Below are 122079 nucleotides of genomic sequence, written 5' to 3' on the forward strand. Positions count from 1 at the left end.
TTCTCTTCCTCCTTGTTCTCCCTGCTCCTGCTCCTGCTTTCAGCTGTGCAGTCTCATGCTGAGTCTGCAGCTCCTAAAACTTTTTACTGAAGCAACTTTGTCACTGTCTTGGAAGAAAACAAGATTGATTTTTCTGATATAATTTGCTGCTGGATTTCTGGATTGTATAAATTCCCAGGGGCTCCTAACAAGCATCACAACTGGTAGTAGGTACACAAGACAGTGTGTCTAGGAGTGATGTAGGGACTGTGGGACTCCCATGTTTCAACAGAGGCAGAGAAATGTTGGATGGGCCCAATTGTCCTGTGCTGGTTCTCCACCAAGGTGGAGTCACTCGTCACTTGAACTACAATAACTCACCATTTGTGACCTCTCAGCCTGCCTCTAGAATGAAAGGTGGATGTGCTCACATAGAAATCCTCTCTTGAATATTCAGCTGGGATGAGTGTTCCCACTGTCTCTCAAGCCGCATTTCACCAGAATGAGGGCAACTACTCTCTAGCAGCAGTGTATGCCCTTGCTGTGGACTGCATTCCTTCAGGGGATTCTCAGGATAAAAAGAGGTGTGGATTTTGTCCTTCCAGAAGTTTCTTTATAGTGGTTGGTCCATGGTTAGCCTTGAGGTGATGCTAATCAGAGGAAAGTTTGAAGAAGAGAGCTGCCCACATTGGAAGTGGAAAGCTGGATTAGTATGTGCAAATGACAAAGGACTGAAGAGTTATGAAATACAATGCCAGTGGATCAGATCCCGTTAGTTTTGCCAGGCTGCTAGCACTTCATCTCCATGGCCTAGCAGTCATATCTGTGTGCCTCCCAGTTCCCTAGGTACAGGCAAGCAAGGAAACTGAGGTATCTCCTAGGAAACAACACCTTTGCTAGGCTTTTCAGTTGCTGGTACACAAAAAGAAAAAAGCAGGAACGACTTTAATAGGAAAATAGAGAGGTGCAACAGTCTGAGCAGTGTGAACATTACATTGTTGGATGGGCATTCTTGCCTTTAATAGGTTATCTTTTTCCATTAGAGGACTGTTTAAATTTTTAAGTGGTGCACAAGCTCATAAGGGCTTTTACTGCGTGGGTTCCCATTTTCATGTGGGTTTTGAATGTGTGGGAAAAGCTGATGCACTAAGATCTATTTCCAGTCTTCCCCTTGGGAACTATTGATGGTCATTTCTTCTTTCTTACATGACTTTTAAGATCCTCAACGCCCACCCCCATCCCTCCCCCACGCCCCAAAAAAACCCAACAAAACAAAAAAAAAAAAAACAAACAAGAAATAATTGCTTGGTTAGTTCCCAGTGGCAAATCTTATAGAGGAATACCAGGGCTAAAAATGAGAAGCAGAACATAAATTCCAAACAGCTTGGATTCAACTAAACCCACAATTTTCAAAATTTATTTTGACATAAGTTTCAAATAAAGTTAAAGATCTTGTAGGGTAAAGGAAAAAAATCAGATATAAATGATGATTTTTTTGATCATGATTTGGATTAAGAATACTTAAAGAGTTGTGCTGATGTACAGTATTTCTAGCAATATGACTGGCTTCCAGATGAGGGGGGGAACTATAACAATGAATTATGGGTCTGATGGAAGGTCATTCTTCTTCTGTGACATAGACTTCAAATCAGTCACTGTGTCTCCCTTGCTCTTTCTTCTAATTGGAATGCTGCATAATAAAAAAAGGTATTTTCCTTTGTGTTTTGCTGATAAAGTAATTTCTAATTTGCTTTAAAATTATAGGTATGAAGAGAAGCCTAGTTGTATAGAGCAAATACTCTTTACTTTGAAGATCTCATTTGAAGGGCCAATGGAGAAATGCCCTGAAATTAAAGATATTTCAGAGAAAAAAGGAAGGAATCACACAGACACAAGAAAGAAAGGTAAGCATCTTGTCTATTGGAAAAATTGCCTTCAAGTAAGAGAAATTATTTCCCCAGGGATAATTTGGTCCTAGGAGTCAAATTGTCACTAAACAAAGGCAAATCAAGAGCAGCAAATTGATTTTGCTTCCAGTGTCTTTCTTCTAATTATGCCCTAATTAAAAAGAGAAGAAGGATATGATAAATCCAGCTATTTTTTAGCTCACTGTTGTACTCATCCCTGAAGAACCTCTTCCTTATACGTACTTTATTGGTGGGGAGTGGAATGAAAGCCTCTAGGTTAAATTTTCAGAGATGAATGCTTACATTCAGTTTAGTTGGAAAAGCAATGGTTACAAATAGTGAATATCTACTACCTGTCTTTGGGGAAAATTGTATGCCCAACATCCATGAGAAAAGGGTCACATAGATAAATGTGAGGTGTAAGCACTCTGGTTTTGGACTGAGTGATATAGTCAGGCACATAGAGAAACTCATGGTGGGGAGGGGAAACTAAAAGTTATATATAAAAAAAAAATTGAGGAGTTCAAGTTGTTCTATTTGACAAATGTTCGTATGTTTGGCAATCATCTGTTTCCTCTCCCATTACATGGATGTGTAGAGACCACATGTTTCTTCCTGCTTTTTAGTCTTGCACAACTTTCTTTGACCACTCCCAGCCACTCAAAATATTTTGCAAAATACTTCCCTTTTGGCTTCTCATTTGCCCACATCTGACGCCAGCATTTCTCACCCAGTTCCTTCTCTCTGTTCAGCTGTTAAATGAACCTTTGTGCCCCATGTTTTTTTTTCTTTCTCTAGAGAATGGATGACAGGTGCACAAAACACATCCAAGCAGTGCTTGCAGGTTTGGAAACAAGAAAAGAAAGGTGCCAGCACTAGGTGAAAGCTCAGGGTTTGTGCTGTGTAATTTAAGTTTAATGCTACAGCAGAATCTGGTTTTTGTGCCTGGCTCTTCAAAGATACAACTTCTGTGACATGTTTTGCAGCTCCTCTTGTGCGTGAGAGTAAAGGACATTTTGACTCACTTGAGATCCCTAGAAATGTAAAAAAAAAAGGGAAGAAAATAGTACAAGAAAAGACACTTATGGAACTGCTGAGGTGATATAACCAGGTGTCTTTTCATGTGTATCCTTTATTTTTCCTTCTATCTCATCAAATTTAAACAACCTAATCCTATGAAGAATTAAAGCTGTGATGTCTCCTTGCCATGTTTCTGTGTTCTGGGCTTTTCTCATGAGTTAGCATTTAAGCTCTAATGAGCTTGGAGGTTTAGTGAAAGCACAGGCAGCAACTATTTACACATGAAGTGGTTGAAGGTAGTGCCCTTTCCTTGGCAAAGGGATGTTATTCTTCCTTTCAGCCACAATTAAATCCCTTCAGTCAATCAGGTGGTCCCTTAAAGTACCTGGGAAATAGGATGTTTGATCTGGATTCACTGAGACCTCCTTTGCTCTTTCTATGTGGGTATAAGTTGAGCTGATGCTGGAGGAAAGATGGCACAGGCACAGTCCTGTACAGAGTGCCAATTCTGCTCTGCAGAAGGAACCTCTGCACCTCTGTGTAATGGCATGCAGAGCTCAAGGGTTACTTCTTTATGAATACTGAGAGGCTGGCACATCTGGGGCCTGCTGCTACTCTTGCTATCAAAGAGGGCAGGTTTTGAGTTCAGTGTGGCAAAAAACAGCCTGGAGAGAATAGGAGAGTTATACAGAAAATTAGTGAATGATTCAAGATGTGGAGAACATTATGCAGTGACCTACTTTGGGAGAGAGCAGAAAAAACTCATGCAGATGGAATAACAACCAGGAGTGCTGCCTCCCCACAATGAGAAAAGAGAGCAAGAACAGCATTGGGTGGAAAAACAATTGCATCTGTGTATTCTGGAGATGTAAAGCAGTTTGCTGCTAGACCTGTTGGCTTGATTTTACCCAGGCGAGGAAGCTGGCATCTTCCAGTGACATCAAGGTTGGGAAGCTTTATATTGTAGCCTTCCTCTTACTACCTGATGGACTTCAGTGTTTGCTTAGGTCTGGCATACCTGGCAAAACAAATGTGCAATTGGTGTGTGGAAGATCTGGGGCTTTTTTGGCAGCCCTGCCAGACAGTGCATGTGATCTCTGCCCCACTGGTTGCCCAGATGCTCCTTGGTCAGCTGTGCTGGGTGCCAGTGTATGGAGCAGTCTTGATTCCCCAGGATTACAGCAGGGTGGTGACCATGGCTGTCTGCCTGCTGCCAAGGCCAATGAGTCTTGCCAGTAGTTTCCATCTGAGCTGCTTCCAGGTACATCATGCCGAAAGGAGAAGTAGGGAATGTGTGTGTTTGTCTGTTGAAGGTTCATGTTTTCTACAAACACTTTGGCCTCCATCCAAATCATGCTGGAACCTGCAGCATTCTTTTGAGTCTGTGAAGATGGACCCAGCCTGTTTACAGTCAATAAAAAAAAACAACAAAGAACAAAATTCAGGGTGAGTCTCCCTTGAGCTCTAATACTTACTCCCATTAAGAATTTTATTTATGTCTCTTCTTACAGCCATGATAATATGACCCATGGTCCCTGTGTGGAGCCTTTTGCAGTTCAATATTGATTTATTAGTTTCCTACTGTGACCAGTACTTCAAACAAAACACCCAGTGCCTTAACCCATCCTTGGTTCCACACTCTGTTGGGTTTATTCCCCTTGAGATTGTCCTGAGTGTGAAAGGTATTTAGTGATGAGGAGTCTGAACAGCTCTCCATAATGGGAGACAGTTGATTACTTCCTGCTCCATATGTTACATGCTCACATAGGAGACTGCTGGAACTGAAATCCTGTCTACCCGCAAGTGCATAGAACGGACCCTGGTATCCCAGGCTCCTTAACATTTCCGGATGGGAAGAGAAGTTCTTTCCTTGCTCATGGCCCTTGTAGAAGCAACTTGCAAGAAGTGTCAGTGAGTTCTAACTGCAATGTGCTCACGTCTGCTGTGGAAAGGACTGGCTCCTCAAACTGGCTTTCAAAGGTCTTTCTCACTCTGATCTGACCTTCCTAGTTATTTGCAAACACAGTTTGACATTTGGATAATTAAGCACATAATTTATGACTGAAAAGGGAGAGCATTTTTTTTCACTGGTATCTGACCCAAAATGTGGAGAGGTCACACTAATAGGAGTTCTCATGTTTAATTTCTGACTTCAGTAAACTCACCCTGAATGAGGTTATAAAACTTACATTGATAAGTCTTGCCTCTGAGAGATATCAGCTATGGACAGTGTTTACTGGAGTGAAGTGGTACTGCTGTAGTTGGTGTGGTTCAGGATAGTCTCACAGGGGTCCCTGCTATCCTTCCTTCCACATGAAGAAAATGCTTGTATTAAATATTCATGTGGGCGGAAATATTTTCTTTGTGGTTGGCACTGTGGTTACACTGTAGCAAGATAACCCATACAGTTCCTGTGAAACCACCCGTCTATCTAAAAGGCACAATATCCGCAAGGGCGAATAATAAGGATAGTCTGAACCTGAAATGGCGTGACAGGCCTTATTTTATTGGTCACGGCATGACCACACAGCTTGGATGGAGGGGGCTGGGATCATATCAGAATATAGTGGGAATACAACAGCACAAGCAAACAATCACCTCTGTTGTCATGAGAAGTCAGGTTTCTGGAGAGAGCTTTCCACTTACAGAAAGCCACCTTTTGCTGTGCTTCTTGTTTTTACATTCTCTGTAAGTTCAACAAGTGTACACATGCAAAGACAAAATCAGACCCTGCTGTTGCATTGTGGAGACAGAGAAAGCTTTCATGAATGATGAGCTGCCTTGCACACAACTCAGCCCAGCAGCTGTGGCTGTGTGTGCACTTACTATTCTGTGCTGGCACAGCAGTCCACAATTGCTGTCTGGTGCTTGGCTGTGAGCAACAAGGGCAGGGCTTTTGTCTCTGAGCACCCTCAGTGGGTGCAAGAGGCTGGCAGCCCTTGTCCTGCTGTACCTAGATGGAGAGTGTTTAAAAAGGATATGTCTACAGTACACTTGCCCAGAAAAAGCTTTCTTGCTTATACTGGGGTTTTTTTGTGTGTGTGTTGAACTCTCTTTATGTTAGTTTAGATACAATTGTACTGCTCCCCGGTTGTACAGGTGTGTCTCTGTTGGTGAAGGAGAGGATGAGGGACAAGAGATTGATCCTAAACTGGATATTTGGATAGAACCCCCATGGAACTTTGGAAATGTCCAAGTCCCATATTGAGCTATAGAGCTCTGGGTCTTGGGTGCTCTAATGCTGGCAACAGGAGAGATCCACAAAACCAGCCGTGCTGTGTGACTGTAGCTAATGCCTAACACAGAGGCCTCTCAGACATCTCTGTAATGTGCTGCTATCTGCTTGTGAAAAGCAAATCAGAGGTAGTTCTTCCACTGGAAATGCTTCATGGAGCTTGTAATAGCAGGGCATGCTTGGGTATGACTTCGTGCTTTTTACAGCCAAGTTTTCCAAACCTCACATCTACTGAATGAAAAGTGTAGATGTGTTTGTAAAGCCAGGCTGTGGGTACCCACTCTGTGCCCACAGCTCAACACCGTGTTTCTTTCACCATTTGAAATACAGTAACTCTGTTTAACTTGAGATCCTATAAACTTCCGACAAGGACATCTAGGAAGATTTCTTGGTTTTCTTCAGATTAATAGCCCCCAGATATCCAATGTTCTCTTTTGGGATACAGTTTTAGGTCGCTGTTATTTTGCATGTTCCAGTGCTGAAACCAGTTCCTCTTTCTGTCTATTACAGTGAGGAATCAGCATTGTAACATTTGCCAGCGCGGTGTCTGCTTTTTCACTACGATCACTTCAAGTGAAGGGAAAGATGGGCTGGTTTAGGAATATTATATTAGGGATGTTCTCTGCCACTCTAGTGGCAGGAGAATTCCTGCCTTTCATAAGTGATTTTTTTTGGTAACTGGTTTGAAATCTCCTCTGTCTTGACTTGTCAGTGCAGAAGGGTTCAAATAGAAAGAAAAAGTGTTGAGAATGAACCTTCTTGGCAGTATCCATTAAAGCTAAGGCCTGGCCTTCTTGCTGCTCTATGCTTTGATCTATGGGACCTGAGCCTTTACTGACCTGCCAAACAAAGATGATCAGGTCAGATGAAGATCAGGCTACAGCTCTTCAAAGGGCCATTTTTTTTACAGGGACACTGAATGTCTAGGCTATTTTGCAGCACACTGGTGTGAAGAAAGCACCACAGTTTCTCTTTTTCTTTTTTTTTCCCGTTTTTTTCCAAATATCTTCATTTTCTCATCACCCAAAAAATGTGCCACTAGGTGAATGGTATTGAATGGGTTTTGGCCTCTAGAACTGAAAGCAGTCTCTGTAACTGATGTTTTGTTTTAAGACCACAGGAAACTATTTGTCACTATCCATTAATGAGCACTTGGCCAGCTGTTTGTTATCTTAAGAAAAATAGCTGATGAAGCAGAAAACCCCATCATCCCGAGTCTACTGTTTTATCCCTCCATCAAACTAACACCAAACTAACCTTCTGCACAAAACACCATTTTCATTAAGTGTGCTCACAGTTTTTTTCCCATTCTCATTAAAATCTGCCAGAATAAGAAAGAATGAGCTAAATCCACTGTGAGGTCATTCTGTCTGGGAAGTGGGGGAGACTGTTGCTCCTCCCAGTGGTGGCCAAGTCAAGGCTGGACCCTATTCATCCACTGGGGGAAATAATTGCACTGGAACATCAGTAGGTGCAGGATGGACTATTCCTCCCACTTTATGTGGGAAAAGGTGGTGAAGAAGACAGAGAGGCCTAGACACTGACCCATGTTCCCAAACTGAGCACACAGGCTGCAGAGCAGCGATCTCATCCCTACCCAAGAGGCACATCTGGCTGCAACAGCTATGTAAATAATTTAGCAGTGAGATTTATGGGCTTTTTTCTCACTTTGTTGTCTTAGATTGCATTTAGTCACATTTACCAGGATAATTGCCCTGAACTTGTGTTCTGATGGCATGGTAATGTGTAAGAGAGGAGCTGACATCTTCAGGTCACCAATTAAAAGGGGAAAACATCTCTTTTTCTCTCAAAACAAAGTGCAAAAGACCTTTTCTCTTTTTTTTTTAATTTTAGTTTTTGGGCAAGTTTTCAAAGACACAATGGAGTATTTCTCTACAGGTTAGATTGAATTCAAGGCTCTTTGGCTGTAAAAGCTCATTGCTTTGCTGATTCTCACAGTAATCAAACCAATATGTCAGACTTGATAGTTATACTCCATACAGAAATGGATAAGCCAATTGTTTTGTTAGGGGGAAATGGAGCTATCACTTGCAAATAACCTATTTATTTTTAAAAATTGGAAAAAAATTCACTTTGGTTTTTTTCTGCTCTGAATATGAAGTATTTCTGTTTTCCACAACCATTTTCTGACATGCAAATAGCAATTTATTTTTATGTTCAAGAAATCCTTCCTGTGCACCTTACACTCTGTGAAACAGGGTTGGGGGAAATATGCCTTTTTCCATGAAAATACTAATGACTGAATTAAAGCATGACTCAAGTGGGCACTGTTCTAAGCAATAATATCAAAGTTGTCACAATTGTGTGTGGGATTTAATGTTCCTGGATGATACTTGCGTTTAGTCTGCAGATCCATGAGTCAAGGCAACTGTTAAAATCTCTCCAAACCTTAGGTGGGGCCCAAATGATTTATTTTGAGGTGTTAATAGAGTCATTTGAAACATAACAGAAAACTGACTTTAAAACAGGACCAGCTGGGAGCATTCTGATGTGGGCTGTTGCCTTGGGCAGCAGCAGCCTGCCAAGGGCACTGCAGAATGGTCGTGTCTTCATCGCTTGCTCTGCTTCTGCCAGTGCCTGGGGAAATGAAATCAGGTTTGCTGCCAGTGCCAGGCCAGGGATCAGGGCGAGTGTGTGCAGAGTGGGGCCAGCTGCTTTCAGTGGTCGCTGCCCCTGCCTGGAGAGCTCCCTTCTGACAGCAGGAGCTGCCTGTCATGAGCTGTATCCTGGTTTAAGGGCAAGCTTTTCTCTGGTGAACCTGCACTAACTGTGGTGGCTTTTTCAAATCCTGCAAGATTTGTACCCTGTGTGAGCAAGGGTAGAGTCTCCGCTATGCCCCTGCTACCAGTCTGTGGTGCAGCCTGCCTCCCCATCCTCCTTTGTTCTCTCAGCTGGATTTTGATTGGGTGCCTGGTGTTCCCATGATGGCAAGTGATGATGGAGTTTGGAGCTCTGACAGCTCTGCAGTGAACACAGGATGGTTATATTTTCCAGAAGAGGATGTTGTTGACCATTTTTTTGGTAGATTTCAAAGTAAAAGTAAAGAAAATTTTATTACTGTACATAGAGTTTATGTCATGAGAAAAAAAATCTTCATTAAAAGTTCAGGCCCCCAGAGACAAGAGCCTGGTGTTCTGGGGTCAGTGTTGCTTGGGGCTGACAGGCTCCTTTTTGCTTTGACCCTCTTTGTCCATGCAGATAAATCTTGATAATGAACTATTTGGCTCCCCTTTACAAAATGGTTGTGTCTTCCAGGACATTCCACAATCCTGGAACTGCACAGCAAACTGGAGTTAGGGAAACCTCGGGATACAGGACCCTCTGCATAACACAAACATCAGTTCACTGGCTTTCTAAAAGATGGGTTCAACTTTCATAATTTCATTTCATGACTTCTTCCTTCACTAAGGATTCTTTCTGAAGCAGAAATACAGTCCCAGCAATGTACTCAGCAGAGAATTAAACAGTTTTCTGGGCAAAAAATGTTATATTCCAGCTGGAAAGGGATCATTTTCTGATAGCCCCCACCCAGTGCCTACACATGCTCTTCATGAAGTTGTGTTAGAAGCAATTGTGTGTACTGCAGTATTGACTGGTTTCAGGAACAGAATGGAAAGTATTTCCTTTGAGAGTTTGAAAGCCAGGAATCATTTTTCAGTTGGCTATAGGATGGATACCATTACTTCTGAAAGCAGCAGCACAGGGCTGTGTGACTGGATTGGAACAAACATCCCAAACAGTGCTTGGTTAGGTGGAGATATTTCTAATCACTTAATTCCCCTTTGTTACATATTCATAGAGGTATTTGTCTGGGGGAATATGTTGACCATTTTTAACCCAAATTTCACTAAATAATGTTGTAGCAGGGATCTAACACTGACAGAAAGTGGTGGCAGGGTACCAGAGACTGGCAAGTACACAGTAATAAGTGAATTTCTTCTAGTAGTTATAAAAGGTAAAAGTTTCTCCTTTGTTCTTCTAAAAGCCAGTATTAAAGCCAGCATGGTCTTCATCCATCTTATGTATCTGTTTTAACAGATATTTCTGTAGAGGCAGAAATTGCTAGTTCAGTGTGGCTGACCCAGAGAGCTCTCATCAGTCAGCCCCTGATGTGTGGCTGCTGAACACATGCCTGTTTGAAACCTGTCTCAACAGCTCAGGAAGACACATCAGTGTAAATTGCTCCCTGATTTTCTTTTGTGTAATAAACCACGTTTGTGGTATAACATCAGCTAAGAGAAGAATCCAGGTCACTGGAGCTCCGTGGCTGTTTGTGGTGAGATTTCAGAGGCAACTTCTTCCAGTCACTTGTATTTAAGTGCCTGAAGTAAGATCTTGCTCAGTTTTTGACTGAAACAAAACTCCCTACTTTTGTGTGTGACTGAGCAAGACAAAAAGGAAAAAAAAAAAAAAGCAAGACTCTTTGGAAAATATATCTATGTAGAATATCTGAAATTTTGCAGAAGTATTTCCAGGCTTTCCAGCTACATTGTTAGCTCCTCGTTGAGGACAAAAGCAGTATATCCCATTGTTACTGTATAAAATGTGTGTGCATTTCCTGGTATTTCAGTAGTGAGTGAGGCAGTATATATTATTATCTACAAACATTTTGGGTTTGTCTCTGGACATGCTCCAGCACTTCAATGTCTTTCTTGTGGTGAGGGCCCCAAAATAAGCCCAGGATATGAGGTGAGGCCTCACCAGTGCTGAGTACAGAGGGATGATCACTGCACTGGTCCTGCTGGCCACACCATATCCTGGTCCTTTCCTGGCCACACAGGCCAGGAAGACAGGATTGGCCTTCTTGTTGACCTTCTTCTGTTAAGCAGCACCCCCAAGTCCTTTTCTATTGGGCAGTTTTCCAGTCACTGTTCCCCAAGCCTGTAGCATGGCATGGGATTGTGACCCTTGTGCAGGAGTGGGCATTTCACCTTGTTGAACCTCATACAACTGACCTCTGCCCATCCACCCACTGAACTTGACCAATCCCAGGAGTGGACCAGATGACTGTAGCATCAAAGAGGCTTCAGTGCCTGATGGTGAATTTTAGGTCAAAGTGCAGTTTGAGAGGAAAATCAAGTCGTTTTCAAAATGTATGTTCTTGCTAAATAGATTGCATTATTGTAGAAGTAATCCTAAGGCAGTTGTTGCTGTTATCTAAGTCCTGGACCAGCCATGGCATTTCCTTATGGCAGCAGGAGCAAACCACCAAATGATGAATATTTAATGGAAAAGTTGACGTATATCTACAGTGAATCATTTGCTACAGAACTGTAAATAAAACAGTTTTTAATTCACTGCCTAGGGCTGTTTAAGTATATCATGTATGAGTTATGTCCACATGGGAAAGGAGCTTAGGTTAGGGTAACACTGGCTGAAAATTTGCGAACATACAAATACATATTTTAATTTGATAGCGGTAGGAGTTGCCTGAATCAGTTTTCAGTATAGGGGTGTGTGTGTTTATATGTCTTCTTAAGACCAAATGCTAACTGTTTAGATGTGCCTGGTTTAAATTCAGGGGTCCATACACCTGATTTGTCCCCCTATCCTTTTCCTCTGCAGTGTGTGTGTGTTTGCATTAAACCAGTCTTCATGTAGGTGGTCACACTGTATTTTCTCTCTCTGGACTTCTCACTTTGGTCCAGGTGGATTGTGGTTTTTCATCTCCTTTTATTCTCCTTCACATTACTTCATACGCATCATCTGAGCCTTGCACTGGATACAGGCCTTGCTCAGGGGACTGGAAGTGCTCTGATCATAGTTTGTAAGCTGTTCCTGGACACAAGTGGATTTCTGCTCACAGCTAGCTCTCCACTGATGTGAGGTGTCCTTGTACATGAGCCACTGAGATGCAGAAGTTACAGCTGTTACAGCCTGATGTGCCCACTGATCTTTGATTCTGTATCTGGGATATGGGGGACCAAGGTACTTATACTTTTTTTCTCTTTTTGCATTCACATTAAAAGCGCAGCTCACCCTGACCTTCAGTGGGAGGTGGGAATTCCTATGTTATCCATGTACTGAATGTCCCAAAATGGACACCTGGAAAATGAAACACGAGTATATTGAGGATGCTGGATTAGAAGGAGTTTGAGGCAACTCTGTGATGTAGAAAAGCTGTGCCCAGAGATGAGTAAAATCTTTTTTTTCAGAGTGGCACAGAATTGCCACTACTACAAGTCTACCTTTTAAAGGCAATTTGGGAAACTGCTCCATCTATCAGTAAAATTTATTGTTGGAATTAAAGCTCTTCTCCAGGTCAGGTGTTTTGGCTATGCCCTTCTTTGATGTTGACCATGGGCACTTTTGGGTATTAGCCCCTCTCTATGCTGCTCAATTTTAGGGTGAGGACCTCTGGATCTGAACAAGAGAAGTTTCTCCACAAAGCCTGAAGCATTTCCATAACTTCCCTGTGGACTTCTGTCACAGCTCCAGAGGTCCCCATATACAGGACTTGGCACATAGGTGTTTTTTTCCTTTCTGCTGCCACACTTTCCTAATGATCTAACAGGAAGGGATTTAGGGCAACAAGAGGGCCTTTTGCTTTATCCTATGAAGCTTCCAGATCTGTGTGAGTATGCAGGAAAGCAGTCCATGACACCTTTCATTTGGATAGGTACCTTATCTCTAGGTTTATTGTCAAAGGGAAGCACCACATATCTCCCAACTTCTGTGACTGTAAGCCCTATCAGATCAGAGCCTGCTTTAACATGCCCTCTTTTTGTCCAAGGTTGAATTCATTCATTCTCTGAAGGAGGCTGGAAACTCTGGGGAAACACTGTATAACTGAACATTGGATCCTGGAGCATACAATCCATGGGAAAGAACTCGGGTTTTTACAGGCATCTCCTGACTTTTTTGGGGATAGAATACGCAACACTTTATTTCTTTGAACTGAGGGTTGTGGACCATACTCTTGGCCTTTCAGAAGGAAGGAACTAGCTTCTGCAGCTTCTCTGAAATGGGAATTTTTTCAGATTTTGATCTCTGTGGTTATGTGATTTCTTAAGACTGACTTTATTGAGCACCTTCTTTGACAAGTAGCCTCATAAATTTGAAGCAATGTGCTACAAAATAGCTCTATTATCGAGATCAGTATCTAACAAGACTGGCTTTCAAAGTGCTGTTGAAAAATAGCAAGAAAATAAGTGTATGTGAGACCAAAGGACATTTAGCCTACTAGCAAGTTTCAGATGTGCTCACTCAAACTTTTGACATACTCTGAGGATCCAGCCTAATGGCAGAGACACTGAACTACAGCATTAAGGGAGTGGACGGTGTAAGCTGGCTGGAAGGGTACCCAAGAGGTTTTATTAGTTTTGCCTGTGGTATTTATGGTAAAGCAGCTTCATTTTCTCTAGGAATACATCTTATTTTGTTTCCTTCTGAGACTTCTCTGTACAAGTTGTTGGTCTAAAACTATGCAGAAGTAAGCAAACAGTAAATTTCTCAGAAGTGTTCCCATTCTGTTTTTCCAAATCTTGTAGGCATCTAAACATCTCTCATTGTTCCATGTGACAGGAAAGCAGAGCAGAAGATCAGCTTGGGGTTTTGGCAAACAGTGCCTGTTCATGGGGCCAAAGAAAGTGAGAATTACTTGGTATCACAGCAGCCAAGAAACAGACACCCACAATTTGTGAAGAAGAAGAGGAACCAGGAGAGACTCAAAAGTCCTCTAGCTTCTGACTTCAAAATAGTTTGGTGGGTGAGAAATTCTCTTAAGATCAAATCCTGCTCCTGTTTCTTCAAAAAGGAGAACCCCGGTCTCCAATGTCCTAGTTGAATACCTGGAACTATTGGAAAACAGTAAGAGACTCTCCATCCCTGAGTCCCTCTGATTTGGTGTGAAGCATACATGTGAAAGTTCCCCTTCCTCATTCTCTTTCTGCTTGAATTCACACGGGAAGCTTGATTCCAGATTGATTTTATTTTCCTTTCTCCTGGATTTCAGGTTTTTCGAGGGGCATCCATCCCAGTGCCATCAACCATCACTCCCTCAGGCCACTGATGCCAGCCTTTGCCTCCAAGTTCTTGCAGGGCTTGTTGAGCCCCGAGGGAGCGGCGGTGAGAGAGGGAGGCAGCCAGAGCTGCCTTAGGCAGTGCCGCCTTTGAGCTGTTGCTGCTTCAGTGCTCAGCCTGACAGAAACAAAATGGAAATTATTCAGGAGCATGAACCAAAGGGGAGGCATCCCAGAGGTCTTTGGGAGAGGTTTAGAGATGTCAATTTTTGTGTTTCCTTGGTGAATGAGTCACTGTGGCTGTGCTTAAATCCTTAAAATGCCTTTTAAGCATTCACAACAGCATTTTTTCCCTGTTCGTGTGGCTACTTTCAAACACTGACTTCAGGTACACACAGGCCTTTGCAAATTGATGAGAACCCAGGTTTGACCCTGAAGCTGTTTAGCCACGTTAGCAAAGTTTAAAACATGGTCTAATCTCTCTGGCAGGTTTTAAAAGCTTAAGGTCAGATTTTTTTTTATGTGGCTTTCTGTTATAAGAGTGGGTTCTTATGCAGATGGATCAAAATAGAGGGAGTCTGAGCTTGCAGTTACTTGCAATGTCAGGCTGACTTTATCCTAGGAATTTGCAGTATAAGAAACAATAAACCTAAATAACATGCCAGATCTTGACTCCATTTTTCATTGCTTCTCCTGTTCTGGAAGATCTGCTACCTTGTCAAAATAGGATGTGTGCAGAAGAAAACACCAAAAAGAAAATGAAGCAACAAATGAGGTATTCTCATCATACTGAATTTTGTGGTGGAAGATGGGTCTGTTCCCTGGGACACCATGTACTAGATCATGGCATGGTGTGAAATTTTAAACTTTCTCACTGCCAGTTTTGTTGTGTTAATATTTGGGTGCTCTGCTGAGTTGGCACTGCCGGATGCAGGTTGTTCCTTATCCATTACTGGCAGGAAACATTGCACCAGAAGGGTGGATACAGGCACGCTGGCTGCTGGGCACTTGCAATAGGAGATAATTTCCTGAGTGGCATGAGACAGCATGGTTTGTATATCACGCAAAGAGCCCATCTCTTGTGGCATTTTCCTCTGATTGCTGAGTCCACTGCAGAAGAGTAGAAACATATGACACTTAAAAATAGGATATATCCTCAACCATTGCAAACGCCATCTGTTCTCAAAGAAACAACTGGTAGGAAAAAATAACCTTGGGTTGAAACCTTGCATGAAGTTGCCATTTAAGATAAGTGGGGTTGGCTTTGTTATTTTTACTTTTTTGGAGGTGTGGAGAAGGGTTGTTTGATGGCAACTGAAAGAAGATAGATATGTGGAACTGGAGTGTGCGTGTTACAGACATGCAGAGAAGTTGTGTCTTGGAGACCTGATAAAATTGTGGGACCAAGCATCGCAGTGACGCTGGAAGGAACCCATGCACTGTTTTAAATCAGTTCGTGCAGGTGACTGCAGCAAGGTGTCTGCCCACCACCAGAAGGTGGTTTTTAGGGAAAATGTCTACATTCCTAGTCATAAACATGCAAGACCTAATTTTCCAATTAGACACAGTTCTCTGGTGAATGGTATGGCTTCCTCACCCATTCAGACCCCATCCAGACTGGTAGTGAGGAGCGAATCAGTAGCTTAGGGAATGCTGACTCCATCCCTGTATGCTGCTCCCCAAAGCACAACCACAGCCATCACCTCTGGTCACAGGAGCAAAGTTTCAGAGCTTGGGCCATTCCCAGGAGTCAGCACTGCTTCCTCTGGCCCTGTCAGGCTGTGATTAAATGACTGAAGAGAATTTTGTTTTCACATTGTGGCAATTTGCTGTTACCCATGGAATTTCATTAACTAGTCATACCACCTGCCCCAAGTCTGATGAAAATCCTGAAAGCCACTAGGGACTTGGTCACTTATGCTGTTTTGGATGCCCTTCTGAGAAGTCAGGTGGGATACCTTTAGCATCTACCCATGATTTCTTTTGGTGCCAAAACTGAAGGCAAACAGGAACAACTCACCCCCTTTACATGGGCTGATGGTTTCAGAACACCTGTGGGCTACATGCAGCTGTGGTAACACATGAAATCAGCAGGGTTCAGTAGCAATATAAAACCTGTGTCTTGATAGTCTTGTATGGATCAGAAATTTGAAAATGGGATGGCTGCATTTCAGTGCTTCTGCCCCTGCTCTGTACTAATGTGAAGAGCAGCTGACTTGTACTTAAGATACATGCCAAGAAACTGTGCATGAGGTAAAGGGAACACTGCATAGTGTTTGCTCAAACAAAATAGTCATGTTCCAAGGCAGTGTCCTAATCCTGTCAACCTCACTGTTCTTATGAGTTCCAAGTGGGACAACATGGTGAGGTAAGAAAAGGGCATTTTAATGAATAGCTTTGATAGTGATATTTCTGAATCATTTCTTTTTTTACATCTCACAGCACAGGAATAGCTACAGTGATGTAATGTTGCTATTTAGAATTGTTTCCAAAGTGTGTTTTGAGTTTGGTGTCTGCAGTATTGAAAATTTTGCTTTGGAAATGAGTGCACCTAAGGTAAAGGCTGTGTGCATGCATTTTCAGTCTCTGTCTCTCTGAATTTGGACTGCCATGCTTCTGATCCTCTTATCTCCAGTCTGAACATCAGAAGATTTGAAGGGTACTAGTCTGTGCTCTGCTTTTGTGACAAGCAGATGAGGGATGAGACAAATCTGCTAAACACATTCTCTGCTTTGCGGGGGGGCGGGGGGGAATAAGGCAATAACCTGCCTGCCATTGTTTAGGTCCTAGTAGACCTAACTCCTGAGATAAAGATCTTTTGTTACTTAACCCAGAGAATGAGTAATTCTTTTGTGATGTGCTGCCACAGCACATTTCTATGTTCTGGCCTTAACTGTCCACTAGCAAAACCTGGCTGCATTGCCCCACAATAGAGCAAAAACCCACTGTGACCTGGAGGGTAAAACTCCATGGAAGCATGAGGAGTGATGTGGCTGGCATAGTTCACAGTGGTAGGAGAGCAAGCTTCTGATTTCATAAGTGACAAAACAAAACCCCTCAGTTTTGCAAGAACTTTTTTTTTTTGGTCAAACTCTTTCATACTGGAAGAATGTGACTAATTTGCCAGTCCACATACAAGGCAATAACACCGAGCCCTGTTTGAAACAAAGTATGCTGTTCTTGCAACACAGCTCATACTCCTAGATTTGAGCCTTGCATGTGGGTCAACTATAGTTAACATTTTAATACTCTAGCAACATTTTAAACCCACTCTGCTTTTGTCTACCAGCTTTTTCATTTCTTGGCACTGATGGTCTTGATCTTCCATGGTGGAAGTTCGATATCTCTCTTAAGTTGAAATAAAATCTTCTGTACTCTGAAATGTTAGATCAGCCCTATTATTATTAAATTTTTTCCAGCTGTCAAGCTTAATGCATTTTTTAAAGCATCCTCCTACTTTAAGGCAAAGTTGTGAAAAGTGAATATGTTACAGTGCATATATACTTACTGTACATGTATTTGTTTGTGAGAGACCTGGACTGAAAACTAAATTCTGTTACCCCCTAAATCTGATGCAAGTTCACCCCTTCTCACAGCTTTAGATCTACCCGTGAAGTTTGTAGCATTGTACAGCTTTTTAATGGGCTAAATGAAAGCTCTGGTTTGGGGCAATACTGACTTTTGTCCTAAAATATATGAGTTGGCTTGTAATACATTCCCAGCATGGCCTCCTGTGTCTGCATCCTGTCATATTCTCTTCTGTGGCTTCCAACCCATGTTTGCTGTTCTGCCTAATATTTAAACAAGTTCGTTAGCTACGGCCATGTTTTAAAAATATAAACCACATTTTTCAGGCTATGGACCAACATGTTAAAAACCATCTGTGATATCAATTGCTCAACTCATGCTCTCTGAAGAGCCTGCTTTACTTAAGGCAAATGCTCTGCACTTGTGGAAAATAAAGGTGGTCGTTAAGGACCTCAATTCGCTTTTGAATATTTCAGCTAAGACTCTGTCATTACAGCTTTTATTGTATCTAACCCTCTGGGTTCTTTTGTAAATGTGGCAGGGTTAAGTGCTTCTGTCATTCATCCCAGCTATTTGTGAGCCCAGATGTGGAGTTAGGTAACTCACTTCAAACATGTGACTTTAAGAACAGGTGATGAGAGTGGTGAGTGAAAACTAAATGAAATTTCACATCCTTAGGCTTAGCCAAAATATCCCTTTGGCTGTTCAGGTTAATGTCATTACCACGTGAGTCTTCTTTTTCCTGAAGCATTTATTCCAGATGAATTTCTTTAGCCTTCTGCTCTGCTTGGCTGACTGTTTACAGTCTATCCTTGCTCTTTTGTACATAAATAAGTTGAATTGCTAGGTATAGAATTATGAATTATCTTGGGCTGTTGAAATGGTCTCTAAAGAAGGTAAAAATACTTCTGAGAAAAAAAAAATAAATTCCAGGTTGGATGTTTTAAGCCACACTGGTATGGCCATGCTGAGGGTTACCTCGAAGTGTAGCTGTGTAAAATGCAGCAAAGCTGACATGAAAGTGAAAAGGAAAATGAATGTCGCACAGAAACTCTGTGTTTACAAAGTCACCTTCTGCACTGCAGGGACACTTTAAAGAGGAACATTAAGAGTGATAAACCTTAGCTGTAGAGCTCTTCTGAATTTTAGTCCTTTTAAACATATTTGATTTTCAGTACCTTATGCCATATGAGAACAACAAAGACCTCAAAATGCTGCCAGCTTGAGGTAAAAATTCTCAAAGACTTTCTCATTTCTTGCTCATTATGTCCTGTTCCTGCCCTCAGCCACTATCAGTGGTGGAAATCTTGATTTTAGCATTGAAGCAGATGGGCTTTCTGCAAGTCACTGAGGATTTCTACTCTGTTATTTAGTTCAGAAAAAAAAAAAACAACTTCCTCCTCTGCCCTTCCTCAGTCTGGGCTGTTAGCTTTTTAGACTAATGCTTGGATGTACTCCTTAGCTAATGAACTCTACCTTCAGGTTCTTCAGTTGTGTCTTTTGTTTTGGTCCCCACCCTCTCCTCAAGAATTTGAGCACTTCAGACTTCTTCAAGGATTCCTGATTGGAGCAAAAGCAATTGCAGCCACAAACCAAACCAAAATATTTTCAACAAGTCTGCAGACCATGTAGAAACCCAGTGTATGTCTTCTGCACATGTGCAGACCCACTGCAGAGCTCAGCTCACAGTTCTGCCTGGATGTGCCCTTGCCTCCTGGAAGTGACAGACTCACAATAACTGCCCTGTACTTCTGCCTGGGGAAGCTTTACCCAAGCTTCTGAGTGCATGGCTGTGAACAGCCACCATCACCTAGTATGAATTCATTTTCCTATATTTTAACTGCCACAGTAAAAATGAGTGCTTCACCACAGGTCAGGAAAGTCTGACTTTAAAAAGATGTAGACTCAGTTCTTACTAGTAGTCACACACTTTTTTATGCCCTTGTGCCATCAGCAACAAAAAAGTTCCTTTGCCCTTTCAAGAATGCTACAATGGGCTTTGACATGCATAAGAATCAGGAACCAAGTATCTCCAAGTGCTGAATGATTTATGAACATATATTTAGTTAAAAGACAGATGACCACAGCATTTCCTGTTTTTCTAATGCATTTTTTGCAGTCAGAGAGTAAACTGTTGAAAAAAGCAGAGTGTCTGAGGGCACACCTATATACATTAGGGCTGACAGCCTTACCTTCTCTACCCACACTCTGGCATTTACACAAATTCCCCACTCCTCCAAATCCAGCCAACATGGAGCATGGACAGTGAAAAGTTTGAGTCTGTGCCAACCTGTGTACATGTACCCTTCAACTTTTCCCAGTTACCCTTGTGGTTTGGGCATCTCTTGCAAAGATGCTGTCAGCCCCTCAGGGTGACCTATTCTTCTGTCAAAGATTTTAGATGTCCAGAATATGGGTCTTCTGTTACTTGTGGCTTATTGCAATTCCGGAAATCCCAGGAAAATTCTGGAAATCATCTTCATGCGGGACAGTTTTGACCATCACAGTTTGGGTAGAACATGTTGTATCACTCTGTACAGACTGTCTTTGGTCATGCATGCCTTTGGCAGTTCACTGAGCTTTGCTCAGCCATCTGCTTCCACCAGTTTCTTCCTCAGAAGAACAGCTTATTATCTTGGTCAAACAAGACCCCAGGCTCACTCTTCTTCTAGCTTTTCCTAGAAATGCCTGTTTTCATGTCTGATTACTCTGGGGTCAGAATTCTCTGACTAGTTGTTAGTGTCTTGTCACAGGAGAGACCCACATTTTTTGGCTCATTCTGGTCCGTTACTGGTATACACAGAGTACAGAAATTAACACCTTAATGTAAAACACCTTTGGGACTATAGCATGGTCCCCACATTTAAATTTTGTATGGCTGATGTGTATTTTTGTAGATATATCCGTTGAAAATGTTCATAAAACTTCCCCGTTTCAGTTCTTACTTGCAAAATTTATTTCTGTTTTGTTGTTACAGACATCTTTTCATTAAAATCCTTTCATTAGGATTTTTCCTGCTGAGAAATTTCAGCAACAAGATGTAAACAATGGTTATCTGCTGCTGTGGAATGCAACAGGTCCATCTGTGATTGGCCCCTCTTGGATGTTTATAATTAATGGCCAATCAAGGCCAAGTTATCTCGGACAGAGTCCGAGAGAGCTGCCTTTTGTTATTATTCTTTTCTATTCCATTCTTAGCTAGCCTTCTGAGGAAACCTCTTCTTCTATTTCTTTTTGGGATAGTTATAATGTAATATATATATATATATATATATATATATATATATAATAAAATAATAAATTAAGCCTTCTGAACATGGAGTCAACATTCTCATCTCTTGCCTCATCCAAGAACCCCTGTGAACACTACCACATTTTGTTTGTTTGTTTTTGTTTGTTTGTATCACCTTAAAAATTCCCTTTTCCTATTGAATTCCCAGGTCACCACATGAGTATGTTGCCACCCATAATAAAATACAGAGACCTCATTAAACCACCTTTCTTTTTAAAGTAGTTGGGAATGTTGAATTCTGATGGTATAGTTGGTGGCTGACTTAACAAGATAGCAAAGTTTCTTCAGAGCGGAGGTCTGCTGCTGTGCCAGGCTGATTAGCTCTCCTATTTTATGACTGTGTGGTCACAGCTGAAATTAAGATGTTAAAGTAAATTATCCTTCTTCATTTCACTGGAGTGTGTGGCCAAGTTAATGAGCAGCATGGAGTTGCTGCATGACACACAGAAGGCACATCTTTTTGTCACCTTTCACGACAGTGACACTGTAGAAGCATAGAACTTTATTGTTGAAAACACTGTCAAATTCATTCCCATTATCACGCTAGCTGATCATGTAAAGATGGTCTGAATTGTGAGGTAATAGTCTGCTTACTGAGAGAAATGTCTGAACAGAAACACAAACTCTCTTTTTATCAGTTGATGAAGTTGCCCAAGGTTCCCAGAAGCCAGTGGGGATCTGAAAGAGTTACCTTACTGAACAGAAGAAAAAAATGTAGTCCTAGGACTCAACTAATGTTTAGCTATGCCTTACTTAAGCAGCTATTTTTGTTCTTACTTTTAGGGTATGCTAGTAAAGCAGATTCTGGATTAAGATAATAATTTCTTTTTCCTAGCTAGGAAATAATGTCCTTTTCAGTGAACCCCCCTTTCTTTCCAGCCTGTAGTCTACAGCCTCAGATGGTAATAATGATTTTAATATTTCTGGCTGAGAAATGTAGTCATTAATATTCTCATGTGGAACTCACAGCAGTGACTGTAAATTACATGGTACTCTGGAAACACAGCGGGAGGCGTTTCCTTCCTTGGACAGTTTATTACAGGGTCTTCATCCCGTGGCACATTACCCATATTTAATTTGCATGTTGAGTAATATCATTGTGTCAAGCAACAGCCTTCTCCTGGCTGGTGAGAATGCCTGTCTGTGACAGTGAGCTTTCCCTCATGGTCTGTGGCTTGTCTTAGGTGAGAGCAACAAGATAACAAGTCTGGGCTGAAATGTTCATATTCCTCTTAGGGATTTGCCTACTGGTTTTAATGGGACTTATGAGGATTAACTCTTCCTCAGCCTCGAAAAGATCTACATTATTGTCTTTACTGAGAACAATATAAAAGGTTTCAAGAAGTTCCTTTTGCTTTATCAGTGGCCATTAATTTGGGTATGAGATGTTATTGTTGGCAGTATGGGATTTTTTATAAATAATCATAGAATCAGATTAAACACTTAGTGGACATCAAAGAAGGAACCCTGTCTGAACTTCCTGGGTTCATTCTGAGGGGAATATTTTAGCTGGGATGACTGCTTTACTGGGGACCATTCTAGGGATTGTTTCAAATAATAGTGGCAGAGAACAATGACTGTTGCTTAATCAGAACAAAATAAGACAAATTTGCCTAATAAAGATATATTCAGCTGGAGCCAAGTCATTAAGAGGTGCTTAAATTCATATTACAGTCTAAACTTCTGGAAGTTTCCAAGTAAGTATTAAATGAAGATATAAAGGAACAAATGTAATTTTGAATTGGGTTGGGGGTTTTCTGTGTTGTATTTTTACATCTCTTAAAAACTACTTAGACTAAAGTTTTTCATAGCTTTTCTTTTTTACAGCTGTTAAAATACAATGATTTACCGTTCATCAAGGTGCTTCAGTTCAGAGGATTTTAGTGCATTGTTATTAGCATGTAGAAGTACAATTTTTTCATGTGCCCCAAGTTCAGGGTTTTCCTCTGTGGACAGTTTTTCTGCACATGCTTGCAAAAGCTGTGACACAGTTGTGTGTCCTGATGTCAGTCACCTGGTGGAGCTGCAGGTGGAGGAGGTGATGTTTTCAGGTGCTGACCCATGCTCAGCTTGTGGTTTCAGAAAACACTACACAGACTTTTGCTAGCACAGCACTCATCTCTGAGGTGTGTGAGGAGAGACTTCCATGCACATGGAGATAAAGGCACCAGAGTGCTGGGTTGGAGGGGAAAATCCCTCAGAGAAATGAAGAAGTTAGCAGAGTTGCTACAGGAGTGGGATATGGGATTTTTCCCCTCTTCTGTATTTTCAAGACCCCATCGACATGCCATCCCCATGGGGACTTGGAGGAGGCCTGAATGATAAAGTTGCTCAGCATTAGTGTGATTCACATCTGAAGATTGCCTGTGACAAACTACATCTTCCTACCAATAAACCAGCTGCTGTCTATAGCCTTTGAGGAAAAGAAAAGCCCAGAAGTTGTGTATGCAGTGGCACAGGTAAGAGAAGGGCTGCTGGCAGATCACATTCTGTGTGATAAAATGAGATCAAAGACATATAAGTGCAAAAAGTCTGACATTGAACAGACCTGTAGTGTCTGTCAAGTGGGATGTTAAGGTGTGAGATAAGTTTTGGCCACAAATATTTTCTCTCTGCTATTTTGGATCAGATGCATTGGTTTAATCCTAAATGAGAACTGGAAAATGTTGCTTAGGGGATCATATATATACTTATTGGAAATGACCCTGAGACTGTTACCTTAGATCAACAGCTTTATTTTAAAATCACACAAGTACACTCTGTGCTGCCCTGAAACAACAGTCTCATTTGGCAAAACTTCCTGAAGTAGTTAACCTTTATTTTGCCCTCAGAAAGTATTTGGTTTGCTTTTACAAAGAAAAAATTGATAGTTTTGACAGATGTATAGGCTTTTTACATCCCTACCTGTGAGCCAGTGAAGGTTTGAAAGCATTTACATCTCTTATCTTTCACTCGGTCCTGAGATAAGGGAAGATTTCCATCAAGCATCTTCCTGGCTCTCAGATCTAAGGTCAATAATGTTCCTACTCTCTTACTGCAACATAATACTATAAAGCCATTGCAGCTACGAGTGTATAAATGAGTAGGCTGAGGCCCATGCTTTGCCAAATTTCTCCCCGGCAGTGCAGGGCTGATTTTCCCTTTGGTCTGGGCGAATGCACACTGGGTGATTTTCCCAGCCTTGCTGTAGTGTGGTGTCTCAGCTGGCAGAGTGTCATGTTGTCATGGGGCAGCGAGCCAGGTCTAAGACTATCCATGTGCACCTCCCTTCCCTGCCTGTGCATTCCTTTTACAGGCAGGCAAACTGTGATCAAACTGCTGCACAGTGAGTATACGTGGGGGCTCTCTGGAGGCTGTGGACAAAAGTGGGCATGACTCTGGCTGTTTGGCTAAAAGGTCAAACTTCTCAGAGCATCATGATTTACATGTGAGGCTAATAAATGAATGAGACCTGGGGAGCAGCTCTGTGGAAAGGGACTTGGGGTCAGTCCTGGTGGACAAACAGCTCAATGTGAGTGAGCAGTGAGCTGCTGCTGCTGCTGCAGCAAAGAAAGCCAGCAGGATGCTGTGCTGCATCAACAAGGGCATCACCAGCAGAGATGGAGAAGTCATTGTCCCTCTCTAATCATTGCTTGTCAGGCTGCACCTGGAATGCTGCGTTCAGCTTTGGTCCCCACAATGCAAAAAGGTGTGGACAGGCTGGGGAGGGTCCAGAGAAGGGCCACAAAGGTGATCAAAGGCCTGGACAGGCTGATGCATGAGAGAGAAATGGATTTGTTCAGCCTTGGGAAAAGAGGCTTAGGGAGACCTCATCACCATGTTCCAGTATTTCAAGTGTGGCTACAAAGAAGATGGATATTCCCATTTGCAAGAAGTCACATGGAAAACACAAGGGGTACAAATTATTCTCAGGAAGATTCCAATTGGACAAAAAAGGGAAATTTTTCTCAATGAAAGCAAGCAGTCCTTGGAATTATCTTTCACAGGAAAGTGGCGCATTTCCCAGTACTGGCCACTTTTAAGTAAGCTGAATAGCTGGAAAGGGTGCTGGGCTGTCTTGCCTAGACCATGCTTTTCCAAAAATTGGTTGATATTCTATGATTCTATATAATAAACTGCTTTCAGCACTGTTGTCCCAACTACCCTGTGAACAAGCAGTGCCTGGTATCCTGCATTACTTATTTTTTCCACCTTGTAGTCTCCCTTCTGTCCTGTGTTCCACTGATACCAAGAACAACGGGCAGAACAGAGGTCAGTCTCCCAGCTAGCTGTGTTTTAGTGCAGCATGCAGAGAGGATTTTATCTGTTGGAATACCTTAACTGCATCTTAGGCAGGCTCCCTGAAATCCAGAAATTCATCTTACTTAATGCGTGTGGAATGTGGTGCTTAGCTTAAAGGAAGACTCCTCTTTCTCCTCAACTGGGAACCTCTTTAAAATCTCAGCACACCCACACGCTGAAGGTCGGGCTCATTTGATGTGTACCCAAGCTCTCCCTGGGTGGTACAACACATTGCTGCCTCTGCACAGCTTTCCTTTTAATCTGCTGTGCTGGGGTTTTCAGCAGTGAGACTATTGCAGTCTCTGCAATACAGTCTCTCTGTAAAGAAACAGTTTACACTATTTTTGCCAGTAAAAGGGTGAATTAAAAAAAAAGAAAAAGGCATGCTGCCTGTCTTTCTAAACAAACACAAGGTTTGGGTCTTGATGTGGATCCGTAGTTTTGATGAGGAATATGTTGATGCACTAGATGCTATATATGAAGAAAGGTGTTTTCTCTTATGGAACATATACTGTCTTCTAATTCTCTCTATTATGGTAAACCTCAACTCAAGCCCTGTTCAAATTCCCATTTTGGTTATCCAGTCTTCTTTCCCAAAATGGTACAATGCTGAGTGGAGGCAAATTATTTTAGAGCTGTCATAATGGAGGACACTATTAGTGCAGTAATAATGTGAGGATTCCTAATTAGTGGAGTCAATACTTTCAGGGGTCAATTTCAGCCTCATTCATGGGTTAGACTGAAGTTCAGCCAAAACTTAAAGGCCTGAGAAGAGCCTATTAAAATTAAGCCTAAATGACAGAGGTCATAAAAAGAGGGATTTCTGTCCTTCAGTGTATCAGGGTCTTGTTCTTTTGTTTCCAGGTGTCCTTTCGTTCACACCAGTCACAGACCCAGGTCTCATTCTCAAGGTGTCAAATAACTAGGAGTCAGAGATATAAATTTCCTCAGTCTGAAACTTTCTTGAAACCTGAGGCATGTGTTAGGTGTTCAAGGTCTTTGCTTTAACCTTACACAAGAAACTGATTGTATTTGAGGCATAGCTATAATTATACTGACTGACTATTTAAATATGTTATGTCTGGATAAAAACAATATTTTTCATTCCATTGGTACTTTTCTGTTCACTTGCAATGGTGATACTTCTCATGTTGGCAAAGGAGAAATCAACATCCCTTATGCTCTCCACGTAAAGAATGGCTTGTTGGACTAAAGTATTAATGAGGGAGACACATGATAAAGTTCCTGTTCTGCTGTTCTCTTGTGTCTTGGATGAGATCTTGGAAAATCATCAAATAACTGCTGCTCTAGCAGCCAAGAAGCCTTATGAGTGAAATCAGGATGATGTTTTTTTTCAGAATTGGCATTTTTCTCTGAAATAGTTTTTGTTGACCAGTTTGGTCAACATAATTTGTGATGAAGAACTTCTTGGTAATCTCTGATGTGAATAGCTTGTGTAAAGAGTCTGGGCCATTACTGGAATGCAAGGTACAGTTCCAAGGGATGAGAGATGCAAAGATGGATTGCCATGCTTTTGCAGGGAGTTAGAAGCAGTTGAAAGTTGAAATGAGCCTTTACTCATTTCAAAGCATACCTTCACAATCCTAGCCTTTTCTCTCTGCTGAAGCAAAACAATCTTTGTCCTTCTCAAACTCTTGTTCCACTATGGCAGTGTGTCTCCAAGTAATGCAAACCATGGAAGGTCTGGGTGCATCTTCAAGCAGTATCATGCTGCATCACCCCATGGAATGGCCATGATTCATAAAGTTTCAAATCTTTTAAAGATCTTGGTATCATTGAAGATGAAGGTTATAAATCATTTTGAGAGCAGCTGTTTTAAAAGAGAGATATTTTCTCTGAGGAGACAAATTTAAGAACACATTTATTGCAGTTTTTCAATTTTACATCAGAAATGTCTGAGCATATCCCATTCAATTTCCACTTCTTGTATCAAGTACTTATTAGTTTTCCTAAAAGTTGTAACTAGATTAGAAAGCATTGCTAGGTCAATTATTAGTTTGATAATAACAGCCTGAAAACCCAATGCTGACCACTGAGGTACTTCTTCAAACGTCTCTTTTGATCAGTGCAGGATGTAATGGCAATAAGAATCATATTTGGAGGTCTACATGAGGAAAATATGTTTATGTAATTAGTTAAATTGGAGTTCTCTTTCACATATCTTTTGTAAATCGTATTAGAGCAAATTGTATTTGTAAAGCATATTAGAGCAATAGTCACTGGTTAAATTTATTGTTATCATCTGTTAGTAAGAGACTACAGATTATTCATATAAAGGGTGCTTGTTAAGGCTACATTTGCAGGGTCTCTGGCTGACCAAGTGATACTGTATTAATGGAAATAGTTGCCTTTAAAGAAATTGCATCTCTTGGACTGTTAGTGAAGAAAATAATAGGCTTCAAAGACAAGGCAGAAAATTCAACCATCACAATGTGTGAGAATGCATTGCTTAATATTACATTGTTTCACAGCTGGAGAAAAATTAGTGTGGTGGTTTGCTGGAATACAGTAAGAAAAGATCACCTAGACTTTTGACAACCTCTTCTGATCAACAGTAATTTTTATAAAACTTCAGACAGGCAGAAAATTTGTTTGGCTCTAAAAGCTGAAAGAAAACAAGTGGGTGTTTGAAATGAGGTGGCTTAGATTTTCTGGAATCCTTTGGAATCACCCGTGTCTAAAGTGTTAATTTTTAAGCAGCATTTGTCAGGTGTCCTTGGGCAGCACCCATTACTGGCTCAATAAATATATTAGTGGTGGTGTTGTGGCCCCCCCAGAACAGAGGCACCTTTGCACTTTTCAAATCTGTTTTGAGTGGTGACTGTGCAGCACTAACCACAGCTGCAGCCAAGTCACAGCATGCTTCATACCTTAATACGACACAATCCAAAAGGTGCACTGATCCTTTTTCAGAAGCCACTGTACTTACAACAGCGGATGGAAACCTTATCTTAAAGGTTGAGCTCAGCCAGGTCATGTGTGAGAGCTTCTGGAGCTAGCACAGGGAAAAACTCTCGTACCTTCTCACATCCCCCCGCTTAACCTCTCACACTAGCTGGCCTCTAACCAGCTAGCTCTCCTGGTGGCTCTGTTTTCTTCACTTATACTCTTAGTTTTGGCACATTCCAGGCATTATCCTAAAATTCTTTCCTTAATGGAGTATGTCTCTCTTTTCCCTCATGTCAACCCATACTCTAAGCTCTAAAGTGCCACATGTCAGAGCCCTCTTTACCTCTCTGCTGCAGCTGAAGCAAGCAGTGTGTGTGCCATAGCCTTTTATATTCTTGCTTATACAGTGTTGAACTCTTGCTTGGCATAGCCCACCTTGCATCAAAGAACCATTTTCAGTAATGGCCTACATTGGGAATCTTACAAAGAATTTTTAAAAGCATTTGACAGTGAAAATATTTCATGCTCTTTCACACAACATGTTGGACTATAGGTGTTGTCCTTTCAATATATTAAGGTATTTGCACACAGAATCAGTTAAAAGATTGCCTCTCTCTTAAAAAAAAAATTAAAATTGAAAAACTCTTTTAAATCCCATTTTCCCTTGGAGTATTTTCCCCGCTCACACCTCTTTATACATACATATATATTTGAAAATGTGAAATAGAAAAATAACCTTTTTTTCAATTTGAAAGAATGATGCACACTGAAAGGATCTTAATTAAAATATGTTAAAAAGGACTATTTCACTTTATTAATTCAAGTTATGCTTGTGAGAATGGGAAAGGAAATATTTTTATAAACTTGAGATTTTTGTAAAAGCTTGTTTTTACTAGTTCTAAAGAACTGGGTTATACTAATTTGGTGATATTTCTGGGAAATTGAGCAGTTGAAAGGATAAAAATGGTTTTATGTTATCTTTGGATTTTTGCTGTTACTTTGCTTAGAAATTAGCATACAAAATACAGTTGCCTTCAGAAGGCTTCACAATCATTATAAATTACTCAAAGTTTGTTGTATTAACTTTTTATTTTGGAAAAAGATTCTCATTATCCCAAACATATCCATGTAGTACCTGATCTTATTAGAAAACAAAGCAAAACAGAAATCCAAACCCCATGTTCCTTAGGAATTGAAGCATCAGTTCCATGGGGGATTCCATTATTTCTAATACATTTAACTGAATTTCAAAAGAGAAGCCAAATATTGTTTATTTATTGGAAAAACAAAAATTGCTTTTTAAGTAAAGGGAATGAGAGTGCTTAGGTATGATAGTGCCAAATGCCCATTTCTTTTTCAGTGTTTTATTCATTCTGTATGCATTTACTTCAAAATTAGAGCAAGATATCAATAACACTAGATGTATGGTAATGGAATGTCCTAAATTAGGCTCTTTAAAATGAAAACTCTGTGCCCACTTCCCCGGTGCACTTCTCTGCAGGATGAGGGTCTATTGAAAGAGCCTCATTTGGGACTTGATCACACAGACATCAGGGACAGAAAAAGGATCTTCCACAGACTAATGACACCTGGGAAAAATCTGTGGCTTGTAGCAGAGTGGCAATCAGATAGCCACATCCCTGGAGATCAGTAAGGAATTTATGACATACACATGGACTCATAGCATGGTATTTAAAATGACATGTTCATCCTGAAGTGAATGAGAGACTTTTCAGTAGTGTGCTAAAGAAATACTCCCACTATTTCTGCCGTAGAGTACCTGTGAATCAGCACTTTCTTATTTCTATGTGTCTTTTGAAATTTTGCTGTGCAGAACATCCTGTGGTTGGAAAATCACAGGCGTGTCTGCAACCCTCCAGAGGCGGCAGAGTGATTTAAAGGCCCTCAGACTGTGATGGGAAACAGAACCCGACTTCAGGTGTAAACTGGAGAGAGCTTTGCTGCCAGCGAGATGTCCTTTGAGGTGGTTGCAGCTCAAAAGAGTTGAAATGAGAAAAGCCAGAGTTTGACTAGAAGCCAAGAAAAAGACCAGCTCAGGTCAGTTAGCCTACCACACTGCATGTGGGGGATCTGTGATCGGGCACCGTCTCTGCCTGCTCTGAAATTGTGTAATTGAAGGGAGACAGTCTTCAAAGGTATCCTTGCCTGAATGGCAGCTCCTAGGGCTTGCTAGGCACTGCTGATGGGGGACTCAGGAAACTACTACAGCAAAGCACTGCAGCTGGTGAGAGAAATACTCATGCAACAAATTGCAGTGTTCAGGGAGGGAGTCCTTGTGGAGGGATAGAAAAAGTATAGAGAGGGAGACCAAGCTGTTCAAAGGTATGAAAGCAGCAACTGAATAGAGTTGGACTCCTCATTCTGTCAGTCATGGTGTGCTGTGACAAAGACATAAAATCATGGTGCTTGGTGACTTGAAGGTGACTTCCAGTTTTGTTATTATCTTTAGCTGATATTTAGATACCCCAAGACCTGAGGAAACCTCCTGTACTTTACGCATCACTTTTTTGACATGTCTCAGACATGTGAGGAGGAGATGCAGAAAGCAGACTTGTTCAAAACTAAATGGATAATGGAGCTTGGAATAACAGCCATTCAAAAGGGTGAACTGAAATCATGGCCAATAGTTCATCATCATCTCTCCATTGTGAAGAGAATGTCAATGCCAAAGTGGTGATATTCCAGTACTCTTGCTTATAATGAAAACAAGCAGGGAAAACTGTAGCTATTAGAAGAGAAAATTAATGTGAGTAAGGAAAAGCAATTTCACTTTCTTGGAAATTATCCCCTCTGTCTTCTCATCTCCTTCATCAGAAATGCATACTCACATCTACTCACAATTTCCTTCCTCCAAATCCTAAATGCAAAAGCCCTCACTGGGTGATGAAGACATTGCAGTTTTAGCCTAACTGCACAAGATATTATCTGATGTCAAAATTCTTTTTCGGCCTCCCAGCAAGGGCACAGGATTGATAAATTTCTGGGATTTTCCTGTAACCTCTCCTGACGTCCTAGAGCTCTTGCATAATTGTGCATTTCACAAATCTCGAACTGCACCAGAAAAATTTGATGACCTGAGGTTGAGATTCAGTTGAGTTCTGTCATCATTGAAGCCTGCTCTCAATTCTGGTTTTGGCAGGCTAGCTACCTGACTTTAATGAAGTTGATCCATGAGAACTCCAGATCTGAAGACATAAGCAGAAAATTCACAAAGCTGAAGCTAGATCATTTGGAGGCAAATCTGAACATTTTAAATATGTGCCAGTGGCTTCTTCCACAGGTTTTGGAAATTAGATAGAAATTTCCACTGAAAATTTCAGCTGCTTTGTAGTGGTTACTGCTGAGGCTAACCAGGTTTGGAGTGGGTCTGCTGACTGGATTATGTTGATCCCTTGAGCAATAAATCTTGCAGTAGAAAGAAGCAGAAAGCAGAAGGTTTCTAATGGAATTTCTACCTAGAAAATTTCATTTGAGACATGCTCATCTATGGAGAAGGAGATTCCTTCCATCATATTTGATACACCAAGAACTTTGTGTGGTCAGGGAAGCACAGATTTCTTCACAGCAGAAGGAGAGAGCACCAGGCAAATTTTCCTCTAGAAGCAGTCATGCAACTTAGAGGCAAAATTCAGCCCTTAAAAACGGATGACCCAAATGAAGTTATTATTTCAATACTATTGTTACTGGTCTGGTGTTACTGAAGTAATGTCATTTTTCTGAACAAAATGACTCAGCTCCTTCCAGAAGAAAGAACTGAGCTCTGGTACTGATCTCTGCCTGTCCCTGACATACTAGGGTTGTCATGGTGTCTCAGAGGACCTAGGGAAAAGCCACAAGAACTCCTAAATAATTTGGCACTAAGGAAATTCCCTTCTTGTCATAAAGTTTCCCTTAGCCCTGTATAGAAAAAGATCTATCTGTCTGAGAAACAGCTGACTTCTAGTTTAAGAGTTAAAGGCAGGCTCATATTTATTAAACTTCTTTTAAAAATAAAGCAATTTATGTTTCCAGTGCAGAGATAGTCAGGGAAAGTGTGTTGCTTATGAGACAGATTTAGCCCAACTCCTACCTTTGGAGTATGATAATCAGATCTGGAAAAATACACATGGACTTTTCTCTTCTGGGAGCGCTGGACCACATCATGCTGAAATGGCAACAGCTGGCAATATATTTAATTTTCATCAAGTGTATTTGGATGATCTTTCTTACCTTGGCAACACTATCGATGATCCTTGTCAATCCTTCCAAATGCAGTTTCTCCTTCTGTGGTTTCATGGTTCCTTTATTGCAAATTCACCTGGGCCAAATTCTTACTCAGCTTTCTTTTGGGAGGAAAAAAGTCACAGAAATGCCTCTGAGGACTTGTATAAGTGAATGCTCAGGAAGAATGTAAGCCAAAATATTTGATCTACTTTAGGAACTATAGAAAACTGCATCTCTCAGTTGTCCCATGCCTGTGCTACCACTGGTTTATCCAAACTGCAAATGTTGAGGGTTTTTTCATTTTCACTGTTTAAACTCTGCCATCCTTCCCTGAATTCCTTCATAGGCTGAGTAGCAAGGTGAAAGTTCTCCCATTCAGTGCCCTTTTTACTTCAAAACTGCTGACATTACTGACCTTGAGTCTCACTAAATACTCTGCAGCATTTCCATCCTCTTTTGAATACTGTGTTTTTAGGTCTCTCCTGGGCATTACAGTCCTGTTGAAGGGCCAGCTGTGTGAGAAGCCACTGAAGAGTATCTGTGACCTCGTAACTCCTGAATCCTGTGTTTTTTCCTCCACAGCTCCAATTAAGGTATGCAACAGCTGGGCTTTTTTCACATGTGCAGGATGGACTTGTGAAATAGGTGGTATCCATAAGGTTAAGAAAGCGTCTGTCTCTCTTGGAGTGCTCTGCTCAGAGTTGCCAGAGCTCTAAAGGCACCCTGAGCACCATCACATGGGTATTTCTTGGGAGAGTTCTTGAAAGAGAAGCTAGCACATGGCTGCTGAGTGTAGTGACCAGCCTTGCATTTTTATGTCGTCCTTATGGGATGAGTATTGGTGCTGGAGTACTTTTGTCCTGTGGCTGTGTGTGCATGCAAACAAGCTCAGTCACTCAGGGAGCGCATGGGCTGTGCTTGGGGTGGGACCACACTCGTTATTTGGGCTGTGCCACTTGTACCACTCACAAGCTATGTGGATTTTGCTAGGGCAGAACTCAGTAGAAGTCATTGAGAACTATTTTAAACATATTTGGAAAATATATTGGGACTGTTTTCATTTGCTCATGAAGACAAATGCTTTAGTTAGAAGTTCTTAGAATTAGAAGGCAGAATTATAAAGCAACCCCAAAATCCCACAAAAATTTAAATAACCTCATGACACTAAATGCAAGCCTCAGGACTTTCCAGAGCTTCCACTAAATTCATTCTTCTTCCTAGAAAAACGGAATATTCCCCATATCCTTTATCTGAGAGCTCTTTTTTCAATGTTTGCAGGATGGGAGATGAATTCTATGAAAAAGTCATGACTCTTGGGTTGTAGGGTAGGCAACTCACTCAGAGCAACAAGAAGAGGTTGATTTATGGCCTGCTTCTAATTGGAGTTACTCATAGAATTGGGATGTGTTATCCTGTAACTTGCAGAGAAACAGATGACTAGGCACTGGGGAAGATGAAGGAGAGATTAATTTGGTAAAATTCTCTATGATTTACTGTGTGGTGACCCCAGCCATACAACTGGACATCACTTTCACACAGTAGCTAGAGTCTGCAATATGCAACAAGAAGGTTCCTGCAGATTTGCAAGGGATTGTTACTGGCCATTTTCCTCTCTGATTTCAACCATTTGCCCAAGAAAAGAAAGCAAAACTTTGGTAAGTGGAAAAAAAATGCTTTATTAGGGCTTTTATTTGTGGCAAAATATTTTAAGAAAACATGTTTGGTACAAATGATGTTCCATATCTCCCTGGGTTATTTTCTTTCTTCTTTTGTGAGATGACTTTATTATCTTCCTGGGTTTTTCATCATTATAATGGTTGTGGTTGATGTAAGGGAAGGGTCTTAAAATTAATATTTTATTCTGGCAAAGATCAGATCAATACTTTGTGCTCTCTTTTTTAAACTTAATTTAATATAGGCTGCTTCTTTTCCAGGGTTGGTAACTTCCTCCACAACTTTTCTGTCTACAGGCCTTTTACACTCTTGTAAATTTTTCTCTCACAACTTTTGATTTAATATTGATATTGTGACTTGGAAGGAGAGCTCCTTCCTAGAGGAGGGGGCAAGATTAGGTGTCCAGACTTTGTTCATTCTGCAGCTTTTTTTGGAATGTATTCAGCTCTTGTGAATTATGTGGACTCAGGCATGAGTCCTGCTTGTTGGGAAAGCTGTAACCCTCCTGCACCTCCTTATCATGTCCAAGAATACTCAGGAAGAGACACAAATAGGGAAACAGAGTAAGAAATTTTTGAACTCTGTTTCTCTTCCTGATTTTTATCTCCCTTTTCTGGCTTTGTCATATGAGGATCTTTCATATGGATTGTGTGCTCGGCTGCACCTCGGTGTAGCAGGAAGATGAGGACAGCTCTCAGATGTAGGCTGCTGCTCATGTTGTGCCTTGCTCTCCTTAAAGCTCTGAAGAACAGCTTAAATATGCCTGGGGAATGTCTGTGGCTTCAACCATATGAGAACCCTTGTTGTGCAGACAAGGTGATGAGATTTTAAATAAATTAACTAAGTATGGGTAACAATTGTAATATAATAGCTTCTGAGGACTGTAAAGGTAAGAGTAAGATGCAGGAGTTAACAGTTCTAAAAATATTGTAAAAGAGCACATGGGTTTGTGTGCTGAAAGGAACTGGAAACCTACACATCTGCTGATATTTCAAATATCCATTAAAAGATGTAAACTGTAATGGACCATGATCCCTGATTGTCACTGACTTCCCTTGAAACAGGTGTCCTGGGTTGACTACATGATGTTTTTATCCCCATCATAAGCTCATCATATTTGAGCTTATGATGGAGAGATATATTGCAAATGTATCAATTCCTTAGGGGTTTTTTTGTTTGTTTTTATTTTTAGTTTGGTTTTTTTGGGGTTTTTGGGGGTTTTTTTCCTCCATGGATTGACTCTCTCCCACTTCTGGGAACATCAGGACCTCACTAAGAGCTGCTCCTCTTTTGAGTCTTCTAATAAACACAGGGGTTGCTGACTGGAAATCCCTTTCTCTGTCTGTCCCTCCCAGTGGATCACAGGAAGCACTCCAGTAGGAAATATCTCAATCTTCTAGGTCAAGTGGGATCCCATCACTCCAGGGCACGTGTACAGGCTCTGCCCTTTGCTTTGCTGTTGCCTTCCACAGCACATTAGTGAGGTGCATGAGGTGCCTTTCTGTTATTCACTTTATGAGTGTTTTTGGTAACAAATGTCTATACTAACTCAGCCTGGCCTTGGTTCATTATTTCAGTACTTTCCCTGCCATCACGGATAGTTTGACCACACATTTCGGTGCTCTGCCATACAGACTATTTTTCATGTTTGCCCAGTGGGATGGCACTTGTTCATTTGTTTGGGGGCTGTTATTCTTTTTAAAAGTATTTTGGACAATGTTTGCCTGTGCAAATTGGCAAGGGGAATTAAGAGACCTGAAATAACTTGTAACTCTATTATAAGGATATATCCTAGAATGAACAAATGTCCATCCTGATAGATTTGTGAAACTAGAGAAGAGATTGAATTTTTTGTGTTCAAGTAGAACTCACTGTCAGCAATGATACACAGCCTCTGACTTGACTGTGTGCTGCTTATGTTGGACTCAGAAGGAAGGTCATAAAGGAAAAATGAGACCAGAGATGTGGCCAGTAAACTCTTCAAGATTCCTATTTCATGCCCAGTAAGAATAGGACTCCCAATGATAACAAGCAGAGAGAGAAGAATCAAGGCAAGGAGGAAGCTATGTGTGAGACTGCTATGGAGAAGTGGACCTGAGAAAAAGTGAATTTGTTGATTTACAAAGGAGACTATTTTTTCACTGAATGAAGGTACTGTATGATTTTCTTTAGTCATTTTGAAGATTTGGATACGGAAATTGAGGATCAGTCTAAAGTTATCTCTTTTTATCAATGTTATGTTTTGATATTTCTTTCTTATAACAGGCATTATGTATTATTTGGAAAATTATCAAGAAAAGGATTCCTGCATACAGAAAACACTTACTTTCCATACTCAAGGTTCACTTGCAAGGAGAGAGAATGAACTGGTGCTGTAATGAGTTCCCTGTTCTGAAAAAACAAATAGGAAGGGCATGGTGAACAAAGAAAGAAATGTTCATAAATCCAATGTGTCCTTGAGGAGAACAAGGCTTCTAAGGCTTAGAAGATAAAGCAGCAAGCTCTGAGACTCACAGGAGCAGAAATTAATGGCAAACAGGAAAAGAATTAAAAGGCTTCAATCATTAGTAGTTTCAAAGGAACAGTTCCCTTTGTTTTCCTTGCCTTAAATGGAGGTTGATGTGGATCCTGGAGAACTAGACTTAACCTTGATGCAGAGTCTGAAAATAAGTTTGAAAGAGACATTTGTGGCTGTTGACCCAAATGATAACATAACACTGAGCATGGTGCTGCACAGAACTGATGTCAACCCCACAGAACAGTGTTGATTATGCCCTTAAGATCTTCACAACCTCCTGGGAGTACCAGAAAACACCATCCCTACCCCTCAGCTTGAAAGTGATAATGGGACAGAGAGGACATCTGAGCTTCCAGGGGAGTGAAGCTCTCAACCAGTCAGCCAGTCTGGTTTTCAGATCTCTATTATTTGTGCTCTAAGCAGTGCTGAATTGTAGTCATATGAACCCTGAGCTTGCTGTCGGATCTACTCTGTGGGAGGTGATGCATTTCCCCCCTCTCTGGTGCACCTGAATACAGTGGGATGAACATCCTCTGGAGCTGTCTCTCTCCATTTACTGCAGAGAAAGTACAAACAACTGAGCCGATTTAGTTTATATCAAACTCCTAACTATCTATGGTGAGAGGAGAGGAATCTAACCCAAGCCTACTGCAGATAGGTCTGCATATGTCAAAGAAAGCAAAACCAGAGTGAGGGTTACAGTGAAGGTGGGTGAGAGGAAGCCAAGTGGAAATGAAGATGACAAATCCTTACTGCAGGGTCTGTAATGTAAAATGTGATTTGCAGGTGTGACTGAGTTAGTGGCACTTGCTGTGATACCATTGACTGCTGAAGCCTGGCTGTCCTGTAGGACACAGAGATCCAACTGATGCAAGGGGATAGCAGAGAATTATGTGAAAGGCCACCACCCTGCTATCATTGGATGTAGTGACCTCCAGGATGGCTTTCTGAGAGAAAGGAGCGTTGTGGGCAAAGAGGAGACAGAAGCCTGTGCTGACCAAGAGGGTGGACAGATGAGAGAGTGAGGAAGTAATGGAACAAAAAGGGTCCAGCCTGCCTGAAGAAGCCTTTTCCAGTAGGGAAATTAAGGCATGTCCAGCTGGGGGGAGCAGAGTTTATATCGTATAAGGCTCCAAAAGTGGTTTCATGAATGAGGGAGACAAGATATCAAAGATAATTTCAGAATGATTGTGGTGTTCAGATCTGGATCATTAGGCTGAGGACCAAAGAGCTGAGCAGCCTTGGTAGACAGCAGGAGGTTTCTGGGCTGTGAATTCCTGCTTTCCTTGTAAAGGTTGCAATATGAAGGGAGAACAGAAGTTCTCCCTGGGAGAAGCAAAATTTGATTTGGCTAACCAAGTACCTTGATGCCATTTCTTTCACTTTTTTCCTGTGGAGGTGGAAGATGTGCCAAACCTGTTGAAGAATTCATGCACTCCAGGGGTTTACATAACACCTGTGAAGGTTTTTTTATCAATCAAATTTTCTGAATATATCTACTTTTCCAACCATCCTACAAACTGAGACAGGTGTTTTTATTTCTCAAGCAGGGAGAACTCAGGTGACCCACTGTGGTCTCTTCTAACATTCCCTGTTCTGTGAGGTAGCCACAAGATTTTCAGAGTTCACACCATGTTGAAACAGGCCAGTGTGAGGCTAGGCTGGAAATAGACTGGAAACAGCCTCTCAGTATATCTGATTACACTGGTCCTAAGCTATTGCCTTGGACTACAACAGAGATGGCTGGAGATCCAACATCAGTTGCATTGACGTGAGGGGGAAAAGTAGATGAGGTTGATTTGGGCATATTCAGTGTTCCCTGAATGCTAATGAAAAGAGAAACATGTTGGGCACCATTACAAGTCAAGCACCCTGAGGATTTCAAAATAGTGTCCTTTTTTATAACAGTAATAAATTTGTCAGTTATGTGGGGAAACATTGTGAAAAATGAATGTCTTTTACTGCGTTCAGAACTGCTGTTCCAAATCCAGTGAGATAATGGCCAATAAAACTTAGAGCTGGGAGGTTGAGTTCTGCATTGCTAAAGCTTCATTATGTGTGGTTTTAGAAAATGTACACATGTGCCAGAGTGTCTTATTGTTCTTCTGCTGTTTTATTATTTTGTCACTATGAAGTGGCTCTAATTTCAGCTGTGAAATGCAAGTTTAGCTTATATTGATCCTGCTGTCTGTGTATAGGACCTTAGCAACTTTGCAGGATGTTGTTAAGAGCAGTTAGGTTTTATTTGCAGCTGTTCCATGCTATACTCTGTTCCCTATCAAAACAGATTGATCAGTCCAAATGTACTTGATGAATCTTTTTCTTTCTCTTTTTTTTTTTCTTTGCATTGTAGAGGGTTGTAATTGAGATCCCCCAGATTTTCTGAACACTTAGAGGGAGTCAAGAGCCAATCTATTTGTGCATTCCAAGGCAGAGAATGGGACTGCAGTTCCCAGAACTGTTTTGTTAAATGGCAGGCTCTGAGGTGGGGCCATAGCATTCTCTTGTTGTTATAGTATATGGATTCTCCATTAGGTGTTAGGCTGACATTCTCCATTAGGTTCCCTGTTGCAGCTTCTAGGATAAGGCAGGCTTTCTTAATATCTTTGACAAAACCAGTAACTCATTGTTTGAAAAATATTTATACTTGGTCAGACTGGAATACAGTTAGGAGCTCTTCTATAACCAGGTCCAGTTTTCAGCACTCAATGAAAGTACTTCATCTCATGAGAAGTTAGCATCCAAATCCAAGTACATCATGTTGCCAGTCCACTTTTTGGTTCTTTAGGTGTTATAAATCCAATTCACAACAATGCCACTTCATGTGTAGTGTCTGGGGTTTTTCCCTAACTGTGGTGTACAGTTTAGAAAATGGTGCATGAGCTAGTACCCATTAGCAGATCCTTGGAGGGATGGCATTACAGACAAAATTACTTCAAAAAGCTTGAAAATACTGCAGCCTTTAGGATGGGATATGTGAGTTTATTTTGTATTGACCAATGCTATGCTAGGAAAAATGAACACCTTGTGCTGTAACAAAACCAATAGACAGGGGCACATACTTGTATGAAAAGCCTACCCAGACAAATCACAGAGTATTTTCGAACAGAGAAATGATGTGGAACCTAAGAACTGGCTTAGTGTAAACCAGGCAATGGTGTTGGCAGCACCAGGGATGTTATGAAAGACTGTGAGGACTGTGTGTTAGTGCAGCATTATCGGTATCTCTCATCTGATCAAAACTGAACTCCCTGAGGGGCTGTGGCAATTGTTTTCTCAGCATAGATGGACAAATCCTTGATAAAATTATTCTTTTGAACAGCACTGAGACTTTGCAAGGGAGACTGGGCATGAAGCACAGTAAGACCATACCAATTTCAAAAATTATTCTGGACAGAGAAGGGCAGGAGAATTTGTCATGGGCTGCCTCCCACCATGCTCTGCTCCAAAGGACAAGTGTGTGGGAGAGCAGCAGAGTATTTTGTCAATCCCCTCTTACAAAGGAAAGCTCAGTGTTGACAGTACATCTGCTAGAGGATCAGAAAATGGAAATTGTTACTCTCCCCTACCTCTCTTCTATCTCTGACACCTTGTCTGTTATTCATGGTTTTGACACAGTGCTATCACGTGTATCTATCTCGGGCTGTATAATAGAAGTGCTGTACCAAAAGAGTGCAGAGAAATTTGCTGTTCTCCCTATCAGGTTACAGCACACATGTACCACTGGAAAAACTCTTTCTGAAGTAATTTGATCAGATTTTGTTATTGGTCATATGCATTTGGAGAAATGTCTTCAGTACTGTCCCTTGGATTGTGTACAGGCAAAGAGGGGGCTCAGATCCTTCATTTTATCTAAGGAGTAAAGGCAATTAAAGTCAGAGGATTTTAAAGGAGGGAATTGAAATCAGGTGACTACTTTTGTTTTGGTTTATTTTAAAGGCAGACATTAAGGTTTTGAATCTGTTTTATTTTACCATCAGAAGCAGTCAGGTTTATCAGAGTTAATTTTAGAGAACTAAAATATAAACCAAAAGCACTTAAAACCAGCACTTAAAATCAACTTTCACCCTTTTCAAGTGAGTGTGTTTGTAAATAATACAGTATTATGAAACAGACTTCTAATTGTGTGCTAGTGTTTCCCCTATAAGGATGCTGCGCAGGGAGCAGAATTCCACTAAACACTCAGAGATCAGCTCCAAAATGCAGAGAGAGGTCCAGGTGGCTCCCTGACATTCTTGTGGAGTTGATGACCTAATGGTCTTCTTTCTCTGTAACTGAGGAACTCCTTTACTCTTCTGCTCCTTCTCCCACTACTGGCCAATAGGCTGCAAACCAAGTGTCCCCTTCCAGTGCAGTCTGTGTTTGCTGAAACTCTGGTAGCTCCATCCGGCCAGGTGCTCTCCTCCCGCTCTCATGCCTGTACACTTTTCTGGGGACAAGCACTGGCACTTGAAGGGCTTCAGTTGCCTGCTACCAGGGCTGGCCACTCTGCCCAGCCCTGCTTAGGTAACAGGATGTGCAAAGGAGTGCCACTGAAGTCCTCTCTGATGTTTTTTGGCAAAGAAGCAAAGAGGAATACTCAGTTTGAGCATGGGAGGTTTAAAGCTTCTGTGCTGGTCTCCAAAGTCTCCTCTGGAGCAGCTGAATGGGAGCCTTATGTGGGGTGGGTGGGTTTGGGTCTGCACCAAATCACAGGACTGAGTGGTGGGAAGATGGGGGAGTCCCAGTTCAGGGCACACACCCTCTGTATCTCACTTTGGATGTATTATTTTCTGATGGAAGGTGAAATGTTCATCTCCTCTCCTTTCTTCTTTATGGAATTGCTTTGCCCACTGCTAATTTAAATCTCAGGGATAAAAGAAATATTTCTGTTCAAATAAAAACATAAAGCTTCACTCTAGAGGCAATTAAAAATGAACAGACAAAATATTATAATATGCTGAACAATATGCAAATGCTTTTTAACTTTTTCCACAAGAATACATCTGCAGATCTGTATGCCATTGCAGAGATTAGTCTGGAGGGATTTGATCCATAAAACAGAACAATATACTGGCTTTTGATCTTTACTGAAGTGGTGAGTGAGTGGAAATAAAAAAAAAAAAAGGAAAAAAAGGAGGAAAACAGCACAGAGGGTAGAAATTGTGGAGAATACACCAGGAATTTCTGGAACATTTTATGCTTCAAAAATATGCACATGTGGGTTGTGAACTGCTCCATAATTTTTATGGGATCTGCCTCAAAAAGTCTGTCAGAAATGTTAGGGAGCCAAGGCTCTCATTCCTTTAGGCCAGACTCTGACAGTAAAGCCAACCCAACAGGAAGGTCCCAAGGAGCCTTTTGTAGATAAAGTGGGCACACCATGCAGAACCCTGATATCGCAGGTATCAACAACACATAGTCTCTGGGAATGGTTCAAATGTCCAAAAACTCTCTGAGGCTGGAAATAGCAATGACAAATTTTGTGCTGGAGCAAATGCTACTTTTACCTCAGATACTGCAAGTAACTTGACAGAAATGCAGTCTTCTGCCCAGATCAGATTTGTCCTGCCGAGCAGTCTGCCGGTGGAGAAAACTGGAGTCTGTGACAGTGAAACCCTGGTGAGAGACTCTTTGTTACCTCTCTCCTCACAATATTGAATTTGCTAGTTTTTATGTCACATACAGCTGATGGTACAATAGAAAGACAAAGCTGATGGTTCTCCATCTGTCATCAGAAAGTTGTCTATCTGGCCTAGAGGTAGTTAGTTAGTTAGTAGGTAGTTAGTTTCTCAAAGATTCCCCCTTTTTCTATAGCCAAACTACACTACAGAGAAAGGATTAATTAAAATAGAAACAGAATAGAAGCTGGAGGGGGAAGCTGGAGGGAGAGCCATTGTGATGAGGTAACTTTCTCTTGAATTAGTGCAATTAGATTATGTTATGATCAGACTCTGTCATGGAAAATTAGTCCCATAGATGACCTTAAGAGATCATTAAACCATATTTCCTTCTGAAGGCAAGTGCAAATTTATCAACATCTTCCCTGACAGATGTGTGTCTAACTCATCCTTAAAGATACCCAGAGATGGAGGCTTGAAGTTGGGGCCTCAAAACTTAAATAAGATTTAGCCAGCTATAGCAATGAGCAGCTGTAATTACTAGAATTAAGCTTCTATTCTAAGGAGCTGGAAAAATCAATCATAATTTAAATATCTGAGTGTGTAGGCTAAGTAGCAAAGCCACAAAGGTAATTCAAAATTAAGCTTTGTAGACAGGTGAGACAGTAAATATCCTGGTTTTGCTGCCTTTTTCAGTTTGTTTGTATGGGTTTTATCCCTTTATTTAAAAATTGAGAGTGCTTTCTCTGCCTTTTATAATACAGTTTGGACTAAAGATATGTAAATATCTTAATATCTTTTGGTAGGGAGGAGCACATTGTTTGGTTTTAACTGAGAATTATTTTCTATTTCCATTTCATATGGGGTGGAGGTGAGCAGTGGTGGGTGGAAAGGCAGTAAGTAACCAGTTAAGACTCTCCAACTTCTTACCTGCCTTGACATGGGTTTGCAAAAACTGCTGCTGAGAATCCTTATCTAGTACTTACTTGGGTTTATCTGGTTTAAATGTCTGGATAACTGCTTTTGTCTCTTTTGTGCTTACTGTGGCCTTCTTTTAGAATCCTTTCTCTCTAAAATTGCTGAGGGATGTATGGGGAAAATTGTCTATGAACTGAAGTCTTGACTTCAGAATTAGGTCACGAGTTATTGTCTGAGAGTTTGGTCCTTAAAACTAAACTGTCAGCAAGAATCATTGAAATTGCTAGGAAATACTCTGTTAAAAAATCAGCTTGGTTTTACCTGCACAGCAAAGGAGGCTGCTGTTTGTACTTTCAGCAAGGCTGAAATTTAGACATTAGTTAGGCTTGTTTTGTGGCACAGACTTAGTTCTGGCACATACCTTCATCTTTCTGATATTTTGCTCCAGAGCCAAAGTAGTTAAGGCTGCAGTGTTTAGAACTGAGTGCATCCTTTACAGATATGAATCCCTTTTCTAAAATGGGGAAAAAGAGAAGTATATTGTGACTGACAGCTCAATCTCAGCTTTGCATCTAAGCAAAACCCTGGTCTATGTGCAAGGCAGGAAGTGAATTGCAGAGCTTCAGAAACAGCGCAGAAACCTACATTCTGCTTGCAAATACACCGTTCAGCACTTCCACGGGGGCTGTATTTCGGTCCCCTGCAAAAAAGGCAGCAATCCTGGTGTGGAATAGCATGTAAAAAGCTATGTTGTGATGCACACTCACAATAAGACTGCCTTACAGCAGGTAGGAAATGTTCTAATTGCTTACAGGATGTGGTGGAAGGTTGCCTTCATTCAAAGGCTTTGTGAGAAAATGAACTTGAGTGTGGCAGAGGAAGATTTTGGAGGTTCAGTCTAGTCCCATGAAACTGCAGTTAGGTCAGATGTGGTGCATGCTAAGGGAAAGTGAGCCAGGATCCAGCACCTTTGGGTCAGTATGGACAGCAAGACCTGGCATATATAGCTATATATTTATTAAAAGTGTCAAAGTAGCTCTAAGCAGGGTGAGCTCCATCCAACAGTCTGCTTTATTTTGGTTCTTTTTCTCTTACAGTCGGACTGTGTTTAAATAACAGTGGGTCTGTGTAATGAAATATCTTAAAATGACCTAGAAAGGAGGTTTAGCTGACCCTGTGTGCTTATTCCCAGCTCCCAGAGCTGTCCCTTCCTTTCTTTGCAGGATCCTTTCATTCCTAAGGCACAGTGTGGGCAAGAATACATACATACATGACACACATGCTGGCAGATTACTCAGGTGCTGGTGGCATCACAGTGTGAGATGGCATTAAGCAGGCCCAGGTGAAAGCAAATCAGCTCTCACTTCCTGCCCTTCCCATGCCAGCCCATGGTTAATATCCCAAGTTGCAGTGTGTTCTGGTGAAGGAATTGTTGAGGAACAGTGTCATGCTGGCTGCGCCTATGGGAGGTCTCCTGGCATCGCCCGGATGAGCACAAGCCCAGCATCACTGTTCAGCCACTGCAGAGGATCCAGTGTCCCCAAAATATTGTGCAGGTGCAGTCTGGCCACAGATGTGTTATCTGTGTCCAGTGCATTGCCTCAGGACAATCAGTGGGAAGGCAGAGTCCAAGTGCTCAGGGTGGTGATGGTGGAGAAATACTGAAGCAGTGGTAGAAAGCCATGTCCTAATTCCACCAGTGTGGCACTGGTTGTTTTTTTGCACCTCTCATATAATCTGCTACATAACAGGCTGCTGAATCTACCAGAGTCTATCCAGGGATTGTTGAGATCACAGAGGATTGAGCTGCTTTTTGGAAGGCACAAGTCTCTAGCACTCACTGAAAACTTTCAGATGAAATCCTAAAAGTCTTGAAATTTCTAGAGGAGCAGTGAGAAACAAAAGACATGGGCATAATCATGCTGGGAATTCTGTCATATTTAATGCAGTTCATAGTAAATGTGTGTGTGTAAATATGTATTCATCTCTTTGTTAAATGGTTTCTCTACTTATGATTCTAGGAGTGCTTAATATTAAAATTAAAAGAATATATGGTTTCACATCACCTATATTTGCAATCCCATTGTAGAAGAAAAGTATTGTCGTGGTTTCTGTTTGGTGCATTTCAGAAACAATTATCTGAATCTGGTTTATTCAGATACACCAATCATATTTAGTCACAATGATGGAAGTTATATAATATTTTAGAATGTCACTTTTTATTTGCCTGAATAGAGAATAAACAGCCCCTTGTTTTTCCCCACCTCAAAAAAATAAATAATCTGGGAATTGCTTTAAATGCTGGAAAACACCCACCAGAGGTACAAAACATAGAAACAGAATTGCCAGCCTTCCTGAATGATTAATCCCGGATTTTAAATTACAAACAAAAATTCATCCCAAATGATAATTTTCAGGAAACCACAACAAAATGGGAGGACAGCTTTCCATTGGGCCAGTTGAGCTTATTTTCATACTTCATGGCATCCTTTTCCCTGGTTAGTCCCATGGGATAATTCCATGTTAAGCATTTCACTCCCTGTGAAACAGGTTATGGAAAAGCAATGTAATGAAAGTTTTGTGACTTTCAGAACACATCCACTCCCAGGCCTTTCAAGTTTCCTGTTTGGAATGAGGGGAAGGACACAAGCATAGGACACTTGAGGGCTGGACCTCCACCTCAGCTCCTTGTGTGCTCTGCACCACTGCCATGCAGCAGCAGAGCTCTCGGTTGCGTGGGGTGGTGCTACCACCCTTGCTTTGGTAAAGCCTGCAGGGATATGCCTACAGTCTGTGCTCCAAGTGGGAATAACATCACCATTTCCATCAGGTTTGTGCTCCTTTCCTCACTGTGTGTCACGGTTTTCTCTGCCAACAGCTTCATTGATCAAGGCATAAATGAAGGTAGGGAGCTGAAATTTGCTGTCTTCTCAGAACTGAGAGGATTGCTGGCTCTGCAACCTCTTAAAAGAAGGAAAAACATGAAATCGCTTTTCTCCTCTTCTGCAGAGAAGTCATTAACCTCAGTAACAGGGAAGGGGGTAGATTTTTAAACCACATGCCTGGGGGGATAAGACAAGCAACTGCTCTTAATGTCAGCATTGATATGTCTGAGTAAGTTAGTCCCTTTCTGAAAACAACATAATGAGCAGAGGTTCTGACTGTGAAGCTTTAGCCCAAGTGGGTGGAGAACAGGGCTTACAAAAGAAAGGCCAGACTCAGGCCTGTTTATGGTAAAGGAATAAGGAATATCTACATGTTTACATTTATCAATGTGAATTTCAAGGAATACACACACACACACACACACACACACACATATATATATATATATATAATATTCAGTGTGAAAAATAAAAGGCTCTTCAAAAATGTTTTGGTATTGTGCCTTAAAAAAATGACACTTTCCACTGCCAGTCATGACTTTAAGTCAGATTATGGCTAAAAATATTAAGGGAAGGATCACCACAGCAACAATCACATTGCTCCCCTTCTGCAGAGGAAATGGAAAAACACTCAAACTTTGCCAAACTGAATAAATTACCCAGATTATCAGAACTGTAAGGAAAGCCATATGTAAGCAACTCTGTGTGTTTTTGTGTCTGGGAGTGTGTGCAAATGTGTTAACTGGGTTGCAACTCATTAAATACTTAAGTCAAAGGGGGCAACTCTGAAAATATGCTCAGAAGACAAAAAATTAGTGTGGTTGTACCTTAATTGTCCAGCAGATACCATGTGAAGGGAAGAGCTCACTGCAACAGTGGGGGACTCCAGTCCAGCTGCAGGGCTGGGCTTTACTGCCCATGGTGGCCTGGAGATGGGATGGAGCACATTGATGTTCACTTGGTCTTGGGCCAACGTGAAGCTGAGAAAGGGCTGCTTTGCTCCCAGAGATGCACTCTTACTCCAGTCTCATAGCTGTTTGTACTTATGTGGCATAGTTTGCTCTGCCAAAGTAAAACATGTCATTAGCCAAGGGGGGAAGGACAAGGGTGGAAGGGTGAGGGGGCAGAAGCAATACTGTCACTGCTTGAATTGAAGCACATTATGCAGGAGTCTGCACTGGAAACCTCCTCTTACCAGGCTGCCCACACTGTCAGTGAAGATAGGACAGCTTTTTTAGAGTCAGTCCAAGGACGTGACTTAGAACAGTTGAAATGATGTCAAGTGCTTTGGTGAATTCATACTGCATTAAAGACTCTAAAATCATCTTATGGAAGCCCAGAGCACATGGCTTTTGAGCACTGGAAGAAAAGGCACAGAGTGCAAAGGCTGTGTGTTCCCATTCTCTTGCCATTAGTATGAGCACTTTTTATTTAGCTGTTTGTAGCTCCAGAATTAAACCCTGGACTGTTGTCTGTCCAGGGGGCTGCTATCACTTTCTGGCTTGGATTTCTAGCTCGAAAGGATCCTCAATTATTTTTGGGATCACACATTTTAAACAAATGGTCCTTGACTGGTCTGTGTCTTTAGCCTTTTCTACTTTCCAGATTCACACATATTTTGCAAAGGAGATGTGTGGTCCTGCTGAACAAACTTAAACCTACTGATAACAGATTTGCTTTTATTTACTCTTTTTTTATGTAGGCCAGTGCAGCTTGGGCTTGGCCAGATGATCTAAGTGATGCCAGTGATATCCTGACCCCATTTGAAGTGTCTACTGAATGATGGGTCCAGTATATGTTGTATCTATGTCTGTTGATGCAGACTGAATTCCAGTAATGACCCATACCTGATGATAACATGGCTGGAAAAGGGTTCCAATGGCTGCTGCTGTCAGAAGCATAAGGGGCTCTCTCCTGACTTGTAGGACATGCTGTTCAGGGCCTTCATGTGCCAGTGCCAGACAGGCACATGAGCAAGCAGGAGTTTTCAGTTTGATCAGGCTGAAAAGGTAGTTGTTGAAAAACAGGAGGTAACAACAACTCCTGTTGTTACCTCCAGCTTGTAAAGAGCAGTTAATGGTGAATTTGGTTGCTCTGCAGTATTCTGCTTTTTTGGGTTTTGAGTGCAAATTTTAAAATTCTCATTTGAAGAGTCCTATGGGCCCTTGCTCTCTTTTCTGTCTTTTGATGGCTGCCACCTTGCTGTGCCCACTGTGGCTCCAGGGCTGGCAGCCTGCTTAACCACAGGGCCTTGCCACATGGCATGGGTTTTGTGCTGGTTGGTGGTGATACTGAGCCATTGCAGTGGGGAAAAGCTAACAGAGGCAGCTGGAGATAATGAATCCTACATCACCCAGGATAAAGGACAGGAATCCCAGAGCTCAGAGGGATTTCATGGGGATCGGGTGCAATCTTGATATGTGAGTGAGTGGAGGGGATGAAAGCACATCTGGATGGGCTAAGAAATGCATAAACACTGGAATTCTAATACTTAATTCAATGCTTGTGCATTAGTTGGTTTGGTTTGATTTGTTGGTGGAAGTTTTTTTCCCCTCTTTTTAAGATTTGCTTGTTTTTCTGGGTAAGGAAAGATGAGTGGTACATATGGTTTGACGTATGTCCAGTATGATTCTGTTATTGTGTGTGGAATCTTTAAAAATAAAGTGTTCCCCAGGCTGTGGTCTATAAGCGAATGCTATGCATCAATGCAAGATAGCCCTTATAGTGAGTTACATTCTTGTTCATTTCCCCCATAGAAGTTATTTCTCTCCTTACTAGTTTGATTCAATTTGAAACAAAAACTATTCTGGCTGTAGGCAATTTTGATCTAGGCATTCAGGAAATGGAACAGAATTAGATCTACAGAAAATACAACTGCAAAAGTCCTGCCAGAACAACATGTTGCTTCCCCCACCGTCCTGTCATAGTCAGGTCTGATCAGGATGTCTATTCTGTACCACCCTGATCTACCTGTTAGGAGGACTAATTCTGAACTGGATGATTATGGACACTGATTTTCTTTCCCCTTCACAAGTACTGTCTCCAAACTAAGGTCTGTATGTTATAACCAACACTCCAATCTAGAAAGCTGAAATTATTCCAAGCTGTAAAACACATATCAGAGTTCCTGATAATGAGATAATATGTTAGAAGACACAAATTTCTTCCATCCAGATTTATGGGATGAAAGCCTCAAATATGAGGGATTTATCTGAAGCAGCTGTGGGTCTTGCCTGCATTATAGTTTGGGAATAACAGGCTTGGTGGCCTCTAAGCTGAACTCGGCCTCATGGAGTGCCTTTCTGGGGACTGGTTTATTCTGTTTGTTGTGCCTTCCTGTCAAATGTGATGGGAAATCAGTGATGAACAGGAGGTCTCTAATCTCCATGGATACTTGTCTCTGCATGGTGTCAAAATCTGAGTTGGCTGTTAATTTTCTCATATTTTGCATATGACTAATTTACTTAGGAAGGGAGGGAAAGGAAGGAGATTATTTGAGATTAAAATAAAAAATGAGAGAAAGAAAATTTGGCAGTGGTTCTCAATTGTAGCTGCTGGGAGGCCTCCAGAAGCCTGTCCAATACCTGCATCTCCCAAGCTCGTTGTCAGCTCATGCTTTGTTCTGTGCTCAGAGCAGGGTCTCAAAGGAACACAGCTGCTGCAGCTGCTTGCAGACCAAAAGGTGACCTTTCAGGTAGCTGAGCCATGATGCATTATTTAGTGCATTCCTGGCTAAAATGGAAATGAAGTATTTTTGTTAGCACAAAGATTTGTTTGTCCTTTCACTTGGATGCATCCTTTTTGCCTCACACAATAATGTGGCATGCACACCACTCCTTGGGGTTTCTTCTGGGCAAAGTTTTTGGTAAGACTTTGAAAAAACACTGACTGTTTACTAGAAGGACTCTACTAGCCAAATGTAATAGACTTCAGTTTAGAGGTACTGAGTTTGCAAAAAAGCAACTTCTATTTAAATAATGTGCAGGAGTGAAAGCTTCCTGGTGAACAGTGTTATATCTTTAGACTATCAGCTGATGCTGGTGAGTACCATAACCAGCTGTTACTTCAGCATGAAATATTTTGCTTCTTCCAATTAATCAAGAGTCTCTTGGAAGTTGCCATAGCAGGGAATTCATTACAGGGGTGTTTAATGAGTAGAATATTTGTCATTTGCATAGAGAGAGGCTTCAGCAGTGATCCCAGTGATCTGTGATAGCCAGGTACTTAGGCACTCTGTGTATCTGTTGGGTGAAGGAGGGGAAGCAGATGGGACCAATTTTTCACAATGTCTGACATTAAATTTCCTACATGGTCTTCCAAACAGAGATTCAAAGAGGCTGGAACCTACCTCTCCTGCTGACTGTGAATGAAGACTGCAGTATATTCAGCTACAAGTCCATCTGCTCTTTAACTTTTTTTTTTGTTTTAAATCTATCTAAGAGTGTTTTTCCTTTGAAGTTTCCAGCACCATTTATGAAGGCCCAAAAGGAGTATTATTCATATGTTTCAGATGAAGAAAGCTGAACTGTCAAAGTAACATCTGACTTGAGAGTAGCCAGTATTCTCCAAGGCATCAGCATTTAAGAGGACCTGAGAAAAGATCCTGTGCCTACCAGGAAATTTCACTGATCTCATCAAACCCCAAAACTCAGGAAGGAGGAAAAATCTGCACAAATTAAGAAGTGCCCAGCAGATCATGCTGTCTTGTTGAAAACCCCAGTGGTAACAATTTTTCATGAAATGATAGGTATCTGCTTCTATGGGATTATTTTTAGCAGTAAAAGAGTAGATGGTGTAAGGTAAGTGAAGAGGGATTCCATAGATAACTGCATTTCAATTGTCTGTTTGGCATCATCTTAATTGTTACAACAAACAGCACAAAATGACAAAAATTAACACCTTTCTACTCAGAAGATAAACTACTTTTAAAAAGAAAGGAATGAAACCTAGGTCTATCATTTTTAGAATCCCAGTTAACTAAAATGGACATGACTGGAGAAGCAGAGACACCTGAGCAGCTTTGAAGACATTTCTCTGGCATGTTCTCACTGACTCCGAGACCTACTTCCAACCACAGTGTCTGCTCATCCTAGTGCAGCACCCTTCAAACCAACCTTCCCCAAAGGATTCAGCAGACATGGTCTGAGCAAAGAGCTAAGCACAAGCTGGTAAGCACTCACTGCAGGGACTTGTAACTGCTGTGGGATTTAGTCAAACAGTAAAGTACAAGCTTCTACTATGACTCATCTGGTGTAAAACTAGTGCTAAGTATTGTACATAATTAAGACAGCATTATTACAGTGAGATGGCACTTCTTTTTTTGGTATGGTTAAAGTCATGAAAAGGTGTAATGTTTGCAGCCTTCAGAGCTGTGAAGATGAGGAGTTCTGAAAGGAGTTCATTCTAAAAGATATCATGGCTACAGTGAGTTTAGATCATAATTTGCGTTACTGCTGAAGCTTTACATGCATATTTCTGTTGCCTTTGTGAAAAGCTGTGGTATTTGTGAGAATAAACATGACCTTAGAATCACGTTCGTTAGATAACACTTGCAACACTGGCCTCTCTACACATTCCAAGGGTTTTCATAATTTTTAAACCCATAAATCAAGTATTTTATTTTGAGATATATTTTTAAAAGAGATCTTAATGGTTTTTCAAGTAACAGGCACAAGAAATTATATTTGCCATTGAATGCAACAGAAAATGTAATGTCAGTAAGCTAGAGGTTCAACATTTGAGGACTGACTGTCAGCAGGTCCAGAAATATTAGTAAGACATTGTCCCTACCAATGGGAAAAATTGAAAAATTTGCTTACTTGTCCCAACTTTTTCCTTCAGAAGTCCACAAATCAACTTTGCCTTTAGTGAATGCATGATCTTGGTAAAAATTTATTGTGGTATAATGCAAAGAAATTCAGCTTATTGGTCATTCTAAACCCATTTGTTCAAGTTACTTGATTCTTGTTATCCTTTACTAGAAACTCCTATGGTGTTATGATTTTCTCATTGTTCATTGATTATCTGTCTGACTTGCAAGGGAGGGGTGGGAAAGCAGACTGCAAGATGGTGACATGAACCATTTTAAGGGACAGGACTCTAAAAGAACTCATTTCCACCTATGTATTCCAATGGATGCCTTTGTAGTATGTTTATGCTCTTACTGGAAAATCTATTGGCTACTTAGTCAACCTAACTTTAACACCACTTTTCTTATAGTTTCCTCACATGCTTTTTATGCTGTGTTTCATGCACATCTCTAAGGAATCATTTGTGCAAGTTACAGGAACTACAGACCCTCAGGAGGAATCCCAGGCAAACAATGCACTTGGGTGAAGACATCTCAACAAGAGCCAGTGAGCCCTTTCTTTTTGTATCAGTTGAACAACCTATAACATTTTACAAGTCTGAAGATTCTGAATTCCAAGGGTCTTTCTGAAAAAATGATCATTTAATATAAAAGATACATCAATTCCTGTTTTGTTTGCACTGCCGCTTTCTGGATGAGTTTCCAATCTATTAGTGAAGCAGTAAATGCTCCCCCAGCAACCAACCATTGATGTTTTGAAAGCAAACCAAAAGCAGTACAAGACTGTTGAAGAAAAGGGGTGGAAAGGAAAAGAGTGAAAGATCATACCATTCCTATGGTAGCTGTAAAAGTCTGTGAAGATTACAGCTGAGAGAGGGATGGTCCAGAGACCAGAGAGAGACCAAGGACAAGATATCTGCCTGCAGAGTTTTGTCCTTACATGCATTCTTGCAGGCTCACAGCCTAAAGAGCATAACTAAAACTCTGTAGGGTTGATCTGTTAGGGGCACACCGCCAGAGGTAGAATTGTGTGAGAGGATGGATAAGCTACAAAAGGAGAGAGCACCTGTTGACCATAGATTTTACCTCGGACTTTACCAGCCCTGACAGGATTTATAGAGAGTCTGGACACGTAACAGAAAAACTGTGCATGCCTGTTCTTTGTAACATAGGGTTTTCACTTCAGCTGAGGGGCCAGGGACCTTGCTGTGGGTGCATGCTGGAGTTGCAGTTGTGATGCACTCCCAGCTGCTCTGACTTTTATCTTTATTCCAACCATGAGCTCACTACAAGCCCAAAGGGAAAAGTATTTGTATTCCACTGTGCACGCTGACAGTAATTTTGTGGATGCAGCACAACACTGTAGAAAGAGACAGGTATATGGAGCATTTAGAAGGCAATAATTTCTTCTAACTTTTTTATTTATTTATTATTTTTAGCCACACTCCAAACATTATAGTGGGAATAGCAAAGGAAAGAACTTGCAGACTTCACAAAAAATCAAAGCCTGCAGCTTGTCCTGGATGGATTTATTTGGCACACATCTGTGATTATGAAATGAATTTTGAATTGCTTTTGAACTTCATCTGGAAATGATTCATCCTTTCGATTTCCCTTTTCCCTCTAGAACATCCACCATTAACAAACCAACTAGCTGCAATGTTTTACAATCCACATTTGAACCCATTTCTCAAAAGATTGCACATTTCCTTGAATAAACAATTACTCAGCTCATTTGCACAGAGATAAGGTCAGTCTTGAGACTGAAAAATGAATCAACGCCCCTCTCTGGCAACCATCTTTGAAATAGTCAAAAAGCAATTGCAGTAGGAACACGTTAAACTGTAACTTCATGTTGCAGAAATGCTACATCAACAGGCAGCTTAAGTGTTTCTGTACAAACAGATATTGTACAGCCTTGGTTTGGTTGAGTGGAGCCCATTACAGAGTTTAGGCACATGCCTGAAGATGGAATTACACGACTGAAGTTAAGATGTGCTTAAGTGTTTTGTTGTGTTTGGCCTACTTGCTACATCTGTGTTTGTATTATGAAGAAAAGCTGTTCTACAAGACATTCAGGCATTTTAAAAATGTATTTTTGTTCTGAACTGGAACAGGAAGTTTTATCTTTTAATGAAATTTAGGAGATCTTTAATTCCAGAAATCTTGTAATTGAGTGTACTTAAAACATTGTGTGTCAGTAATGTTGAAATTATTTGAGACATTAAGATTGAAATATTGCATGTCCACATATGTTACTTAATTAATTAGAAGCAACTGTTAACTAAGCATGCAGGGATTGCCTGGGCTGTGTATTACCATCCCCTGGATACGGGAAGGAGCTGTGGTCTGGTCTAGCTTCTTGGCTGAGATGCAATGTTCTGTGAAAATGCTTCTCAGCTGAGCAGTAAAACAAGGACGCTCATCTGTGCACAAAGTAGACCTGGACCTACTAAACTCCGCTCAGTCCAACTGGATTTAGCTAGGGACATCTCAAGTGTCTTGTACCAGGTCTTTGCTGCAAGTGCTTCAGAAATGCAGGGCACAGACCCTTTACTTCTGCTTGTAGGTGGTTTGGGTTTTCCTTGGCTTGTTGGTTCTGCCTTTGATGTATCCAAGGTGAGTTCATACTTTCCAGGAGCCATGGTAGTTTGGGCACAGCATCACCATTTTCATCTGATGCTGTACATGATAACCGAGCCTCTCTGGAGCTGAGGGCTGCAGCTCTGCAGCAGCCAGCCAGGGTGCAGAACTAAGCTGCAGCTACCTAAAGTCAAGCTGGGTCTTTGCAGGAACTTTAATGTTACCTCCAAGCCTGTTCTGCCATGGACATCCCACTAGCTGAGGACTGCAGCCTGGCTTTAAACTTAAAAGCTAAAATTTTCAAATTATAGCTAAGCGTGTTTTGGTAACTTCTTGCTAACTATATTGCCATAATCAGTTGTCATTTTCTTGAAAAAATTTCAGTATTGTGGAATCAGCCTTCACTATAAGAAGACTCTGGGAAAGATTCAAGCACCTCTGTGAGTATATAACAAGAATGATAGACAAAGTCTTACCAGACTGAATATATTGCTTGTTCTGCCTGTGTCTAGATACAGTGGTTGTCCAAAAGGTAGTAGATAATCTGGAAACAGGCTATGAATGGGAATCATATTCTGTTCCTCTCTGTTTCCCCTGCTCTTCAAGTTACAATCTCTTATCTCAGCCTCATTGCCTGATAGATCAGGTAAGGTTGATCCCCAAGCCCAAGGCTTATTTGGATAAGTGGGCTTAAGAAGACTGAAACAATTGCTTTAGAGAGAAAACTTCTGTGGTCAAGGCATATGGCACCTGTGGTGAATTTTATTCAGATGAATGTTTCATCTAAAATGGCCTTTCCTGCTTAAGTCTCTGGGTAGTTATGGCTTTGCTTGGATGTCCTGCCCTTTTCTTTTGGGGTTGAAATAAATATCTGAGGTTCACAGTCTTTGTGTCCCTATCAGCTTCTGGGTCAGCTGGCCAGCAGAGAGGTTGTCTAATCCCATTTTTGAGAGATGTTCTTTCATCTTATAAGGCCTCAACTACAGCAAAACAAAAATTTAGTTGGAGACTGTGAATGTTGACCCTTATGACAACCCCCTCTGCCCTTGCTTGGCTCCTCTCTTACTCTTCCTGTAAGAAACTAGGGCAGTTTCTAGAATCAAACAACAGAATTCTTTGGATTTAGATGTGAATAAGAATAGCAGTGGGAACCTGGATTCCATGTTCATAATAATAATAATTATTATTATATTATATTATATTATATTATATTATATTATATTATATTATATTATATTATATTATATTATATTTTGCTGAAGTTACTACATGGTATGGTTATATTTCTGTTTGAAGAAACAGAACAGCTTTACAAATGAGTATAAAAAGATGTATGTGTTTTCCCAAGCTTGTATGTGCTTTACTGTAATCTGACACTTACTGTAAGAAATACATATATAATTGGCAGTGGCAGACACATATTCTGATAGAAAAAAAAAATGTATTGAATGATACACTATGTATCACTGATAGTGACTTGCAGCAATATTTCCATAAAAGTAAAGAATAATTTAGCACTTGAAAGTCAGGCCTCAAAACCAAAATAAAATGTTTTTCTGTTTCTGTACCTAGCATTGGATATATCTGCCCTCACTGCAGACATCAGCAGTGTAGACACATATGGCAAAACCCATCACCCCAAGCTCCCTTTGCAGTCAATACAGGGAGCAGGCACTTCTAGGCCATGATTCATCTGACCTATTTACATGTCTGCTGTAGGAGGAGATGAATCACTGCCTAGACTAGATCTGTGCGGAGGATAAAGGGAGCCTAAGATGGCCAGCACAGATGTAGATGCTTGTAAAGATCTACAGTTTGAATTTAGGCTTTCAGTTTGGAACAATTTTCCAAAGAGTAAAATTTCCTAAGCCGTGTTTTTCTAACAGAATATGTGTATGAATAGATACATCTATGGTATTTTTTTTCCTGCAACACAAACATTTTCAACAATATCTTTTGAACACTGGCCTTATATCCCCTTCCAAATGTTCTACCATCTGAACATCTGCCATTTTATCTCTGCCTCTGCCCCTTTTTTGCACATACAGACATGTGTACACATACCATGTTTCAGAGTTGGACCTTCTGAGTTTTCAGCATTAACTTAAAATATATTCCTCTGTGTGTGGTAACCAGGGCTGCTGTTACACACAGACAGATATTATAACTGGGTTTGTTTTTTTGAAAAATCCAAAGCAAAATATGCAAACAAAAATACCAAATTAAGATTTCTGAGATTCCCTTCTGTTTAAAAATAACATTTTTATTATTTTGGGTTTTTTTCTTCTAGGATCTGCTCTACTCTGCCTGCAGCCTTAGTGAGGCAGAGCATCACAGGAAGAGGAATGTGAATTCCTGGGAGACAAGTACTGATGCAGCGGAAGGGGGAAGACAAGACTTGATCATCTAAGGAAGAGCACAGGTTCCTACGTAAAGCTGTGAGATGACAAGAGAGAGGCACAGTTGTGTTATTATGTATAGAAGGCCAGAGTTGAGAGTCTGGTTTCTTGAGGGTGTTGTCCTGGCAAGTACTCTGGTGCACATGCTGTAGTATAATGTTCCAGTGTATCCGTACATCCATCTATGCTGCAAATGGCATGGGAGTGCTATTTTAAAAAAAAGAAGAAGAAATGAAACCATCCTCTTGGAAAGCTTTACAATGCTCAGCTGCTCCCGAGGAGTGCTTGGTGTAGCTACAGCAGGCAAAACATCCCTCCCATCTAGTCACTGGCACACAGCACAGCAACCCCTTTATGTGAGCACCTGGTTGATCTGTTTGCCTGTGACAGATCTTGGCACACCCTCTCCTCTGGCTGTAAAGCTTTACTGACTTGTGTGTTTTTTCCCCCCCACAAACTCTTGTCTGGCATGGGAGGACTTGGAACAGAACAACTCTGGCTCTGGCAACAACAGGAAAGTACATTTTAGATAACCCTTTATGGTGCAAGCTTTGCAGCCATTTAAGGGCTTTTCTGTGGGGTTGGAGAGGAAGGGCTGTCCATCATCCAAAGTCTACTACTGTGGGAAGGGTGCCTGTGGCTGCAAAGGTCTTTGGCAAAGGCCATGAGCATCTGAAGGCTGCTCTGAGAAATGGATTTGGGCTCACAGTTCCCCACAGGGTGCTGTGCAGAAGTGAGCACTCTTCCAGCGGTCATCCCAGTGCATCATTCATTAAACATAAAGCCCTACAGGAAAATTAAGGCTTTGTGTTTTCCATACCCCCTCCTGCATCAGCCCTGACGTCAGTAGGTCGGAACCACGGAAGTGAAATTAAGGCCAGTGCAGTCTAATAGGCAAGGGATAGCAAATGCTAAGAAATCAAGGTAATGAGAAAATACCTGCCATCTGGAGCTGTCATAAGCACGAATTTACATCTCTCCCCACAAAATAAATAAATCACAGCCTGCAAAGCATTACCCTCCCTGGATGCAAAGTCCCACTCCTGCCGCTGCCACCAAAAATTTTGGCCTCCCCAATTTGTGCGTGGTCGGTGGCTCCTGCTGAAAGCCCCAGGGTGACATGCCTGGGCAGGGAGAGACATCTGCAAGCGCTGCCTGCTCAGGCGTGGTGGCTGGAGCGCAGGGAGCCGCTCTGCTGCAGCCGCTTGCTCCAGCCCTGGCTCTGACGGAAAGTTTTCCTCCTGGCTCTGACAGCACCACAGCCACTTGGGGAAGCACATGACTTCCTCGGGAGACAGTGTTTCTTGTTTGTGTTGCAGGCCTCCAGCAGGCATGGCACCGAGGCAATATTTATATCAGTTTTTGTAACATCATCACAGCAGCTGTAATTTTGGGAACTGAAGTGCTGGCTGGAAGTGGGAGAGAGAGGCACAAAGCACAACACATCACATAGAAATGTGGAGGCAAGGGGGGAAAAAAAAGAAAAAAAAAGGCAAGAAAAGAAAATTGGCAACCATCCTCCTCCCCCAGAAAGCTCATTGTGTTCCCCAGTGCCAGGGGTGCTGATTGCCCTCCAGATGGTTACCACGGGGCCCATCTGTGTAAAAGCAAGTCAATGGCAATTACAGCTCAGGATGTGTGTGATAGGATCAGATCTGTCCCCTCAGGGTGCTTGCACTCCTGGGGAAGCAGGACAGGGGAAGGGGAGTCCTCCAGCCAGGTGGCTTTCTGTGCTACAAGCCAAACGGTGTTCAGCAGTCTTCTACCCTTCAGCTGTGAGAAAGCACAGTGCAATACTTGTGTGCAGGTAACCAGGCTGCCCCCAAAACTGTTTCAGCCCCATGCTGTGCCTTGGCAGCCAGCCTAGCAAGCTCCTTATCCCACCTACTGGTGCAGTCATGCTGCTCCCAGGTGCCCAGCTCGGATCTCTGACCCACACTCTGCATGTGACCTGACCTCTGTGGAACTACCATGCTGTGGCTGGGAAATCCCCAGGGAGGTAGGAGAGGAGTCCTGTCTTCCAGATGATTTACTTGCTGCTTCCCATGAGAGGTATTCTCTCCTTTTCTGCCCCCTGGCTTGATTTCAGTGGTGTTTAGCCATTGGAGGTTTGAGAATTCTCTGGTGCTGTGGGGCTGGAAGTCATAGCTGCCTGAAAGACAGTAGAGTTGTCTTCACTGTGTCTCCTTGTTTCTTCATCTGCCCTGCAGATGCAGAGGCAAGTGAATGCCCTTGGTGGGTGCCATGTGTGCAAGAGGGGCTCTCCACTGCCCATGCATGTTCTCAGTAGGTGGTTTCTACCTCTACTGCCAAACAGGAGCAGCTGGCAGAACACAAGGCCTGAATTCTTCCCTGTGCATGGCTTTTTCTCCATGTAACTCTGCTGGCCTGTTGACTTATGTCTGACAGAAGGTGTCACAGAGTCTCCAGTTGTCTTAAAGCTTGATGAAACAGAAGAAAGTTGACATGAAGCTAAAAAGCTCCCACAAGGTGCAGCCCCAGACCTGTCAGGTGATGCACATTTCATCATGGACAGGTCATTTGACCCAAATATAGCTGTGTGGTGCAAAACACCTTCATTGTCCTGGACAGCACAAGGTCTCTAGAAAAAGCTGGGCTGCCAATGAGCTCTCCAGTTCATGTGTCCTGCAGTCCTCTGAAAGGACTGCTGTGAGGACCTAGCAGGGGAACCATCACTGTGTCTGCTTGGGAAGACTCCTGAAAGCCAGCACCTGGAAGGTGCTGCATCACAGGCTCCCTGAGGCAGAGACACCACCAAAGACTGGTGACATGGTAAGCATGGCTTCTTGATCTGTGTGCTTCAGAAAATCCCCTCCAGTCTCCCATTTCATATGCTCTTGTGCCAGAAGTACTCCTATTTGATCTCAAAAAGAACAGAAACTTCCATGGCCATGTTGTTTCCTTAGCACAAACACCCTGAAATGCTCCTGGTGAGCAGAGTTGGGGTAAGAAAGGCAGGGAGTGGAGGGAGAAAGAAAAGACATGCCAGCTGTGGTGGCAGATCCTCCGAGGTGGCGCTGGGAGGGCTTGGCAACCCTTTCAGCATTGTCCTATTGCAACAGGAAGGAGGAGGATATACAGAGATTACTTAAAAGCCCCCAACATTTTCCCTGCTTCTATTGCACTGCAGAAATTCTGCAAGGGAGAAGGGAAAAAAAGACTATCCGAAAAGAAGGTACCCTTGATAACTGAAAAAACTTCCTTTTAGAGCTTACTTCTATTAAATATTTGCTACGTTTTAAATTGCTGTTTTCAGGGGCTTAGGGAAGAAGTTTTCTTCTCAGTCATTAATATTTTCTTAGAAGGGCTGCATGGCTTTTTCACTGCTACATGCTTACACTGAAATAGATGTGAAAGCAGTTTTCAGTAGCTCAAAAAGAAGTCTCTGATCAGCCTACATCTAAGATTTCCCTTAAGGACATTAATGGGAAAGAAATAAGTGGATAAGTGCTTTTTTCTTTTCCTTTTTTCCCCTTTATCCCCCTCTCTCTTCCCCCCTCCTCCTCTTTTTCTCAAAAGTAGATTGTCTGGGTGCAGGAGTTAGCCCTGTAGATACTGGGTGTCTGTGTGCATAGGGACAAAAATACAGTTCTCCCCTTATCCACAGGCTGTTGCAGGCTGTAATATTTGGCTTGATTGCAGTATGCCTTATAATGTCATTTTTACTAGGGAGAGGTAGTGTGTGATGCACTTTCTGAAAATATAATTTGCTATTTTGGATTCAATAATGCTTTTATGGAGGAATGAGAGAGTGAAAGATTTTCTAGTTCTTTTACCTGAAACTTCCTAATGTTTTTAGTGCCCTGCTTCTAGACAAATACTTCTGTGTTAGACTTCCCTCTCCTCCCGCCCCCTCCTTCTTCTCTTATTCATGTGTTTTGATGAACATAAAATGCCTTCCAATCCTTAGAGGGCTGTACTTATCATTAGACTGATGTTTTCTGCCTCTCAGGTTTTATTTATGTAAGTCTAAAAATGTGTAGCTCACTGGCACCCCACATTGCTTTTGGCTTCTCCCATCTTGCACGTGCCATGCTAGCTCATGTTTGCTTTTTCCTTGAGCTCTTTCTTTCATGCTATTACAACTTTTTTTAGCATAGGATGTCTGAAACAACGAGCACCAACGAGGAGAATAAACTTCCTTTGAATGGGAGAAGAGCCATCCCACCAAACTACTCCAATGATGAAGAAAATGAGGTTCCTGAGATGGAAGCTTTTGGATTGGTACCTAGAGGATTTAATCCCAGAGGTACAGTGTACAATTAAGCTGTAAATCTTTTTTTACATCTTCCATACTCTTAGCACAGGTCTGTGAACTAAACCCAAACTACTTTTTCCTTACATATTTCCAATTCAGACAGTTTTTCTTGCTGTTCATGGGAAAACTTACTGAAACCACCAGTGTGTATGGAAGTGTTAGCATGGATTATGGGTATGGAAAGTGAGGAGTAAAGAAGCTCGGTGACCACTTATCAGCTTGAACTGTGGGACTGGTTAAAAAAAGGCAAGAATGGGTTTTTTCCAGTTTGATCACAATCACAGAATCACTTAAGAACCTACTGGCTGCAGGCATGGCTGTGGCAGCATTGGAGTGTAGGGCCAGAAGGAGTCTGTTCTCTTAACGGCCTGTTCCATTTATATGGCCTTAAGCTGCCTGTGAAGCTGCTGAAAAATGTTGTCTGGCAGGGAAAACTTTCACTATATATGTTCAGGTCACTCACAAAAAATAACATGAGACTAGAAGGTATACCCATATGATTTTTTATTCTCCTGTGAAGAATGTTTCAATCATTTGGCTGGGGAAACAAAACAATATCATGATATAGAATAGACAAATCAAAGTATGTTCCCAGTGTCGGCTCTTTGGAGTCAACCAGAAATAAAAAAATATGTAAGATCTGGTTTAAAAGAAAACAGGATTAGATTCTGAATGTCTCATTAATGAAATTATGTTAAATTTTTTGCCTATTTGAATTGAACAGCAGAAGTTGTTGAATGTGGCAGCTCAGGGTAGCTGGATGTAATACTACTTAATACTCATAGGGGACTTTTCATCCAGAGTTGAAGGAGTGCTTAATAAATGTGGACAAGAATTAATTACTGAATTTCACACATTGGGAAACAGGCAAAGAGATTTTAAGTGACAAGTTGCAAAGCATTATTTCTGTAATCCTAATCATGTGCCTTAACCACACTCCCCTCCCCACCCCCATCTTAATACACACACATTTCTTTTCGAAGCATTTATTTTTAAAAAATGCCTGAGCAAACCAACTGGCTTGTTAAGACTGCAGAAATTTTGCTTGAACCTATTCTGACAACACTGTAGCTCTGGGGCAAATGTGTGTGTTTAAATTGTCAAATGCAATGCAGTGCAGGTCCCAGCTAGACACTCTTTCAAACCCAACACTCTCACAGAAACTGGAGATGTATTACTGTGGGATACCGTAGAAGGAATGCAGCCTGTAGCTAAAGCCCACCAGTACCAAGAGAAAGATTCCTATTTGCTTTTTGATGTGCTTCACATCAGGCTCTAAATGAAGAGTGGTGCATGTGGGTGGCAGCCTCCTGCTTTTCAGAAATGCAGTGAAAACTTAGGAATGTCGGGTCAAGTGAGTTGAGGGAGGACCCCAACATGTCCTTAGGGTGATGCTGTTGTTGAGAAGACTATCTCTTGTCCAAAGCAAGAGTTTGTGGCCATTGGGTAAACCTGGCTATGGGACTGGTATGGCTGAAAAATAAATCTGTGTGTTGCAGCAGAACTCTTTGTAAAGCTGGATCACCTCTGCTGTGCAATTCTCTCCAATGTTTGTAGCCAAAATATGAAAGGGGTGACCTGAAGGGTCCCTGAAGGGACTGCAGCAGTGTTTCTGTTTCGGTGCACATCAGCTGTGATCTAAGCCTGTGGCACCAGCTGATACAAGCATGGTCTCTGGACATACTGTTTGGGGCAGGGTGCTTAAGTCACCTATCAGAGCATGTTAAAGGTTTCTTGCCCCATGGAGCTTGACCTGACATTCAGGAGCGGAGCTTGCCCCGGAGAACTCTCAGTGTTGTGCTTGGGGGATAAAATGGTTGTCCATGGGCAGAGCAGGAGCAGCACTGTGCTGTGAGGCCCTAGAGCTGGGAGCACATCCTGGCAGAGACATTTTCTGACACCTTCCTTTTCTCCTCCACGCCCCTACACTTCTGGGCTGTCCAGATTTTTCTGTGGTGGTTTCCAGATTTCGTTGCCATAACACACTGGAAAAAAGCATGCAAATGCTTTTATCTGTGCTGTTACAATGAAGGTGTTTTCTAGCCTTTGGACACCTGATATAAACATCTAAACACCTGTGTCTTCACCTGTGTCAGATTGTAGTCAACACAGAGCCATCCGGTGAGTGGAGGTGAGGGCACAGGCTGTCCGGAGAGTCAATGGATGTCAGTTCCATGGTGATCTGTATCCTTCTTTCAGCTCCGCTGGCTGCAGCAACCAGCCATCAGCTGGCCATAAGTTGTTACATACCAGGCTCACATCATTTAGATGCCTAAATTTAACAGAATTCTGCCCTTGATCTGTGCAGTGTAGGAGTTTACAGCTGAGCTAGTCACCCTCGTTTCCCTTGACAGCCAACAGAGAGAAACAGGCATTTTTAGGGTGTGATTCACTTGACCTATTTTAGCTACTACTCTCGGATGAGGTAAGACCCTGTGCTTGCCTAGCTCTCTGCTGACACCCACTTCGACTGCGCTGAATCACAGCCGGGGCGAGCGAGGCGCCGGCTGCGTCCCCAGCGCGGTCAGTGCGCTGCCTGCTGCTGGAGCTGCGGCAGGAGATGCTCATGATGAGGACGGAGCACTTCAGCGGGAAGCCTGTGGCTCCGTGAACATATCTGTGCCGTGTCCTCCCCCCGGCTCGTCCCGGCCAGCTCATCTCACCACAACGTGTCGTGAGCGGGCTCGGTGGGAGGACACAGCCCTGTCATCCCGCTCACCCTTGCAGAGCCCGGTGAGTCGCCAGGCATTTGTGCTTCCCCCGCTAGCGGAGTGATGGGCACTTCCTTTGGAAATTCACGCCATTTTTTGTAGTAATTCAAAGCCCTTCCTCTCTGGTTTTCTGAGGAAACCTGATGTTTAGAGGCTATTCTTTTTATTTGAAAAACTGCTCAACTTTGTGCTCATTTATTGCCCTGCAAGCTTAACATTACACAGGCTTTAAGAAGGCATCACACTGTTGCCTCTCATGCAGCAAACTGTACAACAGACCAGGCTACAGGCAAACCCTCCAGTGGACCTGACTTCAAGGGAGGTCTCGACTTGCCACCTGTCCCTCACAGCTTGGCATCGCCTGGAGCTTTCCTTTGGATCACACTCTGGTGCTGGTCTTAGCACATCCCATTACCCTGCTCATGTTTTGCTCTTCATAATTACCATTACTGTAATTAGCAGCGGCTCAGCCATAGGTTATCTTCATCTGGCAAGCTACATGTACATTTTAACACTGAGCCTAAAAATGAAATGTGTTTTTTGCAGATGTGGATGGCTGTGTTCTGACAGGACCTGTGTAAAGTCCTGTGATAAAATGAAGCAAATGCTGGACTGAAAGCCCAGGGTGGCTTAGCTTTGCAGTTCCTTGAAGGGGCTAACATGCAGAGGAAGGGTGGGGTCACTATTGCCCCCATCTCCTGTTTTATTGCAAAACAGCAGATGAAAACAAAACAAACCCTCAGCTCTGTTTTTGTGCCTCCTTGGAATGAGGGAGAAGCTGAGCCAGTTGATATTCACAGAACCCCAAAATACACAGCTTTTAAATGTAGTGCTTTTGGACCAAATGGGTTTGAAAGATATAAGGGGAGAGATTCTCCCCTGTCCCTGCTTTACCCCTGTACAGAAAAATTCCTGCCTCATGTAATTAAATTGTGAGTTTTGTCAGCATTTTTGAAAGAGCATTGGTAAGTTTTGCAAGGAAGGAGGTGAAGACATGCCCTACTTCACATAGGGGCAATGGGAATGATTTCTGGGCAAAAATGTTTTATACAGACATCTCTGTAACCTCAGCCAGTGCTAAAATCAGCACTGGATTTTTACAGAAGTTACTCCAGAAGCCTGATGAATTGAGCAGAGAATAACAATAACATTGTCATGGGACTCTAAACCTGACTCAGGATTGAACAGAGTATTCTAGCCTTTTTGCAGATGAGGGTTAGCAGGACGCAGATGGTTTTGGGTTCAGTTATGCAGGGCTTTTCCATGAAAGGTTCCTTATCATGCTGTGTCCTCAGGCATATTATTTTCCTTCTGTTTCCTATAGGACATGGATAGGGATCTGAGGGATGATGCAAGCAGGAGTGGGACCTACTCCCATTGCCATTACTCCCCTGTCTCTCATTAGCTGTTGCCCAGAGCCCAGGCTGGAGCTGGAGAAGGACCACACTCACCATGCTTCTGATCCAGGGAGGGTGCTGCCTGCAGAGCTCTGCTGCCTGTCCAGAACTGACAAATTAAACAATTGTGCTGAGCTTCTGTGAAAGGGGCCACATTCAGCCTTCAATGACTTAAATGTCCGACTCATTTACTGAGCACATCATTCTTGCCCACAGTGGGCTTCGTAGAAAGCCAAATTAGCCACCATCATAAATACACACAGCTCCACCAGCTGCTGTAAATGTGCAGCTCTTTTTGCCAGAGCATGAGTTTGGCTCTGCCACTCTAAGTATAAAATGAAGGAATTAGCTTGTTTCTAACTGTCAGCACCTGGAAAGACAAGCTGAGAGCTGCAAATCTAGCTTTACTCTGCTATCTCTCTCCTGGTGGTGAGTAGTAATGGTTCTGCTCCTCCTGGCAGAGGTTTCATGATTATGTCCCTAGCATGCAGGCGAAAGAACAATGTCCAGTTCATTTTCATGTGGTTTCTCATAGTGTGAGAAGACTCCAATTGCAGATTTGTGGTGTGGTACAGTCATGTAGCTTATGGTGAGTGTGAGTGCCTGTGGCTATCCCAGTGCCACCCCACACTGGTCATTTGCTGAACAAACTACTTATAGCTTGCTATAACCATTTATACAGCCTGAATCTGAAGGGAGCAAAGCTTTGCCTGTGTGTGTTATAGATACCTACTGCTGCTTGCCTGTAACTCTATGCTGTAATTATATGCTGTAATGTTATATTTAGTTTTCATAAGAAGACACTAATAGCAGTGGAGGTGTACTGAGAAGCTGAGACAAGACACATGCAGTACACCCAAACCTTATCTAATACAGGCAATCCAAGCTCTCAGCTGAATACAAGATCATTAACTGCCTCTCAGGCTCTTCAGCTCTCAGCATTGGTAGCATTTTGCAAACAAGGTATTTAAGTGTCACAAAGCCCCTGTGAATTTGCATTTTACAAATGAGGGGTTGCAAGAAGGGAGACACGAAGCCCCAGTAATCGAAGTCCCACTGATTGCTCTGGTAAACTTGTGACAGCAAGGCCCAGACTTGCAGAAAGCCAGTGCCAATGGAAAGATGGGTCCAGACTCTCCTTGGGGCCATTCAGCTTCCAACAGCTAGCAATCTGCTCTTCCTGTGGTTGCTCTCAGCATGCACTATAAGCCTTTTGGCCTCTGTGAAAATGGCAGGTGGACAGAGAGGTGTCTGCCTATAAGCCTCTTCTCAGCCAGGAGCATGTAAACCCAGACAGATCCAGCATGTTCCTGTTGCATGGTGTTCCCTCCCTGGAGAAGGGGAGGACGGGGCCTCTAACAACATTGATACCAATATTGATGTTTCAGCACACTGACTCCTTCCCCCTCTGCTCATTTACGTGTCTCTGCAGATTACCTGCGTGTTGTGGATATTTATATGTTCAAGGAGCCTCAGGAGATCAACAAGCAGGAGCACCACACTGATAAGTACTACAACCCCAAGCTGATAGTGCGTCGGGGACAGGCTTTCCAAATCCAGATTGATTTCAACCGACCCTACCAGCCACAGTCAGACCAATTCTGGCTGGAGTTTTTGATGGGTAAGTGCCTGGCAAAGGCTGTGTCCTATCAGCAAAGCAATAGTCTCTCCTAAACAGGAAAGCAGCAGAAATTAATCGCTGGGTGTTTTCCTGTTATGATTGATAAACCATAAAAACAGGCTTAGCCATAGGCAAGGAAGTGTTCTTCTAAACAGGGTTTGAATCCTTTCTTGAGATAATCAGCAAAATTTCATGTGAGAGAAGAAGGGGAAAAATCTGGGGGTTTCTGTTTCATAAGAAGCTGTACTTTTTTGAGCTTTCAAACTTATATCTGGTTAATGCTGTATGGCAATGCTGAAAGGTAGGTGGAACAGGAAACCTCTTTTGTTAGTGCTTAGGAGATGTAGGGAAGAGAGTCTGTTGTTTGAGGCAGGAGAGGTGAGTGCATGAACTGAGATAGCAAAATATTGCTTGCATAAAGAGGGGAAGTTACACTGGGTGGAAGAATCTTGCAACTTTTCAGCCTGCATTTACAAGTAACTTAGTAACAAGAGACAGAGTTCAGTGACTGTGATTTTGGACCAGAAACAGAATCATAGAATCACTAAGGTTATAAAAGACCTCTAAGACGATTGAGTCTACATGTTAGCCTAGCACTGCCATGTTTACCACCAAACTATGTACCTAAGCAGGGGTGGTTATTCCACCACTTCCCTGGGCAGCCTGTTCCAATGCATGGCTACCCTTTCAGTGAAGAGATTTTTCCCAATATGCAATCTAAACCTCCCCTGGTACAACTTGAGATTATTTCCTCTTGCTCTATTGCTTGTCACCTGTGAGAAGGGACCAGCCCCCTCCTTGCTACAGCCTCCTTTCAGGCAGTGTAGAGAGTGATAAGGTCTCCTCTGATCCTCCTTTTCTGCAGGCTAAACACCCCCAGCTCTCTCAGCCACTCCTCATTGGACTTGTGCTCCAGATCCTTCCCCAGCTCTGTTGCTCTTCTGCTGGACACGCTCCAGCACCTCAATGTCTTTGTTGCAGTGAGTGTTCCAGAACTGAGCACAGGATTTGAGGTGTGGCTTCACCAGTGCTGAGACACTTAGGATGATATCAGAGACTTTCTTGATTTATTGCTGAAAGAGAAAGAGAGCTTTTTTCCTCTCACTAAGAAGTCTTCATCAGAGACCCAGGTCCTAAGCTATCATCTGTTGACTCACTGAAGGCATGGAACTAGAGAAAGGCATGACCTGACTAGAAAAGGAGAGAAGCTAAAGGGTTTCCTGCTGTGCTCCAAAAATAGACCCACCAAATTCTGGTCCCTACAACACAACTCTGGGAAATACCCAGCTTCATCTAGATTAATCTGGGGGTTTTTGTGCTAAGACATCAATGTTTCCCTTATAAAGCCTTTAAAGTAGGTTATAATTGATGTTTTAATTTACTTTCCTGTGAGATGCAGATCTGAAATTTGTAATGCTGAGTCTTTTCCATCATTGAATTATGATGATATGGCCATTTATTAGATTTGTTGCCTTCTAAAGCTAGATGGGCGTTTATCTCTTAAACATATGTGCAGTGAAAATGTTACTGGTTGCACATTTTTTTTCCATGGCTCTCTTCTTTCTAATTTAAATTAGGGTTGGGAGGCATGTTATGACAGTCCAGTGAATGATTGGCTGAACAGCCACAAGTGCCTTTAAAAATTTAATATGCATAAATATCATTAGTTCTTTTGGGATTTAATTAAATTCAAGATTGTTCCCTTAATCTTTGTATGTTTAAAACAAACAGCTGTATCAAGAAGACGTGGAAAATGGAACATTTGGTTTTTATTGCACTCTGTGCAGCTTGCATTTGTTTTAATCAGATATTCTATATTGGAAGAAGAAAATTAACACTTCTTTTGACATTGCACAATCCACTTAAGAGAACACATTCACTTCTTTTTTTTTGCTCTTTCCTAACACATCCATCCATGGTTTGTAGCTTGAATCTCTAAGTATGGATAAAAATACTCTCATCTACAGCCATGGTAGGAATGGGGTTAATACGGCCTGAGCCAGGGGAGTCTCTGCAATAAACACAGCTCTGAATTATTCCTTTGGAGCTAGCCCTGTGTGTGTGGTGGAATTCCCCTCCCTCTTCTTCACTGTTGCTGTCCTTCCTGTGACATGGGATGGGTGTCTATGCGTGGTGGCTTACAACTGGCTGCAGATACAAGATAGGGTTCAGTGCTATAGCCCTCCCCTGTTTTTTCTTTGCTTCTGTGAGCACGACTGCCCTCATGTTGCGAGGACTTAAACTCACAGAGATTCAACTGGGAGGTGTTCAAGCTCCTCTTCTGGGAACTAGTCAACACTCAGCACTCTGCAAATGTTTCTCTTTGTGAACATGTGGTGAAAATGCAGTATATTTGTTCTCAGAGGCTAGCAACAGGAAGCAAAACAAACACAGTCCACAGCAGAGAAGGAAAATTCAGAAATTATATGCCTGACTCTTGCCACTTCTCCTTTTAGTATCGAGTCCAATGTTTAATGCTGAGAAGAGAAAGGAAATTTCTCTTACTTAGGAAAGACAACTGGCTGCTGAATGTCTCAGTGCTGTGCTCTCAAACCTTTTGTCAGAGGGAGGTGTGGCCATTTTCATCCATTTTTTTTCAGTTTATCTTCCTGAAGAGCTGGCTCTCACCTCTCATACTGCCTGAACAGCAGAACCCAGACAAAAAGCTCTTGCCCAGGCTGCCTGTGAGCAAGGGAGAGAGGCAGGCACCTCCAAGCAGAGTTTAACCCTGCTGTCTTAAAGTGGGATGAACTCTCTTCTGGATTTTTTTTTCTTCCTCTCTTGACTCTCTCTCATAGACTAGACTCTGGCTTTAAGAGCACTAGAGGCAGGGAAGCTGAATCCTGCCCTTTGGTACTGTCAGGCAGAAGCTATCCCTAGGGAGTGGCTCAGAAAACAGCCGTGCAGCAGAGGCAGCTTGAGCTCACAGAAACTTTTTGTTCTGAAAGGATTATACTTCCTAGGAATGTGCTGAGCTTAGGAGATTAAAGTGATGGACACACAGAAATATTGGCAGGCTGTTGTAAGATGACCTTTGCAAGGAGCACTCTGTGTGCCTGAACAGTAGATTTCAAATGGTACAGCAGAACTGTTGAATAGAATAGCCTAGATTGGAGGGGCCTCTGGAGGTCTCATCTCTAGCAGGTCAAAGCAGGTCCAGCTTCTCCAGCATCTCTGGGTCTTTCCCTAAGAGCAGGTTTTGAGTATCTCCAGAGTGTGGATGTTTCCCCAAACAATGTGGACCAGGCTACCCTGAACTGCAGAATATTTTGAGTGGTTCAAGGTTCTATTCTCGTAAGGTACAAAGTTACTCTATAGGGATGGCTGGCCTTGACTCCCAGGGAATTCAATTGGAGCTGGGAAAACTTGAAGTCTCCTTTTGCAGGGCTGTGCCTGCAGTGGAGGCAGTTTGTACAACCGTGTCTACAAAGCTATTCAGAAGTCATTAATTCCCAGCTCTGAGAAAGTTCCCCAAGTTGACATTAATCCATCACAGAATTTTTATCCATTAAAGACTAATTTTGATCCTGAAAAATGTGACAATTGTAATGGATTCGTCCTGTGGGTGTGCACAGAACTATTCTATTTCCGTTATTCCCTAAAATTTTCTTTCCTTTCTCTTTTTTTTTTCACTCCTATTTTTTCTTCTTTTGCATCATTAAAAAGATGATTAATGAAGCAAGTAAAGCAAGTAGAGACTGCTTAATCCTTCTAATTGATAATGAATCAAGGGTACCTGGAACAAATACTTCTTCTGTCATGTGAAACAAGATCTGGAACGCTCAGAGAACCATCTTTAATTACAATCCTTCTTTATCCATTTAAATGCCATTTTCACAGAATTCAGGGGTTAAATTGTATAAATAAATATATATATGTGTGTGTGTAAATATATATATATTTGTGTATGTGTATGTATATATATGGGAATATATAAATAGTTCACCCCAATCTCTTGGAAGTCACTTTTACAGACATTCTTCTATGATAGTTCCTTATGACTGAAGTCATTCTTGCTTTAACAGACTGTTTTCTGTAGAGTCATCCCTGGTGAAATTGACTGAAATGCTAACATGTGAATTATTGTAATTCAGTTTTGCACATAATCCTTTATTAAATTAGGACCATAGTTGCCTGCCAAAGTATGGAACACAATGAATGTGCCAAAAAATCCACATGGAAAAATATCCACTTATAAAGATTAATTAGATGTAATTCCAGTTCTTGTGCTGAACGTCAGCCCTGCCACAGTACCTATGGTTTGAGAGCTGCTCTGTCACCACATATTTCCTTCATTTCTGTCTACTTTCTGGCTTTTACAAGAGGAAAGGTGATCATCACCACTTGGGTGAAACTTGTTTTATTGGTCTGTGATTGTGTTGAAAAAGCTGCAAGAGAAGTGCAGATGCTGTGCTTACATCTAGCTCCCCACAGTGGAATTAATTCCAGTTTTTTGGAGCCTTAGTGAACCCAGAAGAGCCAAAGGACTTCCTCACCCATCTTGATCCATCCTGACTCCTACCTTTGTGGTGATGGGGATATTTTGTGTTCCTCTTGATTTTCCATAATGCAAGGCTTAGCCTGGGACAGCCAGTTTGGTGTGGGTGCTGCAAAGTTTCCACTGGCACTGCTGCACTGGCAGGGATTTCTCTGAAAAGCAGATGAATGATGAGATGGGCTTATACAGCCTTCAATCTTGCTTTTAGTAGTAGTTTCCAGTACGTGGCTGTAAATCCTTGAGGGGTTGATGAGTTTATATGGTGCATCCTGACTCTAATGATGTATTTCCCCACATCCTCATAAATTGCTGTCTATTTGTGTTTTCCTTAAATGGATTCATAAATCCATATATATTGGTCTAGCCCTAAATGTTATTATGAACGTTTTATTCATTGACGCACTTCTGGAAGGGCCGTAAATTCCAGTCCCCCAGGCTACTCTCACCTTTCCACACGTGTGCATGTGTGGATACCCACCCACCCGTCCATATGCTCTCCTCAGGCTTCTATAAATCATTGGCTTCTGCCCTGAGATCAGAGGAGAGACTTACTGCTCCTTTTTCCACAGTCTTCCCAAGCCAGTTCCAGGGGGATAGTTATAAACACATCAAAGAAGCTAAGAACATAAAGGTGTTAGAGCTGATCCCATATGGCTTATTTAGGTGATACCAAATTCCCACTTATAGTCAGAGGGATATCTGAGTTCAACTAAATAACCAGAGGTCCAGTTCAGGATACACACACCAGAATCTTTGGAGCTCTTCATACTGTTCTACAGTGTCCACTGCCTCTCCCTGTTTTCACAGCAGAGTTGGGCCAGGAAAGATTCCAGGATTATTGAGGTTTTGATGATTTTGTCAAGCAGTAATTCTGCCTTACTGGGAAGTATTGCTACCTCTGCTGTCACCTATTCTCCTCAGCAGCTTTGAGACAGGATGGATTGTAGCCAACAGAGGTGCTGCAACATGAGATGTCCCCCAGCACTAGGGATGGGATGTCGAGCTGAATTCTTATTCTGGGTAAAAGTTGCTCTTTGGAAAACTTTAGATCTTCATATTTTAGGAGATTTTGGCGCTATCAAGAGAACTAACTGGTCTAGAGGGCACACTGTGTTGGTAGGTAACTTAGCACTGTGAGTTTATTAGATCCTTGTTTCACAAAGCAGAACAAAAAATTGAGCAGAGATACAAAAACACCTGATGGTCTAAACTTGGAATCTCATTTTGTGACAGAAAAAATAATTTATTAGCAGCAGAACATATTTCCTAGAGATTGCCTCCCAGCAGACAAGACACCTGTTTGCCAGCTCTTAGTAAAAAACAAACCCCTCCACTTGCTGAACAAAGGCATTGGGGTATTCTTTTCCTCCCCTCTGGAATTCCCAGCTGGGTCCCAGAAGAGTAGAGAGGAGGCAGTCCCTTGAGGTGACTATGGGTGCAGTATTTCATGCAAATTAGTCTTTATTTGTCTGATTTTTGCACTGCTTCAGCAGCATCAAGTGGCACATAAAATCTGGCTGTATTTTTTAGTTGTTTTACTAGCTAAAGTGTGTGGCTCTGATGTGTGTTTTACAATTGTAAAGAACTACAAACATTCACTGCTGGGGCAGAGTGGCCAGATGTTAAGGATTCATAACTGGAGCCATGGGCAAACCTTCTTTCAAGATATTTGTGTTTACGACATTTCCAAGTTTGTATATAGCACTTCTGAAGGCAATGGAATTTGAGGGTGGTAGGAACTCAGATGAAATGTTAGAGATTTAGAGAGTGATGCTTTTAACAAAAAAATGTTTCCTCTTCTTGCTTCTTTTGATTGTTTGGAATTTTATTGGAGCACCTCTCCTGTTTCTTTCTAATTTGTTTTATTCTGCATTTCGTGTCATAAATCCCATATGCTGACACCTATCTCCAAGGCTGCTTGCTATCAAAAGGCTTACTCTGCTGTACTGGTGACTTCCAGCTCAAACTTATTTATCAATATATCACAGTTATTATACTTCCATGGATGGCGCTGAAATAGATTTGTTACCCTTTATATGAAAGTGTGTATCTAGATAAAACAAATGAACTTATAGGAAAATTGTTAATTACTGTGTGTAATCAACAACTCCAAAGGGAGACAGATGACTTGACTCCTTGAAAAGCCAATCTTCCAAGGAGGGTTCCTAAAAAGACAAAGGCTACTGAGATACAGCTTTGTTCACCTCCTTCTCTTCTGAGGTATCCCACTTCCATCAGGAAGGAAATTCCCTGTGAAGCTCACTACATCTCTAATCTCTGTGCTACCAAACCTTCCTTCCTCCCTGCTGGAACTAAAGCTCGGTTGTGTGGGACCTATCCAAGAGCACCTGCTGGTTCCTCCAGTGTCTGTGCCAACAGCACAGCACTAATTCAGCCCTGGCATTTATGAGCTGTTTAATGAGCACACACACACACACACACAGAGCAGTGTGCATGTCCACTAGGGATCAACGGGAAAACTAAACTACATGTAGTCAGGAGCTTCCAGGGACAGGATAGAGAAGGAGAAGGAGGAGAATAGAACTGAGCAAGCCCTGGTTCCTGTTAGTCACTTACAAAGTACAGTGGCAGAATTGGATAACTGGAGGAGGGCTGCTCATGTTTTGACAGCTGAACTCACTGTACCTATCTCTCACCCCTCTCCCTTGCTGTAAATCCCTCTCTGGTGTGGCAATTTTACCCAGAATTTAACACAGCCTGCCTCCGTGCCTGATGGGCCCAGAGCTGACATGCTAGGGAGGAAAGGCATATGTTGAAAATAACTGACTTTGAACGCATGTGTGTAGCCACAGTTCTGTGGTTTAGATGGCTTATTATTTTGCTGCTACATAAATAGATTTTGGCAAGCTTTATCAAATGCTGCACTTTGCTCTTTGTCCCTGTAAAGTGTCTATGTGTGACAGGGGACATCCCATGCATACCCACATCCACACATGCTGCGGTCATGGTGCCTTTTGCCGTGTAGATCTTTACTGATGATTTTTAATTTATCTTATGAACTCCTTCAATAGCGACAGCAGCTACTTCGCTCCTCTTCTCCTGAGTGCCTGGAAACTTCAAGAAGTGTAGAGTCAAGCTGAGTTGCAACTGAAGTGAGAAGGAGCCTTAGGACCCCAGCTTAGTTAGCTACAGAAACAAGGGTAGAATAAGAAAGGATAAGAAAGAAGAACTTATCAAAGGATTGCAGACCTGTGCACTGTGCATCAGGGAAATAGATTTGTTTGTGCCATCAAACGTTCTGTACAAGGGAGGTTTCTGTAAAAATTAATGTCTTCTGGCAGCATTGTGGCTCAGCACCTAGCACTGAAATGCAGAGTGTTGGAGGCCTGAGAAAGGGGGTCACTGTCAGTTCTCTCTCCTCTCCTGCTTCAAAGGCAGGACAGTCAGTAGCTTCTATTCAGTACATGATATCTTTGAAGGAGCCTATTAAAAAAAATCACCCAGTGCAGGAACCTCCAGACTTTCTGAGTTCACAGGCTGGATTTTCCCATTTCCATGTGCTGTTAGAGTGAGCAGACAGGGACATCCCAACAGCATGATGTCAGGCAATGACTTTGTCTGCCACAGAGCAATTGGCTGTGAAATGTCCTCATGTGAGGGCCAGGGCCTCCTACACCCAAAGAAAACGTGAACACTGTGGAGTGAGGCAGCCACAAAGAACTGGCTGTGGAGCATAGTTCAGGCTGCCAACTCGTGGTGCAAATCGGAGCTGGAGAGATCCTGAGCCAGCTAATGCTACTGGCATAATGTCAGCACCCTCCTGTCAGCATAAAAAGGGTTTATCTTGTCTACATGTCCCAGTTCTGACATGCACTCAAACTGCCTCCTGCCTCTCTATTGGTTGGGTTAGCACCAGAGACCCTTCAGAGAGTGCTCTGCCTGGCATTCACAGGCTTTTGGTAATAACTCTTTGGATAGTATTGAATCTTCTTCCTTGGAGACTCAGCCAGAGAATGAAATCACCACTGCATGTTACTCCTTCTGAGGAAGGGCCAACATTGCAGATATCCCAACTATGAGCCAAAGCTGGCTCTACTTTTCCACTGCAGCCAGAAATGTGTGCTCAAGATGTAGATAAAGGTGAAAAGGCCAAGCCATCCTGATAGAACTTCCCTACAGAGTTGATAAATGTAGTACTGAGCCTATGTAAAAATTATTTGGCCAGCAACCTTAGCATGCAATGCCAAAGTTACTCAGCTTTATAGCACTCTAGTATCAAGACAACAGATGTGTGTATATGAGACTAGTGTGGCTGATGCTGTCAGGTGTCTAGATGTGTGTTTACAATTCAGCTCCAAAAGCTCCTGACAGAAGTAACAATTCCCTTACTCTTTCATTTACATCCCCTATTCTTCCATTTGCATTTTGTTTTGTTTGGTTTTTGGTTTAGTTTGGTTTGGTTCTATTTCAGAATATTAGGGAACCTGTCCCCTCTTCAAAGAAAACATTGGAAATTGCTCACTCAAGTGCTCTTGAAGGCTCTGCTCATCTTCCCAAACTTCCTTGTGGGTTCAGGATTTATGTAACCATTAGCAAGCACCAAATCATGATTGTCTGTCAGGAGCAAACAATGTTCTCTTGTATTTACTATTTATTACACTTGCAAAGTACCCTGACTTCTAGGATATCCATCCCTGGCAAATCTGCTATGTCTGCAAGGATGTAGAGCATCCCTGGTGCCCCAGAGCACCTCCTCATGAGAGAGCAAGCTAATGCAGTGACCTCTTACTCTGTGGGACCAGCTATGTGGGGCTCTGGGTTGAAAGAACCTTGCATACTCCTTCAAAAGCAACTACAGCTGCTGTCCTGTCGAGCAAAAGGTATATTAGGGTGTCTTGTGGCTTTGCTTGTTTGGAAGGGAAAACGGGATTTTGAGTTTTCAGAACAAATGAGAATGGTTTTTTGCCAAACCTGCTTATGAGGTGCCAGTGGCAGTGGTCCCATAAGGATGTCTTGAAAAGTTTTTGTGGCCTCTTTGAGATCCTATCAGATTCCTATAGGCAGATTTTCTGGGAAGTGATTCTGCAGTCTCCCCATGTACACGTGGCATACACAGACGTGGTGGTGCAAAGTCACTGCCAGAGCACAGCTCCTCCTCTCCCCAATAGGCTCCTGCACCGACATGCAGCTTCCAGCAAAGACAAGGATGTCAGTTCCTAACCATGTTAAAATAGTAATCTCTTCCCCCTCCCACCTTTCTGAAGGAGGTATGGGAGGTATTTTTAAAAGTAGAACTTGTTAACAGTTTTCAAGGATATCAGTTCAACTGCTTGGTTTGCTCTGCTGCTTTGTTTGGATTGCTTTTTTTAGAAAAAGATTATGTCAAAACTAGAAGAAAAATATCAACTGTAGAAGCAAGCTGGGTCATGGACAGTTGCACTACAAAGGACAAAAATGTGTTCAGCTCCCAGATCTGTTACCTCTATAGGTTCTTCTCTCTACACTGGCTTTCTTTTGATGGTTTATATTTGAAGTGTCCAGTGCTCTATCTTCTAGTGTTTTCTATTGATTTTGCTCTCTTATTCTATTCCTTTATTCTTCTGTAGGTATTTTCCTTCCATTGTGTTCCTCACTGATCTGAATGAGTTTCATGGGTTACAGCATCCCTGGCCTGCAGGGCAAAGTGGGTTATTTATGTCCATTGAATATCTACAGAATGAAAATTCATGTGCTCAGAATAACCTCTTGGATGAAGCACAGTAGCCCCAGATTTCTCCGAAACACAAATGTCGTGGCAGCTTGCAAGTTTCAGATTTAAAGCTGGAGTTGTCCTTTCCCAAAATGTAGCAGCGTTCAGATCTGCGATTATCTCTACATCGGCAGTATAAAAATAAGCAGGCAGGAAAATGAGTTTAATTTTGAAGTTCTTAAATAGTAGGAATGAAAAATATAGAAGTCTGTCCCTCCGTCTGCCATCATTGCTTTTCATTACCCTATTTTTGAATGAGGCCAACTTTCAGCCTAAAATATGAAATGAAGAGTAGATTTGAGAATGAGATAAGGAACTCATCCTTCTCACAAATGTCTCTTCTGTCTATGCTTCTGGTTGGCTTCCAGATTTAGTTTGGCTCTACCTCAGTCTCAAGGGGTGGAGCCTCACACAACTTTGAATCCTGGCACTGTACATGTTTACATGTAGCCTATCCGTCTAGCTGCTTTTAGAGTTGGCGGAGTAAAATAAGCTCCTCTGGGGTGTGATTTGTCTTACTATGAGGCAGACTCTCACGTGAGGTACTTTGGAGGCGTGTCATACTTTGGGACCCATTTCTGGCAGAGAAAGTTTGGTGATTCAGTCCCAGTGTGGTGGTTTATATTCTGGGCATCCAGATTCTAAACCACCTGAGGAGTGGATGCTCGGAGGTAACCGAGCACTGGGTATCTGCATATGGACTCATTTGTGTTTCCTCCATCTGTGTGGACTTCATGAAAGAGCTCTTGGCCTCTGCTTGGCAGTGCAGTAGTGCAGAGAAGAACAGGGTTCTGCTCTGCTGAAGAGCCCCAAAGCTGATGTCTGTGCCCCAGAGGGCACTTGTGTGCTAGCAATAAGGGTGGTGGGTGCATCTGAACTGGGGAAGGGCTCTCACCTAAACTCCTAAACTTACCAACAGTCTAGTTGGTGTTGTTGACACCAAGGCAAGGAGCAAGCTGGAGTGCAGCTTGCTGCACTAGGATAAACAATGGTGGGCAAGAAAAGCCTGAACAGCCACTTCTCGTGCTGGCAGGGCTATCTATGCTCTAGCAGTGCTCAAGCCAGTGAGACTGGAGCCTGCTGGAGAGAGGTGGGTGGGGGTGAGGGGGCAGGCTGCCTGCAGGGAGCTGTTGCAGGTATTTGTGTGGCTGTGCTGTCAAGTTACCAGGCCCTGTGAGAGGCAATGAGAGAGTAGGTTATTTTTGCCCACTAAAACCTGCCACCTCCATTGAAAATAAAACAAAAGGACAGAGGACTGCTAGAAAAATTAAAAAACTGTCTTCACTTCTCACTCCAGGTCGCTACCCACAGCAAAACAAGGGCACCTACATTCCAATCCCAGTAGGCAGTGCACTAAAACCTGGTCAGTGGGGAGCGAAGGTTATCCACAGGGAAAACAACTCCATTCGACTGTCCATCATGTCCTCTGCCACCTGCATCATCGGCAAGTTTCGCTTGTATGTTTCTGTCTTGACTCCCTATGGCATCCTTCGGACACGCAGGAATTCAGCGACCGACACCTACATCTTGTTCAATCCCTGGTGCCAGCGTAAGTACCTGCTCAAAGGCTTGCACTTTGTGCTGCTGGGCTCATCAGGTTTTAGGTGGGTTGGTCCAGGAATGGGGGCGTGGTACCAAGGAGGTTGGAGACATGTCAGTTTGGGTCTGGAAAATTTACAGGAACTCCGCCAAAAGTCAAGTCTTTCAGGCTGGGGAATAGCACTGTGTGAGCAGGGTTCCATGCTGGAAACCAATGACTTCATTTTGTCTAAATTCTCCAGTTTTATGAGGCCAAGACTGTGTTTGCCAGCTCAGGCTCCGTTTCTCATAGCAAACACACCCTAAGGCTTTACTCTGACTTGAATAGGCAACACTGAGAGTCTCCAGTGTGCCTGTGTGTGCCTTAAACAAGTCAATATAAGCATATTTTTTTCCAGGATTTGGTGTGGAGCAGGATGTGGTGGCCTCACATACTCTGTTGTCTTACATTGCTAATTGCCACATTTGGGAATTGAACACCTGAAGTCAAAATATTGCAGGAATTCAATGGGAGCTGCTGTTCCTGCACAGGCTGGGTGGAGTCAGCTTGCTGTGGGTTCACGGATGGTGCCTTCCTGCTGCTACATGACATTTGCCCTTATAACTTCCCTTTTAGTGGTGACTAATTAGCAACGGTGCTCTCTCTGAGGAACAAAACATTTTGCAAATGAGACTTTTTTTATAATACAGTGGGTTGAAGAACAATTTTTTTTTTTTATCTCTCAGGATCCTTGGAAGAAATCAGGCTTTATGCTGTCAGGGTTGTACTTTACCCAATGAACTCTGTGTCTGGCTTTCAGGAGAGGGCAAGGAGGATCAGTGGCTCAGCCTTCTGACAGGGTGTAGCACTGTCTTAGATTCCGACACATGCAAGGCTCCAAATCACATGTATTGCAGTATATTTAGGTCACCAGCTAGCTTCAATATTCTCCTGCTACCCTTCCTTCATCTTTCCATTTTTTTACCACAGTATTTGCATCAAATAATCCTGTACCAAAGAAGGGCCCTCCTACCAAGTGACAAGTAAGTTTAGCATTATTAGTAGAGCCCATTATTCAGCTGCACTGCTGTCAGTACATGGAATGATTTGTGCTGGGTTCATTACCTGCCCCTAGTCCAAGGGAATATAAGCAATGATTAGCTTATGCATTATTTAAGAAGATATAGATTAATGCTGAATAAAGAGGAGTTAGTTAAGTGGGAATAGGAGGGAAGGGCAGGGCTGAAGGCCCTGCCACACTGTGAGATACTTCTGAAAGCAGTGTGAGGTACCTCAGAGCAGTGTGCTAACAGTTTGTTCTGGAGGGTGGACAACAGAAAGAGAGGAAACATTGCCAAAGCTATGATCCACTGTGAGCAGACGAAACTTCTCAAGGTTTGTTTTGGCATCATCAGACTCACAGCTTCAGTCAGGGAAGGTAGAAAGCTCTACCTAAAGTTAGAGCATTACTTGGTTTTAGTCCTGGGTGTTCTAACAGCCAGCACAGTGATGCTGCGGTGGCTCAGCACATCTTTGGAAAGGTATAAACCCTAGGGAAAATCTTTTTAAATTGCCTCAGTTTGCCTTGTGATTAGCAGACAACCAGCGGGGACTGCATGCAGTCCTAATGTGGAGGCAAGAGGTGATGTGGGGGGTTGCCTACCCTACTGTGGTGTGACTGGGACCACACAGGCTGATGTGAGTTGTTAGTCAGAGGAAAAAAGGGAAAATCAATCCCTACTTCACACCTCCTTGCCCAGTAACTCTATGTGCAGGCTGATCAACCAATATTCATGGTATACAGATGCTTTGCTCTCCTGTGCCCACCCTCCCTCACACCTGAGCTGAATGAGTCCAAAAGCCAGCAAGATTAAAAACCACAACATGGGAGTAAACCCACAGGGAGCAAGACATGTAGCAGTTGCCACCAGTGGCAGGCATTGGCAAGGCTGATGGAAAAAGTCTACCTTAGGAAAGCAAAAAAGTTTTTCTGAGCAGCAAAGACATGTTGTGTGACCCTAGATCCAGGGCAGGCAACTTGGGGACCCCATTTCCCTCTGCAGCTTACATTTTCAGGTGTGTCTCAATGGCTTCAGGTCCTGTCCCTTGCTGACTACTGTGGTTTTCATTTCCTGCTTGTTTCATTTGGATTTGGATATATCCTCATTTCTTGTTCCTCTTTTACTCCTAGGTAGTTTGGGCTAATTGGCTCCTATATCTGTCTTTCCCTCCTCTCCTTTTGTTAGAAAATCAAGGACTGTTTCCACATGCTTTATCCCCTGGCTGGAAAAGATTTTTCTGTGGAATGACAAAAGGGTAGAAAAACTGAGGCAGTTAAAGTGCAGAGAAAACAATAGTTTGAAAATTTTCTAGGCTTGTTTGCTGGTTTAATAGCTAAGCAGAAAAGTCTGAGTGAAAAGCCTCATTAAAAAGAGAGAAGAGTGATGCCAGGAATGCATGGGGATTGTTGTAGCAGGGAGCAGAGTGCTGGCTCTAGAGCCTGGTGCAGTTTTCCGACTCATCATCTCGGAGGAGCATCAATATGTCAGTATGAGCTTTTCTTTAAGACAGAGGCATTTGTGCCCTTTCTTATTACTCCTTTTGTCACTATAGTTCAGTTTTGACATATTTTCCCAGGCAGACTTGGTTTTTTTATCCTGCTGCTTCAGAAGAAGTTTGAATACTTTACAGTCAAGCTACAGAGTACTTTGCTTCCAGAATCATCATATGCTTTTATGTATTTAAATCCCTTTAGCTATATTTAAGGCTGATAACAAAGAATGCTTTAAAGACACAGGGCCAGATTTTCCAAAATTATATACACCAGCCCCAGACATCTGGGAATTCACCTAACTTGTAGATTGAAATTTCAGTTACTCAGGTGAAGTTTTAATTACTTAATAAGCAAGGTAAAGTCTGTGAGGAGAGGCAGCATCCTTTCTACAGCCAGATGACATAGCTGGATAAAACAGATATGCTTTTAGGCATGCAGAGCTCTCTTCAGTTCTGGAACAGAAGATACAAATGGCAAGTAGTTAAGGATAACTTCTTGGAATTTAACTAAACTCTTGGCAATATCAGACTACATGAAAGCAGAGAAGAACTCCTTTGATCTGGATACTGTGAGTGCTTTACAAGGAGCTGTGAGCTCTTTCCAAGCAGGTGCTGAGTCCCTGCAACTTTCTGCTGGGGAACATTAAGTGCTTATCAGGAAAAGACCTTGTGCTGACTTCTGTGCCTCTCTCACAGGTGCAGGTGCATAGTGTAGCTGAGTAAGTTGCAGACCCTGTGGGCTGAGGTGTGCATTTCACTTACCCAAGCCTCATGCAAGTGGATTACATTTAAACAGTTTAATATGTTGCAGCTTTATTGGGTCAGCTGCATATTTCTTCTGCTTAAATGTTCTAATACAGTTTGAGGAGACTCTGAACTCATCTCACATGTTACCAGTCATCTAAATCTGGCCCAATAACTTTTATTACTTTTAATAATTTTATTACTTTTATAGGTAAATCTTAAATTTGATTGCTTGTGCCATAGATTCCACATGGGCAAAATTCACGCAGACCTTCATCCTTCTGCTACATTAATGTAGGCAAGTACTAGAACTATTCAAGGCAACATACTGACCTTGATCCTGGGTAGAGTGTTTTTTGTAGATAACTGCATTTACCTCTTGCAGCTTGGGGTTTGTCACAGCACTGTCCTCTTCCCAACATGAGCCCTGTGGGTTCCAGTTGAGGCCCAGCCTCACATTCCTGGATTCCCTCAGGAGCACATTGAAGGGAGGCTGGGAGCTCAGGGCAAGCCTGGTGCTTCCACTTCCACCTGTCTGCTGGTGCTGCTGTGCTCAGCTGTCACTGTCTGCATGAAGAAATGGCTTTTCCAGCACCACAGGGTGGCTGTGCTGGGGTTAGGGTCCCTCCATGCTGGGTAAAACTCATTCCCTTTCCCAAATATAAAAGGTTACTCTGCACTCCTCATGTCTTTAGCAAGGGATTCCTCACCTGCAGTGCTGTCTTCACGTGAAGTGTATTTTCACCTTCCCCAACTTCAAACAGAGTAGCATGGAAGCTAATTTGCTTCTTTGTAGCATTGCTGGTGTCTCAGTAAATTCCCAGGATAAAAGAAGTGAGTAAAAAAACCTCTGAACTGCTAGAGAAAAAGAACAAACAAACCCAGCACATTTCTGTGGAATTCTTCTGTTTGTCAGATGTGAGCCTCTACTTGCACAAAATAATTAGGAGTTGCATTATGTAGAGCATGCTTAGCATCAAAGTAGTCACAAATGCCTCATATTTTTTTTCTAAACAGTCTCAAGGGTAGTGAAAGCTGTCAAAAATCAAAGCAGCTGGCTTCCCTATAAAACACAAAAGACCTTTTTACCTTATCAAAAACACAAATATTTAAAATAATCGACAGAGAAGTTAATCAATTTTCATCTGATTTAGCAAAGATCATGCAGTCTCAAAATAGCATAAGCATCTCAGTTGATACCAGCAAGATCAATGTTGATATTTTTAATCCCCAAAAGAAAACAACAGCTGTCAAGAAGGCATATGCACACACTTCACTGAATGTGTAACTGCACAGAAGAAGGTGTGAATTCTCCTTCTTTAAATGAACTCTATGTACTATTTGTATGAACAGACTTTAATAAAATCCAGTGCTCAGTGAGAGAATGCAGATAATCGTTCAATGAGCAAATCAGGCAAATCCAGCCTAATGAAACAGAGCCTACATGATCTATAACACCTGCCATATTTTTAGTGGGATGTTATACAGAACTTGTTGGACCACAAAAAAATCATGTAATATGCAGTTTCATAAGTGTATGAGAGTCCCTGCTTGCAGAAATGGCTGCAGCCTTTTCATTCACTCTCAAGTTTGAGCACTCTCTTTCACCTCATAGCCTCTGAATATAGCAAACCTATGATCATCCACTTTGGACACAGCTGCAGCTTTTCACTGCCTTAGGTCATGGGTAGTGAAAAGCTTACAAACTTCTTAATGGCCCTGCCTTTAGAAGGCAGTGAATACCACCCTGCCAAATAACAAGAGTGGGTCTCAGACCTGTCTGCCTTAGATAAAACTCCATGGAACCTGCTGTTCCTCTGCTTGCTCCAAGTTGTACTTAGTCATCGGGGCCTGGACAGCAACTGCCATAAAGCATAACAGCAAGCACTGATCTCCTCAAATGCAATACAGTCTCCTTGTATTTAACCCCTGCTTCTCTAGCATATTTTTTTAAAATTTTTTTAAGTTTCTTAATTTTTAATTTTCTTTATTTTTTAAATAATTTTATTTTTTAAATTTTGTAATATTTTTAATTTTAAAAATTATTTGTAATTATTTTTATTTTTTAATTTTTAAATTTTTAGAATTATTTTACAATTTTTAAAAATTTTTAATTTTAATTTCTTTTATTTTATTTTTAAATTTTTAAATTTTTTAAATTTTTAAATTATTTTTTATTTTTAAATGTATTTTTAGTTTTTGTTTTAATTTTATTTTTAATTTATTTTATTTTATTTATTTTTAACTAATTTTTACAAATTTTTTTTAATTTTTTTTTGTTGTTGTTGTTTTGTGGGCTCAGGTTTTAGCTTATTTTTGGCCAAATTGCAGATTCATGGAGAAATGAAGAAGCTTTTGAGGATGAGGTTTACATGAAAGTGCAAATCTGATTTGCATTTCAACAAAACAGAACAAATCAATAGGCTTTTAAAAGTCAAATGATCCTCTAGTAATTTGTAATGGGGTGCTGAAGAAATCTACTATGACAGTAGTGAGTGTAGTTTTGTACTTACTCATATCAAACTGTTGGAAATTTCCTTAAATTTGCTATCTGGAACCACAGTACTGATTTCCTCCAATTAATTAATTTCCATGCTATTAAATGTTAACATGTATATTTTAGTCTCAAAATACAAGCATTGGCACAGGAAAGAAATTTTCAACTATTCTAGAATCTCAGCATCACAGCCTGCTTCATACTTACCTGTGAATGTCTGAACGGTTTCTTGTCATTCAGGGTTCCTTATGAACGTTAATAATGAGTTATTTACATATGTAAATCATATTTACAAGACAAGTGTGTATGCATATGCTCTTGATTTCTGATATAAGTTCAGTCTAGAATGTACCTTTTGTATATGTTTTGATAAAGTCCTCATGCAATTACTTCTAGTTCTCACTTAGACACTTGTGAATATGAATTTCTCCTCGTATTACCTGGTCAGTCAAGCTATGCGGGGAAGGGATACTCCAGTCAATAACTAATGCACAGAAAAGGCAATCAAACCTTTCTCTCAATATGTTATAAAAACTGTATTCCATTTTTTTAATGCACTACTACAGATTTTTCTTTAGATCTCTTGACCTGAGCTGTTTTCCATTAACATTAATAGGTTTGAAATTGTTCTTTGATCTGTTTGTATAGATGTAGAATTGCATCATGGTGCTCCAACTTTTAAATTAGTTGCACACACTAATCATAAAATTCTTGATGAGATGTGACATTTTAATCATACTTTACAGAGCCCTGAGAAAACTGGCAGGAGTTGTCAGCCAGCACTTTTCCATCTTGCATGTTTTTAATTTGTATATCATATTCCTAACTAGGATGGCCACCTCCTTACCCTTGTACTCTGTTGAAGCAAGTAATGTTTTGTTTGATGCAAGAGGGGTACTTTTCACCAAAGATTAATGTATTATATGCTAAGATGTTTTATCTGTCCTATGTGAAAATTAGGCACTTGTACTAATATTTTTTTTTGGTAAACTAATGCAGTGGATGCTGTGTACCTGGATGATGAGAAAGAAAGGGAAGAATATGTCCTGAATGATGTTGGTATTGTATTCCATGGAAACGTTGAAGATGTAAAATCAAGAAGCTGGAGTTACGGGCAGGTGAGCTGTTGAGATCTCCTCTGGATGCTCCCAGTAGGACAGCAAATGATTTTAATTGACACCAGACTGTGGCTGAGACTGTGGGCTCTGGAATGCATTATTGGTTTCTCCTTCAGAAAGATAAGGGGTATCATTTTAAAATTGCATGAAGTGGGTATATGCCTAATCCAGAAAAGCAATACTATAATAGCTGATATTTAAAGACCTTGTTTCAGGGGCATATTTCAGATACTAAGAAGCTGCCTGTTGGAAGTTATAATCATTAGCTGAGGTTTCCACAGGGCAGAGGTATTTCTGCTGCTGCATTATTGCTGCTTCAGAATCAAATCAATTTATGAAAGGTAGAGTTGTTTTTTTGGCTTTTTTTCATTTTTTGACAACAGGTTGTATTGCTTTTTGACTTTTCTTTTTAGCTTTAGCAACTTGGTGGAAATAATTCTGTTCTTCTTGGGGATCAGATAGTCACAAGGTTCCCATGACAAAGTAGTATTTAATTCCAAAGTTTTAAATTCTCTCTCCCTTTTCTGCCTGGGCTTGATATCATCAGTCTCCAGTGGTCTCTTGCAGTCTGGGGAAGACACCCTTCACTAGGCTGGAGTGGGGTATTGGTGTGCCTTCAATAACACAGAATCATAGAATAATTTGAGTTGGAAGGGATTTTTAAAGATCATCTGTTTCCACCACCCCACCATGGACACAAACACCTTCCATTAGACCAGGTGCTCAGATTCCTGTTCAGCCTGGCCTGGAACACTTCCAGGGATGGACCACCCACAGCTTCTCTAGGTAGCCTGTTCCAGAAATTTACCACCATCATTGAAAAAAACTTCTCCTTTATATGTAATCAAAACCAACCCTCTTTTAGTTTAAAACCACTACCCCTTGTTTCAGACTTTTTACTTGCCTATTTTACCTCAACTTTCTCGTAAGAGCTACCCAGCCTAAAAATCCCCATGGGATGGAAGAATTAATTTATTGTGTTAGAATGGGAAAAAGGCATTGCCAAGCACAACTGAAATTGTAGCAAAGCTATAACCCTAGCTGTCACTCAGAGGGGCTCCAATAGACAGATATTGGACATGGTGAATTTGTCTCATCTCATCTGTTGATTTTTACAACAGCACAATTAAGAAGGTATTTCCTTACTACTGTGGTGATGGAACCATTCAGTTTTTGTGGTATCTCCCTAGCACAGCCTTGCAGAAGGGTCCTTACAATTTGCTTTCTCTCCCTCAGCTAAATGCCACCTCAAAGCTTGAGCAGGATGGATTGCCAGTGTGCTTGCCCTGGAGAGCTCTTTGAACTCACATCTCTCTTTTTTCCTAATTTAAGGGTACAATTTCATCTTCTTTTCCCTGTGGCAGCACTACATTAGGGAGTTCCTGCCTCTGCACCATTCCTTTGGTTGTGTCAGTGCCGTTGTTTGCAGGGTCTGACTGGTTTCCTGACTGAGACAAAAACAACCCATAAATAAGGAGCGGGGAAGAAATTCCATAAACTGCTGGTGCCTCTGATATAAGAGATGTGAAACCAGCTCCTGAGGCCAAAGCTGGGCTTGCATGTAAGCTGACCAAAAATGCCCCCTCCTGGCCCTTCTTTCCCCCTGCAAGCACTTGTGCAGCCATGCAGTGACTCAGACTGGAGAGCTGATCTAGCTGAATAAGCATCTCCTTGATTTTTTTTTTTCCCCTGTGTAATTTCTTGGGTTTGCTCTGTTCCTAGATTTGGGATTCACTCCATGACAGATGTAAGGGGGAGGGAGAGAGGGGAATAAGCAGCTGGAGGTTGAAGATGCTGCTTAAACCAGATACTGGATTTATGTCCTAAGATGCTAAATTTATGGCCTATGGTGGCTTGGTCTGAGGTGTTTATGTTCTGGGATTCTGGCATCTTCCTGACACAAATACCAGCCTTCCTCGAGAAACTGCATTATTTATTTGGTTTTGCTAGGAGGTAGTTCTGCCTGGGAGCTTAGGACCATTCCACAGTCCTTAGTCATGTACTTTGGAAATGGAAATTCCTGTGTTGGTTGAAATCAGAGGACCTGATTTTCACCCCGTGCTGTGGTGCATCTTTTGCTATTGGTTGCCCGTGTGAAAGCTGAGTGTGGCAGATGCATCTCAACAGGCCCAAGCTAAGAGCTTTAATGGAATTAATTATTTTGTAGGGGTTTAACAGACATGCCAATCTTCAAAGGAACAGAAAAATATTCTTCTGGTTCCCTTGCTTTCAGTGAAAGGGAGGAGACTGTGCTCCTGATCTTACCCTGTCCATTTCCAACCATTAAAGACACATTTTTGGCAATCCTACATGTTAAAAACAGCATCATTTCTGTGAGTAAAAGCACTAGCAGAAAGGTCTATATTATGATATATCATACAATTATGCTTTTTATATTTATGATATATAGCCCTTTACCACATGTAAGTAAAAAGCACAAGGCCACACAGAGTCAAAGAGGTGAAAGGTACATGGTCATATACAAAAATGCAGATAGACTAGTGCATGGTAATGTTCTTAAGCTAAAAAGTTACTTAGGACAGTGACAGCTGGAAGCTTTAATCCAGGTTGTGAATTGAAAAGGAGCATAGAGTTCAAAACTGGTTGGAGATGGTTTTCAAATCTGTTGTCTGTAATGAGAAGTATCAGCACGAGAGAAAAAAAGGCAAGAAATGTGGACAGAGGAAGAGAAAAACCCAGAACAGTTGAAGCATGGCTGCAATGAATGAGGATGGAGGTGTTCCTTGTAACATGACTGTGATCCCTCCTAAGAAAGTGCAAAAGGCAGTCACTCAGAAAATTCCATGGAGGATCCAGGGGAAATTTGGCTTTGGAAGAAATCTAGGCACATAGGTATTCTCTAGCTGAAAAATGTCAGAAGTTGGATGCTATATCGATCATTTAATGTTGACTTTGGTTTTGTGAGAAGAAGAAATGAAAAAAAGTGAACATAGAGTTCTGTTGCCATCATGGCTTCTCTCAAGTCTACACATTGATCTGCTTGAGCCTGGAAACCCAAAAAACTGTGCCCATGTAATTCTACAGCACATGCATTTGGTCAGGTCAGACCACAGGCAACATGAGATCACATCTCAGCCTGTAACTGACTGTGAGAAACACAGCCTCAAGTCAACCAGTGCAAAAAGTGATACAGCCTCTTTACTTTGGTTTAAATGGAAGGTCATCTATTGGAAACAGTTTAGCATGCAGGTGGATGCCCAGGACAGCTACATGTGCTGCTCTGTAACACAAGGCATGTCTTGTGTGCACTTCACCTGGGTGCTTTCTCTTGCCTTATTTTCCACCTGCATTTTTTCCCAGGTGGTTATACCACAGTTCCTTCCTCCTGAAAAAGGTTTATTTTCATTTCAGCTTCAATGGAACAGACAGGGACTGTGCCTGAATCAGGTTCACCCAACTGTTCTAGCTGCCCTGACTACTATTTCTCTGGCTCCTCTGATATTTCAGAGATGTTCAGCCTTATAACTGCTATTTTTCTATTCCACTTCGCTCTAGGTAGGATTTTCTTGCCAAGAATGAGGGCAGAAAACTGATTTAGTTTGATTAATTATTTTTAAAATTCCTTAATAGTCAAGAAGGGCAAAACTGGCCTTAGCATTAAGGCTACTCTGCATCCTACACTACTCCAAAAGTGTAAGCCAGGTAGCCCTTGCAGCTTGTCCTCTCTTCCCTGTTGATCCAGCTATTTCACTAGCATTCATGTCACTTTGTAAATGCTAAGGTGGAAGGCAACAACCCTGATAGCTATTTATTTCCTCTTTATTCTTTCTGTATACACTGGCAAGATTGACAGTGTCTCATAAACTGTAGATAAGAAAAGTTTAATTTGCAGGGTAAACCTCTTACTGATCTAACCCAGGCCTGATTAATTGAAGTGCAGATAGCAGATTTTGATCCTGGTAAAAGATTGTTGGGCCAGACTAGAAGAAAAGTGAATTTGAGCCCGGAATGACAGCTGCAAGGGCCCAGAGTTTACATTTTCTGTTGCGAGGATTTTCCTTGGGAAAAAGGTTCTCCACAGCACAGTTATTGACCTGACATTATTTGCATCACATCCCAGTAGAGAGTACTGGGATGTGCAATTATTCAGCTTCCCAGTAATGACAAAATACTAGTAGTAGGTCTCTGAGAAACACTGATCCTTGTTTCCCTATTCCCAAACACCATTAATTCGGTTTTGCTCAGACTGTAAAGTGATCACTAGTGAATATCTGCTCCAGAGAAAATAATTCAGTGCAAGTGTGGGTGATGATAAGAGAGGTGTGCTCCCTTGGAGGATGCTTGCTGAAAAGGATCCATATGGCAGTGGTATCCTCAAGGCAGAAGCAAAGGACTTCGATTGGCCAGGAAATGGCTGATGATGGTGAAACATGATGGTGCTTCCCCTTTCTTGGTTTATGCCAGAGCTCAGTGTCTAGGATGTCACTTCTATCCCTCCCATCTTCCCTGCTGTATCAGCAGCAGTCTTTACTCTTTGGAGCTTCCTTTTCAGCTCTCTGACCTCACTCTTTTTTCTCCTCTCTCCAGACTGCCAAAGCAGCAGTTTGATCTGGGGTCTTTCTCACTTTCTTCAGGAGGTGAAATTCAGGATGGCCTTATCTGCCGAGGATCCCTAAACCAGGCTGTAGAGAGTTAGAAAATCAATCCAGCTCTAGTAGCAGCTTGAGAGCAAAAATCCTATTAGCATGAATCATATCTTTCAGGATGAAAGCATAGAACATAAAACCTAACACCATGAAGTTTCTGTCACAGCCTTGAATGTTAATATAAGTTTGTGTATCTAGAAGGTATTTGTTTTATTATTGTGCATTTCCTGTCTGCTGCCATTTTCCAGAAGAGAGAGGTATTTTCCTTTGTTATGCAGTTTCTTCTGAGGAAAATGAAATACATAGCAGGGCAAGTTCTGTGACAAATGGTTTCTGGTCTATTTAGACACCTCTGCCCTCAATTCATTTCTGTGCTTGTTCATGCTAGATTGAAAAAAATGTACCTTTTCACTCTATTTTTGGAGAAGACTGCTTTAGGTCACTTGGTATTTTTGATGTCTAAATTTTTTAGACCAGGATTAATCTATATAATAAGCTTTTGGTTTGTCAATTTTAAACAGATTTAAAAAATAACTTTGAAATATGTGTCTTCAAATTACCACTGGCAAACCACTTGTTCAAGTTCTCAGCAATGCACTGGCTGTGTCAGAGAAGCCCTGGAATTAGCAGGTCTGGAATCTGTGAAGGACATAAAGTCCTTTGCAAGTAGACAAGCTTCTTGTAGTTATTATTATATACCCTCCTATTATATACTTGTTAGCACTTAAAATTTCATGTCCTGTCACAGAGTCTATGTTGTCATTTCAACCTTCTAGAAACTGGACTGAGATTGAATTGAAAATTACACTCTCTTCCCTCACAGACTCTCACATATTTATTTTTTTTCCCACACATGGGTGATTATTCCAGAAGAAAAATTCTATTGTTAAACACAGAGCTTTGATGTGACCAGCTAATTTTGAAACTGAACAGCAATTACAACAACAGGGAAAAATAGCTTTGCCTGTTCTTTCCAGAATAAAAAGTGAGTCAATTTTTCCCCTGTGTCCCTTTTTATTTTCTTTTATCAAGTTTGAAGAAAACGTTCTGGATGCTTGCCTGTTCCTGATGGACAAGGCAGAACTGGAGCTCTCTGGTCGTGGAAACCCAATCAAAATCTGCCGCGTTGCCTCAGCAGTGGTAGGTAATGGATGCCTAATATGTGTCAGAAAGGACCCATAAATCAAAGCTGTGCTGATTTAACTGGCCCTCTTGCCCTGACATGCTCTCTACAACACACAACACATCAGTTGTCCATTCTGACAATTGTCCATTCTGGGGTTTGACATTTTATTTCTCTCCACTAAGGTTCAAGCAACTGCTGTTGGCTTATTGCCTTTTCCTGAGAATTGTGCCTCACTGGTGGGAAAGCCACTTTTAGACATTGCACTCCAGGCATAAGTGTTTCTTATGTGACAATGTGCTCATTTTCCAGTAGCTAATATAATTGAGAAAGCCTTTTCTGCTATGGATAATACAGTGGCATGATGGGTGGAATTTTGGATGGGGACCAGAGGGACTTTATGTGGACTCCAGCACTAACCTCAATGGAGTCTTAGAACACTGCAATGGTGTTTGTTGTTGTGTCTGATCCAAGCCCCAAATGACCTAATCCAGCTGAGAACAGTCATATAGTGGGCTGCTTTGGCCCCAGAGGGAAACACTGTGGGAACTGTCCTCTTTAACATGAGGTCCACAAAACATACCCCAGTCAGAATGAAAGTACCTAAAATAACTGAGGAGACTATCCAGACCTCCATTCTTTCCAGTTGCCAGGCACCAGGAATCATGCTATGGGTGCAAGACCAGTCCCATCCCTAATATTCAAGATGCTAGACTCATCCAGGTTGTGGAAGTCAGAGGCTGAGTCCTCTCTTTTGCCTTATTAGAGGTCTGAACTGGTGCTTTCTGCTTCCCAGAATAAGACTCTAGTCACTGAGCTGGAGTAATTAGATGTTCTCCTGAGCCAGCTACTAAAATAGACTGTCCACAAAACATGACTGCTGGAGATAGATGATCCTTTAACCCATTTGTTATAGAATTTGCCCAGGCTTTAAGAAAAGGAGCTCTTTGTCTTAGAAGACATTGAAGTGGAATCTCCAGCCTCTCAATCCTGCATGCTAAATAGAATAGCTTCAGCAAGAAGTATTGAGAACATCTCTACTTCTCTTTGTCTTTTAACACTTTAGTTAGTTCTTTCACTCGAGAAATTAGAAATACAGCTTTGGACCTTTGGATAGAAGAAAGAATCAAATGTGGTTTCCTCATCCCTGAACTAGAAGATGCAAAAGTCCCTCATGTAAGGACTGTGAAAGTCCTCAGGACAGAATTGAACAAAGTTTATGAATCCAAATAGGGCTTGGATATTAGTTGGGTTTTGAGCCACTCAACATTTTAGAGAAATGGAGGAGTTCACCATTGGAAATCCAGGACTCAATAGACTTTAGGGCTGATCTGCAGAATTGGGCCATAACTGTGTAGAGGGTTTGGTCATTGAAATCTGGACCTGAGTAATAAGTGGGCAAGAGATGCTGAAATCCCACCTGTGCTACTTAACCTCATTCTTGATCAAGTTGAAATGTGGTAGAGTTGAGCTTGTCTGAAGATATGCTCCCCCCATGCTGGAATCCTTCTGAGGCTTTCTGGCACAGCAGAGCAGGTAGAGTCCCTCTCTTCTTCCACTCATTACAGTCAGAGCAGAGAGTGAAAATCATCATGTTGTCCTGTCCTTGAAGTGATTCTTTTCTTGGCGTGTTTCCTACACTGGTGAGATGGGCACAACCCGTTGGTTATGACTCTGAATACTTATCTCAGTTCAGTCCTAGAGTTCACAGGAAGTCGATTTTCTAATTATAAAAGAGTAGTTAATGCAGCCAAAAGCTTTTAAATGAGAATTGTGATTTATTTGGCTTGCGTGTAGCTGCTCCACATTAGCATAATTAAAAGGTACAGCGTGAATGAGCTTTTTTGCACAGCCTCAACTGGTTTGGTTCAAATTGCAGCTAGGAGATGTATTGCTCGTTAATGCCTATCAGTATAGCCATTAGTCAGCAAAATTCCTTGCTTTGTATAATCTTACCAGAGGAAAACTTACACAGCAAATTCCTTCTTGTTTTCATGTGGGCCAGACCAAAGAAATTAGTTTCTACTCTGAAAACAGTAGACTGGTTCTCCTCTCAATCTGTTGTAAATCAGGAGTGATTTTATTAAAATCTCTGGGCTGATATGGACAGAAAAACAGATGATGGAAAGCATACAGCTTAATATTTCTGAGACTTGCCTACCAGTATAAAACTGATTGTGTTTATTAAAAATACACAACCATAAGCATGTTTAATGTTAATAAAAGTTATTAACTGGCAACATGGATACTCAGTGTGGTGATTTAATTTCAGATTTATTTTTAAGTGTTTGACCTTCATTCAGAATTGTTCAGTGATGGAGAATCCATGGCCCTTAATAAGATTGTCCTATTTATACCCCTACCTTCATAATGAAACACTTCTCTCTTACTTTCTAGCCTAAACTTGGCTATATTCACTCTTTCTCATATTTTGGTTTGCTGAGTTAAAGAGCTTTTTGTTATTCAGGCTCTGACATCTCTAATGCTCATTTCCTTTGATTTTAGATTAACTCCAGGGATGATGACGGTGTGATTGCTGGATCCTGGAACAATTCGTACGATTATGGTGTTGCACCTTCAGCCTGGACGGGAAGTGTGGACATTCTCTTGGAGTACTACAGTTCTAAGCAACCTGTCCGATATGGCCAGTGCTGGGTTTTTGCTGGTGTCTTCAACACATGTAGGTATCAGTGAGAAAAGCTCCAAGCTGCTATGTGGCTCCTGCTTAACAGAGTTTTTAGGTAAAACTAACTAAAATACTTCCTTGCTCTGTGCTGTTCAGGAGTAAATACTAGAGGTACTTAAAAATACATGGCTGAAATAGATGGTCTTTAAATAAACCTCTGGTGTGTCCTTCAGGTCAGCTGCTCTTCCACACAAATCTGTTAACTATTTATTGGTTCAGTGAAATGTACTCAGTGACTCACGAGGGTAAGGTTGTATGAAAGTTGAGTCCTTCAGCACAGTCCACATTTCTGTCATGAATTCTTAGACAGAGTGCTTGTTGTCTAGACCTAAAAGATTGAATAAATACTCAGTATGGGACATGTGATAGTGTTTCTGCTCCAGAAAGGCCAAATCTTTACTTACCTACTGAGTATTGGTCCTAGGAAAATTGAGGTGCACTGTCCCTGCATCTGTTAACTGAGCACTGTTAACATTTTATGTAGAGTTCATGAACCAGAAGAATGGAGAAAATAAACAATGGCCTAGTTTATGAATTGTCTAGCACTACAAGGTTAAGTCTAAACACATTTGGTCAAACTAGAGTTCTAGTGTTGCAGTAAGCAGAATGTTGCACGTCATAAAAAAAACCACTGGGGAAAGCAGCCTTGGATTAGTCCCATATTTTGACTGTCTAGCACTTTCTAACAACATCATCTGCTAATGTACAGGCACACACTTTGTGGCCTCCTATGGAGTTGCTCCAACAGGTCCATGTCCTTCCTATGCTGGGGACCCCAGAGCTGGAGGTAGCTCTCAGGGCGGGGTCTCAGCAGAGCAGAGGGACAGAATCCCCTCCCTTTCCCTGCTCACCACACTGCTTTAGATGCAGCCCAAGATGCTGTTGGCTTTCTGGGCTGTAAGTGCACACTGCCTGGTTATGTTGAGCCTCACACAATGGGTTTGAAAAAGTTCATGCAAATGTTTCTTATGGATGCAATTCCTTGCAGTGGATTCCATGGGCCACTTTGTCTTCTCTGCCCATTGCCTTATCTGGATTTCCCTAGATCACAGGCAGACACACACACCAGTTCTCCCACCTTCCCCCCACACTTCCCCTGAATCACCACTATGCAGTAATTTGCCTGCAGGCCACTGTGAAACTGGGGCGATGCAGCAGAGCCTGGAGCCTGCTGTGTTAAAGGGAGAGGCGTATTTATCTGGGGCAAAACTTGCCTTGGTTTGCTGACTAAGTTAGTCAAGTCAGAGACCTGGCACTTTGCACTGCAAGTATAAAGTTTGTTGAGCATTATGAAACGCAAGTATTGTCCAGTATTGGGTGATCTGATGATGGCCACTGACACATCCAGCTGCTGACCACTGCACAGGGGACAGCGAAGGTCCAAACAATCACGTGCAACTCTCAGGGTTGTTTTGAGGTGGTTTTGAGTCTCTCTCATCTGTCACTGTTTTATCATTGTGACCAGTCCAGCTTTCCAAGGTCACTATATTGTACACTCCAGATACTCATCTGCTAAAAATGCTAAAACATTCCAAAAAATGGTCATTAATCTTGAAATTGTCAGACAAATTATTTCCAATGAGCCCTGATGGCTCATGTGCTGGAAGCCTGGGAAGGCACTTGAATTAAGTTTAATCAATAGGTACATATGGTATTGGATGCATCCAGGTAATTTTTCATCCAGGAACTTGAAATGAATGTGCAGTGTTACACTTTATTGGGAGTCACAGTAGTGACAGTAATGAATATACAAAACCCAGCAGTAGCAGCAGGGCTGTTCAACTCTGCAGCATTAGAACTATTTTTAAATAGGATTTTCAATAAAAATCTTTTCCCTTAAAAAAAACCACAAACAACCCCCCAAAAATCCCCCCAAACCAAAAACCACTGCCACCATGACCACCAAAAAAACCAACCAAAAAACTGAAAAAAAACTCAACAAAAAAGATCTTTAAAAACCCCAAAACAACAACAAAAAAACCAACCAACCAACCAAACAAACAAAAAAAAACCCAAAAAAACCAAAACCAAAAAAACCCACCAAAACAAAAAAAAACCAAAACAAACTCTGTCAACCACCAAAAACCCCTCACACTCTGTTTTTTGCAGAACCATGTTGGCCCCTAAATTGAAAGCCAGGACCTTTTCCTGGCTGATTACAAAGATGTAATCTGGAGTAGCTGAGATTATGTGTCACCCCACAGACCCGTTCCCCTGAGCACAGCCCGGGGATGTGCTCCATGCCTATTTATCTGCCAGACTACACAACAAACACAGAAGCCTATTGGTGCACTGTTTCAGATTATGGACATAGCTGTAGCATTTCCAGAGTTTTTCCACATCTCTTAAATTTACCACTTGTCAAATGCTAAGAAGGGTCATGAGTGCTATTTTGTGATGGTGTGAGAGTGTGGGCTAGGGGCTTTTTTTTTGATCCTTCTTTTAAGGTCTTAATGAAAGAAGGGACAATTGACTATAAAATGCTGTTACTTGGCAGGCAATATGAATTATGTAATGCATTTTATTCAGATTCTCAAACCTTGTCATTTCAGTTGCAAATAATGCAGCTTTTCCCCACTGTTAACAGTAATTTTCTACTTTATTCTTTGTGTCCTCCAGATCCTGTCTGACAGCAGACATCAAACAGAAAAACTCCAAATAAGAACTCCTTAAAAGGAGATACTTTCTATTAATTTTCTTTTTACCATAGTCTCATAATTCTCCCAAGTTACTGATGCTAAGAAACCTCATATATTGTGCATCTCTTGCAAGCTCAAACTTTTTTTCTTTTGTATCACATTTGGTCATACAGCTGACCCATTGCACCCAGATTTGACCTGAAATTCCACCATGTGGTTACTATGCAAAGCTGCTTTGAAACTATTAGTAATCAGATGCTTCAGTTATAACCCTTGTACCAATATTTGTCTTTAACGCTCATAATTTTGAGACCAAATCAAATATTTAGCGTGTGCAATATAAATCAGATAGAAGGAATTATTTGGGTTAATTTGACTGAGTTTTCCCATTTTGTTCTGATAATTACTATTTCAGTCCTCTCACCCTGTCATCCATGAACGCAGTCTCCATATTTGTCCTTCTCATCACTCTTCTGTTTTTGCCACAGTTCTGAGATGCTTGGGGATACCTGCAAGACTCATTACCAACTATTCTTCTGCCCATGATAACAATGCCAACTTACGGATGGACTTCTTTCTGGATGACGAAGGAAAAGTGGACACCAGACTTACAAAAGACTCTGTGTGGTGAGTCCTCCTGGAAAATGCCTTTAATGTGTCAATGATCAAAGTAGTAAAAAACATTATGGCAATGTTTGTATTGTGTTTATTTCTCTGTGCATGGAAGAACAGTGCTGGCTTATGTGAAACAGAATGAATAGATTGTTGGTAGGCTGACTAATATGAAGACTTGCAGTGTAAACAGGCAACCCCTGGGGAATCCTGCTGTTAATGTTCCCATACAGTGCTCATTTAAGCACCCTGGAGAGCTGGAATGGGCTTATGCTTCTTAGGGATCAGTTTTTCTAAAAATGGAAGAAGGTAGGATGGGCACTTCCATTCTTCTGGAGCCAAGGTCCAAGGGGTACCCCAATATCTGTGGAAAAACACCCTTTTTGATCTGCTTGTGCCCAGTTTCCATATTTGTAGACTGTTTTACATTGTGTGCACACAGTCATTGTTGCAAAGAGGTGCTTTCCAAAATAAACCCTGTTCAGCTGAAAAAGAAACAAGTCAAGGTATCATAAAAGATATTGAAATCCTATCACCAGATTTATAAAAAGGAAACTCCCTAGGGCCAAGAGGAGTTTACACATTCTTTTCAAGAAGGCAGTCCTCTAACTGGCTCTTCAAACTCCTACTGTCTTCTGCCTGACAGGAGAAGTGTAGCATATATTGATTATATGCTCTGTGTGGGATATTGGCCCTCAAGCCTCTCCTCCAAAATGAATGTGACCTCTACATTCCTAAATTCAGGAGATACTTGTCCTATTCAATGTTAATATACCTGACTTGTGTCAATGAGATCTTCAACTCATTAGCATAGCAGCTCATCAGCATGTTTCATTAATAACCTAATCTCTGGAAGTCTTTGTATTAAAACTGCAATAAACCCACTATGTGGTGGAGGAAGTGACTGAACCTGTTGCTGTGACATCTTTTATGTGATTTCCATATTCAAGAGGAAATCTAAGGAAAGCAGGTTCATTTACATGTGATGCTTGTGTCACAGCAAGACAGAGTAGTTGAGACTAGAAGGTACCCTTGGAAGTCACCCAACCCTCCTGCTCAGAGCACCGTCAGCTAGAGAAGGTTGCTCAGGTCTGTGTCCAGTTGGGCTTCAAGTATCTCCAAGGATGGGCACCCCACTACTTCTTTAGGAAACTTGTGCCAGTGCTCAACCATTTTCACAGTAAGAAAAGTGTTTTCTGATCTTCACACAGATTTTTCTGTGTTTCAGTATGTGCCCATTGCTTCTTGTCCTGTCCTTGGGCTACTGAGAAGAGTCTGGCTCTGTGTTCTTTCCCTCAATTCCCTAACCAGGAATTTATACACATGATAAGATCCTACCCAGCCTTCCCATCTTCACACTGAACAGTCCCAGCTGCCTTAGTTTCTCCTTCTCCTTGTGTACAATCTGCGTTGTATCAGCTATTCCTTCCAGTTTCTTTATCAGCAAACTTGCTGAGGGTACAGGTAGTCTCATAATCCAGGTAATAATGAAGCTGTTGAACAGTGTCAGACCCAGTATTGACCCCTGGAGTACACAACTAATGACTGAGCTCCAGCTGGGGTGATCACTACTGATCACAACCCTCTGATCCCAGCAATTCAGCCAGTTTTCAATGTATCTTGCTGTCCATTTGTCTAGTCTATACTTCAAAGGTTTGTCCGTGAGGATGTTCTAGGAGATGACACTAAAGTCAAAAGGACCAACCCCCATGTAGGTCTCCCCTTTGTCCTTTCAGTTGCTTGTTTAATCAGAAAAGGCTCTGAGGTTTGGCAGGCACAGCTGGCTGCTTGTAAATCCATGCTGACTACTGCCAATCACCTAGTCCTTAATAAGTTTGGAAATGTTTTCCAGAAGAACTTGCTCTATAACCTTCCTAGAGATCAAAGGGAAGCTGACAAGTCTCTCTCTCCCTGGATACTCCTCTCTCTTGAAGAGTAGAGCAGTATTTAATTTCCTCCAGTCTGCAGGAACTTCCTCCAATTACCATGGTCTTTTGAAGATAGATATGATTGGTTTTACAGTGACATTGGCAAGCTCCCTCGGCATTTTTGATGAGATTACCTCATATTTTCCATCAGATCCATTGGATTTGTGTGTGTTCAGTTTGTTTAACTGTTCTCTATCTTGTTACTTGTCTAGTTTTCAATGTTCCAAACCTCCACACTGGTTTCATGGGCTGTGATTCCTGAGGGCAAATCTTAGCAGTAAAAAGCAAGGTAGAGAAAACATTGAATGCCTTCTCCTAATCCTTTGTCACCAGGTTGCCTGCTGTGTTCAACAGCAGAGCCACATTCTATGGGCTTCCTTTTGACACTGATTTGCTTGCATTTCCTGCTGCTCTACATGTCCCTCGACATACTTTGTTTGCCCTGTTCTGGCTTTCCTATACCTGTGCCTGCATGCTCAGACAGTGGCTCTGTTTTCCTCCTGGTCACCTGTCCCCACTCTCCCCCTCTTTCTTAAACACCACTTTTTTATGTTTAATTGGAGTTTAATTGGGACTACCCTGTGGACTTGTGCCACTTTTGGTTGATTTCCTGCACACAAGGATGGACCATACTTAAGTCTGGAGGAGGTGACTCTTGAGTAACATCTACCTCTTGTGCATCCATCTTCTGCATCCATCCAGAACTGCTTCCCATGGTATTCTTCCAAGCAGGACCTTAAACATGTTAAAGACTACTCTCCTGTGATCCAGAGCTATGATCCTGCTATTTGCCTTGTTGACTCTGGTTAGTACCCTTGGGCAGTTTTGCTTGCTGTCTGTGAGACAGAAGGACTCAGCATGTCTCATGGGGCTGATCCTTTTATGGCTCAGAGATCTGTAAAGGAGAAGTCTTCTGAAGCCTCCTCTGCCTATAAGATATGTGAAACAAGAGCCAGTGACTGGGAGCCTCAGTGCACAATCCATACACACCCAGCAACGGATCATTGTTATGCTTTACCATTTTCGCTCTCATCCCTTCTCTCCTTCTCCTAACCTGATCTATGAAATACATCCCACCAACTTTTGACACTTCCTTTTACTTCCCTCTCTTTCACCCAGCTGTTTCCCATGACTTCTTAATTTAATCTCTTTTCTCCTGCATTCTTTTGGGACAGGGTACAATCATCCAAAATCATCCTAGTCCCAATGAAATCCACATGCAAATTTACACTAACATTTCATCCTTCCATCCTACATTGCTTTTCCCTGGCTTGATAGCTTTTTTAACTGCCTTGTTCATCCTTTTATCCTTCCAGTGCATTTATTAGTACATGGTGCACATAACCCTTCGGGCATGACTTAATATATACACCTCTTTTCATTTCTCCTCTGTGTCCTTTCTTTTCATTATTCTGTAACACTCCTTGGTAGCCCACATGCTGACTCCAAATGACTTGTGTCTTAACCCTGATTTTATTTTTAATGCCTCTTTTATTTCTTTTTTTAAGAGGACAAGCTCAAGGTATTTATAATGATTTTTTTAAAATGCATTTCTCACTTTTATTTATAATCTCTTGCAAACTGGAAGCAAAGCTCTTTTTCTTTATTAATATATCATTTCTATTGTACTTTAGCCTTGTACTGCTGGAGCTGATCTGTCTTCAGGTCTTAAATACTCTCAGAATTCAGGGATACTCGGAGCCAGGATTTTTAGTCCAATCAATCTCTGAGTGTGGGGCTCCCTCTGAATGTTATCTGACATTTATTTATTTTTGTTAAAGATTGTCTTCTCCCTCAGGATAGGAAACAACACCACCACCAACAAAACACATATACAAAATTACACAGACTTTGCAGAAAGTTATTTTTATAAATCTGGCCGGATTTGGGGCCATCAGTACTGTCTGTTCTTCTTGTCTTTCTTAATGATGATATAAAGACACTTAAAGAATATTTCTCTTGGATGGGAATCAAGACTCACTCCTACTGTGAGGTCCAAGCAGATCAACATCAGCATCTCAGCAGAAATTTTCTTGATGTGACCCAACCCCATGAGAGTTCATCCATATCCAGGCCTGTGGAGAAAGCCCTTCTGAGACCTCTGATCTCCCATTTAGTCCCAGATGACTTTGCTCTAATTTCTCAATAATATTATCAGTGCCTGACCCTAGCAGTCCCTTTCAACCTCAATGCCTGAACTTGTTAGCTCATAAAAGGGCAGCAGCTGCTTCCAGCATCTGCTTGTCCCATAAGCAATACGAACTACCATTCTTGAATTGTCTTCCAGGCATAAAACCCGCCTAGTCATCTTTTATTAATTTCCCCATTGCTTTGTTTAGTCTATCCGTAATTATCTCTGTAAATATTTAATGGTCACAACATTGATCTCTATTGCCATTCTTGCTGTCTTTAATGTCTCAGGCTTGCTGTAGAATACAAGAATTATAGAATCAGTTCAACAAATTATGGCCATGGAATCAGCTCTTCAGCTATGCTCACTTCTATAGGGAGGTTTCTGCTACCTTTGGAACGGCAAATGTTTCCCTCATCCTCCTTTTCTTAATGCTCACTGCTCTACAAGCAGTGTCTTTTTGTCCATTCAGATTCAATATCCTTATGTGTATTTGTTATTTGCATGGCAGCAGACCTAAAAAAACTGCCATCCTATTGTGTCCAGTATACACCAATAGAAACCAGAAACCAAGGTCCTGTTCCTGAGACAAATACAGAAAAAAATATAGAAAAACTATGTTACCTAATTAAATAACTGAAGTGGATCTGCCATTTTCCACACTGTTACCCCACTCCCAGCCTTGTTTTTATCATCCTTTCCTTTTGCCTGCTCTTCAGGTTCTTCTTTCGCAGAATGCAAAGCCAGTGACACATCTGACTTTGATTCAAAGTGAACCAGTGAAGGTTTCAGGGCAGGGATTGTCTTTCTCTTATGTTGGCATAGCAGTTTGCAAATACCCACCTTCCACAAAGTGTGTCCCCAATCTCAGGTAGCCCTCAGCAAAGTTCTGTGAGCATGATTCAGTGCTGACTACTCAGCAGCATCAAAAATTCTCTGAGTGTGTGTCATTTTCTTTGAATAATTCCTTTTTCTGTAGTGCTGCTTCATTAACTCTCCTAACTGACAAGTTTTACCCTGATCCAAGCTTTCATTTCCACTTTGAAATGTCTTGTTAGACAAGTTTCAGATCCTTCTGACTCTGCTCCATACTGGTTTTCACCTATTATTAATGAAATGGTCAGAGTTTAACAATCCCCATTTTCATTGCTAATATCATTGCGTGTACTAGAGGCTATATCAGCAGCTACACAGATGTAAGTTTATTCAGATCTGCTGTAGGATATGTATAATTTGCAAGCAAAATTGCCCCTTTCTCTATTCTTTCCTTCTTTTATTTTTTGCAGTAATGAAATTCAAACACTTTGCTGTCTTTACTGAAAGACCTTCTTTCCAGATTATCTTTTTTTCTTGCTTGTTCTCTCCCTTGAGCATAGGTAGCATTGCTGGAAGTTACAACGTCTGTCCATCTTTTCTGCTTATCTTTGAAACACCCAGGGCAGACTGTGATGGTACTGTGCTGTTTTTTTAATTCTCCTGAGCATCCAGCCAGGTGAGAGCATTTTAACCCTGAGCACCTAGATGAACTACTCTCAGAATTTTATAATTCAGGTCACTGTCCTGGGCCCTGAAGATGCAAGTTGGCCCACAGTGATTGTAGGTAGGTTTTATGAGATGTGTTTTTTAGGAGTTCTGACATCATGCATTGGCATGACACATGGGAAAAAACTTACGAGGAATCTACATTGAAGATAGTTTTAGAAAGGCTGTGCAGGGTCTTTTTCTCAACCCAAATGGAAGCCAGCAAAGCATGCTTGTTTTGAGCCATGAAAACAAAACTACACACTGTACGTTGCAGAGTTGATTCCAAATCTTTTCATAAGAGATGCCAAAGCTTCAGTCTGAATAATCATAAAGCAGACCATCTTTCATTGGCTTGAAGATTCAAAGTTTGCTTGAAGTGGAGGTGTCTGCCTGGAAAGGGATTCTAGTTTGTGTAGCTTTTCATACACTCCAACAATCTCCAAACACTGGCATATCTTCTGAAACACACTGAGAACGTATTAGAAGAATCAAAAAACCCTCTTCAACTTTCAGTCAAGAAACTACAAGGAAAAATTGTGGCTTTCAGATTTTAACAGCTAGGTACCAAACTTATAGACCTAAAAATCTGTTCTCTTTAAAGAGTCAACATTTTTATCCCTGAATTGGCAAACAAGCAATTGAAGTGTTATTGAAGCAATGCCAGGATGTAAATACACAGGATTTGTTTTGGCCTGTGTGCTTGTTCCCAAGAATTTAATATCCTGGTCCCATCTCTTTTCTAAGGAATTATCATTGCTGGAATGAAGCTTGGATGACCAGACCTGACCTTCCTGTTGGTTTTGGAGGATGGCAAGTTGTTGATGGGACACCTCAAGAAACTAGTGATGGTAATATTGCTTGAAGTCCTCCTTAGTTCACGTTCTAATGTTTGGGATCTCTGTTTCAAACAATGAGCTGACGATAGCTGAGCCAGTGGCACCATAAGACCAGTGACAACTTCTTGGACCAAATAACCACACTCACCTCAGGGCCCTCTTCTAATTTGTTTTGAACTCTAAAATAAGTCTGTACTTATTATAACACTGCTCATGATGCCCTGGGACACAAAATCCTTCATGAGAAAGGTCCTGCTTGGTAGTGAAGAGATGTGATCCTGTTGCCAAAGATGGCTTTTTGCATTTTAGAGTACCTATATAGGAGCCTTACTTTATGCAGCCCTAACTGAACTACGTGAGCAGGTGGTAGGTAGGAGAGAAAAAAAAGTCACTGGTCTTTCTTTCCAGTCCTTAATTTCCCAGACCTCAAAATACAATCTTCTCAAATTTGTAGCAAGGTCTTTCTCGGTCTGTGGTGTACCTGACTCCTACCAAAATGATCTGTTTTAACCAAACCCAGCTGTAACCGTATTTCAAGTGCTTGAGACTTACAGTGGATGTTACAGTGCCATTAAAGGTACTGAATAACCAGGTTGCTCCAGACCCGAGTCTGTGTTATCTACAAGGCTGGTAACAAAATTAAGCTTTTTGCTTCTTGGTCAGGAGCTCCTGTAAACTATTAGAAGATTTTGTCAAACACTAAGAATTCTTTTTCCTTGAGAAAATATAACATTTTTACATGTTTTTAATTTATCTGGTCTCTCACTTTGTCTCTCCTCTCCCCATAGGTATGTACAGGTGTGGTCCAGCCTCAGTTCAAGCCATTAAACATGGTCACGTTTGCTTCCAATTTGATGCTCCTTTTGTCTATGCTGAGGTACAAAGTGAAATTTTGTTTTATGTGAAAATTTTTACTGGAGTGAGTGATATCAGAGAGACCACAGTAAGACAGAAGATAGCTCTCCAATTTATGGATTGAGAAGTTACTTCATGTATACTTCATGCCACAGAACAATCTCATCATTATGTTTTGACATGCCAGCAGGAATGATATGGCTCTAATGAATGACAGAGATTTCTCTACTCTCTGCTCCTCAATATAATAATAAGAAAAAGCTGCTCTGACTTCACTGAATCTTCAGGCTGTGGTCATTTTTCCTTCCAAGATTCAGCTGTGCTGAATGGGTCACTAGCTCTAGCTGCTCATTCTCTTTGCTCACCACATTCCTTTTGGCTGCGGTGGGTCATGGAGATCTAACAAGGGTGATTTGGCTGACAGATTTGAGAGGGAAATATCTCAATAAGGAGATAGAGACCTGGTCTGGAGCTTTAACCTCTTGCATCACCAGAGGAGGCATGCCCAGAATTGCAACACTGTGAGACAAATTTCTCTCTAATTGAATTGTAAATGGCTTAGGACAGAAAAGAATGAAGACATTTTAGCTATTAAGCATTCTCCTCTCTATTTCTAAAGCTTTTTGGTACAAGAAATGTGTAGTAGTGCTCCTCAATTTTGAATGACCTCTCTGTAGCCTTGTAAAGTTTACACTCTCTGTAATTCTGGAGCTGTGAATAGTAAAATGCATCTCAGCATACGACTAATTTTAAACTTGAAATGTAGATGTGACATTAGCAGGACTTCAAGTCAATATGTCATTATTTTGGGGGGGATAGGCTGACTCCTTCTCTCTACTTTCATATATCTCAATCTTCTTTCATTTAATTTCATAGGTGAATAGCGACATTTTCTACACAAGAATGGAGAAAAATGGAACCCAAGTGGTAGAAAACATTGACACAACCCGTATTGGGCAGTTGATTGTGACCAAGGAAGTTGGAGGTGATGGAATGATGGACATTACTGAGGAGTACAAGTTCCGAGAAGGTAACCTGAAATGAGCTGGGACTATATGGACATAGACTTATATATAAGACATAGACAGTCAAATCCTGGATGATGACTTGGAAACCTCTGTCACTGAGGGAGCTTCATGAAAAGCTGCAAAAGTCCCCTCTGGAATTCTTTATTTGTAACTCTATCACAGAAATACTGTAGATGCCTTGATCATAAGGCACAAGCAAAGCACAAACTTCACTATTCTGAAATGCTTTAGACTAAGTTAGTCATAGTGAAAATAAAGGCTAGTCATGGAGCAACTCAAAGCATTCAAAACAATTCAAGGCTTTCTGTACAGATGTTTAGACATTTCTTATTCAGGCCAGATGTTGACACAGAGTAAACCAGTGTAGCTCTATTGATAAGAGTTCAGCTACATCAGTTTATCTGATATGGCTTTCACACCAACTCCCTTGGTAACTGTCAAGTTCTCCCATTGCTGTTGTTACCCCAGGAGGGTTCACTGTCCTCATCTATTTATTTCAGGTACTACAAACTATGGAAGACATACCCTTACGATCAGGGGGGCTGATGCTGGACTTCTGTTTCTTTTCTTAATCTGGTTTTCATTCATTCCTAGGCTCAGATGAGGAGAGGCTGGCTCTTGAGACTGCTGTGATGTATGGTGTTAAAAAGCAAAGTATCCAAGACACCACGTACCAGCCACAGACAGATGTTGACATGGACTTCCAAGCACAAAAGGCAGTCCTTGGCAATGACTTTAAAGTCACTATAACTTTCAGGAACAAGAGTCGGAACTCCTACACTGCAACTACCTACTTTTCGGGCAACATAGTGTTTTATACAGGAGTCCCAAAAAGTGAATTCAAGAAACACTCTTTCAGTGCAAAACTGGAACCCTCTTCATGTAAGTCTTGCATAGTTATTTTCTGTGTTATTAACTTTCACCAGTGTTTACACCCATGGGTAGAGCCAGTTCCAGTAGCCAGGGGTAGGATATCTATTGAGTGTCAGAAGGATCCTCTCCCTACCCTGGGCTGGATACCAGGGTCATTTAAAGCTGAGGCTGTTTCCTTCAGGCTGCTTCTCCCTGCAAAATGCTCTTTTACACCAAGCTGCGTCTCTGGGAATTGTTAATTTTAGTTCTTTTGTACAAAAGAAATCAGAGGAGCACAGGTGTTAAGCTGCAAGGTATTGTTTTTCCTTTGAATTCCTTTATTTTCCTAGCAGCATTTTAGCAAGTGAAGGGGAAGTTCTGGTTCCATGGGATGTCATGTACAGAGACAAGAGGGTGTATTTTTTTGTCTTAACTGGTAGAAGCTGACAAGTTCTGAGTAGATTCAAGTGGTTATCTGGCTTTGGAGGACTCTGTGGCTCAGGATTTCATATTTACAGTGATCTAAAAAGTTTATATGTAGTGAGAAGGTGCCACGATAGAGCAGGGACACTTGTCAGATGTGCAGCAGCCCCAAAGGTGAGTTATCTTTACAGATGCACCATTTATTTTTCCTAGTGCCCTCTGGAATACAGTAGGGAGAAGAAGGTCCTGGCAGGTCCTCTCCTTCATGAGAGAAGAAGGTCCTGGCAGACCAGCTCAGGAGGCTGTGGGCAGGTTTTTGTACTGCTCAGAGTAGGAAAGAGAGATGTTCTCGTTTTTAAACTTGGACATAATTTACTTCCTGTTAGCATTACAACATATGTTTAAAAGCAGCTGTACTTCCAAGTGCTACCTAGCAGGCTCTAGCAACAAGTGACTGCCAATCACTTGTTCTCCAGACAGGCCTGTGTCCTTGGTCAGCAAAAGTGATGACCACATGCTCTTACAGAGATGAAGTAGAGGATCCTTCACTTGAGTTCCCTGCTGAGAGGGTCAACAAGCCATGACTTTGCCTTCTAGACACTGCTACTGGGCAAATCAATCTTTCTGAGTGCAGGAGGAGTGGCAGGACTTTGGGAGCCCAAAGGATGGGCCTCCTGAACTGGGTCTGCTGCTGGATCACAGCAATCCTGGCTGACCTCTGAGTTTTCTGTCTTCTCTACCTCATCCCAGCTCAAGAGACACTGTGAGCCCTCTTTCTTCCAAGAGGATTAGTTTTGTCTCAGTGAGAAGTCTCCATGGAACCATAGTTCCTATCAGGCCACAAAAAAAATCCACTGCTTTCTTCCTCACTTTGAACATCATCTGAAACGGCGCATTTTATTTGGAGCTCATTATTCTGCAAAAAGTAGAAGTCCACTGATAAGGATCTACTTGTGAAGGTTAATAAAACTTCTACCTCCAGCCTGTAACAAAGCCCTGAGAGCTACTTGCTGATTCTTTCTACCTCTGTGGATCATTTGCAGGGGGCCTGGAAATGGGCGTTGGATTGTTCCAATATACGCTATCGAAACACAGTGTGAGGGCTTATAGTGACTTACATCAGTTACTAAATATCTAATCTGAAATACTGCAAAACTTTTGGAGACTTGAATAGATGCAGCAAAAAAAAATCAGTTTCAATAGTCTTGGTCTAAATTCTGTGCCACTTTTTGATGAGGGAAAATTCGGTCATCTTGTAGGAGAAGTGTCTGCTACATTTTCTGGCTGTGATTTGTGCATGGTTTCAGCACTTATTTATGTCTGCTCTTGTATCAAAGGTCTGTATAGGGTATTACTACCTAAAATACAGCTTCTGCAGTGCTTTGAGGATCACCTGTCTCCTCTCTGCAAGAAATGAAATTAATAGATTTTTAAACATCACTGAGCATCACAATTCATTTTTTCTAATTTAAGTAAATGCTAAGAAAAAAAGCTTCTTGAAATAGTGATGGAAACTCTGAATTGAGAGATGGTGAGTGAATGCAGACTGGGGAGAGGCACCTGAAAGACCAGAACATGGATTTTTATGTATGTGTATCAAGAGTATGTCCCCATCACTGCTTCTGGCCAATGAGACATTTTTAAAGTTATTCCCACTTTTCAAGGTGGGGATTTGCTTATATCTGACCTACAGGCATCAACTTGTGGGGCACCCTGTTCTGTAACAGGACAAAAACTCATCCATTTCTGAAGGTAATACATGACATTTGAGCATGAATTCTTTCACCATTTCCTTGGAAAGAAGGAAAATGTGAAATCAGGAATAATGTCTGAGCAGGTGGGCAGTGTGAAGGAAGGTAGTGTGATTATCTGCAAGTGTGTGAGAACAATCTGTCAGGGATGTAATGGGAGAGTACCTTCTGAGGCACCCAAGGAGGATTTGTTCAGGTCAAGAAGTGTGTGTGTGTGTATATATATATACATATATATATAACAAAAAATTACAATGCTAAACAGATTTATTAAAGGCATTCTTCCAGCCCAAAATACTGAAAGTGTGAGGCAAGCTCAGTTTTCAAACAGGAAACGAATGAATTATTTTCAGAATAATGATTAAAGGAATTGTGTGGGTTGAAAACATCTTTGAGGATTTGAATAGCTTAAACCTTCCAGTGCCTTCAAAGGTGCTCTCGGATCTACTGAGTTATATTTAGTTTTCTCTATTTTTTTTAAAAACTATAAGGCAGCTCAGTGCTGTGTCTCCCTTGGCTTTCCCAGATGCAATAAGTGGTACTGACAAATTATCCGCACAGCCAGTGCTAAGACAATGGAAGTATATTCTTCTTTTTTTCCTGCAGTGATTAAATTTAAACAGAAGAGTTTGCCTTTTCTTCCATTGTAAAGTAAATTTCTCCTGGTTTGTAACTAATTTATTTATGTATTTACTTCTCAGATGAGAAATGCCTTGTCTGATTTATAATTTACAGTTAAGGGTATTATGGGAAATTCTTTTACACAAGATAAGGAGTGAGAGGGAGGGAGCAGGAGCACATCAAGTAATTTTAAGGCTGGCCTAGTAAATCCAGGTCAGGTGGCCATCAAGGGAATAGCTTTGAAACCAAATCAAGGAACTGGTTTTGATGTGAGTGGATCAAAAGAGTGAAAAGGGGTGAATGTCATTTACCCAACTGAGTTCAATTATCCCAGTGTTTACAGTGTATGTCACAAATACAATACAAATAACGGATAACAGCAATCATCATAGGTAATAGCTGGGAGATCTTGATGTGTTTACTAGGGTTATAATGAATGTTTATAGAGAGAAGAGCTAGAGGTCTATATATTTTGCCTGGTCAGTTAGTTAGCAAGTCTGATTCTCTGCATCACATTCTCACACCATTGTTGGCCTGGGAATTGCAGTTCAATATAGTTAAAATTAATGATTCCCTGCTTCTTAACTGTCTAGCCTACAGGGACTTGTTCCCTTCGATAATTATTGTCAGAGAGCATGTGAAAGCTCTCTGGAGGGCATGCTGGTGACAGGAAGACCTTCATGCTAAATTTTGCAGGCAAGCCAAATGTAGAGCAAAGGCAGATAACCAGACATGTCCTGGAGAGCAGGTGATCTCCCAGGTAGCCTGCATGGGTTCACACCCCCCAGTTACTCTGCTGGTGGCATCCCTGTGCCAAGAAGAGAGGCAAAAGAAGAACAGGAGTAAACTGAAAGAACAAACATTTACAGGAATGACCCTCAAAAGCTGGTTTGGACCTTTGTGCCCAATAGATACGTATTTCCAGTTTTCCTGCTCATTTATTTTGTGGTAGCACCTAGAAATCTTCAACAGTGACCTGGCCCATGCTGAGGATACTGGGCAGGGGCTGTGCACAAACCCAGCCTTTGCCCCTGGAAGCTCACAGCCTAAATGGAAAGAGGGAAAAATTAGAGGGGAAATGGTGTAGTGAAGAAATTAAGTTAGTTTGAGGGAAAAAAATCAAAGCCATTCTTTAGCTCAAAAGCCACCTTTTTTTCTAGGCACTCATGTAATTGGCACTGGCCATGATGAGAGAAGCAGTTAGTGATCAGATGGCTTCAGATGCCTTTTTTCTTTGCTGTGTCTCCCCTCAGCCAGCTCTTTCGACGTTGTGATCAAATCGAGTGAGTACATGCGTGACCTGCTGGAGCAAGCCTCCTTTCATTTCTTTGTGACCGCACGGATCAATGAGACGGGGAAGATTCTGGCTGTGCAGAAGGCGGTAATGCTGGAAATTCCCACCCTGCAGATCAAGGTAGCTCAAGGTTGTGGTGGAAGGGATGTGTCCTCTACAAGGGTGTTGCATTGATTGTGGGATGGAGGAGTGTGTGTGTTTATGCACATAAGAGCATCTAACAGGGACCTTATAGAGCAGTGGCTGGCTGGAGGGTGTGAGGGTGTACAGGTACATTATTATATAGTGTATTGAGCGTTCCTACATTGAAGAGAGAGGCTGACGGCCGCACTGGTAGTGAAGAGCTGAAACAATCTCAGTGGAGGAAAGAGGGGAAAAGATCTGAGAAAGCTGAAGAAACTCAAAGGGTAAGAGAGATCACTCACTCAAGTCATTCAAGTTCTTTAAAAAAGAACTTCAAAAGTCTATTATGTTTAAAGCAACACAGCACAGGGGCCTCTTGCTGAAGAATGAAGAACACTGCTATTGAAGTGATTTTGCTGGGAGAGCTTCCACAGGTATTGTGGAAAGTTTCTCCAAACTTGAATGGGCAGCACTGATTCGGGACAATGTCTTGGGACCTCAGTGCTTTGCCGCCACTCTAAATGTACTGCCAGTGGTGTTCTCCAAAAGTTGGAGCATTTCTGCAGACAGTGGTGTGGTACCTATGAAAATGGAGAAGAGCAATGCCTGTGATACTAGCTATGCTTGTATGGCAAAGACAAGGCATTTTAACCTAACTGGGATTAATTTAACAAGCCCCTTTAACTGGGATTTAAACTTCTCAATTCATAACTGAGCATCCAAATAAATTGCATTGTTTTCAAAAGCACCAAGTCTTCATCTGCTTTGAATGATGGAATTTGGATGTGCTTTTTTCCTAATACTAGGGAAAAAAAATCAGAAGACTTATTCAGGAAACTTTATATAAGTATGAATACAGCTCTGTAAAATGCAGGACCTTGAAAGAAATCCAACTTTTCCCCTCAATATATTTATTTGAACTAGTGCTCAGGTTTCCATATAATAATTCATGTAGCAACTGCAAAAAGAGCTTTTTTAGAAACATGGATCAAGACTACATCAAAGTTGTCCAAAAAATCTACTCTGTTTTATGGTTAGAAATACCATGATGTTCTGATCAGATAATTGCATTTTCGATACTAAGCATTCCAGAGAGGAGGTAAACAAGACAAGCAAACTCTACTTCAAATACCTGTCTTCAATAACCAAAATTTAAAAGTAAAGAACTATTTCAATTCAATACTTAAACAGAACATCTTCTACATCATCTCAGATTTTCAACCTCAAAATAGTTTATCCTCTCTGCTGTTCTGAAGAAAGGATTTTTAGCATATAGGTAGACTGTTGTCCAAAACCCATGTTTCTGAGTAAAACGAAGTTTTTCTCTTTTCTGTTTCTTTGTGATGCATGAAAATACACTGGAATTTTAAAAGCTGGATTTTTTAAGGGGGCGTGTGTGTGTGTGTGTGCACATGTGTGTGAGCAGATATTGATAGAAGAAATTTTGATTTATTGCTTTTTAATGAAATTTGAGATAATTTGTCTGTTTAGTTTTCTTGTGAAGTTTGCTTGGTGGATGCGATTGGCTGACCAAATTTCTTGATGTGAGAGTGAGAGAGAAGAATGAAAAAATGTATATCCCTTTATGTCTTCAGAGGAACCTTCGGTCTTTGTCTGTTGGTCTAAGGAGATTTTCAGACTCAACAATTGAGGAAATTCTAACCTTGAGATCAGATTACAAAAATAAGACCAGCAAATACATATCATGGTCTCAGCTGCAAGTCTGGGACTTCAGGATGATTTTGATTAACACCCAGTGATCTTAAATGGTCAATTGAAAGTAAGAGGTTATAGGATCTCTAATTGAGCCAAGACTTCTGAAAACGCCACTGATGTCCTTTTGTGTATTCAGGTGGCCAAATGCCATTGAGAGCTTAGTTGTATCTCCTCCTTTACTCCAGTTATTTTATTGGTTTTTGGCACAGAGTAATCCCTTAGATGAGAATCTATGCAGCTTTTTGCAAATGTCATACTTCCTTAAAGCACCACTTTAAATTTATTGACAAGAAACTTGATTTTCTTAGTTACCTTTCTCAAGGCTCTTTAAATCAGTTGATGGACCATGAAGTGGGCTGGAAGATCTGCCAGCCATAAGTTGAAAACCCTTGCCTGAGCAAAATAAGTACACATTTTCTGTGAGAAATGCTGAATTTCCAGGAGGCTAAAGAACCCCAAATCCCCATGCATGTAGCCATTGTTTAAAACCACATTTGTTTGGAGGTTTACAATTTTCCAATGCAAAATATACTGTCCCTTTGCTTACATAGGGTTTGAAGGAAAACTGGCCTTCAGGCCTCCAAAGAGCACATGTACAAGGTTAAAAACCCTTCAGGGCATGAGAAGAAAATGCAAAAGCAAGGGGAAGATGGGCATCACAATTTTGAGGGTGTAACCAACATAGCCTGGTGTTTCTAATTTAGGGTAATACGACCTGCCCTTCTCTTCTGGAGCTAATGTCTTGAGCAGATCCCTTCAGTGCTGGTGGGGAGCCTGAGGAGGGGAGCAGAGTCTGGGAGAGAGACCCCATAAGCTGGACTCACCCTCAGTTGGGTCCTCAGCTCCAGAACTGTACATACAGATTTCTAGTTTTCTATGGAAATGAGGGCCAGCCTCTTGATCTGCCATGTGGTTTGAGGGAAAATTACAATGGGTGGAAAAATATGCCATCCAACAATTTTCTTCTCACTAAGCTTTCTTTGCCTCTTGCAATTTTGCTGTGTGCTCTGTTCTTCTGCCTTGATAGTACTGTGTATCTGTTATTATCAGTTTCTGGTGCATTGTCCTTTCCTTGTCTTGCAGACCAAAGGTGAACTGGTAGCTGGTAAAGAAATGTCTGTGATTGTGGAATTCACCAATCCTCTGAAACAAACCCTGCAGAACGTCACACTCCGCCTCGAGGGACCTGGCATGCTGAGAACAATAAAAAAGCAGTTCGGGTAGGGAAGAAAGCACACCCAGCTGGGAGCTTGTCCCCTGCTTGCTCACAGTAGGAAGCTCACAAGAGACACTTAACTAATGCTGTGCTGAGTAATTTAATTCAAACACTCTCTCTGTACTTTAAAATCCAATACACAGGGGAGCTATAGGTCTCAATAGTCAGTAGAAGTTGGGCTATCCAGAGAGATTGTGAGAGCATTTCATCTGTTCAGTACCAGGGCTGGAGGAATTGGTAGTGTTTGTGAGCAGTTGCTAGTGCAGCCCAAGTTTACTTTTTCACTGTATTACATTACTTTTAGCACTTGACAATAGCACCTACAAGCTGCTATTGCAGAGAGGAAGATTTATCCTGCACTTGAAGTGTTTACTGCCGCTCACTCAGCATGTGCAAATCGAGTCCTGTGCTGTTTCTCAGAAAGGGCTTTTCTCTGCCCATGTTAATCATGATTATACAAGATGTTCAGGTACCTCAGATGATCTTTTCAAGCTCATGTCAAGACACAAAATGTGTGTTGTTTGCAGAGCCTGCTGGCATAGCTGCAGCGTCTGTGTGAGCGCACAGCTCCCCCCAGTAGCTCCACTGCACAGGGCTGCCCTGGCACACAGGCATGTTCCCAGCACAGGCTACTCCCAGATCTGAGGAAAAGGAAAGCCACCTTCATTATTCTCAGAGTCACACCTCACACTGATACCATGATACCCCTATGCTAAGCAAATTGTAAATCCTCTTTCCATTTGAGTTTGGTGTTATGAGCTTAGAATTAGCCAAGGGTATATAACAGAGAAACTTGGAAAATCTTGAGGCTATGGGCATCTATCTATCTGGGCTTAGTATCTATCATTGCCTGAGCTGATGGTCCCCAGGTGTGTGTAAAAGAAGTTTGAGAAATTGCCTGTGCTTCAGCAGCTGCATAAATTGTCAGCATCCTCTGCAGCCAGCAGGGAAGGTCTGATCCTGACTACACCTGGGACAGGGATAAAAAGATCAAAACCAATCTCCAGAGTAGAGCTGATAGAAAAATAACCATGAAAGGGCAACATACTGTGTTTGCTTTGTGCACAAGGTATGTCACAGGTGCTGCTGAGCATGACTCAGCATGGTCCACAAGAGTTGCACAAGTTATGGCAATAGTCCTCATTGCTGCCCAGCTGTGCCGGCCTCCCCTGTTGTTCTGCATCCTTTTCAATCCAAAAGCTGCTGGGGACTGCCCTCACCTTCAAGGATGCAGAAATTATCAGGTGCATCAAAGGCATAAGAGTTAGGGGAGAAAAATTACTCACAGAACACATATCATTTTCCTTAGAGTCACCATGTTTTCCCCTTTTCAGTAATGCCCTTGGCAACATTGTAAATGGAAATGGATTTTAAGATTTAACTTCTCTGAGATGAATGTAGGATGCAGGTGATACACACGGAGGACAGAGCGAGGGGCAGTTGTAGTTTATTTAAATAATAATCACATTTGTCTCCATGCATTCAAAGTGATAAATGGCTCCGGTGTGATGATGGCTCAGCATATTATGCAGAATCATTCATCACTGAGTTCTCTCCCAGGAACATCAGATCAGGGTGGCTTACTCCTTTTGCAAAGAGAATTGAACACATTCTAGGCTTTCCCCACCCTTTCAACACTTCCCTATTTGCCAGGGACTGGTACATATGGGATGGAGCTGTTACAGTTCTATGTGGAGATAAGGTTTTTGGCCTCTGTGTACTTTTCAGGTAATTTTTCTGTATCACTTGAGTGGCTCCAAAAAACTGATCGTGTGTGACCTAGCTGATACAACATTATTCTGGCAATGTAGTGGCTGCAGGGCTGCAGTCTTGACCATTCATAAAGTCTGTATATAGATAAAGATATTGATATTTAGCTATTAGCCTCAGACAGATGAGGAGCATGAGTTATGGAAAAGCCTTTGGCAGCAGCAATTCTTACTCAGGGCATAGTCTTTGCATGACAAATGAGAATTAACCAGACAGTGATGGATAGTGCTAAAACAATTATAGCCAAGCATACTTTCACACTAGTAGGTAAGTAATTTTGGGTGTTTCTATATGTCAGAGCTAAGCTAGTATTAGCATCTGTCGTGAGAAGCAACTTGTTCTAGAAACAGGACAGTAGAGAGACAGGAAAAGGCAGGTTTGGTTTCCCAGCACAGCTGTTGTCTTCCTGCACATGCACACACACACACACACACACACACATATATATATGCAGTGAGATGATAGCACTATAAAACAAAGATGGTAGTGCTACCCTCTCTCACTGGAGCACTGTGAAGCTGTGGCCCAAAAACCTTCATCCTTAGGGAATCTGGACCCCCAACTGCTCAAGAAGTCTGCACGGCAGACTTCTGTAATTAATTCTTCATTTTCCATTCAGATAATCCCTCACAGATAATTCCCATAAACTCTGAAATGTATTTTACTTTCTTCAGCAATTGAATTCATTGGTTTATCATAATTCCATTTTAGTGGGCACCTGGTAGATGCAAGCCAACGAGCTATAGGGAACAGAATCTCTCTCATTAAAAACAAAGATAAAAAGAGGGAAAACACTTGCTGGAAGTAGTCTGCACATGCTCACTACAAAAATATGATCTTTCTCTGCTTGCTTTATTTTTCCTAAAAGTGGGTACATGCCCCAAGGTACCTCTATCTGTGTATGCAAAAAGGAGCTCAAAGGAGCAAAAAGGAATACCTCATTTTACCAGGGGCAGACTTGCACTGAAACACTCAGGTGGGAGGATTCCAGGCTAGCTCATTTAGAGCTAATTAAGGTTTCTTGTCTCGTGGCAATTTGTGCTAAGCCTGGGCAGACATTTCTGTCCTGACCCTGGCATGTGATATGACACCTGAGAACCAAATCCTATCAGATGAGAATTTGAAACAGTGACTGAAGAATAGGCTTGCTTTGCTCTCACTTTGTTCTGTTGTTTTCAGGACACTGTAGCCATATGAGATAGGAGCAGTGAACTTAGAACCCTCTTATTTAATGCTGAGGAAAAAATAATTCATTTTCATAAATAGCTCCCCACTATACTGCTTTTTCCATTGCTTCCTTTGGAGCAGTTGTATCCCAGCATCCACCAAACACAATCAATCAATCAATAAATATCAGCCTTTAAAATCTGCACACAGAACCTTGTGAAACCACTGAGAAAACACGGAAACCCAATACCTGCGACTGTCCATGCATCTTAATTTTAGCAAAAAAAAAATTAAAAATTAAGAACAGGGCAGAGTGCCGTTGTTTTACATACGAGTTATCGGGAGTCATACATAATGTAAAAGAGTAACCAACAACAGCAGGACTCCCAAGAATATTTTGACTTGCTTTTTGGACATGAAGAAGTCATCTGAAGGGGCCACTGAGGCCATCTGCTAATGGCAGGGTGGTTCAGGGTAGGAGTGACTGAGGGGTTGAACATCTCATAGGATTTTCAGAGAAATGTCCTGAACACTTGGACTTATCTAACCACTTAAGGAATCACCACCAGGCTATAGGCTATAATAAACAGGAAAAATGGAATTATAAAGTAGAAAAAATATATGTTAGATATAAAGAAGGTCATTCTGAAGGTGATCATGAGAGGAAGTGACAGGAGGCAGATGAAAATGGATTCATTTTGGAAATTTAAAATTAGCCTGGAGGAAAGGCTAGAAAAGGCTTTAACAGGGTCAGTTCTGAGAGGAATAGAAGATGGAGAGAGTAATTTATATGACGTTTATGAGAATGAGTGAAACATAAAAGATTTGAGACATGTTATACTTATCTACCTTCAGTTTCTCTAGTTTTGTGTTAGGTTGAGAGCACTGGCTGACTGCAATATTGAAACTTTTCTTTTTTTTATTCAGGAGAATCCAAATGAACTCTACATTGACCTGGGAGGTAAAATTTACCCCAATGCGAGCAGGTTTACGGAAGCTGATTGCAAGCCTGAATTCTGATGCTTTGAGGCATGTGTATGGTGAGCTGAATGTCCAGATTCAGAAACCATGAACCAAGGTGCTGCCTTCTTCTCTCATTAGCTATATTTAAAAATATCACAATCAGGGGTGGCTGATGGAGAGATATAAATCTGCTTATTGTTATTTTGGTAATCCTTCTGCTGAAAAAAAATGATAAAGCAAACTAATTGGTATGACTGAGGAGAGTATAAAAGAGCACCTGGATGCTGAATGATTTAAAATTAGCTATATGTAATTAAAGGCAATTCCAGGTCATATTATTCCTGTAGCTCACTTGTATTTATGGTCTTTTGCATTAGTGCTGCAAGGGAATTTGAAAAGCTCCATTCGCCAGAGTAATCTGAACTTTAGTTTTAATTAAGGCCTGGTATTTCACTGAAAAGGAAAGAAAAAAATAAAGAACCCAGTGTTATAAATTCTTAGACTGAATTGCACAATATTATCATAGATCATTCAGGCTGCAATAGAAACAGGTATTTCTAGCTAAAAGGGTCTGCTTTATGCTACAAATTAATAATGTTCTGGTTAGTGGTGAGCTCACTTTGCTGGAAGCATCTCTCAGGATGTTTTATCTCTAGAATATTCTCAGCCTCTTGTTTTGTCCTGCAGCTTCCCTGTGCTTTTTCTCCTACTCTCTCATGTGTGCAGGCACTCACACAGACTCACTTCATACCCTCATCAGACCCTGTATGCAGTTGGTGTGCTGTTCCTTTACTTTGCTGGGTGAAAATCCAGAGTTTTTCTGCCTCTGCTCAGAGTTTATCACACAAAACCTGCACTTGCTGGTCATATCTCTTGTGTAAGACATGTTTTGTCTTCACTCTTCTCTGCCTTTTTTTCTCTCCTGAACCCACCCTGTAGACCCTTCTCCCACATGAGTGTGTCAGAAGTGTTTGCTGTCCCAGAGCAGTCCAGGCTGGCAAATGGGGTGAAGGAAAGAGGAGTGGAGAAGGGAGCCTGAGAATCTTCTCCTGCCAGTGCCACAACCTAGCCAGTGTCCTGCACTGGAGCTGGGGGTGACTTTAAACTAAAAATATGGGTATGAGTTTAGATTAAATAGTGCCTGAAAGTTCCCAAGAATCATGGCTAAAGCAGAATGCAGACCTGTTACATGAGTAACCCCAGGAATACAGAGGGACAGAATCTCATCTGGGAAAGGAATAAAGATGTATCCTGAGAGTCAGAAACTCACACAAGCCCCAGCAACTCCTCCCCTCTGGCCACAGTGTGTATGTAGGAGCAGATCAGGTATTAACAGCACATGGGAGCTGGCTGAGTTTCTAAAGTTAAAAGGATCATCTTTCTCATTAAACCCTGGGGCTTTACTGAATGGCCATGTCATTTGGTGGTCTCAGTGAAAAGCAAGGGAGATGCCTTCCTTCCCTTCTGCTCCTCTTGTTGCTGCACATTGCCCATGGTACTTCTGCAAGACCTGTAACTAGCTGTGAAAGTCTTGGGGGAAGAGAAATGCAGCTACTCTTTTTACTAAAGTGTGGGGAACAAAGCAAAAATTCATACCACCTGATATAGTCTGGGAGTACCCCAGAATCCAGGAAAACCAGATTTTTGGGGGCTTTTACTTCAGGAATGGACACACCTTCACTTTATACAGCCTATGTGACCACATCAGAAACTTTGCCATGTCAAAGTCCTGTGGGGTAGAAGAGACTGAATAATGTATTGTCAGTGCAAGGTGACAATCTCTGCTAGATAATTAAGCAGTCTTACCAAGCTCTACATCTTCTAATAAAATTATCCATTTTGTGCTCTTGCATATAAACCTGCTTTCTATTCCAGGCATTTTATAAATACAGTGTAATAAGAATTCAAAATAAAGTGTGTCTGATTGCACTTGTGTGTTTTGTTCTGCATTTTGATCAATCACTTCTACATAGCAGCACTGTAGACACCAGTTGCTGCATCTTCATTGTAAAAATTTAAAAATGCACTTCTGAGCCATGTGTCTTTTTTGGTGTGAAGGAGAAAAACTCATATTTATTTAAATGAAAAAATAATATTACAGGCTAATTTTAACTGTTTTCCTTTGGTCTTCCTTCTGTTTCAACAACTGGCTACCTAATAATTGGAGAAGGTGATGATTTCCCGAGAACATCAATAGTGCCAGGAAAAAGGTTCCCTGGAACCTGTTTTAACTTGTCAGAGACCATTAAGGCACAAGTTTGCCCCTAATGAAACCTTACGTATGTCCCATTTTTAAGGAGTGCTTCTCTCAGCGAAATATTTCAAGTCATTTTACTAACACGCGCTTAGCTGAATGACCTTTGCCAGGAGACAGGAAGTGTTTTACTTATAGTTTATAGAGAGGTCTATTGAAGTGAAGTGATGGCTGGGAACAGAGACCAGGGATGTAAGCAACCCTTGGCACCACCTACCCTCTCACTGTGCACCGAGGTGCTCACAAAAAATCTAAGGAAAAAATGCGGATGGCTTCTAGGATTTCAGCCACTTGCCAGCCCGTGCATGGGCTGTCACATCAAACAGGTAAAACCTGACTGGGGGAGAAGGGAGTGCTGTGATTGCACTTTGTGTACCTATAGGGTGTGATCAATAAATAATGAGGACAGATTGGCGACCTCAGATCAGGAGGAGCTCTGAACCTGAAAAGAGTTATAGAGTTCAAGTTTTTCAGCTGAAGGTCTTTTTTGAGAGGGCTGAACTTGGGTCCTCAACACAACCATCACAGCTCAGAGATGCACTGGGGAGGAAACAGTCCAAAAGCAAAGAGACAGAGCTTTCCACAGCTCTCACAGTCCAGCAGCTGAGAGATGCTAAATGCAAACAAGTCACTCCTGAAGCAAACCTCATTTGTTACCAACTTGTTACATCCAAGCTGTGGGGCAGGTTGCTCCAATAGCCATCAACTTGTCACATTCTAAATCTTGCTATGATCAAAAGGAAACACGTCTTACATGCAGACCTGGGAAGAATATATTGTTAGTCTTGTTAAAGATGATCTAATCAGAGAATTATTAGTAGCTGGAATAACTAGGATGGTATTATATTCTTGTATTTTTAATATAATGATACTAACATTTATTAGTCCAAATTATATTAGGTACACATAAACTTTATAGAATTCTCCACTTTCTCTGCTTTTATATGGACCTCTACACTGCCCCTGTGATGTCTCCAATCTGGATGGGGGCATGTGTAACAGCAAGTCACCAGTGTCCCAAGTCCTCCACCAAGCAGAGTCTGATATTAGTGGGGATATTATCTTCCTCTTCACTGGGATAAGCACAACAGAAAATTTCTTCCTGTCACCCTAAGATACATCAGAGGTCATTTTTACAGACTTCTTGTACACACTACATCTTGTTCTTTTTTTTTATTGATTCGGCTCCACAGCAGATCCTAATTTGCTACGTGATGCATTTTACTTGTGTTGGGTACTCAATGTTTGGTCTCCTTTGTTACATCTAGAATTTTTCTTACCTATCTCCTAATGTTGCACCCTTTGACAACCACTTATTAACTACTGGTGAGCTGTTTGAAGCCTGAGGCCTCTCATATCATCCTACACCTGCACCGTCAAGGCCCCTGTTACCATCCCATCCTACTGAACCGTTATGCTGCATTTTATTTTGAGGTCATAAATAGTTCATTCTACAAGGAATAACTACCTGTACTTACTGTTCTACTAGTTACAAAAAGGACATACAACAACAAGAATTTCGCCATGCAATTGGATAAAGCACAGCAAAAACTAAAAGAAAGCCAGTAGTAGATACCAGGGCATTAGATAATTGCTTTTACAGGTAAAAATCTTGACAAGCCCCAGTGCCTGTGCTGCTAGGTTATCACCAAGCTATGACCTTTCTCAAGCAATGGCACATCTGATTTGCACACCAAAAGGAGAGAACGTGACTGAGCATTGACTTCTCTAGTGACTGGTCCTACCAGTGATAATTGGTTTGAACTGAAACTAATCAATAAACAATGCCAAATCAGTGAAACACCTGGTCCCCCGCCCCTTCCTGCTGCTGGGCACTTTCCTTCCTGCTATGCCATTTTCTCAGCATATTGCTTTCATATTCACCCTTGTTTTTCCCAAGGAGAAGGCTGTGGCTGCTGGTACTAACTGCTGAATTTGAGTGATGGGACAACAGAGGAAGACAACAGAAGACAACCAGATGAGAGAAGGTGGGAAAACCAGGATGGCTATCCCTGTTATGAAAGAGGAAAGTCTAAAGTACACTGTAAGTGTCACTGGAAGGAGAGGAATTGTCTTGTATATTGGAGCCGGCATGATAGCTGCATGAGAAAGGGAGAGATGAGTGTGCTCTATGAGGGATCCAAGCTGGGCTCAGCCTTTTCCATAAGTCACCTGCAGCCCAACTCAAACAGGGTTGTGCCTGTCTGGTCTCTGCAGGATTAGCCTGGGAATAAAAGGGACCCCTTGCAAACACTCATGCAGCTCCTGCTCAGGTTTTGGCTCCCACAGAGTGGGCACAAGACCCTAACATATGCTGGAAGCACCACTCAAAGCCACAGGCAGGACATGATTGAAGGGGAGGGGAGGAGATCATTATGCAGCTGCCATCACCTGCAGCTTGCCATCCCTGCAGCCATAATCCTGCTGTATTGATTGTGTGACCGTTTCCTCAGAATCCACTAACTTATAGAAATGGTGTAGATCGAGCTTCCAAGCTGGAAGTTATAAATACATCAGCTTACCCAAAAATATTTTGAAGTGGATCCAACAGCAGGCAGACTGATGAGAC

The 122079-nt window shown here is 41.6% G+C and overlaps 1 protein-coding gene across 1 annotated transcript; it reads left to right on the plus strand.

The window, feature by feature from the left end:
- Positions 1 to 60860: 60860 nt before the first annotated feature.
- Positions 60861 to 119160, plus strand: F13A1 (coagulation factor XIII A chain). The gene is made up of 14 exons (XM_066545374.1): positions 60861 to 61014; positions 66564 to 66752; positions 78258 to 78509; positions 85273 to 85391; positions 91031 to 91138; positions 93627 to 93801; positions 96935 to 97073; positions 103386 to 103489; positions 104266 to 104354; positions 105209 to 105362; positions 105955 to 106242; positions 110261 to 110421; positions 113224 to 113360; positions 117221 to 119160. The coding sequence occupies exons 1-14, from the start codon at positions 60867 to 60869 to the stop codon at positions 117363 to 117365; spliced, it is 2208 nt and encodes a 735-aa protein (XP_066401471.1). The 5' UTR covers positions 60861 to 60866; the 3' UTR covers positions 117366 to 119160.
- Positions 119161 to 122079: the final 2919 nt, after the last annotated feature.

Source organism: Molothrus aeneus, chromosome 1, assembly GCF_037042795.1.
Source record: "Molothrus aeneus isolate 106 chromosome 1, BPBGC_Maene_1.0, whole genome shotgun sequence".
Taxonomy (NCBI): Eukaryota; Metazoa; Chordata; class Aves; order Passeriformes; family Icteridae; genus Molothrus; species Molothrus aeneus.

Bases quoted from the DNA above. Each gene is read 5' to 3' on its own strand.
- F13A1 (XM_066545374.1), top strand. From the start codon at position 60,867: ATGTCTGAAACAACGAGCACCAACGAGGAGAATAAACTTCCTTTGAAT. The intron at 66,753-78,257 runs GTAAGTGCCTGG...TTCTCACTCCAG, and splicing joins CTGGCTGGAGTTTTTGATGG to GTCGCTACCCACAGCAAAAC. The intron at 78,510-85,272 runs GTAAGTACCTGC...AAACTAATGCAG, and splicing joins GTTCAATCCCTGGTGCCAGC to TGGATGCTGTGTACCTGGAT.